This window comes from Castanea sativa, chromosome 12, assembly GCF_040712315.1.
Source record: "Castanea sativa cultivar Marrone di Chiusa Pesio chromosome 12, ASM4071231v1".
In the NCBI taxonomy this organism is placed as follows: Eukaryota; Viridiplantae; Streptophyta; class Magnoliopsida; order Fagales; family Fagaceae; genus Castanea; species Castanea sativa.
The window spans coordinates 38,236,105-38,373,473 of NC_134024.1; the positions used below are offsets into that span (position 1 = coordinate 38,236,105).

At 35.8% G+C, this 137,369-nt stretch overlaps 6 protein-coding genes, 2 long non-coding RNA genes and 4 pseudogenes across 9 annotated transcripts in view; 5 read left to right on the forward strand and 7 right to left on the reverse strand.

Moving 5' to 3' along the window:
- The window catches only part of LOC142620632 (F-box/LRR-repeat protein At3g48880-like), an 18,193-nt gene extending 15,215 nt beyond the window's left edge, over nt 1-2,978 (reverse strand). The window contains exon 1 of the mRNA XM_075793972.1: nt 2,788-2,978. Within this exon, the coding sequence (XP_075650087.1) occupies nt 2,788-2,978 (191 nt within the window). The remainder of the gene's footprint in view (nt 1-2,787) is intronic.
- A 1,705-nt stretch (nt 2,979-4,683) lies between these two features.
- On the reverse strand, nt 4,684-5,705 carry LOC142619236 (uncharacterized; annotated as a pseudogene).
- A 25,780-nt stretch (nt 5,706-31,485) lies between these two features.
- On the reverse strand, nt 31,486-35,374 carry LOC142620633 (uncharacterized). The gene is made up of 4 exons (XM_075793973.1): nt 35,137-35,374; nt 33,000-33,589; nt 32,296-32,811; nt 31,486-31,608 (listed from the first exon to the last, which is right to left on the reverse strand). The coding sequence occupies exons 1-4, from the start codon at nt 35,372-35,374 to the stop codon at nt 31,486-31,488; spliced, it is 1,467 nt and encodes a 488-aa protein (XP_075650088.1).
- Nucleotides 35,375-48,502: 13,128 nt separating this feature from the next.
- LOC142620634 (secreted RxLR effector protein 161-like) lies at nt 48,503-49,282 on the forward strand. Its single transcript, XM_075793974.1, has one exon. The coding sequence runs from the start codon at nt 48,503-48,505 to the stop codon at nt 49,280-49,282; it is 780 nt and encodes a 259-aa protein (XP_075650089.1).
- Nucleotides 49,283-60,318: 11,036 nt separating this feature from the next.
- On the forward strand, nt 60,319-62,053 carry LOC142618572 (L10-interacting MYB domain-containing protein-like; annotated as a pseudogene).
- Nucleotides 62,054-64,216: 2,163 nt separating this feature from the next.
- Nucleotides 64,217-64,974, reverse strand: LOC142618565 (uncharacterized). Its single transcript, XR_012841319.1, has 3 exons — nt 64,882-64,974; nt 64,573-64,779; nt 64,217-64,348 (listed from the first exon to the last, which is right to left on the reverse strand). It is a non-coding gene; the product is annotated as an uncharacterized LOC142618565 (long non-coding RNA).
- Nucleotides 64,975-68,508: 3,534 nt separating this feature from the next.
- On the forward strand, nt 68,509-69,200 carry LOC142618968 (uncharacterized). Its single transcript, XR_012841405.1, has 3 exons — nt 68,509-68,547; nt 68,650-68,856; nt 69,081-69,200. It is a non-coding gene; the product is annotated as an uncharacterized LOC142618968 (long non-coding RNA).
- A 3,864-nt stretch (nt 69,201-73,064) lies between these two features.
- LOC142620635 (L10-interacting MYB domain-containing protein-like) lies at nt 73,065-74,850 on the reverse strand (annotated as a pseudogene).
- A 2,447-nt stretch (nt 74,851-77,297) lies between these two features.
- On the forward strand, nt 77,298-87,825 carry LOC142618881 (uncharacterized). Its single transcript, XM_075791921.1, has 4 exons — nt 77,298-77,510; nt 78,050-78,184; nt 86,864-87,051; nt 87,401-87,825. Exons 1-4 carry the CDS (start codon nt 77,446-77,448, stop codon nt 87,598-87,600), a joined length of 588 nt encoding a protein of 195 aa, XP_075648036.1. The 5' UTR covers nt 77,298-77,445; the 3' UTR covers nt 87,601-87,825.
- A 5,766-nt stretch (nt 87,826-93,591) lies between these two features.
- On the reverse strand, nt 93,592-96,100 carry LOC142619023 (uncharacterized; annotated as a pseudogene).
- A 13,473-nt stretch (nt 96,101-109,573) lies between these two features.
- LOC142619746 (auxin-responsive protein IAA11) lies at nt 109,574-114,710 on the forward strand. 2 transcript variants are annotated; one of them, XM_075793002.1, is made up of 5 exons: nt 109,574-110,178; nt 112,296-112,630; nt 113,234-113,360; nt 114,198-114,259; nt 114,350-114,710. In XM_075793002.1, exons 1-5 carry the CDS (start codon nt 109,826-109,828, stop codon nt 114,397-114,399), a joined length of 927 nt encoding a protein of 308 aa, XP_075649117.1. In that variant the 5' UTR covers nt 109,574-109,825; the 3' UTR covers nt 114,400-114,710. The 2 variants fall into 2 exon arrangements, with proteins under 2 accessions (XP_075649117.1, XP_075649116.1); XM_075793001.1 differs by having other exon boundaries at nt 109,580-110,178; nt 112,293-112,630.
- Nucleotides 114,711-117,902: 3,192 nt separating this feature from the next.
- On the reverse strand, nt 117,903-121,550 carry LOC142619121 (uncharacterized). Its single transcript, XM_075792189.1, has 2 exons — nt 118,766-121,550; nt 117,903-118,509 (listed from the first exon to the last, which is right to left on the reverse strand). The coding sequence occupies exons 1-2, from the start codon at nt 121,416-121,418 to the stop codon at nt 118,103-118,105; spliced, it is 3,060 nt and encodes a 1,019-aa protein (XP_075648304.1). The 5' UTR covers nt 121,419-121,550; the 3' UTR covers nt 117,903-118,102.
- Nucleotides 121,551-137,369: the final 15,819 nt, after the last annotated feature.

Below are 137,369 nucleotides of genomic sequence, written 5' to 3' on the forward strand. Positions count from 1 at the left end.
TACTATATTATATCATTTCTACTCATTTATATTTTCTATAATTTTAATGACATTTGATATAACTAATTCTCAAATTTAATATTCTACCTGATAAGAGCACTAGTATTGGTGTAGGTATTTTGCTAAAATGCTAAATTTACCATCAAAATATAACAAAAGTGGGCTGCACCAGTGGAGCAAAAATCTTATCTTTTCTTTTTTTGGAGCTACAATGCACAACCAAAGATGGCTGTGCACTATAGCTAAGATGGTAAAAAAATATATTATTTTATTGTGATAGAGGTGGTGATTGTTGTTTATTGTAGTAAATATATTATTTTATTGTGTTATTTATATTATTTTATTATTTTGAATGCTAAAATAAAACTATTGATGTTGGGTGTTTTGTAGAGTGGAGTGGTAAAATAAATAAAATAGTTTTTTGTAGTGCCAAATTGCTAAAGTTTTGGCCCATACCCTTCATGGCATTGTTTTCCCAAGCGCGAAGAAGAGGAAAACGTGTTGTTAATATTTTGGGTATTCAACCCACATAAAAGGTCTTCTCTATCACCACGCCCAGATGATTTGGGATTACAAGGATTACAAGCCCTTACTTTATCACACCCATGTCCATCCACATGGCTTCCACCTCTTGGTCTTTTGGGTCACTACAATCCACCCTCTTCAAGCACACATGTCATCTGTGGGGGTACGCCATTGTTTCGACTGGATTTTTAGGCTCTGATACTATAAATGTAACTTCTCAATCCTTATATCAACACTATTGACTACTTGAGGGCCCATATCCATCACAACTTTGTTTTTCCCAAGTATAAAGCAAGGAAAAACACATTGTTAACATTTTGGATATTCAACCAACATATAAAGTCCTCCTCTTTACCACGCGCAGGCAATATAGGATTCCATGCATTGCATATTGTGCTAATAAATTAGCAATCGTGAGTGTAGTTGCAAATCTCTCATTCCTTCTTCGCTGGAAATTAAAAGCTCACTTATATATATAAAGAGAGGAGTATCTTAAAACAACAAGTGCTTTAAAGATGAAGAACTCTCCATTAGTTTTGTTTAGCATGAAGAGATCAATGCATGTGTCTACCGTGATCGTAAGCAACAACACGTTTTTGTAACAATCACCATATCTTGATTCTCTACTTAATTTACAAGTGAAATTAATTTTATATTAACTCTTCATAGCAATAAGAAAACCTTTATAGAAGACGAATATGTCTTTATTAGCTTTGGCATATCCTCAACAAGGGCTATTGCAAAACTCTACATCAAAAGAGCACATAATTTTAAGTTCAAAGAAGTTCTTGCAATATATATGTACCGATAACCTGCATCATTTCAGTAGGATGAAAAAGGTAAGGAATAGTCAACGACTCAAGCCCTTCCCACATCTTGAGAGCCTGTTAAATTCCACTTGCTGTTACTTGATATCAAAGTTGCTGGCAGAACAAGTCTTTTTAGATTAGGACTCCTAGCCAATTAGGAAGAATCGTATCTCAATCTATGTGCCCAATTTACGCATCACATGGTTTCTTTATGATTTAACTATACTCGTAAATTAGGGACCGAAACATTATACCTCAGCTCCACATACTAAGTACACATTATTTATTAATACATAGAAATGAAAAAACAAGCAAGTCACCTTTTGGTGACTAAGATTTAAAGAAGCCTTACGGATTTTCATTAGCTTCTTACTTGATTGGACATTAGACATAGCATATGGTTCAAAGGGACTATCAAATGAGTTAGACTTCATACTTAAGTCAAGCTTCTTCCATAGTACAAGGTCACACCAAGCTAAGCGTCATGAGTTGCACACTCGAGAAACACTAGAAATCAAATCCATAACATTGAGAGTCATGAATATCTTAAAAAGGATATCGTAGTCTATATTGTTCCATCTACAAGCACTTAATCATTTGTTTCTCATTTGTTCAAAACAAATATTTTCTTTCAACAAAATGAAATAAAAACATAATAAGTAGCAATTCATATTGTGGCTAGACGCCTTTTACATTCATTTTCACCAACTTGGGGAAACCAATAAATTAGCATGTTATTCCAAAAAAAAATGGAAAACCAAGCAAGTGGAAACATGTAAAAGGCGTCTATTCATAATTATATGAATTGCTACTTAGGGTGAGTTTGGTTGGACTTTTTGAAAAAGTGCATAATGAAAAAGTTGAGTTTTCAAAAAGTGCATAATGAAAAAGTGTTTTTTCAAAAAGCTGAGTGTTTGGTAAAAGCTGTTAAAAAATACTTTTTGAAAAAGCTGAGTATTTGGCTAAAACTATAAAAGTTGCAGTTTGAGGAATAAATTACCAAAAAGGACAATGTATATATAAGGGAGTTTATTTCATACTTAAATCAACTACTTCATATACTTACTAAATAATAATAATAATAATAATAATAATAAATATATATTATTGGTATTATTTTAATAATGTTTGGGCAATTATTCTTTTTTAGTGTCATAATTATTTTTTATTGCCATTAATGACTTCTTATTAATATTAATTAAATCTAAATAATTTTCATCATCATGAAGCACAAAATGAAAATGTAAAAAGATGATAAAATATACACCAATAATCCAAGTTTAAATTGTGCTATATAAAAATGTAAAAAGATATAAAATACATATCAATAACCCAAGTTTAAATTGTACAACACAAAAATGTAAAAAAGATGATAAAATACATACCAATAACCCAAATATAAATTGTACTACATGATATTATAAATAAAAAAAATACAACTACTAATTATTACCCCCCCCAAATGGAATTTGCAATGAAATCACGAAGAACCACCATCGCAGGGTCTGTTAAAGATCCTGAGTTCTGCTCATAACTGCTACCTGCTTCACTATTACGTTCTCTTCTAGAAATTGAATCTTGATTGGCGTTTATGAACTCCCTATCATCCCTATCATTTAGTCTAACAAAATTATGAAGAGCCATAGTAGCAGATACAATAAGTATTTGGATATGGAATGGAAAAGATAGCATGTTTCTGATAATTCTCCATTTATTCTTCCACACACCAAAAGTGCGCTCAATCACACATCGAAGAGATGAGTGAGCATGATTAAATTTTTCATGTCTAGTTCTAGGGCTTCCACCTCTCCTTCGAAAGAAGATGGTATGATATCCCTTTGTAAGGTGCCAAATAGCCTTTCATCATTGGGTATCCAGAATCAACTACATAAAATTTCCCTAGACAAAAAAATTCAATTGTATTAACACACACACAATATGTCATTATAATGAACAATTGATTAACCAATTACAAACCTGGTGGTGGGTGCGGAAAGTTGTTACTTTGTTTACGAATAGTATCAAGAAAAATGTGAGTGTCGTGTGCTGCACCTTCCCATCCAGGCAAAACAAATGTGAATAACATATCAAAGTCACATGCAGCCATCACATTTTGGGTTGGATATCCCTTTTTTCCAAAGTATGGAATGGACTTCTCAGTAGGTACAATCGCTATCACATGTGTGCCATCAATCGCACCGATGCAATCCTAATAAAAACATTAATAGTTTTCAGTTCCACATGCATTGTATTATCATATAGACAATAACACTTATTCAAATATACAATAGTACACATACTTTGAAATGTGGCCAATAAATTGGATGGTCTTGTATTTTGGTTGGAACTTCACTAAAAGTTGGATCCGAAGGCTTTACATATGCAGCTGCAAAGCGAGCACTCAACAGAGTGATCATCTTCTCAAAATGTCTACTTATGGTTTCACCCGAATGCTGAAATAATTCTTGAACCATTCAGTTACATATTCCATGACCAAGTATCACTAAACAGATTGCCACTAATTCTTCTAACGTTATATTCCTTGAATGTTGAAGTCCAAAGTCATGTTGTAAAACTTGACACAAATTATGAAACACCTCCTTTTTCATTCTCAACATATTGTAACACAAATTTTCATTACCTTCCATACAGCATCTCAGCCAATCCCACCCTGTTTGTTCAGAATCATAATAAGGAGTCTTATTAATGTACTTATTGAAATACATCACAACTGCTTCACAGGTAACTGTCACAAGCTGGTAAAACTCCTCGTCAGAATCGTCATTACTATCATCATCATCAGAATCACCATCACTGTCATCATCATTGTCACTACTCTCACCATCATCATCAGAATCACCATCACTGTCATCATCATTGTCACTACTCTCACCATCATCATCATCATCATCATCATCATCATCATTGTTATCACCATCATTATTATTGTCCGCACCATCATTATTATTGTCAGCATTGTTATAATCACCACCATCATGATCATCACAATAATTTCTGTAATCCCCATCCATTAATAGTTCCATAAAATGGCCACTCTCATGAGTACCATTATAATCATCCATATTGGTTTAAGCTACACAACAAATTAACAAATACTCAATCAAGACAATTCACAACATACCAAGACAATTGAGAACATCAAGTACATAACACTGTAATGAAAATTTCAAATGTGTTTACATTGCACATATATTAGTCCAAAGCTAATACTAAATATCACATAACTTAGTTTAAAGTTAATACAACATAGCTAATACAACATAGTTAATACAACATAGCTAACTTAGTTTAAAGTTAATACAACATAGTTAATACCACATAAGGTTAGTCACTTCTTTTGGTTATAAATCATTGCTTGTAGCCACTCCAGCTGTGACTCTAGGTCCTTGAAAGTTAGGAACATCTCCCTACGTGACTTTTTTAGTAAGATAATGGAAGCTTGAACCACAAACGTACTTTCCACTCCAGGAAGTGCTCTCACAATCGCCATTACATTATCAATTGAACTTGGTGACTCTTGAGAAGTACCTTCAGACCTATTCTGACATACAGTTATTAATTGACTAATACAATTGTCCAACATTGCAGCTCCTCCTATCTTCTTCTTTTTCTTCTGTGAGGGTATTGATTTACTAGTTCGCTTTTGTCCTGAACTACGTGATTGACTAGTATGTCCTTGCTGCAAACTACCAATGTTTAAACTCATGTCACATTGGTTATCCTTAAATTTGGAGCTACCATCTGAATCACCAGCACCCTCTTTTGGCATTGTTGGAGGTAATGTATCTGAAGAAGGGGTCCATGCAGCTACCCTAGTTGCTGCAACATCCCTAAACATTATCTCAAGTTGTTCTAGATTCTGTGGACCTTTCTCTCGAAATTTTTTAGCTTTGGGTAATTCCTACAAAATGTAATTGTAATTTCACTCATATAACAATAATATAAAAAAAAAAAAAACTATCTCCAACTAACTACATATTAATAAAATACTCAACTTACCTTCAACTTCAGGTCCCACCAATAATCAGGAGCAGCAATCGTTCCCTTCACTGCATCCCAACCTAAACCTGTGTCAAGATTCCTCAATTGTTCCCACAATCTCCAATCACCTTTTAATACATCCCACCTACTTTTTAATTAGTCCTTATCATAGTTTTGACCGGTCTTATCACAAAATTTGGTCACCAAATTGAACCAACTTTTGGTACTAAAGCCAGCACCTTTTGTTCTATTCCCGGCTTGAATTTGTTCCACACAAAGGTTACAAAAAGTAGTTGTCCACGTTGGATTAATATCCCAATCTGCTCTCGCCTTTTTTACCTCGGGGTTGGAAGTGGTCTTTTTACCCATCTATAAAGTTAACCAACCATAAGAAATGCAAAAAATAGAATACACAATATTCCAATTTAGTGAACTAGTTACAAACATGATCTAATAATTCTAGGCTAACAAACAAATTAAGATGGAGGTAGTCGTAGCACAAGAAAATAAAAAGTGAATTTGGAAGGGAAAATAAGTATATATACACTCGGCATTTGGCAAGGCCTTGATCCTAACTACCTACAGGCAAATACACACATTCTATTTCGTCATTCAGCTCTATATAAGGTCAATTCTAAAATGAAAGAAACCCTCAAATCAAATTAATGTATCATTAGAAGGGTGGTGTGAAAACTAAACTGAAGGGAGTGGGGTGCGGCAGTGGCTGATGCTGCTGGGGCATGCGTGTGCAGCTGCACATGCATACCCCATCAGCAGCAGCCACTGTCGCACCCCACTGCATCAGCAGCAGCATCAGCAGCCGCACCCCACTGCATCAGCATACTGGCTCTCCTATGGGAGTGAGCTTCACTTCCCCTAGCCCTAAAAAGACACCACACATGTACTCATCATGAGAACCATATTTTTAACAAAAAATAAATACCAGCCAAGACCTTTAATGACAGTCCAAATTAGAGCAGCGGAAGAAAAACTAAAAGACAAAAGCAGATGACTAAAATAATGAGTCATTTAATTTGTAAAACCTTAGAACAAGAATGTAAAAACCCATAAAAAATTTATAAAAAAAATTACTATAAGAGTTAAATTGAACTTAACCAAAATGTGATGCAACAGCAAACCATGATTTAGTGCAGAGTTTCTGCATCTTAACAATGTCCTTTAGCAGAAAATTTGAATATATCAAGTACTCTATACTACATCCCCTCAACCCCCAAATCACACTCTTTTTCAACCCTGCCTTGTATATATTGCCTGAAGACTTAAATTCACAATTATATCTTAAAGGAAACCTGGTTAATAGTTCCACAAACAAGCACATCTGCAATAAAGCTAGGTGTTTACTCTTTGCTCAAAATAAACAATGTTGCAATTGACCAACTCAACTGAGCTTTTATAATTACCCCGTTATAAAATCAAAGACTAAGAGGAATAAGTACCAATAAAAGAAACATTTTTAGCCAGAAAATGGACTCTATTGCAAATGAATAAAGTCTAACGGAAATAACAACTATAAGGCAAGAAACTTTTAGACAACAAATAGACTATAAACGTGAAAGAACTGAGTATTGATTAGATGGCAAACAGAGCATCCACAAAGCATCCTTAGTCAAACGGAGCATCCACAAAAGAAATAAAAATTACAAAGCATGTAGCTAAAAAAATTTCAGTACCCGGCAAGAGAACAAATAGATCATTAGCAACAACAAAGCATGCAAGATTTGGAATTTTTTTTCCCACACTCGGTATAAAAAAATAAAAAATAAAATAAAAAATAAAAAATTCAGATCAGTGTTGGTACTTGGTGGTTGTTGGTAGCAGATCAGTGTTGCTTGGTGTTTTGTTGATCAAATCTCTACCTTCAAAATGTATTTCTCAGATCAGAAAGTCTCATAAATAAATTTTAAAAAAAAAAACAGATCAAAGAAGACGAAGAAAGCAGAAGAAGAGGAAGAAGATTGGCAGAGCAGAGAAGAGATTAAGCATGGAGAGGGCAGAGCAAGAGAACAAATAGATCATTAGCAACAACAAAGCATGCAAGATCTGAAATTTTTTTTCCCACACTCGGTAAAAAAAAAAAAAAAAAATTTCAGATCAGTGTTGGTACCTGGTAGTTTTTGGTAGCAGATCAGTCTTGCTTGGTGTTTTTTTGATCAAATCTCTACCTTCAAAATTTATTTCTCAGATCAGAAAGTCTCATAAATAAAATTTAAAAAAAAATTACAGATCAGAGAAGATGAAGAAGAAGACGAAGAAAGCAGAAAAAGAGGAAGAAGAAGAAGAAGAAGTCACAGATGACTTACCACGGAGAGACCGGTAGCAGCACGGAGAGGGCAGAGCAGAGAAGAGCTGAGAAGCTTCAGGGATTTCAGCGGAGCAGAGAGATGAGATGAGAGGAATGAGGGTCAGGATAGCTGAAAACGCTGCTGGACTTTTTGTTTATGGACCTCCAGACCTCCATAAACGGATTGGGCGTTTTTGCCTTGGCCCAAAATGCAACTTTTACCCAAAAGTTTCGTTTTTGCTTCACCAAACGCTCAAAGAAATCCAACTTTTACATAAAGCTGCGTTTCAGCCCCTAAAAGCCCAACCAAACGGGCACTTAGTATGTTTTTATTTCTTTTTATTGAAGGGAAATATCTGTTTTAAAAAATTGAAAAACAAATGCTCAAGTGCTTGTAGCTAGAACAACATGGACTATAATATCCTTGATAAAATATTCATGACTCTAAATGTTATGGATTTGATTTCGTGTTTCTTGAGTGCAGTGACAACTAAATATTTCTTCAGTGGTGCCGAACTCTAAATATATAAAGAATAACCTACACACATGCATAAAATATGTTTGTAAAATAATTTAATAAGTGTTATTTTCTTACATATAACAAAGAGTGTGTCCCTTCTTTTTGAAAGGGTTACTCTGTCGCTAAGAAAGAAGGGTTTTCTCCTCTCCATCTTCTCTTAGGCTGTAGAATTGTTTGTCCCTTTGTTCTGAAGGTGCTGTGTTCCCTAGAGGTAATAAATTTACCTCAGAGCTAGTGGTTTGTTTTTTTCTTGGGGGTTTTTGGGATACAGTTTTCTTTGTTTTTCCTTGTACCTTCCCCTTTCTCTTTCTCTCTTTCGTCTAATGGAAGAGTTAACCAACACTTGGAAAAATCTTTCTCTTAATGAGAGAGAGGGCTCCAAGTTTGCTCTACAAAACCAACATAGATCTTCGGAGTTTATTATTGCAGCAAAGTTCCTAAAGAAACATGTGATGAACATGGAAGCCATAGCCAAAACGTTCAGACAACTCTGGAGATCTACTGACGGTTTTAAGATTAGGAAACTTGATGATCACCTGGTCTTATTTGTGTTCAAGAAGAAAGGAGATCTGGAACAGGTTTTGAACCTTGGTGTTTCAATAAACATCTAGTGATCTTACAAAGATACGATCAAGAGGTATCAATGAATGATCTTAAGTTTGATCGAGCTACTTTTTTGGTCCAAGTCCGCGACATCCCGATCAAGTACATGTCGAGAGTAGTGGCTGAATCCATCTGTGATACTGTTGGAGTGGTGTGTCATTCTATCAGAGGTATGGAGGAGGATGGTGGCAGGTATATGCACGTCAAAGTGAATTTGGATATTTCCCTCCCATTATGTCATGGACGTTTGATCGCTTTGGAAAGTGGAAATATGCATTGGGTAAGTTTCAAGTACGAACATCTCCCTAATATATGCTATTGGTGTGGTTGTCTGGATTATGACGACAAGGACTGTGCCCTATGGATTTGAACTAAAGGCTCACTAACTAAGGAGGATAAGCAATACAACCACATCTTGAGAGCATCACCAAATAGGTCCTATAATAAGCATGTTGTCTTCATTCCTGGATTCTACAAGAGTGTTGATAAACCTAGTAAGATGTCTGGTGGAAGTGATAACGTTCAAGGGATAGCGCAGGCTCTTGCTACTTCATCTCCAACGACAATGAGTCCAGTTATGGAAATGGATACACATGAGGAAATTATTAATGCTAACGTGATCCCGAATGATTCAGTTACGCAGATTGAAGGGGCGTTGACGAATGATAAACCAGTTCAAGCTGATGATTCCTTTCCATCAGCTTTCACTTGCCAGCCTAATTTAATTCACAAAAACATTAATGGAGGCGGAGTTATGATGGGAGATGCGGATGTTTTTCCAAAGATTTCAATCTCGGTGATGTCTCCACAAACTATGGCTCCTTTCACAGTCGGTGATCCTTTCCTTGCAAAACTTCAGGAAATTAATCATGAGATTATTAGGTTTGATCACATACCATTTGAGAATCTTGGAGATACAATAACGAATGTTTCTTTCTTAGATGGGTTTGCGGATGGAAGGGGTAAGAGCTCAAAGGAAGTGGGTATCACATTGCCAGATGGGCCACAGTCAAATAAGCCTATCATCCCCAGTCCTGATGATGACCAACCCAACTTTAGGCCTCCGCTCCAGGATTTATCAAACAAAATCAAATGGGCTATTGAGTAAACTTAAGCCCAAACGAAGTACTAAACAACTTAAGCCCATATCATTTCCATATCTGGTACCTTTCGAAAAGTGCTAAGAAGAGAAAGCACTTTCCTGTAGACATTTCAGATGTTCTAGTGTAGAAAAAAGAGACATGCATTTTGATGTATACCTTCTCTCTAATGTTTCATCAGCGATGGCTGCCCTTCAGCCCCGTTGCTCGCCATGAATTGCTTGAGCTAGAACTGCCATGGGCTTAGAAACCACCGGCGAGTTCGTGAGCTTTCAAGATTGGTGAAAGCAAAAGGTCCCAGACTACTATTCTTGATGGAAACGAAGAAGAAGAAGAAGAAGAGTTATTTGGAGTGCCTGCAATGCCGATTGGGATATGACAATCTGCTTATAGTTCCTCGAAGAAATTTAAGTGGGGGTCTAGCACTTCTCTAGTCGAATGATCTTGATCTCCACATTAGAACTTTCTCTCCTCATCACATCGATGTGGTGGTGAATCCAAGAATTGATGACGCCTGGCATTTCACGGGGTTTTACGAAGCTCTTGAAGTTGCTAACCGGGAAGATTCTTGGTCACTACTAGGTCACTTGAGCACTTAACCCGACTTGCCGTGGGTGTGTATCGGAGATTTCAACGAGATTACACGTTTGGATAAAAAATCGGGTGGCTCGGTTAGGCTGGAGAGTCAAATGAGAAGTTTCAGAGAATGCTTAGATTTTTGTGCTTTAAAAGATTTGGGTTTTTCGGGGCTGCCTTATACATGGAGTAATCAACGCTTTGATGGTCCGATTGTGTGGGTGAGGCTGGACCAAGCCTTGGCTTATTCAGAGTGGATGCTGAAATTCCCAACGGCTTGATTGCATCACCTGTCAGATTTTTCCTCTAATCACAAACCCATTGGGTTATGTTCTGATGATGTGAATAGTCATTTCTATAGAAATCAGAGACCATTCAGGTTTGAGGCAATGTGGGTAAAGGATGAATATGTGAAGAAGTGGTTCATTTTGCATGGGATATGGGCTCTGATAGGGACCCAATGATTAGTGTTTCGTTGAAGGTTGGTCATTGTCAAGATCAGTTGGCTACATGGAATAAAAAAGTCTTAGGGAATGTCCATAGGAAATTAGCCAAAAAAAGGAAGCAATTGGTTTTGGAATGCAGGGGGTGGGAACGCTAGGCTTGCGGTTTTGAATGAGGAGATTCAGAAGCTCATGGACTTGGAAGAATGTATGTGGAATCAACGTTCCAAAATAGATTGGTTGCGCTATGGGGACCAAAATACTAAGTATTTTCATTGTCAAGCTTCAGAGAGGAACAAACGAAATTTTATCTCTGGCATAGAGAATGGTGTTGTGACTGGATTGAGGAAGAGTCTCAAGTTGGGGACAATTTGCTTAGCTTCTACCCAAATCTTTTCTTATCAGCTAACCCCACTCAGTTTGAACTAGTTCTATTAGGTGTGGATTCTAAGGTGATCGAAGCCATGAACAATGATTTGATGAGACCCTTTGAAGTCAGTGAAATATATGCAGCTCTCCAACAGGTGGATCCGAATACATCCCTGGACATGATGGTCTTCCCCCTCTATTTTACAAACAATATTGGAATAAAGTGGGTAGTGAGGTCTTTGAAGCTGTTTTAGTAGTTTTAAATTCAGGTAACATCCCTGATAAGCTTAACCATACTTTCTTAACTTTAATTCCAAGAACTCTTTGCTTCCCCGTCTGATTTTTGAGACTCAAGGTGCTTTTTTGTCTGAAATGATTATTATTGATAATATTTTGATTGCTCATGAGACCTTGCATTATTTAAAAGCAAAAAGAACAGGCAAATTAGGATACATGGCTTTGAAGCTTGACATGAGCAAGGCATATAACCGTATGGAGTGGGTGTTCCTGGAGAAAATCATGCTAAAAATGGGGTTCTGTCCAAAATGGGTGGCTCTTGTTTGGCTTGTATTAGCTCGGTCACACACTCAATCTTGCTAAATGGGCAGCCCCTCGGTTTCATCACCCCTTCTAGGGGGCTTCGCCTAGGTGATCCCCTCTCGCCATATCTGTTATTATTGGTCACCGAAGGATTACATGCTTTATTCAAAAAGGCTGAAGAGAATGGAAATTTTAAGGGTGTCTCGTTATGTGCTGCTGGCTCTCGTGTATTTCACCTTCTATTTGCGGACGATAGTTTGGTGTGTTGTAGAGCAACTATAGATGAGTGTGTCCAAATCCAGTCCTTGCTTTTCATGTATGAACAAGCCTCTGGCCAGAGTATAAATAGAGGTAAAACCAGTATTTTCTTTAGTTCAAATATTTCTCACAATCTTCGAAATGCCATTTTTGTCTTCTTAAGCTTTTCGGTTAAACATCGATATGAGCATAAGCTGGGCCGCCCATCTCTGGTTGGCAAGGAGAAGAAAAAATCTTTTAGTCTCATAAAAGAGAGAATTTGGAAGAAACTAAAAGGATGGAAGGAAAAGCTACTCTCCCAAGTCGGGTGTGAGATCCTTATCAAGGCGGTGATTCAAGCAATTCACACCTATGCCATGTCTTGCTTCAAGCTTTCAAAAGGATTGATCAAATATATTGAGTCTCTAGTTAGAAAATTTTAGTGGGGGTAAAGAGGGCAGCAGCAGAAAATTATTAGGTGAGTTGGGAGAAAATGTGCCGCCCCAAGAATGAAGGAGGTTTGGGATTTCGTGACTTGAGCATTTTCAATGATTCTCTCTTAGCGAAGCAGGTCTGGTTGCTTCACACTTGTGAGAAATCTCTCTTTTATAAAGTGTTCAAAGGAAAGTTCTTCCTGAATTGTTCTATCATGGAGTGTGTCAGCTCAATAAAGGTTCATATGCTTGGAAAAGCATTCTTCAAGCTCGCCATGTTATTGATGTGGGAGCATTTTGGAGGATAGGTTATGGTCAATCAATCTAGATAAGAGAAGATAAATGGATTCCTACTCTACCTGCTGCCAAAACTATCTCCCCACCTGTTGTGCTTCCTCCTGCAACTAGTGTGAGTGCCCTCCTTGATGTAGGCTCCCATTCATGGAATGTAGACTTAATAAGGCATGAATTTCAATCTCATGAACCTAACCTGATTTTGGGAATACCTCTAAGTGATTGGGTTATCCCAGACAAGTTGCGTGGCTCCCATCCCCGAATGGCAACTATAAGACTCGTAGTGCTTACAGACTAATATCAAGGGTGACTAGGAATTTGCAACCTAGCTGTTCATCTCAAGAAAAGAACCATTTCTTGTGGACTGGTATTTGGAAGCTACAAGTGCCCCATCGAGTTAAACATTTTCCTTGGCGAGCATGTCATAATGCATTACCTACTTTGTGTAATCTATGGAGGCGTAATGTTATCTCTTTTTCTACCTGCCCTAGCTGCAATTTTGGACAAGAGGACACAATACAGGCTCTATGGTATTGTTGCTCTCTTTTGGTTGTATGGAAGGATGATGCCATATTGATGAAGGTGCTACGGTATGAATTCCTTTGCTTTAATGATTTGTTAGGAATGATGTTCACCATGAGGGATCGGATTAATACAGATTTGCTAGCCTTGATTTTCTGGCTAGTTTGGAGAAATAGGAACTCTATCAGACACAATAGTTAGTGGGTAGACTTGCATCGGATCAGAGTAAAAGCAAAGGATTTGCACTTAGATTTCCTAGCTGCCCAACTTCCTAACATTCGAGCTGCTCTGCCTAGTCCCAGATTAGTACGATGGATCCCTCCTATTCTGCCTCATGCCAAAATAAACTTTGATGTAGCATTTTTTAAGGATTTGGGTTCTGCAGGCATTGGTGTTATGGTCTGTAACAATTCAGGTCCTGTCAGAGCTGCCTTATCCCAACGAGTCCCTATTCCTTTTTCTGCAGCTACGGTTGAAGTTTTGGCTTGTCAAAGGGCTATGGAGTTTGCAAAAGAGATTGCTGCACTAGATTGCATCTTTGAAGGCGATGCAGAGGTACTTATAACAGCTATTTGTAAGAAAGATGTTAGTCTTTGAAGATTTTATGATCTTAGCTAGGGATTTTCATTTCAATTCGTTCTGTCATGTAAAAAGATCAGGCAATCTGGTTGCCCACCACTTAGCTAGACGCTCTAAGTCCGGTTGTGAGCTACATGTCTGGTTTGATGCCACACTTGAAGATATAGCTTCTTTAGTCTCTCATGATGTCTTGTAATTTCTTTAGCCCCTTCTAATAAAGTTCTTTTTGCCTTCAGGGCAGTTATCTCAAAAAAAAAAAAAAAAAAAAAAAAAAAAAAAAAAAAGAAAAAGAAGAAGAAGAGAGTGTGTGCATATATATATATAGCATTGATAAAATTAAAAGATTTAAACTCCTAACCATGAAATCAGCATTTATTGTTTTTTCTAAAAGGAAAAAACATAATATCCGCATCTCTATTTTTCTAAATGGATTTTTTTTAAAGAAGAATATTTTTTTTTTAAATTTTACTTAAGAATTTCTATGATATGCTGTTATGGTATAATAGTAATTAGCGGAAAGAAACAATGTATTAATAATATATAAATGTTTCTACTTAGAATGAATGAGTTATTTATGGTATAAAAGTTATTAGAGGAAACAAAAAGATGCATTAATCATCTAAAATAAATGTATCACATGCTTTTAGTAAAAATTTAGGGGGCCATTATTTAAATTTATTTCTAAAGTTAAATTTTGTTACCAAAAATATAAGAGGGGAGGAGGAATTTTTGAAATGTCATGGGCCATTCCTACATGCTTTTAGTAAAAATTTAGGGGGCCATTATTTAAATTTATGTCTAAAGTTACATTTTGTTACCAAAAATATAAGAGGGGAGGAGGAATTTTTGAAATTTCAAGGGCCCCTCCCCTCCCTTTGCCCTTGTTTGAGTGTGCAACACCTCAACTCATGATACTTAACTTGTTGTGACCCTAGTGTCTGTTTGGCTAACTTATATTTTGCCAACTTATTTTACTATTCATCTTATTTTTGCTACTATTCATAGGTTTCACTGCACTTTTAGTACTATTCATTGGTCCCACTTTACTATTTCAACTAATATTTACTTTTATCTACAGTACTTTCAGCAAAGGATTTTCAGTTTCAGCAAAATAAGCGAATCTCAAACAGGCCCCTAGTCTATGGAAGAAACATGATTCAAGTAAACTGAAGTCTTAACTCTTTTGATGTTCCCTTTGAACCATATGCTCAATTTGATTTCCAATCAAGTAAGAAGCTAATAAAAATTCTTAAGACTTCTTTAAATCTTTTCATTACTGATATATAGGTTGCAATCGGAAGATTGTATTAATTGAAAAATTAGCGAAATACCTAAAGAATTGTAGACAATTCATATAAGCTACACCTTATTGTACAAATGTTACGTCAAAAATACAGTACATATAAAAAATTAGTCAAGTATTGAAAAAATTCTAGAGGCGTCATTAGCAAAAAACTAACTAAATTTATACCTTGTTAGAATTATAAAATTAAATAATTAAACTTAAAGTCCGACTTTGGTAAGGATGGAGTGTAAAACTCATGTTTTACACTATCTAATAAGAGATTGTAACATCAGCATTTTCCTTAAAATTCAATAAATACATCTTACCACACCTAATAACATCTCAATAAACTCCTACTTTGGTTGGATTTATATATGGGTATTAAAATTGATTGGATGTGGTTGTGCTTATTTTTAAATATATAATAAGATAATATGGCATGTTGGAATTGGAAGGATAAAACATGAGTATTACACCATATCCTTGTATAATTTAATCTCTTAAATTTATCATTTCTTAGTAAATTTTTTTTTTCCTGATATAGTTTAAGTTTTTTAGAGGATCGATAATTTAACATGGTATTATTATAGGCAGTCCTAAGTTCATTCCATATCTCCTTAACTCTACCTCCTATTACAAATCCCATGTGTATGTCCTCACTTAATAAAAGGTAATTTGAGCTCACGTGTGAGGGAAATTGTGGGAGTATTAAAATTACGTGGTTAAATGATTAAATTTATCACAATAACACCTAGATGAATTACACCTAGAAAATTATTTATAGAATCTTAGAAAGTCTGTATCAAACAGTATAAAATTACTCACATTTCCCTTAAGTTATTAAAACAACTTGCCTATAATTAGTCACATTGATCCTCATGAATATGAGTTTCTTGACATTTTTTTCTTTGTTTTTTCTTAATTTTTTAATTTTTATTATAACATATCATGATTAATTTAGCTGAACAGACTTATTATATAATTATAATTACCACTCGTTTTTATTACTAGTGAAAAAATTCATCCAAAAATAATTAAAAATACATGAGGGAATTTTTCAAAAAAACAATTAAGAACTTTATATTATAATCATTTGCCAGAAGAAATATTTTGATAATTGAAAACTTCTTTTGCTTTCTAGTCACAGTAAATTTACAACTTCTCAAACTTAAACATTGCAAGTCATATAAACAAAACCATCCAAAGTGCATTCAAATTAAGATAGCAAATCACATATCAAATTAAGCTATTTCCTTTTGCATGTCATTAAACTCTAAGCTATTTGACAGTAACACTAGCCTCTTGCTTTCCACAACATAAAAGATGAGAAACTTTTTCTCCCACATAGGATAATGAAGTAATCAAAAATAAGGGGAGAGAGGAAAGAAGAAAAAGAAGAAGATAGGTATATTTGCAGAGAAATAGGCTTACCTTAAGAGATGGTTTGGATCTCATTTCGCTATCTTAGATTTTGATATGAGAGAGTGACAAGACATTTGATTACTATTGATGCATGTTTGAAATTACCAAATTGTCATTTTCATTTGTAGCAAAAGGAAACAAACTTGGAATATTCTTCAAGGTCAAATCGGTCATCATTCAATGAGGTGAGACCAGTATAATCACGTGAAGTAAGACAAATGAAAATGAGACACATACGTTTAGTAATTGTGGATGTATCAATTATCAACCTGTTAAATTTTCCCTAAAAAAAAAAAAAAACACTAGTTAAATTTTGATTTTTAATTTTATACCATAATCAAAAGAACAACCACAAAATTTAAATTTTCCTCACCTTCCAAAATAACAAGTTCAATTTTTTTTTTTTCTTTCATTTTCAGTTTTTTACTTAGAATAAATCATTTTTAAAATTTCTGTAGCTAGTCCTAGTAGCTACAAAATGTGTATGATAGGACTAGGTAATTTCGAATATTGACTTAAGTAGGTGCCAGTTTATTTAGTTTGAGGTGCAAGGATTTTTTTTTTTCGGAAAAAGGGAATCGGGAAAAATTATAATATTCACTAATTTTAGGATTTATTGTGGATTTGCACGAATGTAGTCTTCAAAGTGCAATAAATTTACAAAATTTACCATGTTTTTCTTTTTCTTTTATTTTATTTATTATTATTATTATTATTATTATTATTATTATTATTATTTTCATTCCATTTATGGACAATATCATTACCTTTCAACAACATTCGATACCACCGTGTACCCTTAGTGTGGTGGTCACTCTATAAGTATAAGTGTTTGTGGGATGTGGGGAGTAAAGGCCAAGGTTCAAATCTTTAGGAGAGAACTTCACACACATATACGCTTAGATTAGGCTAGAGTAGAAATTCTATCTTGTAAAAAAATAATAATAAAAAAAAAAATAAAATAAAAAATAAAAAAAACAACAACAACAACAACAACATTCAGTTACTTTTTGTCATGGTGTACAAATGTTCAACATGCACTTAGCTTAATTTCACTCTTAATTCATCTTTACCCCATATTTGAAAATGATCCTTATCCTTTTAAATGTTTTATTTTAGTCCTTATTTTTTTAAGTTGTGTCAAAAAGGTCCCTACCATTAATTTTTCTTTTGATTTTGAGTTGAGATTATTTAGTGAAATTTCATGGATAATTGATACCAACAAAAAAAGGAAAGAAATTGGTTATTCAAATACTTTGATTGTTTTTTTATGCCTGGTGGAGATATAGAAAATCAAAGTAAGAGCTAGAGACAACTTTTTGACACAAACATAAAAATGTAAGGGATACAACAAAACATTGCAAAACCTCTCTGGTTTTAAACCCTTGACACTAGACACTACACAGTAGTTAACTTACTAACGTGACCCCATACCAATTCCAAACCTCTAGACTCTTCATTCATGAACTCATCCCACAAATCATGTGTGTGATAATGATCAGAACCTCTCTAACCAAATCTAAAGACTAACTTGTAGATTTTTTTTCTACAATAACTCAATTTGATTTTGCAAGGCATCTCACTTGAAACACTAAGACTTCACATGGCTGAGATCTTCTCAATAACAACTTCAAATTTTAGCTTTTTATTTCTTGAAGACTCTAATCAAAATAACAAGACACGTGGAAATTGATATGATTACAATTGAAACTTTTGACACAGGAATTTTGCCAACACTAATTAAATCCTAACAAAAAATTGTCGTCTAGGGAGGATCCATTTTTTTCTTCATTGTCCTCTTATAGAGAGAAAATCCCCTCATTTAAATCCTTTAATTCTCACCATTTATTTTATAAAGAAAAATTCTCTTTAATTTTTAATTGGGTGTGAGACACAAATCATTTATTTGATTTTAAATGGCTTATATGTTTTATATTTAAAACCATTGGAATATGTTTTAAATGCCTCACGTCTCACATGTGTCTAAATATTATATAGAATTATAAGGATTTAAAAGAAAAAGGAGCCTGACAACCCTTATCTGAGACGTTAATCATCTAAACTTTTAACTTGGTCTTAAGTATGATTTCTAACTATTAAGGCGTTTTACAATATTTATTCTATCTTATAAGTTGAAATTTTATTATATCTCTTACAAAAATATTTTAAAAACCAACAAAGCTTTTTGTTTATTTTGGGTGTCAATAACAATATCCTACGCTAACCAAAAATCAGCCCATTGCAATTTGCAACATGCTAATACTGAATTGTGGCCTGGATTTGATTGCATTTTAAGCGTGCAGTTGGATCCAAAGAACATAATGTTATGAAAGAATGACTAGGGACATCATTGATCTCCCTAGTTGAGCAGAATGGATGGAAACTGCAAGCAATATCTATACACATTTTTTTAACAGTTACTGTATTTCCATTCACTGCTTTGCGATTCAAATTAATTATATATTAAATTACCATAGCAATAGGATTATAGGAAAACCTTAATAGAAAAAAATTATGACTTTACTAAAAAGCAACATCCAAGGAATTTGTCTAATTAATAAGAGGTCCATTATTCAAAACATGTCCTCATGAGAAACTCACAAAACATTCATACCAGTTGGCTAGCTTGCTACCTGAAGTCACCAATTTTCGGGTCAATGTGCAAGAGAACTTACCTCATGCTTTCTTCAACATCTCTGTTCAAATTCAGTCTAATCCAAGACCGTTTCATTGTAAGGCCTCCACTTACACATATTGCAGGTATCTCTTTGACAAGTGAGAAACTTCTTAAGCCGCGAGCTCTTTTCAATAATCGGAGGGTCAATTTCCCGGTACAATGTAAAGCGACTTATTGCATCTCTTTACTGCAGTGGTATAGGCCAGTTCAGAAAGCAGTTTGCATATCTCGAGGAAAATGGTGGTAAAAGTTCCCCGGTTATTCCTTTAGAGAGGAAGCATGTGTCTCTCCCGCGGTAAGAATATCTGATAGTTTAAATTACATCTAATTTCAGTATATGCATGTTTATTTTTAGGCTCCACACTTCATGGGGATTTATGTATGTGGAACTCTTAAACATGTCTAATTATCTATTTCCTTGTGTGTGTTGTGCCGCCACAATTGTTACAGTATACTGTGGAAAGCGTAAATGCGAACAAGTGTATTTATTAAGTTAATAATGAAAGGGTATAAATGTTAAATTATTTTACATTTTTACTGCTGGAGAGCATAATGTTATTCCAAAAGCTTCTCTTTTTCTATAGTGTGTGCTGATAAGTGCGGTTTCCCCTTTTGTTTGCAGGTCCACTGTTCACTCAATGTAATTCCTCCTAACACACAGCAAAACTTGACCTCGTATGAGCATCGGAAAATTATGGAGCAGGCTTCAACAAATTTTAGGGCAATGGATTCGTGTTCTGGAAATCCATCTAAGGCTTTCCGGCCTCCGCCTAGGGTTCCAACATGTATGTCATTCTCTATTTTTGTTCATCACTGCCTCCTTTCTTTGTCAAGCAGCAGATTTCCTGTGGGAAAATTTTAATTGGAGATGGCGTCTCGTGTGCATATCATCATATGTCAGTTTGCTAGCTCAAAGCCTTGAGAGTTCATTAGTTTCTCATTATTAAATATAGGGATTGTCAGATGAATCTGGAATTACACCTATTATGTCATGAACATGTGAATTTCGTGCTAATAATTATTCAGGGAATTTTCAAATTGTTATTAGATTCTCAGATTCTTATGTTATTGTGCGTTTTTTATTTTTGGGTTTTGGCTTTGCTCTGCACAGCGAAACCAGGGAGAGTTGTGGGACCAATTCTACCTTTTGAGGATTTCAGAAACATTAAAGATGACAATGGTTCAAGGTTTATTTGATGGAAGTGCAGTTAGCACTCCTCAGGCAGTCACTCCACAATGGTTCTTCAAGACTCGTACCATGAATCAAGAGAAATCTGGGTTGGAGACACACAGGGATTAATTGTCACAAGCCAAACCTCAAATAATCTGGGTTGGAGGTTTTCTAGGTTTTATTAACTCCTTTTCTTTTCTCTTTTCCGATTATGTACATGTTCTAATAATTTAACTATTGAAACTAGTAAAAAAAGCAATTTGTTTCGTAACACTTGATACAAGCTGATCTTGGTGCGCAGTTTATGCATTGTCTGTGTTCTGGCTGTCATTTATTCAATGGAATCGGTCACAACAACAGTAAGTCTACAGACACAGCAGTTAAAAGATGCCAAGCTGTCAAAGGTGTTGTTAAAATTAATAACTTTTACTGTGAAAGTGGATTTCTCATATTTTACCCGTCGCAAACTCTCTCTCTCTCCATATTTGTCAACCGGGCCACAAATTTGGGTCTGGTTTCAGTAATCTGTTAATTGTAATAAGCCAAAAATGTATTGACCCCTTTGTGATGAATTAATTGATTAATAACCAAGTTTATTAATTAATCAAATTAGCATGCAATGTACATGGTAGCATAAACAAATCACCAACTAAAATAAAATACATCAGAAAATAAATTTGACAATGTGATTTGTTTTCGAATGAGGAAAACTTCCAAGAAAAAAATCTCACCGGGTGATTTTAAGGTCACCACTCTCAAGAATTCACTATTATCATAACAAGCGATTACAAGTAAAGGAATCTCAGTACCTTATACCAACTTACAGTTGAACCCTTACCCCAATACCCAATTGGACTTATTCTGTAGTGACAATCTCTCCTTTTAATGCTTGACTCCCAATACGTGACTAACCATTAGATGCGCAGATCCCAGTACACAACTTGATCACCAACTTGAGAAGGATATTGGTTGCAAAGTTCTTCAGTTCATCACATGATAAAGATCACGAAATTGCTTGGTCACAAAACCCTACGGTGTACAAACACAACAGCTTCTTCAAGATAAACTAGGGTAAACTAGGTTTCCAGTCACAATTTGCATGAAAAACTTTGAGATTAATGTGCATCATCTGTGACAGCCCTTAAAACAATCCTTATATATGTTTAGGATTATGAGAAAAGAAAACTCAAACACATACTCACGAATTGGCATGAAATCAGAACTGAAAATCTAATTTTCATAATTCTCGATAGATACCCTATCTATCAAGCAGCTGTCGAGTTTCGGGTTTCAGCAGCTTTTTAAACCTCGATAGATACTAGCTGTCGAGTTAGCTGTCGAGTTTTAAAATCTAGCACTTCATCACTTGATTATTGGATAGAATTACATGGTTTTAATACTTGAACTTGAAACATTATTCCTGGAAGTATTAAACACATCCTAGATCTACCCAAAAACAAGTAAAGTGTGTTTTGTCAAAGGATTAGCCAATACATGATGACATATGTTCCTAACATAAAACACACATGTCCTAACAATCTCCCCATTTGGTAATCCGTGACAAAACCACAACAAACAAATGAAAATATGAGAGAAGTCATAAATCACTTAACTCATACTTGTCGAATATAATAAAATCTATCCTAACACAAACTCTTGAAAAACTTTGCAAGAAAAGAATTCATGGCAAAGAAAAATTTGACAACCTATATTTCTGAAACACTTTAAACAAAACTCATCAAGGCATCTTAGTGTGAAACAGAATTAAAAGATTGCATACAATATATAAAAAGCATGTGCATAAAGAGAGAAAAAAAAACAACACATGAAAAATAGGTGAAAGAACTGTAATAACAACCTCATCATATATATATATATATATATATATATATATATATATATCAATGAAGAATACAAAGTTTGCTATCACAAAGTGGTCACAAGACCAAAGGTACATGAACAATGTATCTAAAATAGAAAGAAAAGAAAAAGATATATAAGTCCTTACTACATCCCTAAAAAAAATAGACACTCTCCCTAAAAAAAATCACCTATACTAACTCTCTCCCTATGTATATAACTATTCTCATATCCAAAACTACTTCCCCATTTTGTCACAAATGACAAAAGGTAAGCAACTTAAGCAACCATCTCAGTATCACTAGAAGAGCTAGAACCATCTTCCTCATCAACATCATCACTACCGGAACCATCATCCCTCTCATCCTCTGAAACTAATGGAGATGGAGAAGAGTAAGCAGCAAACCACCCATGGCAGCCTATTGTCTTGCAATACAACCAACATGGGTGTTCACCTAACATAACTTATTACTGAGAGTGTCAAGGCGAGCATTCATGCACACAAGTTGTGCCATGATGTCCTCAAGAGTCACCCTACCCGCAGAAGAAGAAGAAGCAAAAGTGGATGAAGCTGAAGAAGCTGGAGGAATTGCCGTCTGGGTCCGCTTCGATCAAAGTTACACCTCGCTCCGTTTAACGGTCACAGTGTCTATGGCATACACAACAGAGAAGTGGCCAGACTCAGGATAAGAGATAGAAAAATGGCGAATGATCCACATGATAGCCGAAGGAAAATGAGCTTATCACAGGTCGTCGTATCCCTATAGACATATATGAGGGATAGAATAAAGTAAGAGGGGAAGTCAATAGAAATGTGCTCCAATAGGGATAGCAAAAATCAAGCACGGGGCTCTATGATAGAGTTATAGTGAGATAGAGGATGTAGAACAAAATTCATCACCATATTAAGAAACCTCAGACTTTTAGATAGAGCAACGGGTGTTCTAACTATCAACCCAAGAAGAAGGTCACCCTCAGGGCATGGAGCACCTCAGATACAATATTTGGAGTGACCACAATGCACGTACCTCTAACGCGAGTGAAGAAATGAGATACTGAATAATTGAATACGTGCATGTTTGAGTAGAACTCCTATATGATCACGGAAGGACAAGTGACCGAGACGCCACACAGTGACTCACAACCCCTACTATAAATGATAGTGAGTAGGTTAGTATCAGAGAAGTCCGATAAAATGACTTGGCATTCCGAATGAATGCCTCGTCTAAAAAAGTTCTCTGAAAAGTCCTTACAGGATTTATCATCACGGAACCTGATAGGGGAAAGGGTGGAATCAAAAAAAGATGCCTCAGAACGAAGAGGGTTCCAGGACGGAGTAGATTTCCATTTAGGTGCCATAAAGCAACTAACTGAAAGAAGAAGAGAGAGAGAGACACACACACATAGAAAAGCACCAACACATATCAATATAAGAATATAAAGAAATGAAGGTACGTATGAATGAAAAATGCATGAACATGTGACATGCAAACTTAAAAGCATCATAGGCTCAGCCAAATCGAAACCTACTAGCACACAAGTTTGCAAAAAAGTAAACACACATCTAAAATGCATGAAACATTGGTATAATGCAAATGTGATGCAATGCATGAATAAATAGGACCACTTAAACAAAACCCATCCCAAAACTTTAGCAAAAACCTCAATAATTTTGAAAAATCTCCAAAAATTTTCAAAAACCCCAAAAGTTAGGTCAAAAGATATGAAATGCATGATTAATGAGTGAGAAAGCATCATACCAAATGAAGAAAAGGATCTTAAAACCGAAGATTGAGTGGGGAAGAGGTTAGGAGTGATTAAGATGAGTTTGGGAATGTGAGAAGACAACAGGAGCTTGGATCCTATATATAGAAGCTCACAATTCTCGACAGATCGAGAGGTGTCAAGAGGTGTCGAGGTTTAAACTTCGACAGATACAGCTATCAAGGAGCTATCCAAAGGTGTCCACAGTAAAAGGGACTCGATAGATCGAGAAGCTATTGAGTATCTATCGAGGAGACAGAAACTTTCTCAATAGATGGAAGAGCTATTAAGAAGCAATCAAGATTACGATAAAAGGAAGCTGAAGAGCTCGATAGATAGCCTAGCTATCAAAGGGTGTCCAGCAACTGTCAAGATTGCTTAAAAAACGGTTTTTCAAGAAGAGAAAAATACAGACATGAATGCAATCAAGCAAGCTACATAACCAAGAATCCAAACAACATTTTTAGCTCTCAAAAACATCTCTTAACCAAGAAAAATATCATGCATTTAAATCCAAAACATAGACACACACACACACTAAACAAGTGTAACCAATTTTATATTTAAAAAAAAAGTCAAGACAATTTAGTGGGTATACATTAACACATGTAAACCTTGTGATGGCTAAATCACATTATACCTCCATATGTATCAAAAGTAGCAAAGAATATTGCGTGTTGTATATGAAAAATATCGCAAGATTGCATAAGTGTTTACATGTTATAATGATTTGAGATATGAGTAAATCAATTTAACTCACACACGATCATAACTACTTGATAGAGATTATCATATTCGAGGTACATCCTATAACTCCCACATCTACTAGAATACACGCTTGCAATCATATTTTAAAGCGTTTTGATTCTTTTTGCTTTAATTTTTTTTTGCATATTTTCTTTTAAGTATATCATGTATAGGCATGTAAAAGAGAGAAAAGAAATACACAATTATGTTAAATTTTTGACATTGCACTTTTGCTATGCCGAAGCATATCGATATCATTCCATGATTGGTGGGTAACAGTGGTTTGATGGTTATTTATATCTTTCTCTTAAGATTTTTTAGTCCTTCTCATCAAAAAGAATGATACGAGTGTTAAGTACAAAAGATAACTTAATCTTACTTATCACAAACAAGAGCCACAAAACTCACTTGCTTAGTTGTATAGAAATGCTCATCTAAGCTACAAGGGATACAAAATTTAACAAAATTTGTTTCATTGGCCATTCAAGGTACACAAGTACCAATATACACAAACACACGCTGTTTTTGTATTTTTCTGATTTTTCAATTTTTTTTAAGGAGAAAAAAATAAAACAAAACTGAAAACAAACAAACAAACAAACAAAAACATGTTAAGCAAAGTAATGCATAAAAACTAGACTGACTCAAAATAATAAAGCAAGAACACTCAAGTAATGCAAACACCCAAAGAGAGAGAGAGAGAGGGAGAAAAGTGACTAAATCACTTGGATCATTTTTCCTTCCACACCTTAGAGGAACCTTTCCTTTTAGCAAATCCTTGAGCCGACGGAGAGGGGGAAGCATTGCAACCGTTCAAGTATGAAAGGAACATGAGGGCTTTGAGGAGATTTCCAAGAGGAACAAGAGAGGATAGAAACTGACTTAGGTTTCCTAGTGAGACCATACTATTACTCTGTTGAGTGGCTTGCCACTTGTAGTAATTAGGTCGAGTATGTCTAACTGTTCTACAATGATGACAGAGATGTCGCTTCTTCTGTTTAGGCTTTTAAGCATTACTCTTCTTAGCCCTAGAGCTTTTGTTCTCTTTCTTAGTAAGCTTAAGAGGTGTACCTAAGATAGATTTACCCTTGTCTACATTCTCACTAGCTAGAAATCATTATTCTCAGATTCAATATTATTAGCAAGAGAAACAAAAATAATAGTACTGGAAGAACCAATATTAGGATAAGAGAAATCGTATCCTAAACCAGTTCAATCAAAAGCAAATTTCTGAAGGCTGAGCATCTCATCAAGCTTTGCACTTGAAGTCCTCTCCAACTGAGCTCTGAATTAAAACAGCTCCACTTCAAGCTTTTTGGTCTTCTCAGCCAAGAAATTATTTTCAAACCTCATTGCTCCTATAGTCTGATTGGCTTCATCAAACTTTGTGGAGAGTTCTTTTCGTTCAAGCTCCACATCACTAAGCTTCTTGGTGGCCAACCTATACAACTTCTCATACTTTTTGGAGACCTTATATAATTTTGCATAGGCTGTCTGGATGTTATCTTGTTCATCCATCTTCTCAAACTTTGACTCCACCAAGTCATCTTCTTCATCCACTCCCTCTACAATCCCCTCAGTAAGATTGGCAATGGCGGTGAAGGCATTTAGGATTCCGTCATCTTCATTTTTGGAATCATCCTTAGGTTTGGTGTTGCTCAAAGTTGCAACAAGTGCCTTACTTTTCCCAATGGACTTGAGATAAGCAAGACACTCTTGTTTCATGTAACTGAAGCCTTAACACCCAAAACACTTAGGTCCTAAGGGAACAGTGTACTGACCGCCATTTCTAGCATCCTTCTTCCCTTTGTCTTAGCTTTTAGAGTGAAAAGAACTCGACTACCTATGGTCCTTGTCGAAGCCCTTTGCATTTGCATTCTTCATAAACTTCTTGAATTGCTTGGTGATGTACGCCTTCATTTTATAATCTTCATCATCAGAAGAATCATTCGTGACACTGCTCATGGCCTTCAATGCCATGCTCTTTCCCTTACTAGATATCCCTATCCTTATCAAACCCAACTCATAGGTCTGCAGATTGTCAACCACTCTGTCAAAGGAATTTTTTCAATGTCCTTTGATTCCTCAATAGCGGTGATCTTAGCATGAACTCTCTCATGTAGAGATTTGAGCACCTTTCTCACAATCTTGGGTTCGAGAATAGTTTCCCTAAGATTAAAGGCTGAGTTTACTATGTCTTTAAACTTGGCATAGAACTCATCAAAGGACTCATCCTCCTCCATCTTAATCTCTTCGAAGCTTGTAGTGAGCCTCTGAAGCTTCGAGTCCTTAACAGCCTTGGTTCCTTCATAGGTTTTCTGAAAAATGGTCCAAGCTTCCTTTGCAATTTCAGTGGAGGATATATTCTTGAACTTCTCATTCGTGACAACAATAAATAAAGTATTCAATGCTCTGCTTTTGAAGTTTGCCGCCTTGATCTTAGCATCATCCCAATCAATCAGCACTTCCTTCGGCTTGGTCCAGCCTATCTCCACAGCTTGCCACACTTTCTCATCTAATGACTGCAAGAAAGCTCTCATGCGTACTTTCCAATATGCATAGTTAGTACCATCAAATAGAAGAGGTATAATAAGAGACTGTCTTCTATCCATGACAATAGGGGTCAAAAGATTACATAGCAAAATTAAAACTTAATTAGAGTGTATCTACTCTGATACCACTTGATAGGCCAAAAATGTATTGACCCCTTGTGATGAATTAATTAATTAATTAACCAAGTTTATTAATTAATCAAATTAACATGCAATGTACGTGGTAGTACAAACAAATCACCAACTAAAATAAAATGCAACGGAAAATAAATTTGACATTGTGATTTATTTTTGAATAGGGAAAACCTCGAGAATTCACTATTATCACAACAAGCGGTTACAAGTAAAGGAATCTCAATATCTTAGACCAACCTACAGTTGAACCCTAACCCCAATACCCAATTGGACTTGTTCTGTAATGACAATCTCTCCTTTTAATGCACGGCTCCCAGTACGTGACTAACCATAAGATGCACAGATCCTAGTACACGACTTGATCACCAACTTGAGAAAAATGTTGGCTGCAAAGTTTTTCAGTTCATCACACTATGAAGATCACGATGTTGATTGGTCACAAAACCCTACGTTGTACAAACACAGCAGCTTCTTCAAGATGAACTAGGGCAAACTAGGTTTCCGGTCATAATTTGCTTGAAGAACTTTTGCATTGATGTGCATCATTTGTGACGGCCCTTAAAACAATCCTTATATATGTTTAGGGTTGTAAGAAAAGAAGGTCCAAACACATACTCACAGATTTGCGTGAAATCAATACTGAAAATCTGATTTTCATAATTCTTGATAGATACCCTATCTATCGAGCAACTGTCAAGCTTCGAGCTTCAACAGTTTTTTAAACCTCGATAGATACTAACTGTCAATCTTTAAAATCCAGCACTTCATCACTTGATTCTTGGACAGACTTGTATAACTTTAACACTTGAACTTGAAACCTTGTTCCTTGAACTATTAAACACATCCTAGATTTACCCAAAAACAAGTAACGTGCGTTTTGTCAAAGAATTAGCCAATACATGATGACATATGTTCCTAACATGAAACACATATGTCCTAACAAATTGTTGTCTAAGGGGGGGGGGAAAGAAAAAAGAATCGATCCATTATTGAAAGAACAAAAAGACAACGTATTTGCAAATGGATATGCAAGTGGATATGCAAGTGGATAGACTTGATGTTTCTGCTCATATATAAATACATTCCCCCTTTCTACCAAAGAAAAAAAAAAAAAAAAAAAAAAAAGACGACGTACGCATTTACCTTCTTCTTTCTTTCTTTCTTTTTTCTTTTTTTTTTTTGCGGGAAGTCTGTAATTATAAAATGGTTTACTATGGCTTTCTCTTTTTCCCTATATTTCACTATTATTAATCATCAACAGGTCATCTTCTGGTCTAGGACTCAACTTGGGGATGTAAAGCCAAGTCAAATTTTGCATGTGGAGAATGTGCTTAGAAAATTGGTTTTTGGTTGCAAATTTTATTCGAAATTATTAATTAATTACAACCATAGTTTTAAAATCTGGACCATTCAAAGAATTGGAAAAGAGAGATTAAAGAGTTTTAAGGTTTGACTGAAATCAAACCAAAGTCAAACTGTAATGATGTCATAATTAAATTATAATTATTTAAAACAAAATAATTAAAATAAATGCAGTAAAATTATGTAATATTGACTAAATTAGTATTCAAAGATATTCAAATATATCTTAATTTAAGATGAATATGATATTTGTTAGATTTTATCCAGTTGTTTAAAAGATTTAAAACATTATATCTAAAAAATAATAAATAAATATAACTAAAAAAGCTTTAAAAAATATAACTAAAATAATAATAAAATTAAACTTTAATAGGTTGGCTATGCTGGATAAAAAGAGAAGAAAAAAACTTATGACTCATGAGATCTCATGAGAAACCCAACCCCACTCACACATTTCCCCACCTCAAGGCATCATGATCAAAGTTCACACGTTTCTTTTAGACTCATGACATCTCATAATAAGTCTTCTATTCTTTTAGCTTTCCTCTACAGCTTCTGCCTCTCTCTCCCTTTGTTATTCTTCCACAGTTTTCAAACAAACAACTATCTCCTTCCACTATTTTTCAACAAACAAAGAAGAAGCAGATGCATATGCAGAAGCCAGAAGCAGATTTGTCATCTTTCTTCCATAGTCTTCTATTCTTTCTTCTTCTTCTTTTTTCCTTTTTTTACTTGTTTCCTTTTTTTTTTCTGGGAAGATCTGATTTGGAGATTAATTTGGGCAATGTTATGTGATTGTTTAGGATTGGTCAAACTCGTGTCCGGTTTTGAAAGCCGACCTTTTTGACTACGGTTCTAAAGGTTTACTGAAAAATAAAAAAATTTGTTTTGATAATTTAAAAAGGAAAATTTTAGGACTACATAATTTTTCATAATTTCTTGCTATTGTGACGCGGCAGAGTGTAATTGGTAAAGAAAAAATAGTGGGTCTATGTATAAGTGATAGTTAACCATTCAAAATCTGTCATGTTAAAGTTGTAGTAAAAAAATTGTGGAGTACTTTGTAGTATAAGAACTACTCGTTTAAAAAACTAGAATGAGAGGTGGTTTCCAATTACCACGGTTTGACCGGTGTCCGGGTTTTCAAAACCATGATTACAACTTTTAAAAATTTTTGGTTGGAGATTACTTGGTGAAAGTTCCTGGAAAGATCAAAACTTCACTCCAGGTATCATTTCTACAGTGTTCAATTTCATTTTGCAAATCTATTGAATTATTCAATTTTCTCTAATTATATTTCAAAAATAATTGTGCCAACCAAACAATTGAGATCTAAATCAATTCAGAAAAATTCTTCGAAGAAGTCGTAAAACCTTCAAATTTAGTTTGTTTTGCTAGAAAACTTTTTATAAAAATAGTTTTCCATATTTTCTAGTGTTTGGTAATATTAAAAAAAAATCGATCAATAAAAAATTAACTTTAGTCAATGGAACACCCTAACAAAAATAAGGCTTATTTTCTATAGATTTTTTTCGAAAAAAATATTATCTTCTTCTAGTCTAGGAAACAATATTTTATTTTGCTCCTTTAGCCTGTCTATAGTAAGCTCTCTCACTTTTTCTCTTTCCTTTGTTTTTTCTCTCTTCTCACACCCTCATTGTCACCCCTCTAGTTTCTTCCCTTTGTAACACCATTCTTTGATAAGATATTTATTTTCACCCCTCACAAATTGGTTAACAATTCTATAAAAATTTGGCATTTTGGTATTTATCAAACTATTTGTACTACATTATTTTGCAGGTTAAACTATTTGGCCTATGTGGCATTTTGAACTATTTAAAATGGAGTTCATGGTTATTTTGAACAATGAGAAGTATGGTTGATATATATATACTACTATTAAAGGGCTTCCTCCGTTTGGACCGGATTTGTTTTTTGTTCCAAAATACCCCTACACCCCTAGGTTTAAGTAGAGACAAAATTAAAGGATAGTTTGGTAAAAATACATATCTAACTTGCACTAAAATATTGTCTAAAAATATGAACACCATTCCACTAGCCCACTTCTTCAAAATAACTATATATTTATTGTTTTTTTTTTTAAATAGAAAAATAAATTAAACAACCCACGCTATTTTTTTCCTTTAAAAATACACCCCATGTTTATCCAAAAACAAAACTAAATATAAAAAATATATATATATATATATATATTAACTTTTACAAAAAAAAAAAAAAAAAGAGCCACTGAGTGCATGCTTAGAGGCTAATATATATAAGCAAGATGAGCGTTTAAGATCTTAAAAGTTGGACAACTAATTTTGATTATATCTGTTGTCAAAAATTTAATTCGAAGCCAAATTCATTCTTGGCTTTTTATGTATTTATATTAATTACATTATGTGGGTTTATACAATACACATGTTATATATATATATATGTGTGTGTGTGTGTGTGTGTGTGTGTTATAAATTAAACAAGTAATGTTATAAAAATTTGTACATACCAAACATCAAAAAATGTTCTCAAGCTCATTTTCAAAGTTGTTACCAAACACCGGAAAATAAGTTAGTCTTCCAAAAAATGCTTTCTAGAAAATAAACCATTTTCCAAAAAACAATAATGTTGAAACAAGCCGAGCAAAGCTTAGTGTTGTCAAGGTAAGATGATGTCGAAGTCGCTAACTGTCCATTCGGCAACTTCATTGCCGCTAATGTATATTTCTGTCCCTAAGTCAATCGATGGCCAATACCTTGCCACAGGCCCAGTACCTGGATCCTGGATTTCAGCAAAAATACCATGCTTCTTATGTTTTAGCTTGTAATGTAATAACAATAATAACAATTAACTAGTGCAAGCAAAGCAACTAAGAAATAACTAAATAACCATTTTGTTTAGAACAATTACTAAATAACTATTTTGCTTAGAACAATGTGATTTTGATAAGCGATATTTTATTAATACGCCTAAAGTTCTAGACGCCTAGTGGTAGCTACTAGCTAGTGCTATTCTTGACTTTTGATTGACATTAAATGTGCAGAGAAATTTTTTCACATTGCTTACATGGTTTGTTATAATGGTTGTATAATAAAAGTAGTATTAAATTATTTTTTTTAAATAAAAGTAATATTGATGGTAGATGGTCACATGGTAGAGCGATAAGAAACTTATATTATTCCAATCATAATTATCATTTTTTTTTTGGTTGAGAATTCCATAGTTACAATGGGGGGAGGGAGGGAGAGGGGTTTGAACCGTAGACATCTGTGTTGAAAATATAACAAAATACTAATTGAGCTATAACACTCTTGACATACTCCAATTTTAACTTACGAATTTCAAAAGTTCTAAAAAAGAGGTTATGAAAAAAGTTATGTCCATAGTATTGCTCCTCACTTAATTAACACAACTTGGAGATTGTGCCCGACTAAAACATCATGAATGCGTAGAAACTACTTAACGTACCTGATAGAAATAAAGATCTTGAGACAACCTTCCAACATCAAGCTCCCAAGTCCTCGAATCCCCAATCCAACCCTCACCCTTCTTTGTTGGATATCCATAGTCCCCCCAAACCGGGTGAGGTAAAATTTGCAAAATCTCTTGAGGTTGAGGATTGCTATATGCATCACATAAGTCGTAGGGTTCCTCGAGATGTTGAGCATTCCCTGGAGAGCAGTGTAGGTGATATGCATTATAAGGGAAGTTAGCATTGTCTGTTCGATGGATGCGAGTCCCATTTGGAAGAGTGTGGTATGGAGGGCAAAGTTGTAGATTATTTGGCTTGCACCATGGTTGGGTACTAGGGTTTATGATCATCTCACTGTATCGAGTCACGTCTGTGGTCACATCCCCATTGCAGGGTTTTCCATTGTTCTTCCAACAGCTCCCAATGTCCATGAGGTAAAATTGGCTATTTTCACCCCCTCCTTGCTTTATGTCAAGTGTGAATCTAACTTTGAAATTGGGAGATTTTGGTATCTGAAAGAAACAATGTAAGAAATTTATCCATAAACATAATGATTATGATTAGGTTTTTTTTTTTAAGAATTTTTTTTCTTCTATTATTTAGTGATTGATAATTGGCCTTTTGTACTCTAACAATGTAAGGTGTGTTTTTTTTTTTTTTTTTTTTGTACTCTTAACAATTTAGTGATTGATTAACTTACTATTTTTGACATTCCCCTTGTCTGATAATGATATCCTCCGGAGAATCCCGTTGTGGCATCCGACCTTAAGTATATCATTAACCATGGATACTTTGACGATGTCTTCAACAAATGATGAAAAACCCAGCTTCCTTTTCTAAGTTCCTTCTCCCAAGTCACAGAATAGTATGAAGTGTCATTTTTAGTAACAGCCTCTGTAACATTTGCATCCAAGTCCCACGACCCATAAAAACTGCCCCTTAGTCGTGTATTGCCATTTTCCCCTTTAACGCTTTTTGTATAGTTATGGTCCATCAATGGCATGTTCATGCACCCTTTACCGAAGCATGGAAACCGAGGCTCTGGTGGGAATGGCTTTGCTTTCATACCATTCATCGGGCATATAGCGGCTGTTGTGTCGGTGTTGCCACTCTTTAGCATTATCATCCAGAACTGCCATGGTCTTGGCTTGTCTTGGACTTGGCATTTTTTCCCCAAGTAGATCTCTTTCTGCGCCGCATAAAGGTCTGCATTGCTGGCGTTTATTTCTCCAGAAGTGTCCTTTATCCCAAGCCTGTTGTCTCTTTCATACACCTTGTGATCTAGCATCACTACCTCCCAAGATCACAAAACATCAAATTTCAGTGCTAATTGGCGGCCAGTTTGGGTCCCAATAATTAATTAGATCTACCATGACTTAATTTGGAAATGCTTCCTGAATTAAGTATTACTTTTTCGCTATATATATAAATAAATTCTCAAATCATTTAGCTGTATTACTTACTCTTACTCCCCAAAAAACCAAATGAATACCAGTATAGGGTAATCTTAGTATTTTACCGTTCGCTGGATGAGCCTGCCATTAAAAACTTCAGTGTTTCTACCAATAATAGGAATTTGTATATTGGTGACCGCTAATTGGAGTAGAGGGACATGACCAAGGTATTATAATAATAATTAGTAATATTTTTAATGTAATAGTTTCTTGCAGCTTTTACATTTTGTATTCATCAAGATCTTGATAAATTTTAAAATATGGGAGAGTGAAGTTTACTTTTATGTTTAAGAAGTTATGATGGGACTGAAAAATGTTTTTTTTTAAAATAAAAAAAAAAAGATATGAATTTGAAAAATAGAATTTTAAAAAACAAATTTAAAAAAAAAAAAAAAAAACCCTTTACCTTATATTATGTTATTGCTGAAAAGGAATAGGTATGAAAACTTTTTTCTCTTTTTTTCTTTTTCTTTTTCTTTTTTTGCTGAGAAAACTTTTATCAGCTATGGTTTGATGGAACGTTCAAAGTGAAATACAATAGATGTACTGTAAGTATGTGACCCCTTAGAAGCCTCCGTTTAAACTTCAAAACAATCTTTACTTTGGAATAGAGGGATATAATGATTTTAATGAGTTTCTCTATGACTTTGTTATAAAAAATCATAATTTTCTAATAATACAAATATTTTTCAAAATAATGTAGAGAGAAAGGGGCTGTACTTTTCTTTTTCTATTTTTTATCCCTATTTCCTTGGCTCTTGTTTCTCCAATATGATGAATATATATATATATATATATATATATATATATATATATATATATATATATATATATATATATATATATATATATATGACAATTCTTAGACCTGTTTATCATGCACCCACTAGAAATCATGCAACAAAATGATAATAAATTACACAAATTTTTAAAAGACCAGGGAAACTTACTGCATGCATAGCAAATACAAAAAGTACAAATAAAACATATATATGACTTGTACAGTGCATCCAAAAACATTATTATTGCTGTATGTTATACATATGATCATGACTTGTAGGATTGGATGTATCAATCCTCATCCGAAGAAAAGATTAGTAGATTCAACTAGTTATCACCGAATTATAATTAAGTGAATGCCCGTTAATTTGGTAATGCGATTTCAAATTACATTTAAAAAAAAGAAAGAAAAAGAAGCTGTACCAAACTATCCCAGATCCAAGCTTGTATTATACGGATAGTAATACGTCAACTATTTTATGAGATATCTGTTCGGTGACAACAACATTTATTTATTTATTTATTTTTATCAAACACTTCCATCTTGGCAAAGATGTAAACAACACAATTTTACATGAGAGAAAAAGTATATACTACACTTACGGAGTGATTCAGAACCATGGACGTCAAAGCAATCAGCCATCCTTGGGCTTCCCATGTTTGGGGCTTCCTCGCCAACCTCGTTGCATTGATTCCAAGATTCAATTGCTACCCTAAGATTATCTCTTCTCATCCCAGGGTCGCCAATGGCTGATTTATACTTTTCTTCAGCCGAAACACATAATAGCTCCAAAATAGAAATGGCAAGCACGAAAGTGTTGCGAAACCTCCATAAATCCATTTATAAATTGCTGCTGCTGAATGCTGATATACAACTTTCTTATTATTGAATGGAATGGATATTAGATCCTACTTCTAATAATTAATATTCCACCATTTTGCAGTAATACAAACTGCACAAATTTAACAAGTTACTTCAGTTGTAGCCAGTTGTTTTGATGGTGATAATAATGTCCTTGGACACTAAATTTGGGTTTTTTAAAAAGAAAAATTTTATTATCCACTAGTGTTGTTGTTAGTACCCGGTTAAGTCGGGTTTCCCACACGTTGAAATTTTTTGCGAAAAGTACACTTTATCACCTTAAATTATTTTTCAAATTACATTTTGCACCCTAAATTTTTCAAATACACGTTTTGCATCTTGAACTTTTACCATTGTTACACTTTGCACCCTAACATTAAGTTTGTTATTAACTTGAATAGAAAAATATGACATCATCTAAAAAAACTTAATTGGCCTTCTTCTTAATTTCTTAAAATAAAAGGAGAAATTACACTTTATCACACTAAATTATACTCTTAATTACACTTTGCACCCTAAACTTTGGATTTTCATCAAACTTAACAGAAAAGTTAATGTCGGAGTGCAAAATGTAACAATGCTTATAGTTTAAGGTCAAAATGTGCATTCAAAAAATTTAAGGTGCAAAGATAATATGAGGTATAGTTTGAGGTAGTAAATTGTAATTTTTCCAAAATTTTTTGATTATTTTAGGATGGTTGAGATTGGTGAGGCATGAACTTGTGGTGGCAGTTGAAATCACCAACAATGGCATTCTTGAGGTCAAGAACAACAACAAACAACAATTTCTCTCTTCCCTTTCTTCTTCTTTTTTTTTTTTTAATTTTCTTTTGCTATGGACAAACTCTCTCTCTCTCTCTCTCTCTCTCTCTCTCTCTCTCTCTCTCTTATTGTGTGTTTGGTTATTGGTTGATTTTGGTTGAGTTTGAAAGGTGGGATTTTGTGTTGGTGATCGGTTTGATTTTGGACTGAGGTTTGCAATGGCGGCAAGTGGGTGAGTTTTAATTTGTGTGGTGGCTGGTGGGTGGGTGGGTTTCAATTTATGGTGGTGGATGGTGGGTAGTGGCTTGGGTTTCAATTTTGCAATGGGTGGTGGCTTGGGTGGTGGATTGAGTTTTTTGATGATGGTGGTGGTGGCTTGGGTTTTCTGATGATGGTGGTGGTTGGCAGTGGTTGTGTGTGGTGGGTTGGTTGTTTTTGCTTTGGAGAAAAGAAAGACACAGAAAGATATGCAGGACAGTAAAAGTGAAATAAAAAATAATAAAGAAAGAATATTTTAATGAAGTGGTGTCGGGGGTCGTTTTTGCACGCAACCATGTGTCTTCTATTGGAGTGGTGACTTTGCTAGACCTGGATTTGTTTTAGGGAGTTCAATCCAGAACTCGACATTGGGCCACATAGACCAATGGCTTTTGGTACATTTTTAAGCTTACAAAATAGATAAAGCCCAAAGTCTAAGAATCGTGATAATAGTTGAGATAAATAAATAATATGTTTAGTTGAATAGCTTTGAATAAATGATGAGTTGAACATCATTATTATATGTATTAAGTGATGTCCAATATTAGAGAATAATTAATTAAATGTCATATGTCCAACAATGAGATGAGTCCGAAATAGTCTATATCCAGCTGAGGTTCATGTTTCATGTTCAACATAATAAGATATGTCTAGCAATGGTCTATGTCCAAATAATGTATATCAAATAGTTTATGTCCAGCCATAGTTCATGTCCAAATAATATATGTCTAGCGAGCAATGGTTTATGTCCGAATAATATATATCTAGTGGTGGTTCATGTCCAAATAATGTATGTCCAGCAGTGGGATGGGTTCAATTTGTCAATATTTTTATATTGATTAGTGAAATATTAGTAAATCCATGATTGTTAAATAGTAAGATATTATTAGAGTAACTTTCATTTAGCGGTATATTGATAATGAGTTAACATATACTTAATAATGTGATTTCAAAGATAGAGAAATGTTGACTTATCTTAATATGGTTTGTGGTTCCAACTATAGCATCACTTTATATGATTTGTGGCTCCAGCCCTATAGCATCAATGAGCTGATAACATTCCAGTGATATAATAACATAAGTACATCCGTACAATGATAATGAATTAAAATATAATCAATATTATAAATTTGGTGATAAAAATATAATGATTTATCTTCATAGTTTGTGGCTCCAGCCGTATAACATCAATGGACATAACATTTCGGTAGCATAATAAAATTAGTCCAGCAGTACAGTATGATATTATGAGTCATTTCATAATGACTTCATGATTGAAAGGGAAAAATGAGTGCAACTAGAGAGAGAGAGAGAGAGAATATGTTCAGCCGTGTGCATAGGTTGGTTAAGTTTTTCCCTTTTATCATGCACTTAAATGATTTTCCCCATTTAATGCTCTTTTAGTTTTTAGTCAAATATAAATGATATTGTCTTCCATAAGAAGGGCTTTTAGTATTATAAGTTTGTGCCTTTCATAAGATGGACTTTTTAGCATTATAATTATATGCCTTCCATGAGAAGGGCTTTTGTAACATTTTCTTGGAAGAGTGTTTGATATCTTTTAAGGTGTATAAAGATGGTAAAAAATATATATGTTTTGTGAGATATGGTGTTTGTAATATGTATGGGAGGTATATGTAGACACTTTGTTGAATATGGATCTTCTATATGTATATATACTTTGTTTGACATGGAGTTTAAGATATATGAGAAGTATGGATATTTTGTGGCAAATGTGTTTGTAAAATATAAGGAAGTATGAAAGATATTGAGGTTAAATATAGTAAATACATGATATTACAGCTGCTGCTGGAGTGGTTTTTTGTGTTATGTCATGGATTATATTGCTTTCAAAGAAGAGAGATGGAGAAGGAGATGGAGATGTGTTTATGGGCAGCAAAATGATGAAATTTTAGGAAAAAATAAAGTGTCAAAGAGATGGGTAATGGTGTGTTGTGTAATAGGTGTTATCTAAGAGAGATGGAGAAGTATGGAAATGTTTAAAGATATGGGCAGCAACATGATGATATTTCAAAATAATAGAGTATGGGAGAGATGGGTAGTAGTGTGGTAATAGGTGTCATTATCTAAGAGGAGAGATTTTGCAAGAGAAATGGAGAAAGAGATGGAGATGTGTTTATGGGCAGCAAAGTGAATGAAGTTTCAAAATAAGAGGGTGAGAGGGGGATGAATAATGGTGTGTTGTGTTGTGTTGCTTGGTCATCTTTATATAGAGCCAAGTATGTAACTAAGTTTGAATTAGTTGAAGGGAAATCAGCAAATAAAGAAAGATTTTTTAGCAAAATGAGTAATTTTTTTAGTTTGTTTTTGGTTTTTAGCCAAAAGAAGAAAGTCTGAAGCTTTAAGGTTGCTACTGTAGCTGTACAGCAGTTGACACATCAATACAGCAGTTGACACATCAATACAGCAGTAGCTGCTATAGCTGACAACTGCACAACAATAGCTACTACACAGCAGTAGTTGCAACACAACAGTAGCTGTCCTAACATTGCTGGATGATGTCAGCTATATGATGTCATATACTGGAGGAAGTATTCAGCATTAAATTCATGGTTTGGTTGAAAATGGTATGATACATCTTATGTGATCTTTCTAATTCTGGTGCTGTAGTTGGAGGCTAAGGATCTTAGCTTAAAATTGTAAGATTTCTTTTATAGGATATTTGCTTCTCTTGGTATAGCAGGTAGGTGCTGGGATTGACCATTAATGGGCTAGTAATGTCATTTTGGGACATATGTCAACTGCTTAAGCTACTACTGGAGCTATTTCAGTTGCTACTGGAGTTGTTGCAGCTTTTGCTGGAGTTGTTGCAGCTTCTGCTAGAGTTGAGGCAACTTCTGCCGGAGCTGCTGCTGGTACTTTTTGGCTAATTTTTCTCTTTTGGAAAATTATACCTTTAGTTCATGGTTTTATTAAAATATAATCTTGGTTAGTAATAAACTCATTGGTTGATATTTGATGAAGTTTTAGAGATGTAATTATGGTCTCTTTGTGTTGTGACCAAATCTTGGAGAGCAAGGAGGGCATTTAATGCTAGATGAGATTTTAAATAGATTTATTATATTTACAGATAGCCAATTAGATTTAGGCATGTGCTTGGGATGGACGAAAATAAAAATATATTTTATATGAAATAATATAATTAGATTATATGATGAATATTAAGTTTTAGGTAAAGAGTAATGGGGAGTTTTATCATTTTAAGTGTTATGTGATATAAGAGGCTTACCAGATGTTACCTATTGCACACTGACTTTTCAGAGTTCAACAAATTGGAGAAGATATGCCAAACAACATGTTTCTTTCATCAACTTTGAACCATTGGAATTTTACTACACATACTGCTAGGCCCGTCAAGCCATGATTCCCAAAATTCCCCCAATGTGACTCATGAGCTTGGATCATGAACGGAAAATAAGATGTTGTGCCCTAAGCTTGAACCATGGGCTTTGATGAGATAATATCGCCATGGGTTTTGGATCATGGGTTTTGGCATTGTTTTGTGTAAATATGGGATCTTTTGGGACTTGAAAAAGATTTGCCCAAAATCCATGATAATATTGATGTGGTGCAAGTTGCCATTGAAATAAAGCCATGTGGTGTGAAAATTTTGTTCTCAACAATTGATAAACAAATAAAATAAAATAAGAACAAAGTTTAGCTACGTTAAAGATCAATAGCTATGTTATTAAAAAGTTGTTTAAGTTGCATGTTTTTATAGTTTAAAATTATGCATAAAATATAAGCTTATAGATTATAAAGTAAATAATATCCAATTGACACAAAATTTGACATGTGTGTTAAAAGCGTAAAGTACATATAATTTAACGGTAGATTTTCAAAATATGTAGTAAGTGTTTTGTGTGTGGTTTTTTTCTCAATAATATCTCAATTTAAGAATAAAAAAAATTAATTTTTGCCTCTCGAGTGTTAATACTAGGTTAGGTACAATATATATAGATTTTTCTTTTTCGGATAATATATTGAGAATTGTAGAATATTTCCCATTAAATGTTATTGGCATAAATGCACTTTCAGTTCCTACATTTTGGGCCGATTTTCTTTTTGATCTCTACTTTTTAGTTGCACCTACCTAAGTCCCTGAAAAACGAAAAATCATATCCATTTTGGTCCTTGCCTTCAATCTAGTAACAAAAAATTTATACGAGTCAGATGGAGTGTACTGTTTGCACAGTAAATGTTGACGTGGCTAATAAAATAATAAAAAAAAATTATTTGGGATTTAAATATTTCTTCTACATTCAATGTTGCTGACTTATATGATTACCATCCTCCTGATGAGCTAGATAGTGGGAACTTGAGGTCGAGTTCTTTCCAAGTGGGGGAGATGAATGTAGAGTAGACTAAACATGCCTTCCTGGAGCAGCAAGGGCACTGGAAGTCACAGCGCAAGGACAGGTGTCAAAATTGCATGAAATTTGGCAGGTCGAAGAGATTTGTTAATATTTGTTTGCTATTTATAGTGTTTTTGCATGAAATAATGTTTTCGCTATTTATAGTAATATTTTTTCCTTAATAACCTTTAGTTTAAAAGTCAGGATAAGGTCTCATTTGTTTTGGGACATCTCTTAGAGACAATATTTTCAATTTTCACAATTATTTCAATTTTGCTATTTTTGGCAAAAATTACTATTTTGCTACCTAATTACATGATTAGTGCGAATTAGGGTTTCTTGGAATTTTTCTAGCCAATCTAGGTTTTCTTTTGCTATTTAAACATATTGTAGCCTCCAAGTCAATGCAGTTTTCAGATTTATGAAAAATATAGACTTTGTCTATTTCTCTCTTTGGTGGATTCCTGAATCCTATCAACTTGTGGATTCAAGGGACCCCTTATGGATTCAAGGTTTTCATTCAGAAACTAACGTGTTTAGTTTCTCTTTCCATTTAGAAAGCAACAGGTTTGTTTTCTTGTAACTTCCACGACATCAACTGCCACACAGGAAAAAAAACTATCTAAATTTCAACCACGTATATGGTCTTAAGGTACAGAAAAACTTGCATGGTGCCCTGTTTTAGGAGTCTTAAAAATTTTCGACTTCTTCAACCCAATTCTAAGCCGAATTTTTTATCCCCTGTATGTGATTTCACTACCTTTGTTGTGATGCTTTGGAATGAAAGAATTTTGTGTTTTTGTTCCCATGTTTAAGTCAAGAAATTCTGGATCTCTATGCCTAGAATATCTCCTGCATCAACAGTAAGTCATCCAAGATTTTTCTCACCCCTAAATATCCTACTCAAGATTCCTCAGTGACCTCTGCAACATCTAACTTCTCAATCTAGTGTTGAAGTTGCTTAATCTCTTTAGTATTTGGGTTGGTTTTTGAGGCCCATTCCCTTAACTCCGCACCACAAGCATCAATCTTCTGTTTAATTAGAGTCAACCCATGCATGCCACTTACATCTGTATTCCAAGCATCTTTGACTACATTTTCACAATCCTCCCATAGCAATCAAGCGTCTTCAAATTTAAAACCTCTTCTTCCATTTAATCTATTCTTCCAATAACTCTGAGTTTGAAGAGCTATAGGGACATGATTCGATGCCTCAGAAGAGAGGTGGGTCATGCAAATACTGCATTTTATACCCCTTAAGACTCGGGCCCCCATCCCCAATGATGTTAGAATTCTAAAGCCCAAGGTTAGTTTAGGGCTCAATCATATTGAAATTAACTTAAGCAAAGTGTTTTTGGAAAAATATAACTTTTTTATGAACTAAATAAATGTATTTTTGGAAAATTAAGGCCAAGAAACCCTAAGGCATGCGTACGCATATGCACGTATCCGCACGCATGTCCAAAGCTGTATGCGCATGTCCTATACATGCGTGCGAATACACGAGCCTGCATACACATGTTAAGGTTCCAAAAACTATAAAAGAAAAATTTTTCAGCACTAAGTGTGAGGTTTTGAATGAAACCCACAACGTTTGGGACCCATTCCAAATTCCCATTTTTCAACAATATAAAGTTGTAGATACCATATTTTATCTGCCCTTGATTTGCATGCTAGACTCCAAAAATTCCAAAAATATTATCTTTTCTATATGGGGCCGTGGAAAAAGTTAGATTGATGTGGCACAACCCGTTCGGTCCTCGAAGCCCTCGAAGTGCATTTTCCGATTAAATTGACCAAAATGCCTCTAATCAACCCTGTATTAACCAAAAGTCAAACAAGGTCTAAGTCCACTTGAAACGTCATTTTTCATGCTTTGACCATGTTTGACCCGACACTAGCTCCTAGGAGCACCAGAAACCCAAATTTTGATCCAACCTTTAGAACATTGGTTAATGGAAAAATAAGTTTCGTGAGTAACTCCAACTTTGATGGGCAAGTGAAGTTTATAGATACGAGGAATTTGGTCCTCTCTCTACCTATAAAATAGACATTTAGCTACCCCATCAAAAATATACTGAGAGTCTATTTGAGATCCGCTTATTTTGCTAAAAACTGAAAACAATAAAAAATTATTTTTCGGTTACTGTTCATAAATGAAATTACTGTTCATTTGCCTATTTGCATTGTTCATGTCCCATGAACAGTGCAAGAGGTGCTGGTCCAGGGAAAAAAAAAACGCAGGGCAGAAAACGATTGCCAAACGAATGCTGAATAGTGAAAGAGAAAAGAGGGTCAAGCGAGAGAAACAAATCCTATAAGAATTAAGTGCCTTTTTTACTAAGACTTGATCTTAAGAAAAGTTCAACATTGGATCAAGGTAAGCTTTATAATTAATTTGTGTAGTTGTGAATCATGATAATTTAAGATCCTAGAATTTATATTATGACTTTTTACAATCTAAAAAACATTAAGAAAACATTTACATATGGTATCAGAGCTTGTGTTTTAGAATTATCATGTTTTTCCATTAAAATATTTATAAACAATTATAGTTTCCATTATCATGATTGTGAGTTTTGATTTGTGAAATCAATTAACGTCTTCTATATGATCACGGTTCAAGTTTGGGTAATATGAAATTTGTTTTTCCATTAGTTAATAAATTTGGGGCATTACAAATTTCTTCAATATTCGGTTCTAGTCTTTTTAATTGTTTATTTAAAGATTGACAACTTTAATGTTTAATGTTAAAAACTCAAATCTTAAATTGAAAATGTAATGTCATCTGACATTCATGAATAGATATGGTATAAACTCTTTTATACTTTGAGATTGTCAATTATTGTTCTTTATTAATTTTTCCGCCTTATATTTACTCTTTTAAATGCAATGACTGTCAAATTGCTGAATTTAGTTTATTTAATGTTGTAATAAACTACTAATACTATCAAGACAATAACTTAATGTTCTATCAAGTATTTCATTGACGTCTTTTATGAAAGAGGGGATTTATTTGTTTCAATGTAAACATGTACAACACAAACTTTTATATCTGTATTACGGTAATGTATTCCATTAATTTATTGTTTATGCAAGGTCATTAATTTTGATTTGGAGTCTATATTATGATACATATTGGTAGCCACCAAAGTGGCCAATCAGAAAGATGCATAAATAACAAGTCAAATTAACTAAAATTTAACACATATTCCCTAGTGTTAAAAAATAGTTTCTTTGCAAATCACAATGTTTTAATCACAAGAATATTAGGTTGCACCAAACGTGCACCACTTTCAAGTGATTAATAAGTTGGAATAGGATAGTTGATGAATATTCTTGGTTGAGATTGGAACGGATACCCAAAGGTAATGGACCAACTTAATTATGAATATTTTATTAATTAGTCCTATTAGGTGAAAGGGAATCACCATAACTGTTTAATAGTTTACCATAAGAATAGCCCAAAGGTGATCACAGTAATATTATTTATCATTTTTTAAATATGTGTTTCATTTTGGTTTATTGTTCCTTAATCGATAACTCTTAGCACTAATGTAGTGAGCATATATTATTACTTCATTCACATGCTTCGTCTATTCCCAAGCTAAATGGAACAAGTTTAGTTTCACCTTGGTGTACTGGATTTTGATATAGCACTTGGATCTAAGAAACCGTTTGCTCCTACTGATACAAGCAGTGCGGAAGAAAAGGCTTTGTACAAAGCATGGGAAAAATCAAATAGACTAAGTATTATGTTCATGCGAATGACCATAGCAAATAATATCAAAACAATACTTCCTAAATAGACTAAGTATTATGTTCATGCGAATGACCATAGCAAATAATATCAAAACAATACTTCCTAAAACTGACAATGCAAAAGAATTCCTTTCAAATGTGGAAAACCGTTTCACAACAGTTGACAAGTCCCTCGTAGAGACATTAATGGCTAAACTTACCACCATGAAATTTGATGGTAAGCATGGGATACAGGAGCATGCCATTGAAATGACTAATATGTCTACTCAATTAAGGGACGAATGTGTATGAGTTTTTTCTCGTTCAATTTATATTGAATTCCTTGCCTCCTCAGTATGGGCCATTTTAAATTAATTACAACACTACGAAAGATACGTGGAATGTAAATCAATTGGCCATTATGCTTAATCAAGAAGAGGCAAGACTCAAGCAACTTGAGCAACATTCAATTAATCTCATAAATCAAGAAGCTAAAAGAAAATGGAGGAAGCCTAAAAAAGGCTTAAAGCATGGATTATGCAAAGCAAGTGATCCTAATCCAACCACTCAGCCTCAAAAGAAGGAAAATGACGATTATAAATGTGACTTCTATAAAAAGTCGGGACATTTTAAGAAAGATTTCCCACAACGTAGGCAATGGTTTGAAAGAAAAGGTAAATCTTTAATTAAAGGTTATATTTATGTATGTTTCGAATCAAACCTAACTAAAGTTCCTTCTAATACTTGGTGGCTTGATTCTGGGGCTACTACTCATATTTCAAATACGATGTAGGGATTTCTTTTAATCCAGACCATAAATCTAAATGAGAATTTTGTATTGATGGGAAATTAGGTCAAAGCACCAATTGAAGCAATTGATACTTATCGTTTATTCTTAACACATAGATTTGTTTTAAACATTTTATGTTCCTTCTCTTTATAGAAATTTAGTCTCTTTGCCTAAACTTGATCTTGATGGATTTTTCACAAAATTTGGGAATAAAAATTTTACTTTATTTAAGAATACTTTTTTGGTTAATTCTGGTATTCATTCAGATGGTTTGTACAAATTTAATCTTCATGATGAATTTGCTGAAACCCTTCTCACCTTACATCGTAGTATTGGTACTAAACGTAGCCTAATTAATGAAAATTCCTCAAATTTATGGCATAAAAGGCTGGGACACATTTCCAGAGAAAGGTTAGAGAGACTAGTAAAAGATGGCATTCTCCCAAACCTAGATTTTACTAATCTTGGTGTGTGTGTGTTAGGGGTGTAATCGGTTCAGTTCGGTCGGTTTGAAGTGCGATTTTTCCATTGAACCAAACTTTCGATTTTACCAAATTTGGTACTGACACTGAACCAAAAAGGAGGAACACCAACACCAAACTGACTGGATTTCAATCAGTTCGGTTCAGTCTATTTTCGGTTGCTTCCAATTTTTTAGAACCAAATAGATCAAAGATTTAAAAAAAAAAAAAAAATCTATTTCTCTTTACTTTCCCACATTTTCTCAGCACCCAAACACTAAGCAAACAAACAAAAAACTCAAAATCATATATATAATCAGAAAACATACCAAAATAACAAAAAATATATATATTTCTTTTGCTTTCCCACATTTTCTCACCACCCAACATCAAACAAGTAGCAAACACACACAAAAAAAAAAAAAAAAAAAAAAAAAAGAGGAGAAGCACTAAAGTAGTGTGCTAGTCCATATGTGTTTTGTTGGATAAATTTTCTAACCTTCCAAACAAGAGGGACTGTGGGGAGGCGGCAATAGAGGCAGAGATCGTGAGAGAGAGGGACCGGAGAGTGAAGTGTGCTGTCGTCAATGAGAGGGAGTACCGGTAGGCGCATTAGAGGGGGTTGGGGCGATCGGTGGGGGAGGAGCCAGAGGCAAGGTTGATGGAGCGGAGGAAGGCAACAAAGGAGTGGCGAATGGAGTTGGAGCCAAAGAGGGAGTTAATGGCTTTGAGGTGGGAGCGGGAGCATGAGATGGTGTAGAAAAAGTCGGAGAGCCTGTGCGAGAGCCGAGGTGGCTAGCAAGGTGAGAAGCATGAGAGTCACCAAAGTAGAGGAAGCCATTGTTGTGAGAAAACAGAGGAACCTCTACAAAGAACAGAGAGAGTGAGAGTGAGAATGAGAGTGAAAAGTGTGGCTGGGTAGGGTTTTCTAACTTTTATTTTTATAGTTTAATTAGGTTAATAGAAATTTACTTAGTTTAATCATAATTAGTTAATCCAATGGGTTTTAACTTTTAAATAACAATGTTTAAATAGAAAGATATTAAAGAATCATAGAATGAAGAGGCCGAATTTGATCTGATTTTATCACAATATATATATATATATATATATATATATATATATATATATATATATATATATATATATATAAAAATGCCCAAATGGGCCTAATGTTTTAAAATAAAATGAAAGGGCTAGAGCCCCAACTAATGTGCAAACTAGAGGCCCACTTTTTTTAAAAAAAAATTAATAATAACTAACAGAGGCCCAAATTGCAAATATATATAGACTTTATATTAAAAATTTTATGTAAAATATATTATAATATGTTCGGTTCGGTTTCGGTCAGTTTGGTGTATTCAAACCTAAAACTGAAATCGAAACCGAAACCGAACTGAAATTTTGGCAACAATTCAGTCGGTTTTGACCGGTTTGTTCGGTTCATCGTTTTATTGCACACCCCTAGTGTGTGTGGATTGTATTAAGGGCAAACAAACCAAACACACTAAGAAAAGTGCCACAAGAAGTATAGAGCTTCTTGAAATTATCCATACAGACATTTGTGGGCCTTTTGATGCTCCATCATAGTACGAGAATTATGGAAACCGGTAATGTCAGATTCATTGAAAATGGTGAAATTAGTGAGAGTGATTATCTACGAAATGTGGACATGCAAGAAGTTAGGGTACAAGTTCCACTACATAGCTTCAAATGAAATTGTTGTTCCAACAATTGTTGAACAGCCAAACAATGTTGAACAAGAAATTAATGAACCACTACTCTATAATGAGATGCTCACCAATGAACAGGTGGTAGAAGAATCACAAGAAATAGCATTAAGAAGATCTCAAAGAGAAAGAAAGTCTGCCATTTCTGATAATTATATGATTTATCTACATGAATCTGATTTTGATGTAGGAACAAGTAAGGATCCAGTTTCATTTTCACAAGCCATAAAAAGTGTTGATTCTATTAAATGGACAGATGCCATGAAAGATGAAATGAAATCAATGGACCAAAATAAAGTCTAGGATCTCATCGAATTTCCTAAAGGATACACGAAAGTTGGTAGTAAGTGGGTCTTTAAGACCAATCGTGGCTCTAAAGGCAATATCAAACGATTTAAAGCTAAACTAGTGGCCGAAGGTTTCACTCAGATGAAGACATTGATTACCAAGAGACCTTCTCCCCTGTCCAAGAATGACTCACTTAGAATCATTTTAGCATTGGTAGCTCATTATGATTTGGAGTTGCACCAAATGGATGTAAAAATTGCTTTCTTGAATGGGAGTTTAGAAGAGGATGTCTATATGGACCAACCTAAAGCTTTCTCCATTAGGAGTAAGGAACACTTAGCTTGCAAACTTAAGAAGTCAATATACGGACTTAAACAAGCTTCGCGAAATGGTATCTTTAGTTTAATGATACCATTACATCTTTTAGATTTAAGGAAAATATTGTTGATCGGTGTATTTATCTAAAGGTTCGTGGGAGTAAGTTTATATTTTTAATTTTGTATGTTAATGATATTTCGCTTGCTAGTAGTGATCTTGGCTTATTGCATGAAACCTAGAAGTTTCTCTTTAAGAACTTTGAAATGAAAGATATGGGTGAGGCAACTTATGTGATAGGAATAGAAATATTCTAAGATAGATCATGTGGACTGTTAGGGTTGTCTTAGAAAGCATATATTGAAAGAGTTCTAGAGATATTTAATATGGAGAAATGTTCTACTGGGGTTGCCCCAATTCAAAAAAAGGATAAATTCAGCCTTATGCAATGCCCACAAAATGAATGGGAGCGGAAACAATTGGGAGGAATTCCTTATGCTTCTACAATAGGAAGTTTAATGTATACCCAAACATGTACAAGGCCCAACATCAGCTTTGCAATTGGTATGCTAGGAAAATACCAAAGCAATCCAAGATTGGATCATTGGAAAGCTGCAAAGAAAGTGATGAGGTACTTACAAGGCACAAAGGATTACATGCTCACATTTAAAAGATCTGATAATCTTGAGGTGATTGGTTACTCAGATTCAAATTTTGGTGGATGTTTTGATAGTAGAAAGTCCACTTTTATTTATTTGTTCATATTAGGTGGAGGAGCAATATCATGGAAAAGTTCAAAGCAAACTATCACTGCTACATCCACTATAAAAGCTAAATTTGTGACATGCTTTGAGGCCACAGTTCATGGATTGTGGTTGCGTGATTTTATCTCAAGACTTGGAATTGTTAACTCTATTTCCGAGCCACTGAGAATTTATTGTGATAATTCTATAGCTGTGTTTTTCTCAAAAAACGATAAGTATTCTAATGTTGCGAAACACATGGAATTGAAATACCTTACTGTTAAAGAAGAAGTTCAAAAACAACGAGTGTCAATAGAACACATAAGCACACAACTTATGATTGTAGATCCATTGACAAAGGGGTTACCTCCTAAGACATTTAAGGAACATGTTGATCAAATGGGTCTTGAACGTAGAACATAATGGTTGCTATTTTAAATTACTTTATGCTTTTGACACTTGGAGATCTCATTAAATGTGTTTCGGATTATTCATGTTTTATTTTATGTACATACATATATGATAATGAATGAATAATAACAGGAATAATCTCTAACAAAAGAGACATTATTGTTGGACCTTTTAAGTCACTTCTTATTGATAGGCTATATTAAGCAGGTTGCTAGTGTTATAGTACATGGAAGGAACAATGTCCTATAATGATATGGAACCGCCATGACTTGCATTAGTGGGTTGTTCAATTATTATGATGACCAATTTAAAGTAAGAGGATACGTATCATTGTGCACCTAATAGTTAATCTTATTAAGCCTTAACATAAGTTATCATATGGGCCAAGTGGGAGAATGTAAGAATAAATTGTCCCATTTGATAACATATCCATTTGATAACTTCATATATGTTATGGTTTAATAAGAAGTTACATGTCCTTAAAACATTAGTTAATGGAGAAGTAAGTTTCCAAAGTAACTCCAACTTTGATGGGCAAGTGGAGGTTATAGATACAAGGAATTTGGTCATCTCTCTACCTATAAAAGAGACATTCAGCTACCCCAGCAAATACAATGAATAGTGAAAGAGAAAAGAGGGTCAAGAGAGAGAAACCGATCCTATGAGAATTACGTGTCTTTTATACTAAGACTTGATTTTAATAAAAGTTCAGCAATGGATCAAGGTAAGCTCTATAAGTGATTTGTGTAGTTGTATAATCATGATAGTTCAAGATCCTAGAATTTATATTATGGTTGTTTATAATCTAACAACATAAAGAAAACATTTACATGACATTCCTACTAAAGTTTGTTGTTGTAGCAATAACTGAAACAAAAGGCAACAGAAAGTGAAAGCAAATTTAATAGTAGACGTAATAAAAATATATAGCAAATAATTATGCGGTTATGTTAACAATATAATTAAATATTTGTGAGTCTATTTAAACAGTATATTAGTATGCTATATTATATCATTTCTACTAATTTAGATTTCCTATCCTCTTAATAGCATGTGATATAACTAATTCTCAAATTTAATATTCTACCTAATAAGTATTATACATTAACTATAAATACAAGAGATTAAATTCAGTAAAGATGTGGTATAAAACCCATGCTTTATTCCCTCCAATTCTAATACATCACATCATTTTATCACATATTTTAGAATAAGCACAACTACACCCAATCAATTCTAATACCCATATATAAATCCAATAAAATCGTGAGTTTATTGAAATGTTATTAAGTGTGGTAAGATGTATTGAATTTTAAGTAAAATGCTAATAAGATAATCTCTTATTAGATAGTATAAAATATGAGTTTTACACCTCATCCTTACTAAATTTGAACTCTAAAAACAAATTGTTACAAAATATTAATTTTCATATGAACTGATAATGTACTCAAACATCACACAGGACATCTACTAATATGGCGAAAATAGCCAAATAGCACATTTTTGTAAACTATGTTGCAATTTACCATTGTTTCACAAATATGAGGGATCTACCACTTTTTGGGTACTCAAGATTGGCAAAATCGAGTTTTTCATGGTACTCAAGTTCCATGAACTCGAGTACCATAAAAAATTTTGAAAATTTTTCAAAGTATATTTTTTCAAAGAACTCAAGTTCCAAAAACTCATGTTTCAAAAAAGTGGTAGATCCCTACATATTTCCAAAACAGTGGTAGATCACTAATTTTTTTTGCTAAATAGTGGTAGTGGGCCATTTTCGCGTTAAACCGATTTTGTGTGCATGTACTCTGTGGCTGCCAATGGTGAGTACAAATTACTATTCCTTACTTCGAGGAATAGAGTGGCAATCTTTTAGAATATATAGAGATCAATGGTCAATGTTGAAGGTATGATGATGTCTCTTGTAGATTGTAGAATCAATTGAAATTGCAAAAATTCACGTCACTTGGAGTATTCAAGTCTCTTGTAACCCTATTGTCCTTGTTCTTTCTCCTTTGCTTCCTCTCTCACTAAAGTATTTTTCAACTTCTTTAATTTTAAATATCCTAATCAAATTTAATTTATTAGTTTCATTATATCATGTTATTTTTCAAAATACTGAACTAATATCCTAAATCAAGATGCTGAAATGATCAGCAATTCCATTCCTTAATAAGTTAATATGATTTTTTTTTTTAAAATCAAAAAAAAAATATGATTTTAAAAATAGAGATGTTTGTGGCATGGTGACCACTAGTAATGTTAGGTTTTTTTTTTTTAAATGACTCCTTTATGTGTAGCTTTGGGCCTTATTTGTCCATTTGTGCAAAGCTCGTGAGTAGGTTTAGACTTTAGAACCAAATTCATACAAGGAATTAATATTTTTCCAGTTGTGCGTGTGTTAAAATTAATTATATTAATACTAGATTTATTCCGATAAAAATAATATATTGTTCGATGTTGATTTTACTAGGCTTGTGAAAGCCTTTTTACTCTCACTAGTGACTAGCTGCCTAGCGTTTCAATGAAGGAGTTAGCTAGAGTTACTGGTTTCTCAAAAAATGAATTGATTTTTGAAAATTTTCCAACTTTGGTAAATGTCTCGAAGTGAATTGTAAGGCCTTTTCATGTTAGTTTTCTAAATTTTTAGGAATAATTACACTTTATCCACCTGTGGTTTGCCTCTAATTTGATTTGTCTACCCGTGGTTTCAATTTTGACACTTTACCCACCTGTGATTCCCTCTATTACTAATCTGTAACCCACCTCTCCTTCAGTCGTTACTCTAACACATAATATGTAAAAAACAAAAGCCCAAACAGATCAAAACACTCCTCACTCCCATCCAACTTTCTCACCAAAACTCACTCCCAAAACACTTTTACAATGCAATGCGCTTGAGACTCTAAACCAAGAACCATTTGGGCTCGTGCAAGTAACCCAAGGAAGGAGGAGCTTTGATTCTGGGTTCATCTGTTACTTGGGTGAGTTCATTATGCAATAATTATATTTTTGATTTTTTGTATTTGATCTGTTTGTTTTCTCTTGATTATGGGTTCATTTGTTGCTTGGGTGAGCTTCAAGTTTTGGTTTTTTACTTTCATATGCTCTGTCCATATGCTCTGTTCATCTGATTTTTTGAAACCTAGGGTGTTAAATTCTTTCTTCGAAATTGGGTTTTTGCTTAACCATGGAACTGGTAGTGCTTATGATCTAGTTCTAGTGTAGAGAATGGTCATATCAATTTCATCAAATTGAGTTTTTGAATGCTATGTTTCAATGTAAGGAAGTACAACCTTTTCAAACCAAATGTGAAATCATGCCAACATATATACTCTAATTTTCAAACCAAATGTGATGGAAATTTTTGTTCCAATTACATCCATTTTGAGTCACCAGCGAAAGAATATGCTTGTCATAAAAAAAATGAAAAAAAAAGGGGGGGCAATGCAGACAGGTTCAATTCTAAACTATACTTTCTCATGAAATTGGGTTTTTGCTTATATTCTTTAATGTGGAGCTGCTAGACCATAAGATTAGGCTTCCTTCATCAATGTGGGGCTCCATTAATTATTGTTTCTCATGATTTTGCAATAGTATTGATTATTGCTTTTCTGCTTTCCCTTTCCATGGGTTTGTCTCCCAAAAACAAAACAAAAACTTTTAATAATATTTTATGTTTCTGTGATGTGCTTGTGTGGACCACAGGACCACATGATACTTTTCCACAAGCAAGCCCATCTCATACTTTATTCTATTGTATTTTATATGCAGATGGCTAACTTGACATTCAATTTTGAGATTCATCATGGTGGCCAGTTTATGTGGAACTTAGATTTGGTATATTTAAGAGGTAGTACTTCTTTTATTGATGAGGTTGACCAAGATAAACTTAGTTATTTTGAAATACAAGATATTTGTTCTGATTTAGGGGCATTTAGTACAAGTAGATTTCATTATCTTATTCCTGGAGGTAATTTGGCGCAAGGGTTAAGGCTTATAAATGGAGATGATGATGTGGTTTATATGTGTGAGATTCATACTGCATGGCCTACAGATAAGATAACACTATATGTTGAGGGTGGTGAGGAGCCACTTGCAGTTGAACAACCATTTGCTAATGAGGAAGTAGCAAATGATGATGCTATGCATGAGGCACCTCAGAATGGTGATGATATGCATGAGGTGGGTCAGAACGATGATGATGTGCATGATGTGCTTGAGATGCATGAAGGAGGTAATGTGGATGCTGAAGGAGGTGGTGGACAAGATTTTGATTGGTTGAAGGTAGGGTTTGAGGGGCCAGATTTTGATGATGATGTATTTGGAAATGTAGATGATGGACCATCTATACATGATGGAGTTAGTGTCATTGCAGGAGCCCCACATAGGCCCTTTAAGGATCTACCTGTGTATACAGCCCCACATAGAACTTGATTACTGGGGATGAACAGCTGCAATATGGGAAGCTTAGGGATTATGCAAAGATGATAAGATTGAATGATAAAGGAAGTAGGGTTATTTTGCCAACTGAAATGGAAGATAAAAATGCACAGCCCAAATTTAAGAGAATGTATATCAGGTATAATGCACAAAAAGTTGGTTTTTTGGGAGGTTGTAGACCAATCATTGGTTTAGATGGGTGCCACCTAAAAGGGAGATTTGGGGGGCAAATACTTTCTGCCACAACTAGAGATGCAAATGATAACATTTTCCCAATTGCATTTGTTGTTGTTGAGCAAGAGAACAAAGATTCATGGGTATGATTTTTGCAACAATTTTCAGATGACATTAGGAATCCAGAGCAACTTACTTTGGTCTTCATCACTAATAGACAAAAGGTATGACATACAATTGTACTAACATACTTAACCCACAAATTTAAAGTTCAATAACACATGCCTCAATTCATTTCAACATGTTTAACTAACATATTTACTTGATCTGTTTTGTATATTAATTAGGGCCTTATACCTGCAATTGAGATGTTGTTCCCAACTTGTGAGCATAGGTATTGTGTGAAGCATATCTATAATAATTTTAAAGTGGATCATAAGGGCTTGCAGTTGAAGTATGCACTGAGGAGATGTGTTGGAGCCACAACAATCAGGGAGTTTGAGAGAAGAATGCAGGAACTGAAGGATTTGGATGTTAAGGCATGGAAGTATCTTGCTGAAATCAACCCTACACAATGGTTTAAGTCTCACTTTAGTAGTAGAGCTTTGTGTGACTGTTTAGCTAATAACTTGTGTGAGTCTTTTAATGCCATGATCTTAGAAGCTAGGGACCAATTTTAGCAATGTTGGAGTGGATCAGAGTTAGGCTCATGACCAAACAATACAAAAAGATGAAAGGTATAGCAAAATTCACTGGAAAGGTGTGTCCTAATATTCAAGACAAATTAGAGAAGTTAAAACTTCAATCTATACCTTTCAGTGCTACTCCAACAAGCAGCTTCATGTATGAGGTTGATTATGGTCGTGAAAGACATGTGGTTGACTTGGTTAGGAAAGGATGCAACTGTAGGATTTGGGATTTGACAGGTTTTCATTGCAAACATGGGATCTCTGCTATTGTTAAGAACGTGGAGAAGGTGGAGGACTATGTGCCTCCTTGTTACTTGAAAGAGACATTTGTTGAAACTTACAAAGAGATAATACAGCCAATGCCTGGCCAGTCTGAGTGGGTTGAGTCATGTTACTCCTCATCTGTATAAACCACCCGACAGACCACCAAAGCAAAGAAAAAGAGATCCGGAAGAGCCAAGGAACCCTTATAGAGTTTCTAAGATGAACAAGACAATCAAGTGTGGGAAGTGCCAGAAAGAAGGACATAATGCAAGAGGATGCAAAGCAAGCATCACTGGTAAAACTCCATGGCAGAGAAGAGATAGACTTGCTAAATCAAAAGTTGTAAGTATTTCCATGCTTTGAACTATATTCATTTCCTCATATATTTCATGTGTATGTAACTTGTACAATCCTCTTTGCGGGCATAAGGCAATAAATCTACAAAAACAGAACAAACTGTAACACCTCAAACTGCATCTCAACCACCAAGTACTGCATCTCATCCTGCATACAGAGCTTTTGGTCAAACTGCATCTCATCCTGCACCAAACAATAGATCTGAGGTAGCAACTCAACCTCCAACTACATCTAGGGCCAACTGGTTCTCTTCATCCTCACAACCGAGCTTCCATGCCACTAAAGAGACATGGGATTCTTTACCATCTCAGGCACCTCTAATTCTTCTTCTTTTTTTTTTTTTCCTCTTACTTGCTATTGTTGGACCATCTTGCTAACTACTGGATTTTGGTTATGCAGCCAAGTGCATCTGTAAGCACTAGTGGTGTACTAAGTCAAGGAAGTGGTGGTGCTGCTGCTACTAGGGGGTTTAAAGGCAGAAAGTTTGGTGTATCAAGGCCAACAAAGTTTCAACCAGTTGATGGATAAGGCAAGAAGGCTGCTGGAAAGGGCACCAAAAGCAGTAAATGAAGATGGAAGATGTTAAAGTTTCAACCATTTTTTTTGTTATAGCTCCCACTTTTTTTGTTATAGTTCCCACGCTTAATGTAACTAGTATTTGCTTAACCATGGTCAAGCGTCAAAAATAATATTGGCAATTTTGGTTGGAAGATGTTTATGTCTGATGTGTGGTGGACTCTTAGTTGGGTTTTGGTTGTAAATCTGTCTACATGTGACGTAAAGTCACAATGACGGCCTTCACTTTTATTAATGTTAATGTGCATTGATACAAGATAAAGTATTTTTTTATGTTGTGCTTGTCTTTACTTTTGGTGGATTTACACAGGACTATGTGTTTTGCTTGTCTTGTGCTTTTGGTGGATTTACACAGGTGTATGTATTCACACAGCAAATCATGTGTATGTGTAAAACATGTTCCATTTATGGACAAGTGTAGCATAGAAACAAAATGAATATATATTAATCTACTTTGTGGCAATATATGGATCCATTTATGGGCAGGAAAACAACATGTTCCATTTATGGGCAAGTGCACATTGGCACAACAAATCTTGTTCCATGTTCCATATATATTCCATTTATGGGCAGGGTAAGTGTGCATTGACACAGCAAACAACATGTTCCATGTTTTATATATTAATCTTACATTGACACAGGTGTATGTATTGAACCAAAATGAATATATAATAACATGTTCCATTCATGTTATTAATATTTCCACATAACACTTTGTGCCAATATATATCAATCCCAGAATGAAGTAAAAAAAAAAATTATACTACAGAATATTTGCACAAAAACAACACTTTCCATTTCAGGAGATAGATACAATAATCAAGGACTTTGTATTTCAATTACCCAATCACATTTCAACATCACCCCCCCCCCCCCAAGCATCATGGCAGATTAAGGTTCCTCAAATTTACATTGTTGTTCACTGAGGCAAAACACAACAACATTACAAAAATTAAAAATAACCATGACAAAACTAGTGCCACCTTGTACAATCTCTCACTCTCTCTAACCCTCTTTTCTCCCTAGCTTCTACATAAAGCTCATGAACTTCTCTTTCCCTTCGGTTAGATCATTCTTCCATTTTTCTAGTTGTCATTTCTCTCTGATTTGCAAGCTACAGTTCATTCTCAAGCATACTTATCCTTTCACAGACAAGTGGGGCAATTTCACTCTTACAAGTTTCGTTATCCACCCACTAAAAGAAGCCACATTTGGGACCAACCTAATCATTACAATTACAACAATTAATTTCACAGTTCACAATTAATCACAACAAATAATTCAATTCAATTCAAATACAACAATGGAATTGTTTCTTACATTATATTGACTACAACCGAGGGATCTTCTTCCATAGTTACCAGCTTTTCGACTTGTTCTTAGGGCACAATTCTCATGGGTACATAAATGACCATCTCTGACACAATAGAAACCACTAGTTGTAGAGTCATTGCTAGTTGATGAAGACATAGCAAAAATTTGTTACAAGCTTATAGACCAACAAATCTGTTACAAGTAGCATAGTTCAAATTTTTAGCGTGTGTTTGAAGGAAGGATAATCCTATGAAGAAAAGTATAATCTAAAACAAGTTCCCTCACAATACAAGTACAAGATAAAGAGACCTAGGGTCATGTAGCCCAACATTGATGAAGGAAGGTCCAGCAACCCCACATTGATGAATACAAAAAAACAAAAAAACAAAACATAGATTTGCATTTAAATCATCCTTGCAACAACCCAATTTCCAAAAAATAGAAAATAAAACCCTAGGTTTCAAAAAATTAGATGAGCAAAGCATATGGACAAAGCATATGAAAGTAAAAAAAAAAAAATTTTAAAAAAAAAAGATCAAATACAAAAAAATAAAAAATATAATTATTGCACAATGAACTCACCCAAGCAACAGATGAACCCAAAATCAAAGCTCCTTCTTCCTTGGGTTACTTGCACGAGCCCAGATGGTTCTTGGTCTAGAGTCTCAAGCGCATTGAATTGTAGGAGTGTTTTGGGATGAGTTTTGGTGAGCAAGTTGGATGGGAGTGAGGAGTGTTTTGATCTATTTGGGATTTTGTTTTTGACATATTATGTGTTAGAGTAACGGCTGAAGGAGAGTTGGGTTACGGATTAGTAACAAAGGGAATCACAAGTGGGTAAAGTGTCAAAATTGAAACCACGGGTAGGCAAATCAAATTAGAGGCAAACCACAGGCGGGTAAAGTATAATTATCCCAAATTTTTATGAAAGGTTGTGGGAAGTGGATTTGTCAAACTACTAATGAGCTCAATGAAGTTATTAATGTGTAGCCAACTCATTGGTATGCTAAAATGAATCTGATACAATTCAACCCGTATTTGGGTTGGGTTAGTTTTTAGTACATTGCACATAATTCTTGGACACATCACTTCTCTTTGGGTGCCATTTTACCCTATTGCTGCATACAAGGTTGCAACAAATCCTCTCCTAACACATTTGATTTTTATTGTTTACCATCAATAATTTATTGACGAAAATATCTCATATTAGAATATTATAATTTATTATATATTACAATGTGAGTAATTTACAAGTCATTATTATTGTAGTTGACATAGTGTATTATGTTATTAGTAAATCTTAGCCTAACATTTTTAGAATATCTAATATTACACTTTGGTTGATGTGCAAATATTAAATGTGAAAGTTATGTGATGTTGGAATGATGAGCGAAATAGTGAAAAAGAGAGCACACGTGGTTCAACCTTGCGGCCTATGTCCACAATGACAAAACTTAACTGCTAGATATTATATTAAGCACTTCTATTACAAATAAATCTAATGTAGGATTTATATACCGGAGAATTTATAACTAATCATAAACTAACATAAGGTTAGTATGCTTGTTTTACAATTATATGGGCCTACAATTGATATGGGCCATAATATGTCTAACATAAAAAATATAGCATGTAATGTCAGTGTTTCTCTTGAAATTAGTACCCAAAAAAAAAAAAACAAATTCTGAAGAATATTCTTACTATTTAACTAAGTACTTAATGATTAGTACGACAATAGCATTTGAACTCTCGCTATTTTATGGGTCAACAACATTTTCTCTTTTATCAAAAAAAAAAAAACATTTTCTCTCAAAAATAATGATACTCATGTGATAAGCTAACACTTTTGCATTTTAAATAATCTACAAAAGGTATTTCATTACTAAATATGCTCCTTCATGTAAATAGAACTACTGTGTTTTTTTTTTTTAACAGGGAAAATAATAATGAAGAAATATTGAAAGGCACGATGAACAATAAGTCTTAACTTTTTCTTTTTTTAGAGAGTTTCAACATATGGCGTCCACTCTTAATGAACGTTCTTTATTATCAGACCAAGACACCAATTGGTTTTTGGTATAGACAAAGATTGAACATCAAATGTCTTATTCAACCATCAAATATTTTACCAGCTAAGCTAACTAAAACCCATAATAAATCTTACTTAAGTTCTACAAGCTGCTCCATCATGCTAATCAACATCATATCAAGCTTAGAAAAAAAAATAAAAAATAAAAAATAAAACTTCATATCAAGCTTATCTCAAAATGTAATAAATAATAAGAAAATTATATATGCAGGAAACTAGTTTTGGGTAAAGGTGTTTCTTTTTATTAAGGATTTACAACAAAATTTTGGTATATGGCATGCAACAAAATGTTTTGGAATATGAATTAGCAATTCATAATCAAGATCTTCTTAAGCAAAGAATCTTTTCATGCTTATGGTTATAGTTAGATATTTCTTATTTCTTTATTTTCTTTATTTATTGTGTGTATCTCTCGTACAGAATTTATAATTATAATATTTGACATTAGTTAATTTAGAGAATTTTCACAATGTAGTTTCTAATTTAAATCAAATGTATTATACATATTTGAGATACACAATTTAGTGTATCAAGTAATTGAGGGGAGCTCCTAGTAAGGAATTTTTATTTTGGTAAATAAGAACTTTTAGCGGGGATTGAACTCAGGATGTCTGAGTCTGTAGCTCATCTCAAATTTCCAACCACTAGGTTGCACCCTTACAAGTTTAAATAAAATATGTTAGAGAATATCAAATCTAATTTATTCATAATCCACTTAGGGTCCGTTTGGATAGAACTTATTTTGCTGAAACTGAAAACTGAAAACTGAAAACACTGTAGCAAATAAGTGAAAAAACGTGGATTATAATTTATGAGGGCGTTTGGATCCAAATTAAATGTTGCGTCTGTGCGTTTTGCGTTTGTGAATTGCCAGGACCCGTGCTGTACAGTAGAAGAAAAACGCTGAGGCAAAACGCGGGATGAAAGGACCTTCAAAGCATGCGTTGCGCACCGTTTCAGCTGAACAAAAAACGCGTGTGCTCTACTGTTCATGGACACCTTCAAAGCCAGCAAAAATGAGACGCACCGTTTCATTAAAAATTCTTCAAAGCCAGCAAAAATGAGACGCATCGTTTCATTAAAAATTCTCCCAGGCGTGCGTGTTATGTTCACAAGCGAGACGGTGCGCTCCCCTGTTTTTTTTCCCTTGCACAAGCACAGCTCCTGATCAAAACGGTGTGCGTTTTCTGCTTCTCTTCAACGGTCATTTTTCTCTTCTTCAGTTTTCTTCTTTTCTCCCAACTACCGTGTCAGTAATGGCTTCAAAGCTCTTCAATGCTCCAGCCGAATCATCTTCAATGAATTGCACCTACCCACCATTTTACACAAAACAGAGCACACACGGTAGAAAACCCATTACAAGGAACACCTCAAAAAAACCCCCTCTGTTCTTCCTTCGTGCGAGTGAACCTTCTCTGCGCTTGGGACATTGTTGCCGCCACTGTGGGACTCTGCTGCCACGGGTAAGTTGTGTCTAACTCCTCATGCTCTCTCATGTGTTGGTGTGGTTATATTGTGATCCATGACTGAAACATCAATCTGTGGTTTTTTTTTTTTTTGGTGTTCAACGGTTGTGTGTGGTGTTTGTGTTGGGAGTCCCCGTGTGATTCTTTTGTGTGTGGTTATATTGTGGGTTTCTTGAAATTCATGTAATACCACATGTAAATTCTCTTCCTGCCTCTGTTGATTAGCATGTATGTATGTGATTTCACTTTGCATTTTTCACAACTGTCATGCGTAACTGATTATATCATATGCACACAAACTGTTTGTTCAAATGCCTCAATGAGTATAGAAGGAAGTTGTAGCAAAAATGGTTAAGGAGAAATTGAAGGATGGTGGTAGTAATGATCCAAGAGCTGACTAGAAAGACGTTAAGGAACTACAAGCCTTTTGTGAGTTCTGTGCTGCTCAAGTCCTACAAGGCCAGAGGAACGGAGGATTTTTTACCAAAATTGGGGTTGAGGCAGTGATATTTGAGTTGGGTAATATAGGAAAAGTGGTGACTTACCTTCAGGTTAAAAACAAATGGGATCATCTAAAAAAAGGGTGGAGGCAGTATAACGAGTGTTTTGACAATGAAAGTGGGTTGGGTTATGATGCTGGCACTGGGCTGCTTCAGGCCAGTGATGAGTGGTGGACCCAAAAGATTGAGGTTAGTTCACTTTAGTTGATTGTGAAAAACTTAACTGTTTAGAACTATATTATTGTGTTCTAACTACTGTTTCTGCACATGTAGAAATGTCCCTCTGCAAAAACCTTCAAAAATAAACGTTTGCCGAATCGTGAGTTGATGAACATCATGTATGGAGGCACGGTTGCAACGGGGAAAAATGCATTCTTCACAAGTGCTCAAATGCCAAAGGCAACCACCGAAGGGTCTGGGGACTCCGCTGATAGCACAAAATTTGTTGACCCCCAATGTGAACCCTTTGTGAATGTTGATGCAATGGAGGTTGAGGGTCCATCATTTTCGAGGGCAGAACCGACAATGACTAAGGGGAAAGGCTTGGCAACCAGTGTCCACCTTTTGAAGCCAATTTGCAAGAAATAAAAAAAAAAAAAAAAAAGCGTTCAGTTGCGCAAGAGATGTCCGATTCATTGAAGAGCATCTCAGAGGTTTTTCTTGAACGTAAAAGTGTAAGCACCCGTACACCACTTGCTTCCACAGCAACTACTCAAGTTAAAGAAATTTTGGATATGGTGTTAAGTCTTCCCGGGGTGCACTCGGGTCATTACCTTCATCTGTTCAGTACCGTCTACTTCATGGAAAAAGAGAAGGGTAGGCACATGTTTGCAGCACTTTGCGATGACAAGGACATCTAGCTGAAGTGGCTACAAAATGAGTACCAAAGGCACCCTTAATTTCATTTTTAGTGAAGGAAATGGGATTGTCTCGATAGGATTGGTGTAGTAATCGTTTTTTATGTGTTGTACTTGTTGCACTATGTTCTATTTCTTTTGTTTTTATTGGTAGAAACTACTGCTTACCATGGGTGTGTATGTAAGACAATAGTTACCAATTAATCGTCATGTGTAGTGTATGCTGACCTCTTCCCTTCTATTATGCTTACCTGTTCCTTTGCTTGTTGCATTTTATTTTTTACTGGTGAGTTTTGAAACTAGTCAAACTTTTTCTTTATTTTTTTAAGTTTTTTGTTTAAAGTATGGCAGGTCTTGACAATAGATATGTTGTGTTTTGTTCAATACTTCCTTGTAAAACACTTTAGTTTTTATTTTTTATTTTTTCATATGTTCTAATATTAATAACCTTTTAGACATTTTTTTTTAGCATAGTTAAGTCCTCAAAGCTTGATCCGTCCCACAACTATATAACTCTTCACCACATGGAAGGTATGTAGGTTTCTTTTACCTAACAGCTCTACTCATATTTTTCTTTTTTTAATTTTGTTTATGATATATCTTTAGGCATGATTTTGAGTGTGATAATAATGGAGCAAATGAACCCTTTTAGGCAAGATCTCTAGGTGTTTTTTAAATTGATGTCAAATGAGAAGAATTAATGCAGCAGCTATGTAAGTATTGACCTCCGGGTTGATTCTTAGAGCCACGTACACATTGTAAATTTTTCTACAATTTCTTTAGTAGACAGTGAGTGGAGCAAATGAACCCTTTAATGCGCATGTGACTTTGACATGAAGTTCACATTCGTATGTGTTGGATGGGAAGGGTCAGTGCATGACACGAGGATTTTTTTTAGCTGCCTCAACAATGAGAGTTACAACTTCCCAAAAGCTCCAGCTGGTTTGTAAATATGTAATTTAATTACAGTATTAAAGTATGTATTAATGTAGTGAAAATGCTTATGTATTAAACGTGTTCATTCACAGGAAAGTATTATCTAGTTGACTCAGGGTACCCTATGAAGAAAGGGTTCCTTGCACCATATAAGGGGGAGAGGTACCACATCCCCGAATTTCAGCCTCATGAAGTGCTGCATCGTCCAGAGGAGAGATTTAATTATCTCCATTCATCACTCCGTTCGGTCATAGAACGAACTTTTGGAGTTTGGAAGAATAAGTGGAAAATTTTGAGAAGTATGCCACAATTTCATATACGCACTCAATCGTACATCATTGTTGCTACAATGGTTCTTCACAATTTCATTAGAGCACATGAGATAAACAATGATGTCGAACGTTTCAGATCTACAGGGGGCACATCTAGACCTAGTGAGAGTGGTCATTACGATCCCGTGGCACATATGATCTCAAGCTTGGACGAACCTGAGATGAAAGAGGTTCGTGACAGTATCACAGCATCGATATGTGTAGACCATAACTAATTATGGTGACTATTATTTTTGTCACAATTAGTATTTTTGGTGTGGTTGAAAATACCATTAACATTATGGAAATTTTTTTGTGCGGACCATAAGTGAAGCCACCCGAACTTCTTTTATGTAATACCAGTTGTTTTTGTATTGTAGGTAGGTAGAACTGAGCTAATCACACATGACAAACAAAGATGAAATTCTAAAGTGTAAACCAACAAAATCTAAGGGTCTGTTTGGGTAAGCTGTTTGAAAATGTGAGTTTTTAAAAATAGCGTGTTTAAAATGTGCGTTTGAAAAACAAAATTTTGAAAATTACAATAAAACGTTTGGTAAATTAATAATAAAACGTTTGCGTTTTGGTGCAAATTACCAAAAAGGACTAAAAGACTTAATTTTGATGTTGATGTTATTCTATCATTTTTTAAGTAGCTCATGAAATTAGTGCTTACCTCAAAAGCCTTAACTGATTAATCAATACTTGAATTTTTTTAATGTCCTCAATTCTAATGAAATTGTTGCTTCCTTCAACTAGAGAACATAAAGCTAAAAATGCAAAAGAACTTAAATTTGATCCTTTTTGGTAAAACAAAATTCCAAGTCAGCAATCAGCAGTAGAGAGAGAGAGAGATAGAGAGAGAGACATTCCAAGTTTTCTGGTAAAACAAAATTCCAAGGTCCAAGGCTTTGTAGCCAAATCCACACAAAAAAAAAAAAAAAAAAGGCTTTGTAGCCAATCAGTCCTAAAAAATCTCCTCTCAAGCATAATCACAATTTCACAAGCTCAAGTCTTTAGCTTTTAAGAGTGAAACAATCTTCTCAACTTGTGAATAAGTCGTCGACATATTGGACACACCTTCTTCTCCCCCTCCATAATCCTGCAAAATGCATCCAATGATCCAATCAAACCTCCAAAAGATTTGAATACTAATTCGTGTGCATTTGCCAATAGCTTTTTCTTATAGCTTTTTAGTTTATTTGTTTATGTACCAATTTTGCAAAAATGTTTTTTAACCAACTTTCAGCAATAAGCAATTAAATTTTTAGTAAAAGACGGCATTCAAATGGACAATGAAGAGAATATGACTCTTTATATATGTACCTTTGTGCACAGTCATAGCAAGTGGCACAGTGGCCACAAGGAACAAAGAAGCAATTGCGCTGCTCGTCATAACAGTGGCCACAAGGAACAAAGAAGCAATTGCCGAAACATTAATAACCATGTTCATAATTATGCTCCTACTATTCGAGTTTATGACACCAATGTAATACTTGTCATCCTCCTCAATGGTGTATTCAACTTCTTTACCTAGCCAAATATGCAACGGAAATATTCATAAATTTGTCTCCTTTATAAATAAATAAAGCTAACTTTTTTTCTATGTAGTTTACTCCAATACAAATTGCTTACCTTGGAAGTTGGGTCAAACTGACCACGAACAAAGCAAAGAACAATACGACACTTCTACCAACACCAGAATCACCTAACAAGACCAGCTGCACATAGTGACAGATGCAAAGGTGAGTTGCATTTACTCATAACAGGATTAAAACAATAAAATCATTATCAATTTCACAAAGTCCAGTAGGTTTTATCTCAACCTCTTTCCCCTAAGCCTCAGCATGGAAAAAATTAAAATAAAAAAGCCTTTTCGTTGGCAAATTTATTTTGTCTACTACTATACTACATTATGAATCAACTACAAGCAATAAAGCTAAAATATGCTACCAATTGCAAATAGTCCAATCTTCACACTTTTTCTTTTTTGGTTAATAAATGCAAATAGTCCAATCTTTACACATTTTTCGCACAAGTACTTTTAAAGATCAATTTTGTTCTCAGTTCAACTAAATTAAGCTTTCATCCCAACTAACTAATTCAACAGCATATATCCTTTTCCAACAATATTGTGTCCAGCAACATATATATTTTTCCATATAATTAGGTCTTTGACCATGGAACCCAAGGGACATTGATAATAACCATCTTCTAGGGAAATTTAAAACTAGCCATTATCACTTAAGTAGCTAGTCAACTTAGCTTCCACAAATCACACATCAATTCTATTTCAATTGGACTTTATCAATACAAAAAATAACAAAAATGAATAAATTGTCCCACAATGTCTGTCTCATTTCATTTACTCAACCAATTGCAAAGTTTCTTGAAAAAAAAAAAAACATATAAAAGCCACAAGTAGATATCAATTGAACCTAAACAGTAGCCTTAAAAACACTTTGCCACTAAAAAAGTATCTTCACACGAGAATTTTGGCGTCAGACACTCCGCCATTCTCTGAATTCAGCCCGGCCAATTGCCCGGAAGACCTGTCTGCAAACATTAAACCCCCAAACTATCAGACTCACCAAAATCGCCATTAAAAGAGTCAGTAGCAACCAAATCCACAGAATGACAACCACCCTACTGAAAAACTCATTTCCCCAGCTTTTCACTAAATTAAAAACTAATAATTATTTAATTTCAAGAATTAAATTAACAAGGAAGGTGAGAAGTAAACCACTCCATAACATGAATTGGGGATTTGACCAACTCCAAAGCCATCTCCACTATCACAGTCAAGGCCGGTGTACTTGAGCTGGCAAGAGTCGAAACCGGGACGGCGGCGGAAGAGGTGGTGTATTTGGAGCATAAGTTCTTTTTAAAATTTAAGAGTGGAACAAAAATCCGGCCTAAGGAATAAAAATCCATTAGGCGTGACTGAAACCCTAGAAATGAAACAGAGAAATAGAAAGCTGAAAACAAATCAAAACAGCTTCGAAAGAAACAAACACAGAGATCTGAAGAAAAGGAAAGAGAAGACTGACCTCTGGAGCTGCGGCGACCCATGGATTACGATAAGACGGCGGAGTGATCGGAATAGATGAGAGCTTCTCACGAGCGCAGAGAGAGAGAGACAGATAGAGATGCTACGCTGTGGAGTTCTGAGAAGTGATAGAAGAAGGAAGGAAGAGGCTACGGAGTTCTGAGAAGTTTGCTCGGAGGATTTTTGAGCTTGTGGATTTCTGAGAACGAGAGGCTACGGTGTGTGCATTTCTGAGAAGTGAGAGAAGAAGGAAGGGGAAAAAAAATATGTTGTATTTATATGCTACAGTAATTTCAGCTGAGCTACAGTGTTTATATATCATAGGGTCCGTTTGGATAGAACTTATTTTGCTGAAACTGAAAACTGAAAACTGAAAACACTGTAGCAAATAAGTGAAAAAACGTGGATTATAATTTATGATATATAGGGTCCGTTTAGATAGAACTTATTTTGCTGAAACTGAAAACTGAAAACTGAAAACACTGTAGCAAATAAGTGAAAAAACGTGGATTATAATTTATGATATATAAACACTGTAGCTCAGCTGAAATTATTGTAGCATATAAATACAACATTTTTTTTCCCCTTCCTTCTTCTCTCACTTCTCAGAAATGCACACACCGTAGCCTCTCGTTCTCAGAAATCCACAAGCCCAGAAATCCTCCGAGCAAACTTCTCAGAACTCCGTAGCCTCTTCCTTCCTTCTTCTATCACTTCTCAGAACTCCACACCGTAGCATCTCTATCTGTCTCTCTCTCTCTGCGCTCGTGAGAAGCTCTCATCTATTCCGATCACTCCGCCGTCTTATCGTAATCCATGGGTCGCCGCAGCTCCAGAGGTCAGTCTTCTCTTTCCTTTTCTTCAGATCTCTGTGTTTGTTTCTTTCGAAGCTGTTTTGATTTGTTTTCAGCTTTCTATTTCTCTGTTTCATTTCTAGGGTTTCAGTCACGCCTAATGGATTTTTATTCCTTAGGCCGGATTTTTGTTCCACTCTTAAATTTTAAAAAGAACTTATGCTCCAAATACACCACCTCTTCCGCCGCCGTCCCGGTTTCGACTCTTGCCAGCTCAAGTACACCGGCCTTGACTGTGATAGTGGAGATGGCTTTGGAGTTGGTCAAATCCCCAATTCATGTTATGGAGTGGTTTACTTCTCAAATTCCTTGTTAATTTAATTCTTGAAATTAAATAATTATTAGTTTTTAATTTAGTGAAAAGCTGGGGAAATGGGTTTTTCAATAGGGTGGTTGTCATTCTGTGGATTTGGTTGCTACTGACTCTTAATGGCGATTTTGGTGAGTCTGATAGTTTGGGGGTTTAATGTTTGCAGACAGGTCTTCCGAGCAGTTGGTCGGGCTGAATTCAGAGAATGGCGGAGTGTCTGACGCCAAAATTCTCGTGTGAAGGTACTTTTTTAGTGGCAAAGTGTTTTTAAGGCTACTGTTTAGGTTCAATTGATATCTACTTGTGGCTTTTATATGTTTTTTTTTTTTTTCAAGAAGCTTTGCAATTGGTTGAGTAAATGAAATGAGACGGACATTGTGGGACAATTTATTCATTTTTGTTATTTTTTGTATTGATAAAGTCCAATTGAAATAGAATTGATGTGTGATTTGTGGAAGCTAAGTTGACTAGCTACTTAAGTGATAATGGCTAGTTTTAAATTTCCCTAGAAGATGGTTATTATCAATGTCCCTTGGGTTCCATGGTCAAAGACCTAATTATATGGAAAAATATATATGTTGCTGGACACAATATTGTTGGAAAAGGATATATGCTGTTGAATTAGTTAGTTGGGATGAAAGCTTAATTTAGTTGAACTGAGAACAAAATTGATCTTTAAAAGTACTTGTGCGAAAAATGTGTAAAGATTGGACTATTTGCATTTATTAACCAAAAAAGAAAAAGTGTGAAGATTGGACTATTTGCAATTGGTAGCATATTTTAGCTTTATTGCTTGCAGTTGATTCATAATGTAGTATAGTAGTAGACAAAATAAATTTGCCAACGAAAAGGCTTTTTTATTTTAATTTTTTCCATGCTGAGGCTTAGGGGAAAGAGGTTGAGATAAAACCTACTGGACTTTGTGAAATTGATAATGATTTTATTGTTTTAATCCTATTATGAGTAAATGCAACTCACCTTTGCATCTGTCACTGTGTGCAGCTGGTCTTGTTAGGTGATTCTGGTGTTGGTAGAAGTGTCGTATTTTTCTTTGCTTTGTTCGTGGTCAGTTTGACCCAACTTCCAAGGTAAGCAATTTGTATTGGAGTAAACTACATAGAAAAAAAGTTAGCTTTATTTATTTATAAAGGAGACAAATTTATGAATATTTCCGTTGCATATTTGGCTAGGTAAAGAAGTTGAATACACCATTGAGGAGGATGACAAGTATTACATTGGTGTCATAAACTCGAATAGTAGGAGCATAATTATGAACATGGTTATTAATGTTTCGGCAATTGCTTCTTTGTTCCTTGTGGCCACTGTTATGACGAGCAGCGCAATTGCTTCTTTGTTCCTTGTGGCCACTGTGCCACTTGCTATGACTGTGCACAAAGGTACACATATAAAGAGTCATATTCTCTTCATTGTCCATTTGAATGCCGTCTTTTACTAAAAATTTAATTGCTTATTGCTGAAAGTTGGTTAAAAAACATTTTTGCAAAATTGGTACATAAACAAATAAACTAAAAAGCTATAAGAAAAAGCTATTGGCAAATGCACACGAATTAGTATTCAAATCTTTTGGAGGTTTGATTGGATCATTGGATGCATTTTGCAGGATTATGGAGGGGGAGAAGAAGGTGTGTCCAATATGTCGACGACTTATTCACAAGTTGAGAAGATTGTTTCACTCTTAAAAGCTAAAGACTTGAGCTTGTGAAATTGTGATTATGCTTGAGAGGAGATTTTTTAGGACTGATTGGCTACAAAGCCTTTTTTTTTTTTTTTTTTGTGTGGATTTGGCTACAAAGCCTTGGACCTTGGAATTTTGTTTTACCAGAAAACTTGGAATGTCTCTCTCTCTATCTCTCTCTCTCTCTACTGCTGATTGCTGACTTGGAATTTTGTTTTACCAAAAAGGATCAAATTTAAGTTCTTTTGCATTTTTAGCTTTATGTTCTCTAGTTGAAGGAAGCAACAATTTCATTAGAATTGAGGACATTAAAAAAATTCAAGTATTGATTAATCAGTTAAGGCTTTTGAGGTAAGCACTAATTTCATGAGCTACTTAAAAAATGATAGAATAACATCAACATCAAAATTAAGTCTTTTAGTCCTTTTTGGTAATTTGCACCAAAACGCAAACGTTTTTACCAAACGTTTTATTATTAATTTACCAAACGTTTTATTGTAATTTTCAAAATTTTGTTTTTCAAACGCACATTTTAAACACGCTATTTTTAAAAACTCACATTTTCAAACAGCTTACCCAAACAGACCCTTAGATTTTGTTGGTTTACACTTTAGAATTTCATCTTTGTTTGTCATGTGTGATTAGCTCAGTTCTACCTACCTACAATACAAAAACAACTGGTATTACATAAAAGAAGTTTGGGCGGCTTCACTTATGGTCCGCACAAAAAAATTTCCATAATGTTAATGGTATTTTCAACCACACCAAAAATACTAATTGTGACAAAAATAATAGTCACCATAATCAGTTATGGTCCGCACATATCGATGCTGTGATACTGTCATGAACCTCTTTCATCTCAGGTTCGTCCAAGCTTGAGATCATATGTGCCACGGGATCGTAATGACCACTCTCACTAGGTCCAGATGTGCCCCCTGTAGATCTGAAACGTTCGACGTCATTGTTTATCTCATGTGCTCTAATGAAATTGTGAAGAACCATTGTAGCAACAATGATGTACGATTGAGTGCGTATATGAAATTGTGGCATACTTCTCAAAATTTTCCACTTATTCTTCCAAACTCCAAAAGTTCGTTCTATGACCGAACGGAGTGATGAATGGAGATAATTAAATCTCTCCTCTGGACGATGCAGCACTTCATGAGGCTGAAATTCGGGGATGTGGTACCTCTCCCCCTTATATGGTGCAAGGAACCCTTTCTTCATAGGGTACCCTGAGTCAACTAGATAATACTTTCCTGCGAATGAACACGTTTAATACATAAGCATTTTCACTACATTAATACATACTTTAATACTGTAATTAAATTACATATTTACAAACCAGCTAGAGCTTTAGGGTAGTTGTAACTCTCATTGTTGAGGCAGCTAAAAAAAATCCTCGTGTCATGCGCTGACCCTTCCCATCCAACACATACGAATGTGAACTTCATGTCAAAGTCACATGCGCACATGCAATTTGTTGTGGTGATCCCCTTCCTGCCATAGTACGGGTGTTGCTCATCAACTGGTACGACCACGGGGACGTGGACCCCATCAATCGCACCAATGCAACCCTAACCATTGCCACAAAAATTAATCCATGTGAAATGAAATACGTGGTATGAACATAAAGATAATTTTAGTAAAATAAAGTCAAGATACGAAATTCACAAGGTACCTTAAAATGTGGCCAATATCGACTTGAATGCTAAATATGCTCTGGCACGTCCCGAAATGTACGATCATCAGGCTTGATAATGTCCGCTGCCATAACGGTGGCTAACAATGTAACTACCTTAACCACGTGTCGATGCACTGTCTCACCTGAGTGCTGAAATCTATCCTGCACTAATCTGTTACCCTCAGCATGACCAAGTACCACCAATGTCATTGCTAGAGACTCTTCCAAGTAAACTCTTCTGGTACCGTTATATCCATACTGGCGCAATGTATTACACAATTGTCGAAACACATGGCTTGACATTCTAAAATGTCTTCGACATTTTTCAGGATTTCCAGTTAATGTATACAATACCCATTCATACCCTGTTTGTAAATTCATATGCAATGCTAATTTGGTCATATAGGTCTCCACGTAAACTGCACATGCGCACCCGGCTAGATATGCTACGAGTACAATGTCGTCGTTCATGTCGAAGTCATTGTCCTTGCATATTTTACTGACTTTAATTGCATATACAAATACTAAAAAAAAAATTGTTAAACGTTATTGAAACTTTATTACTACTAGGGTCAAACTATGGTGGTACCAATTAATTAACAATCCAAATCGTATCCAAGATTTATACAAATTGAATATTCACATCTACAGAGGAAACTACAAAAACTCACTGGTGATGGGTATCAGATGAGTCGTTTAGCAAATCCATCCTTTTGTATACCCTGAGACTGCTTTACAACTAGTGAACAATGGTCTAAAAGATATCGAGCTTAAAATTCAGAGCCTTGAAATACGGAAGAATTATCGGTGCAGATATCGAGCTTAAACTCCCTTTACATTTCCATAATCAACGTTGCTGCATAAATGAAGGTTCTTTATTGGTGTAGATAAAAGTTAGAAGAATTATTTAAATACTTTGACATATTACACATTTTCAAAATGACTCATACATGTAAGTGCAATTGTTAAAAGTTTAATTTCTCTTTTACTCAACAAACCCACAAATTCCACACCTTAACAAGTTCAACATAGAAATACCACCAAACATTTGCACATTTTTTTAATCGATTTTCAATTCACAGAATAGCTCCATTAGGACCACTTCCTCTAAACTCATATCCAAATTACACACACCTATGTATATATTAAAAAGATACAAAATTTAGGCAAATCTCATTTCCGAAATGGGCTATATGTATAAAAAAAATATATATCAAAATTTAAACAAATCCCACAAATCAACTAAAATTTAAAAAAATAAAGAAACTGTAGTAAATTTCTGACTTAATATATACAAGACAAGACAAGAATCACATAGAAAGGGGTGTTGCCTATATCAATTAGCGTTGCCTTATGCTCTTCGTTACCTTAAGCTCCATTTGGTGTGTTTATTACCTTACCAATTAAAAGAACTTTAAAAACGAACAGGACAACAAAACCCATCTCTTTTAATGCAAAATCAAACAAACAAAGACTTTGGCATCACGTTGCGCTTAAAAAAGAAGATATGGAAGCCAGAATCTTTTTTTTTTTTTTCCTTTACTTTACATTATTTAGTAGGCCTACAAGAAATAAGTACATATTGCAAGAATATGGTTAGGTTTTACTTGACTAACAAAAGCGAATATGCCCTTATCTTTAAAGGGTTCATTTGCTCCACTCACTGTCTACTAAAGAAACTATAGAAAAATTTACAATGTGTACGTGGCTCTAAGAATCAACCCGGAGGTCAATACTTACATAGCTGCTGCATTAATTCTTCTCATTTGACAGCAATTTAAAAAACACCTAGAGATCTTGCCTAAAAGGGTTCATTTGCTCCATTATTATCACACTCAAAATCATGCCTAAAGATATATCATAAACAAAATTAAAAAAAGAAAAATATGAGTAGAGCTGTTAGGTAAAAGAAACCTACATACCTTCCATGTGGTGAAGAGTTATATAGTTGTGGGACGGATCAAGCTTTGAGGACTTAACTATGCTAAAAAAAAATGTCTAAAAGGTTATTAACATTAGAACATATGAAAAAATAAAAAAATAAAAACTATAGTGTTTTACAAGGAAGTATTGAACAAAACACAACATATCTATTGTCAAGACTTGCCATACTTTAAACAAAAACCTTAAAAAAATAAAGAAAAAGTTTGACTAGTTTCAAAACTCACCAATAAAAAATAAAATGCAACAAGCAAAGGAACAAGTAAGCATAATAAAAGGGAAGAGGTCAGCATACACGACACATGACGATTAATTGGTAACCATTGTCTTACATACACACCCATGGTAAGCAGTAGTTTCTACCAATAAAAACAAAAGAAATAGAACATAGTGCAACAAGTACAACACATAAAAAACGATTACTACACCAATCCTATCGAGACAATCCCATTTCCTTCACTGAAAATGAAATTCAGGGTGCCTTTGGTACTCATTTTGTAGCCACTTCAGCTGGATGTCCTTGTCATCGCAAAGTGCTGCAAACATGTGCCTACCCTTCTCTTTTTCCATGAAGTAGACGGTGCTGAACAGATGAAGGTAATGACCCGAGTGCACCCCGAGAAGACTTAACACCATATCCAAAATTTCTTTAACTTGAGTAGTTGCTGTGGAAGCAAGTGGTGTACGGGTGCTTACACTTTTACGTTCAAGAAAAACCTCTGAGATGCTCTTCAATGAATCGGACATCTCTTGCGCAACTGAACGCTTTTTTTTTTATTTCTTGCAAATTGGCTTCAAAAGGTGGACACTGGTTGCCAAGCCTTTCCCCTTAGTCATTGTCGGTTCTGCCCTCGAAAATGATGGACCCTCAACCTCCATTGCATCAACATTCACAAAGGGTTCACATTGGGGGTCAACAAATTTTGTGCTATCGGCGGAGTCCCCAGACCCTTCGGTGGTTGCCTTTGGCATTTGAGCACTTGTGCAGAATGCATTTTTCCCCGTTGCAACCGTGCCTCCATACATGATGTTCATCAACTCACGATTCGGCAAACGTTTATTTTTGAAGGTTTTTGCAGAGGGACATGCCTACATGTGCAGAAACAGTAGTTAGAACACAATAATATAGTTCTAAACAGTTAAGTTTTTCACAATCAACTAAAGTGAACTAACCTCAATCTTTTGGGTCCACCACTCATCAGTAGCCTGAAGCAGCCCAGTGCCAGCATCATAACCCAACCCACTCTCATTGTCAAAACACTCGTTATACTGCCTCCACCCTTTTTTCAGATGATCCCATTTGTTTTTAATCTGAAGGTAAGTCACCACTTTTCCTATATTACCCAACTCAGATATCACTGCCTCAACCCCAATTTTGGTCAAAAATCCTCCGTTCCTCTGGCCTTGTAGGACTTGAGCAGCACAGAACTCACAAAAGGCTTGTAGTTCCTTAACGTCTTTCTAGTCAGCTCTTGGATCATTACTACCACCATCCTTCAATTTCTCCTTAACCATTTTTGCTACAACTTCCTTCTATACTCATTGAGGCATTTGAACAAACAGTTTGTGTGCATATGATATAATCAGTTACGCATGACAGTTGTGAAAAATGCAAAGTGAAATCACATACATACATGCTAATCAACAGAGGCAGGAAGAGAATTTACATGTGGTATTACATGAATTTCAAGAAACCCACAATATAACCACACACAAAAGAATCACACGGGGACTCCCAACACAAACACCACACACAACCGTTGAACACCAAAAAAAAAAAACCACAGATTGATGTTTCAGTCATGGATCACAATATAACCACACCAACACATGAGAGAGCATGAGGAGTTAGACACAACTTACCCGTGGCAGCAGAGTCCCACAGTGGCGGCAACAATGTCCCAAGCGCAGAGAAGGTTCACTCGTACAAAGGAAGAACAGAAGGGGTTTTTTTGAGGTGTTCCGTGTAATGGGTTTTCTATCGTGTGTGCTCTGTTTTGTGTAAAATGGTGGGTAGGTGCAATTCATTAAAGATGATTCGGCTGGAGCATTGAAGAGCTTTGAAGCCATTACTGACACGGTAGTTGGGAGAAAAGAAGAAAACTGAAGAAGAGAAAAATGACCGTTGAAGAGAAGCAAAAAACGCACACCGTTTTGATCAGGAGCTGTGCTTGTGCAAGGGAAAAAAAACAGGGGAGCGCACCGTCTCGCTTGTGAACATAACACGCACGCCTTGGAGAATTTTTAATGAAACGGTGCGTCTCATTTTTGCTGGCTTTGAAGACTTTTTAATGAAACGGTGCGTCTCATTTTTGCTGGCTTTGAAGGTGTCCATGAACAGTAGAGCACACGCGTTTTTTGTTCAGCTGAAACGGTGCGCAACGCATGCTTTGAAGGTCCTTTCATCCCGCGTTTTGCCTCAGCGTTTTTCTTCTACTGTACAGCACAGGTCCTGGCAATTCACAGACGCAAAATGCACAGACGCAGCATTTAATTTGGATCCAAACGCCCTCTTAATGTTAGGTTGCTTTGAAGAAAAAAAAACAATGAGTTTTAATTAATTTAAACTAATCTACTTTTTTTAAGAAGAAAAAGAAACCAAATTAATGACTCTAGAAACCAAATTAAGAATTTATATTATAATGTTAATATGAAACAACGTGAGCTTTTAAAAGCTTACGTGCCAATATAAAAAAAAAAAAAGTTAACAAAAAGTTAAAGACTTTTATTTTATATATTATAAATAGATGATATCTCTCATTGGCAAGAGGAGGCTTTATATATTATAAATAGATGATATCTCCCATTGAGAAGAGGAGGTATTAACTTTCATGGAATATAATATGCCTTGACATCTATATTATCAACAATGTAATACTTGAGAACCTGAATGCCCATAAATAAAACTCTCTACGCACATTTAGTTTAATTAGGAATTTGATAAGATTCCCGTAACCTTGAGATATCCATATTTGGTTTATTATTATCCTTCGGTTTATAACTACAATATAAAATGTATTACCTATATTTATATGTGGTTTCTTACCAATAAATAAGAAAAACAATATGAGATTTGAAATAAGTATAATCTTAAAATAATACTCTATCCTTTCTTTTTTCTTTTTTTTTTCTTTTTTTGAGTAGCAAATTCAAGGCTAAAATAATTATTCAATTCACTTGGGCTATTGGTAGGTTGTGGCTGCTAATCAAATAAGTTTTCAGCCATTTGGAAAGAAATAGATAAAAAAAAATGATGATAAATAGGACAGGAAGTCCGTTGTAAGTTGTAACACAATAGCAATGCTTGATGATTACAAGAGTCCAAATTCAAATCCCAGGAGCAGAATATATGTTGGTGGGCTCGTGTGATGCCTGTTGGGCTCCAATTTTTGGGCCTATTTTTCTCAGAAAACCCAAAATGGGTGCCCCACTTAAAAATATCAATGGCAAAAATAAGAATCTAAGCCCACTACCTAAAGCTCAAAAATAAAATAAATTTATATTTAATACCAGATGCTAAAAGCCACCTGATTATCAACCCAAAAAAAAAATGCTAAAAGCCACCTACTTGAAGTAAAAAAAAAAAAAAAAAAGTTTTCCCTATATTAGTGTTAAACCATGTTAGGGTAAACTGATTAAAAACTCACCATTTTTTTGGTAAAGTAAGTCAACATTAAAAAAGTTATGATTAACTTAGGTTTGATATTCTCTAAATATATTCTATATACATTGGGAGTTATTTTGTAAAAATTATTGCTAATTTTAATTTAAATTTATTATTACTTAATAGGTTTCAGTTATCTCAACTAGTTAATTCTTTGATAGTTGTATAAAAGATTTGGGGTTCAATCCCTGCTTACACCAAAAACTGATTGGTATCTTAATCTGATGATAAAAAACTATCATTAGGAGCGGAAGCCATACATTGAAACTCTCTCAAAAAAAAATTTATTACTACTTACATTTTTTATGTTTTACACAATTTAGCAGCTAGTTTTAGTAAGTCTCTAAATTTTTTTTTTATCAAATCTAAAGCTTTTAATTATAACAATGTAAGGAATGGAATATATAAAATATAAAATTCATATATATTTTCATTTGATTCGTGGGTTTTTGAAAAAATATGTTAGAATTCTGGTATTTAAAAAGAAAAGATAAATAAGATTGTGTTGGACCATATTATAGATTTCAACTGAAAACTTGTGACTAAAAACATGTGGACCATATATTGTTGAACTTATTATGCCCTTGTGTGTTCAAAACACAATTTTACTTACAAGACCATAATAAGTTCAACAAAATATGGTATTTTACTTCTTTCTCAATAATAAAAAATAAAAATAACACAATTTTACTTAAATTGTGAAATAAAAATATTAGCTAAAATTATATTTTCAAAATAAGATTTCCCTTGTTTGTACACTTCTGTGCTTGCAACAACAATTTTCAAATTCCAAAAAAAAAAAAAAAAAAAAAGTAAAAAGTAAAAAGTAAAAAAAACTGTTTGTGGTACCTTTGGAACTTTCAAGCAAAGCAACGCAGAAAAACATAACATACTAGAGAACAAGAGAAGTTGTAAAACCCCACAAAACCCATCTTGCTTAGAAGAAGGGTTTAAACTTAACACAAGGCATAGGCTCAGAGCGAGCTAAGCAAAGCAGAGAAATGTTGGGGAGAAGATTAATTTCCATGTTCAAGAACTCCCCAACCCCAGCGTCACAGCTTTCCAGGTATGCGATATTTCCCACCCACCTTTTTCTTTTTTATACTTTGTTAATTACTCCTATTTTGATTTCCAATCTTTATTACTATATCTTTGTCTGAGGGAAGGTTTTTTATTGAAGGTTTTTTATTGCCACTCTGTTTGTTTGTTATCCGAGAAAACGATATGTTTTTGTTTTGGTTGAGGAAATATGAAGACTGAGTTTCAGGGTCTGTGTTAGGATAGATTGGTTGGACTGTATTAAATTCATATGCTTTACAGCAGGAAAATTTGATGGAAAAGAAAAGGGCAATGGGTCTAATTTAAAATTTTGAGAAATGGGAAATGTGGAAGAAAATAATGCATGTAAATGACTTGAGAAGTTGGATTTTGTGATTTCAAATCAGACCCATTTGTGTTGTGTTTTTCTTTTTTGAGATAAAAAAAAAAAAAAAAAAGATGAATTGTTAAGATCAATGAATTCGAGCTTAAAGCTAAAAGCTTTCATACCCATATTTAATTGGGGAAGTTGAGCTTGATTTTGACTGATTAGATTGCTTCCTGCAGTTCTGCAAAGCCCGTGGATGAAGGGAAGAGCAAATCATTTAGTCGGAAAGCAGTGTCTTTTGTTTTGATTACCATAACCGGCGGGATTGCTTTGAGTGCTCTTGATGACCTTGTTATTTATAACAGCTGTAGCAGGTATGTTGCATTTTATATGGGATGGTTTTTAGTGTCTAAGAAGTTTTATAACTAGTATAAAAGGAACTTCTATAAGAAATGATGATGTTGATTGAACTTGTATATCGAAATTTTATATTACTGATTTAACTGAACCAATTAAGGTTTTGCAATGTGAGATCGAGATGTCTTTCAAAACTTAAAGCATCTGTATGATAGACTTCTGGCAAGTTGTTTTGGATATGGCATATTTATGCATTCGTGACCATATCTAGATGGTTATTGTTTCAAGGCGGAGCTGGTTGGAGGGGGTTAATGTTGTCTCATCTTCATGTCCAGCTTCTTACCGGAAATTACAAGTCTGAAAATCTGGTTATTTGCAGAGTGCCTTCTGCCAACGTCATGGTCCTTTTATAGGAAGCACATCGTGTAATGTCTATGTTTGTCATCATGTCATGGTAAATCTAGTGTGTGTGTGTGTGGAGAGAGAGATAGAGAGAGACAATGGACATACTCACCATTGTCAAGATTCCACAGGTCTGAATATCCCATGGCTTGTTATTTAAGCTTCATGTGCTTGCATATCTTTTACATTATACCAACATTGTCCTTCTAATTTGGTAGAGTGTTAAATCTATTGACTTTAAATATCAGGTATAGATCAAACAAGTGTGAAATGATAGAAAGAACAGAGATCATCCTTCTTAAATAGCTTAATAGTAAGAGAAACTTTGTGGAAAATGGAAATAGCATATGGTTGTCCATATCCCTAGCTGTTGCATCTCAGTTGCAATTACTTGATGTGCAAGCTTAAAGGGATGACCCACCCACATCCCGAATTTTCCCTGGCCACCACGAGTCCAAAGGGCACATGTTGGGAAGGTCTCTCGGGTATCAAAAAAGAGTCCCTATATTGAGACCCATGGAATCTTGACCATGGTGGATATGTCTGTTGTCTTTTATGAAGAGAAAGAGAGAGATCTAAGACTTAGATAAAGGGTAAAGAAGGACTCAGAAACTGAATAAAGTTATGAAGAATTACCAGTCATTGACTCATTTTCCAGTACATGGTGCACCCAAATATTTAACTTACTGTGGTGATAAAAACTTCTCTGTGATATTTAGAGAATATATCATACTATGATTTAGTTATCCTTATTATGAGAGGTTCAAAATGCTCAATCACTTTGGCAGATGTCAACATATTGTAAGACATCAAATCCATATTTAGATTACTTTACCTCTTATCAACTCCAACAACACCCCCCCACCCCCAAAAAAAAAATCCAGAGAAGAAGATTAAAGTATATTTACAAAGGAGTCTTTACAATCTATGGGAAGACCTTTTTTTTTTTTATAAGTAATAAAGATTCATTGATATTAAAAAGAGAGAGTCACCCAAGTACACAGGGAGTATACAAGGGGGAACAAATCAAAGATGAACATTACAAAAGTCAAGTAAATCCAAAATAGAAGAAAAATGATGGCTTCTCCACACTGAGAAACAGTCAAGTAAGTTTCAGAAAAAAAGAAGCTTGAGATCAGGCATGGAACTCTCGATGTCTTCAAAACACCTACTATTTCTCTCCTTCCAAATACACCACAACAAACAATGAGGAACGGCCTTCCATATATCTCCATTATGATGGCGACTAAAACGACCTTGCTAGCAAGCCAATAGCTCAACAACAGACCTTGGCATAACCCAACAAACTCCAAATAAACCGAAAACCATATCCCACAACTCCATGGCAACCGAGCAATGAAGGAAAAGATGGTCAACACTTTCACAATTGCACTTGCACATATAACACCAATCCAGAATGCAAACCTTTCTTTTCCTTAAATTGTCAATAGTCAAACATTTCCCCAAAACTGCAATCCAAACAAGGGAAGACCCTTAACTGGAGCTTGTTATGTAACATCCTGAAGGGTGGTGTCTCCTTATATAAGTTCCTATATATTACTTACTTTTTTTCCGAATGTTGGTCAAATGGCCATTTATCCATGGTGTCAAGGAAGTCCCACGTCAAAAGACTCAAAACTAGACCACAAATCTTGAATCTATATATAATTAATCTTGTTTTTCCTTGAACTCTTTCTTGTCCGCATCAAAAGATGTAGGTCAATAGCTTTAAAATGTGCTATAGGTAGTCTTGTTTGAGATACACAAACTGCTTTCATAGAAGGCTGGCAAATCCTTGATTCAGTTCTCATTGAGAATGAGTGCATTGATAGCTGAATATGAAGCAATAGTCCTAGGGCAATATGTAAGCTGGATAGTGAAAAACCATATGATCATGTTATTTGGGGCTATTTGATGTATCTATTAGGAAATTTTGATTTTGTAGAGAAGTGGAGGAAGTAGGTTTAGTTTTATGTTTGTGTTTCGACAATTTGATTTTAATTATGGTTAATGGAAGCCAAACTTTTTTTTTTTCAATAGTTCAAGAGGATTGAAGTAAGAAGACCCATTACCCTTTTTTTTCTTTTTTCATCTTGGTGATGGAAATACTCAGTGGGATGTTATACAAAGTTGTGGAGGGTGGGTAAGCTAGTTTTCAGCTTATGGGGGAAAGGGGTTATGAAAATCTCTCATCTATTTTTGTTGATGCTACAATATTATTATGTGAATCAAATTCTGGTCAGCTTTGTTATATTTGATATGTTTTTCTCTATTTTGAGTTACTGTCAAGGTTAAAGGTTAACCAAAGTGAGCTTGTATCAATAGATGAAGTGAAGGGCATAATAGAGCTAGCCTGAGTCTTAGATTGTAAGGTGGGTATTTGGCTGGAGAGGAATGCTTAACGATTTGAAGCTTTTATTATTCAATACTCTGCTTGAGTGGTTAAATGCTTCAGGTCTTTACATTTGCTACTTTATGTTTATCTGACTAACTTGATTGTTGTAATAAATAATAATGATAAATAAAATAAAGGTGGGTACCCAACCTATGGTATATTTGGGATTATCTCTGAGTTTGTCCTCTAAGGTACAAACAATTTGGAATTTCATCACTGAAAAGGTATGAGAAAGACAAAAACCCTAATATCATTGAAAAGGTGGAAAAGATATTAGTAGGTTAGAATAAGTTATATTTATTAAAAAGAAGGAAGGATCACCATTATCAAAAGTATACTATCTAGCCTACAAACATATTTTATTTTTATTTTCACTAAGCCTATTCATGTTTCTAATGGATGGGGAAAACTGCAAAACAATTCTTTTGTGGGTTGGGTGGCACCAACAAATTTTATTTAGTGGAGGAGGAGTGGGGTGCATAAATTAAGTACTTTTAATCAATTCCTCCTAGGACAATGATTGTGGAGGTCTCTCTCTCAACTTTGGAGGCGTGTCATTAGTGTAGAACATGGAGAGGCATTTCTTTAAAGGGTCTGGGGAAGAAGAGGGGGGGGGGGGGGCGACAAAGACAATTAAGGGGGATATCATGGGGTTGATATATGGAAGAGTGTTAGAGGAGTTTAGGATCTTTTTTCTAGCATATCAAGTTTCTAGTTAGAGATGGTAAAACAGTTCTTTTTGGAGTTATATATGGTGTAATAATTCTTTTATGAAAGACCTGTTTCTTGATTTATTTTTATTATTATTATTTTTTTGGTTTGTAAGTTACACAATCACCCAATGGGTCATAGACACATGACTTCACCCTCCAACCAATTATCATGGGCGAAGGAAGTGCTAGTTGAGCTATAACTGATCGGCCTGTTTCTTGATCTTTTTACTTGGCTGTAGGCAAGAATGCTTCAGCTATAGGCAACTCAATAGAAACAGGAGTGGCTTCTTGGAATTCTTGATTTAATTGTGCTTTTTAGGATTGAGAATTGGGTCAGTGGTTTAGCTTTTTGATTTGTTATATCTAGCCAACTTGCATCTTCCACCGAAATGCTAGAAAATTCCACATCATCTAAGACAGGTCTGTGAGCCACCTCCTCAAGGTAAAGCTGCCTATAAAATTGAGAAATACAGTTTGCTACAGCAGCAGGGTCCGAAGACAACACCCCATCCACCATAAGCCTATTTGAGGAAGGAGAAGTGTTTGAGGTGATCCATGATTTTAATGGTGATAAGGCACCTGGCCCGGATGGCTTTTCCATGGCCTTCTTCCAGTCTTGTTGGGGTGTTTTGAAACCTAAAATTATGGCTGTATTCCATAATTTCCATTCTCAGGTGGTGTTTGAGAAGAGTCTTAATGCTTCATTCCTAGCCCTTATTCCTAAGAAAGTGGATGCTGTGGAGGTTAAGGATTATCGGCCTATCAACTTAGTTGGTGGGATGTATAAGATTATTTCTAAGGTGTTGGCTAATCGGCTTCGTAGGGTGGCGCATGGTCTTATTTCGGATTCACAAAATGCTTTTGTGAAGGGCAGACAGATTTTGGATTCCGTCTTGATTGCTGCTGAATGTATTGATAGTAGATTGAAGTCAGGAGTTCCGGGTGTGCTTTGTAAGTTGGATGTGGAGAAGACGTATGATCATGTGAGTTGGGATTTTTTATTGTATATGCTGCAACGTTGTGGTTTCTCAGAAAAATGGAGAAACTGGATAAGGTATTGCATTTCAACTGTAAAGTTCTCCATTTTGATCAATGGCAGCCCATCTGATTTTTTTGGAAGTTCTAGGGGGCTTCGACAAGGGGATCCTTTATCTCCATTGTTGTTTGATATTGTGATGGAGGCATTAAGTCGATTGTTGGATGTGGCTGCCTCCTCTGGGCAATTTTCAGGTTTTTCTGTGGGCGGTGCGGTTGGTCCATCAGTGATGGTGTCTCACCTCCTATTTGCAGATGACACTTTGATTTTTTGTGATGCTGAACCGTCTCAAATTGCTAATTTGAGAGCGGTTCTTACTAGATTTGAGGAGGTGTCCGGGCTTCATATTAATTTAGGGAAATCTGAGTTGGTACCTGTTGGTGGCGTACCCAATTTGGAGGCTTTGGTGGGTCTGTTGGGGTGTGGGCAGTCTTCTCTGCCCTTGAAATATTTGGGCCTTCCTTTAGGTGCTAAATTTAAGGACTTATCTGTTTGGAACCCTATTCTTGAGAGAATGGAGAGGAGATTAGCAGGTTGGAAGAGAATGTATTTATCTAAAGGGGGTAAGGTGACACTCATTAAAAGCTCACTATCGTCCTTACCTACTTATTTTCTTTCCCTTCTTCCTTTACCAGGTAAGGTGGCTAAGCGTATGGAGAAATTACAGAGAAATTTTTTGTGGGATGGGATTGGTGGTGAACCTAAAATTCATTTAGTTAATTGGGCCAAGGTTTGTAGGCCACTGCAGGATGGGGGGTTGGGTATAAGACAGTTGGGTAATTTTAATTCTGCCTTACTGGGTAAATGGTTGTGGAGGTATGGCACCGAGATTGATGCTTTATGGAGGAGGGTTATAGAGGCAAAATATGGGAATATTTGGGGTGGTTGGTGTACGAAGAAGGTGACAAGTCCTTACAGGGTCAGCTTGTGGAGATATATTAGAAGTGGTTGGTTGAACTTCTCTAAACTACTTGTTTATGATGTGGGGGATGGTACTAGAGTGAAATTTTGGAAACATGTGTGGTGTGGGGATTGTACTCTCCAAGAGGTCTTTCCGGAGCTTTATTGTCTTAGTAGGTCCAAGGACTCCTCAGTGGCTGAAGTTATGGGTTGGTCTGCTGGAGGTATCACTGGAATGTGCAATTTCGTCGTTCTCCACAAGACTGGGAAGAAGAAGCCTTTGATCGATTTATGGGGCTAGTTTACTCCTCGTCAGCAAGAGGGTTTGGACCAAATAGGGTATGTTGGAAGCCCGCAAGGAATACAAGTTTTGAGGTTAGAGGTTATTACAGTTCTTTCTACCCTCATAATCCTGTTTCCTTTCCATGGAAAATGATATGGCAATCGAAGGCTCCTCCAAGGGTAGCCTTCTTTTCTTGGTCTGCTTCCTTAGGTAAGATCTTAACAACAGACAACCTTCGTAAAAGACGAGTGATTGTGCTTGACTGGTGCTTTATGTGTAAGAGGTGTGGGGAGTCGGTGGATCATCTTCTACTTCATTGTACCATAGCTTGGGAGTTGTGGTCTTTGGTTTTCTGTTTGTTTGGTATTCAGTGGGTTATGCCTCGTACTGTTCTTGAGGTGTTTGAGGCTTGGCAAGGAAAGTTTGCGCGACATCGTCACATTGATGTTTGGAAATTAGTTCCTCACTGCTTGATTTGGTGCATTTGGCGAGAAAGGAATGCTAGAAGTTTTGAGGGTTGCGAACGCTCTTTGCTGGAGATTAAGTCTTTTTTCTTACACACTCTCTTTGAATGGAGTGTGGTTTTTTCTCATTTTTCTTGTTTTTCCTTTTCTATTTTTCTTGACCGTTGTTCTTTTGTTTCTTGATTTTTGTACCCATAGTACATCCCAATGTACTCGGCTTGGCAACTTCTTTATTATTATTATTAATATTCTTACGTTATTTATCAAAAAGATTTGTTATATTTTCATTTTTCCTACTAATGGAGGTGTAGACCAAGTGTCCTGGAGGTTAGAAGTCCATGTTTGATCATTCTTTGATTTTTTTTTTTTTTATAAGTATTATTTGATCATTCTATGATGCTTTGAGAGTATCTTCAACAGTAATGTTCCCATGGAAGAGTATTTAGAATGCTAAGGTGCCTTGTAAGGTAAATTTTTTTTTTTTTTACATGGACATTGGAGAACAACTTTGGGAAAGTTTTTGAAAGTGGAATTTAGTCAATGTTGATTTTTTTTGTATGTGCAAATGCAGTGGGAAATCAATTGATCATCTTCTACTTCATAACTCAATTATAAGATATTTGGTCACTTGTGTTTTTCTTAGTTGATATATCATGGGTGATGCTGAAGAATGTGATTCAAATGTTTGTATGTTGGTAAGGAAGATTTAGTTGATACATGAGAATATATGTTGTTCTGATATTTGTTACCTGGACAACATGGAGAGAGGATTCATAGGACTTTTGAAGGTGTTAAACGTCTGACATGTCATAGAGAACTATTTTTGAGATCTTTATATGATTGGATGTCTATCTTAGATAGTGTCCTTCCGCATCTTCTTTAGAAATTTAAGACCTTTTCACTATTAGATATTTTTTTATGAGTAGCTCAATACACTTCCTGTGCATTTTACACTCTTGTTTATTTCAATAAAAAAAAAAAAAACATTTTTCTATCTAGAAAACAATTTTTGGAAAATGGCTTGTTATCTTGAATTTGATTATGGCTCTGAAAATAATTTGGAAAAAATTGAGTCATTTGGCTTACATGGAAAATCTTTAATATTTCATGTAAGCATGGTGATAGCAAAAGTCATGGTGATGGTGGTGGTGGTGGTGGTGGTAGCAAAGGTGATGTGGTGATGGTGGTGATAGTGATTGGGGAAACACTGGTGGTGATGATGGTGGTTGCAGTGGGGGAAATGATGGTGGTAGTGATGGCAGTAGCAATGATAGTGGTGTTGTATGATTGGATGATTGATTTAGGAAGTTTTCCCTCAAGCTCTTTGTTAGATTTTATAAAGAGCTTAAGATTGTAAATGTAAAATTTAGACTATTAGTTCTCATTTTCTTTGTTGAATAAATTTATTTTACTTCTATCCAAAAAAAATTATTTTACTTGTATGAAAATGTAAGAGATTGGACCTTTTGGTGTGATTGCAAGTGCCTTCCCCCAAAAGCGACAAGTTGTGGCTTGTAGTTCCAATCAGGAAATCAATGTCTCGAAAAAAAAAGGGGGTAAGGCTGCCTGCAACCTCTCCCAAATCCCACAAAAACTGTAAGTTTTGTGCACTAGGTATGACCTTTTATATGTATAAGCAATGGTAAAGGTGATGCTTTGGTACGATGGCTAGTGGTTTCCCCCATAAGTAAAATCTTAGGTTCAAGTCTAGGAATGAACCTCTACAAAATCAACAACAAAGCCTTGGTCCCGAAATTTTCTGATTAGTTATGGATCCTCAACAAATCAATTAGGGTCAGCCACATGTATTAGCCTCTCCCAAAAAAAAAAAAAAAACAAAAAAGAAAGAGAGTAAGGTTACCTACCAAATGTGGGAGTTTTGTGAACTAGATATAACCTTTTTATCAGCAATAGTGATGGTGTCGGAGATAGTGTTATAGTGTTGCCAATGGCAGGGAGTGTTAGCTGCCATGGTGGTGTGGCAGCAGTGGTAGTTTGGCGAGGGAGGCAGTGGCAGTAGTGTTGTTGCCTTGTTGGCAGCACAAGGCAATTGAGAGGGTGAGTGTAGGGAATGCCTCTTTTGGCTTGCTTCTGTTGACAACATAAAACATTTTTCCGTTGATTTTTTATTTTTGTTGTACTAAACACTAGAAAATATGGAAAACATTTTTCCATTTAAACAAAATAGAGCACTAATTCTTCTCCTCTACTCAATATATTCTTAGATGTTGGAATGTGGATGTTGTTTTTACAGATACAAGGTTATCTTATCGCCCTTGATTCTTTTTTAGTAGATAAAGGGGAAAGGCAGAGTGCAGGTTGGGGGAAAGAGTGAGGAAGAGAGAGAGAGAGAGAGAGAGAGAGAGAGAGAGAGGGTGGTTGTTAAGGAAAACCTCTTTTATCTGTCTTCATTGTTTGTAAGATTAAAGCAATGTATCATGTATCACATTTATGCTCACTTTTACTTACCTTGGAGTTAATAATTTCCCTACAAATTTTGCAGCAAAGCCTTGGAGAAAGCTAGTAAGAACAAGGCACTTTTAGATGCTATTGGGGAACCAATTGTGAAGGGTCCATGGTACAATGCATCCCTTGCAGTAGCTCATAAGAGAAAGTCTGTGTCTTGCACATTTCCTGTGTCTGGACCACAAGGCTCCGGAGTCTTCCAGCTGAAGGCAGTTCGCAATGGAGGTTTGTATTGTTCAATATTTACTGTTACAGTTACAATTTTGGTGCTTAATATTCTTCAGGCTCTCTCATGTGTGTCTGATGATTTTACAACCAATTTGTAACCTTCATAAGCAACTGTTGTCAATATGTTACTATTTCCCTTGTGACATTTTCTATTTTGGTTTGTACAAAAAATTGGTATCAGTAAAAGCTTTTTGGGGAATTCTTGTGATTGAACACCATCAATGTCTATGTTGGGGGGAAAAAAACATTTTATAGTTTGATCATTTTTGTTAGTTCAGCAACATATATCGCATGAATTTAAATCAAACTTTTCCTTTATTAACAAAGCCGGATTGTCCTTAAACAGATGACTCCTGGTTTTCATTTCTCCGTCCTCGTGATTGGGAGATTCTAATTATGGAAGCTCTCCTCCATGTTCCCGCAAATGATGAAAAACATCAAACATTGCGCATCAGTCTCTCCGACTTTCTTTCTTCTCCAGCTTGTGAGGCATGCACTACCACTGACTGCAAGCCTCAAGAACCAGAGAATCCAGAGAAGAAATGAAATTTATATGTACTAGTTTAGTTGGAAAGATGTTTCCTGATTTGAATTTTCTGCTTTTACAAGTTCTTGTCATCCCAGATTTGTAAATTAAACCAGAGTGGAGCTCCATCATATATGACACGCCCACAAAATAAGTTATGAAAATTTTGTATTCTTTTAAAACAAAACAAAAAAAAAAAAAAAAAAATGATTAGATTGATCATTGATCTGGTCCTTCTCTTTTCCTAAGTTTATTGAATTCTTGAATTTTATAAGTTCGCTTTATATTTTGTTTTTCACCCTTTTGTACCTTCTTTCTTGATTCTTGTTTTGTTTTTCTCTTATTGGGTGGATGCTCTTATACAATATAGCCTATAGTATGCACATATTTTGGCGTATTTCAATATGTGCTCCACTTAATAATAAAAAAACTCAATTGGCATTTTATGTAACCGAAGATATATGATACTTTTGGGTAAATTGCATTTTAATCTCTAAAATATAAGATTTGTTTGATTTTGGTCTCCTGAAGTTGAAATTTTGGATTTTAGTTTTTCAAAATATGGAAATGTAATAACGAAAGTTGAGACACCCTATATTTAAAGGGTCAAAATTGAACCGATGCCCTGAATAGGCAAAAAATAGATGGAAAGATAAGATTATTCTTTTTTAGAAATTCAAAAATATTATATTAGATCATTTTTAAAATTACATGTCCAAATTTAAATTAGCTATATATTTTAGAGAGAAAATATAAGGGAAATTTGCACTTTTCCTCATCAGTATTGGATAGTTGCAATGTCCCTTTTAGTATAAAACTCCCATATCTTTTCATAATGAGCATTTTACTCTATTTGTTTGTATTTCATCAAATTAGAAATTTAAATTTGTTAAAATGTGTTATTCTCTCCAATAACAAATCAATTACATACACAATGACAATGTTAACCTAAATATTACACACATATGAGTGACAGATTTGAACATATAACTCTTGTTTTATGATGGTTTTTTTTTTTTTTAAGCCAAAACACTAATTAGATTTTAGTGTAAGCGAAATTCGTACCCAAACCCCTTATTTGACAAGGAACTTTACCAATTAAACTAACTAAAACGCATCTAACCTTAATAGTTAGTAACCTCCAATAATAAACACATCACACGCACAATCCATTTAGATCACCCATGTAATGTGTTTGTGCATACAATGTGTTTATTATTCAAGACTATTAAGGTAATTAATGTGTGGGTTAGGACATGTTTTTTAGAATAAAATTTGATTTTTTTTATTGATTAATTTGAAGAAAAATACTAACATACAGGTAAAGTACTCATTAAAAAAAAAAATAAGGCATACATTGCTACATTTTAAATTAAAGGAATGACATTGCAATGGTCAAGCAATCTTCCTATAATGTAATTTACTTAGAAATTTTTTCATGTTATTTCCCTCCTGAATCAAGACCATGGATAGAGAGTAGAGGGAGGGAATGTTGAGAGTTTAATGAATCTTGTTTGGACATTTTTTTAAGCCTGAGGAAGAAGGATTGAGTGAATATGGAGGGGTATTTTTAATTCCCCAAATTTGTGAGGAGAGGAGTTCCACTTATATTATAAAAAATAAATTATCAAATTTCCCTTCAAATTGTCAATTTTTATATCTACATTTTTACAACTTGTAAGAGAAGGTCATAACTGTCAATTTGTATGACTAAATACCTCTTCCTCTCTACTTAATTTTTAGAACATCCAAATAAAAAGAAGTGATATTTAATTTATTTCCCCTCCTCCTATTTAATTTTTAAAACATCAAAATAAGATAAATTGGCAACCATACTACCCCTCCCCTCATCTTCCCTCTCTCCTCTCCTTCCCCTTTACTCTCATTCTTTCCAAACTTTCAAACACACTATTTAAGGGCTCAAAGCCTAAGTGTGTGTTTGTTTGAATGGATGTTTTATTGACGTTTATTTTTTTAATTAGTAAAATTTGATGAAAATATAATTCTATTAGTTTTTTTTTAAATAAAAAAAATATTTGAAAAGTTAGTGGCAAATACACAAAAAGGTTTTAGGATGACCAAGGCTTTTACGTGGTTGACACGAAATGATGGATGCACCAAAATGGTTTCACCTTTACACTTTTACTTCTCGGACCTCGGTCAGTGTGCTTCTTGACTAGCCTGTGCCAAGTTCTGGGATGGTCTACCGTTGAGTGATGTTTGCTTTTTTAAATGGTCTTTTGACTCTTTTCTAGTCTAGTCTCACCACCACAAGATATATAGGTTGTTTGGATTGGCCCGTTACACCTTTTCTTTTTGGTCTAAAATCAGGCAGAGTTGCAAAGTAAAGTTGGCCTTTGTTGGCAATCTTTTAGGGGAAATAACAATATAGAAGATATTGTGCTTCTATCCTTTGATCTCTCTCTCTCTATGGATGTTCTGCTTTCAGAAAGTATATGGAGATATACTTTACCACACTTTTTCTCCCAGCCTATGAATGTGCAATGGTGAGTTGTGGGGAAAAAAAAAACACAATGGTAGGTTCATGCTATATGTGATTACTGGTTCATCATTCACAATTGTACATGTCATCAAATTGTGAGGTCATAAAAAGAACTATTGTGCTTTTATTCTGCTACAGTTGCTTTCATACTTTGCAAGTCAAGTCAAGACTTAAGCCTTTTTCTTTTCTTTTTTTGAGAAACAAGACTTAAGACAATTAAGCCAGAATTTTTTTTTTTTTTTTGGTGGTTGTTAATAAAAGGACAAATAGAAACATGGTGTCATGGAAACTTTATAAAAAAAAACATGTCAAGCAACCTTCAACAATGAGCTTGATAGTATTAAGGAATTGATTTGGATAGAAAAATATTCCTGCTATTAAATAATATCTAATTTCCTCTCATTCTTAGTCAAATATAAGCATCTATTTAAAAAAAAATCGGTAATCTTTAAGAAAAAATTCATGTAACATGTATCTTATATCTAGATAAAGTTAGAAAGAATTTGAGAATTTAAAGCGGAAGTGTTCTTATCCGATTTGGCCCCCTTAAGAAAAGGCTTGTTTATGGACACGGTTTCATTCATTAGTTGTTTCATCTTAAGAAAAGGCTTTGTTTGGTCGAAACAATTCCATCAGAATGAAAGTCAGGCTAAAAAAATGGTTGTCAAACTTAATTGCTTATACACTGGATCTTAAATGTTGTGGATGCCCATCAAAGAGAAGCAAATTTCAATTAGAAGTCTTTTGCTGATGTGATTATCAGATTTGGTTTATTAAACATGATTCATTGAATGAGGGTCACAAATCTTTTCTTTTTCAAAAGACACGTCAACAACCTAGTAGTTCGTTATACATTTGACAGAATTTTATCATGTACTTTGAAAATAAGTTTTGATTGTTTTTCGATAAAAATTTAATTTAGTTCGTGACTCTTTTTTCAATTTACTTGGGGTTGTCTAAGCAACTTGTGGAACCAAACCACTTGCCCCAATTGACCGAATTTGAGCCAACCGCCGACTAATCCAACGCTTGTGGCCGTCGGCGACTAGTCTTTGCCATTGGAAACCGATTCATGTGGGTAAGTTGGCAGGTTGTTGCACGAAAACCTGATTCCAATTGACCCAACTAATCTCCAAGTTTCCATTTTCCACCAGTGTAAGCCTTTCTCCAGTCAAATTTGGTTCAGATTTGATGAAATCTTGTCAAGATCAAGCAAGATATTCTTGAGATCTCAACAAATCTGGCGAGATTTCAGTAGATTTGGCAGGATTTCGGCCAAATCCAATGAGATTTTTGCAAGATGCTACAAGATTGGCTACCCCCTCTAATAACCGACACCGATCAACATCTGACTGACACCCAGAGATACCTTACTTGCTTGAACTGATGCTTCTTTGAGATTTATAGTGGGGGTTGTTCTTGGGGACTCAAAGTGATCAAGTCGTGTCCAAGTTTGCACAAACCCAACCCGGATTAACCTGTGGATAGCCCTAGGTTTATTGCACATTAGGCCTTTAGGTCCAAGTTAGCATACAAGTACGATTACTGGATCAGGCCTTTTAACCCTTAATTTTCATCTTATCTTTACAAATAAAGGCACTTTTTGTAACTAAATACATGTCACATGTCAACCGGAAAACAAACACGGAATCGGTAAGGTAAAAACCAGTCAAACTGATAATTCAATCGTGAAAACCACTAATTTAACTAAGAAAAAACAAACAAACAAACCTTGGAATTAGACACCATTTTCGATTCTTTAACCATTCCAATTTTTAAAACCATGGTTTTAACATTTGAAAATGTTATGATATTTAAGATAATTTGATGAGGGAAACTAGAAAGCCAATCTTTTTAAAATGTTTTTGTCAAAAATTAAATGACTAGAATTTTAGCATATTTTGTCAAAATTTCTGCATTTGAAAATGTTTTTAAAATTTGATAAGATTTTTAAGTGGAAAATGAAAAAACAAGATTTTAGTAGAATTTTGACCCCAAAAAATTGCAATTACATAGGACCAAGCATCTATAACTTTCCTACCAAAATGTAATTTTACTTTCATTAATTAATTTTACTATCCCAGATGAGTAGTCCATAATGTAATTTTACATTCCTACCCAAGCTTTGTGAGAATTGTTTTTCAAAAAATATATTTTCATTAGTTAATTGCATACTTAACTGCAATTTTTTAACAGAAAAAAAAAATGGTCTGAAGAGAATAAATTTGAAACTTAGTGGTTTTAATTAAACAAAAGTAAAGTTAAAAGCTTAAAATGAATTTTAGCCAAACTTAACTAGTGCAATTTGCATTTTAGTCAAAAAATAATGCGAGTGTACTGAATCATCAAAAATTTTTTTTTTTGAGAAACACACACACAAACACACACACATATATATATATATATGACATTTTAATTTTTGTAAGTCTCCCATTGTCAACATTAATCATTCAATATCTCATATGATAACACACCAAACAATCTTTTGTTTCTCTCTCAACACTAAAATCAAATTTGAAAATTAGATTTCAAATTTCATTCACCATTTTTCACTTTACTCGAGGTAAATTAATACTCATTTAAAATAAAATAAAATTATCTTTTTGTAAAATTTTATATAATAACCATGGCATTGATTCTTGATAATAATAAAATATTAATCTTGAATTGGTTAGTATTAATTGATTAAGTGATGTATTCAATTTCTCTTTGTTTTGACTTCTGACAAGTTGAGCCTCTTAAATGATTACATAATTAAGTGAAGTTGTAACAATGTTTTTCAATTTTAAGATTGACCTTGGTCCTTGAATTAGAAGATAGGGAAATAATATACCGCAAAAATAACAATGACAAAAATCATAATGATGTTCAAACTTGTAATATAAAAATTCTTAACTGCATAAAAAAAGATTAAATTATATTTCTAAGAAAAATTAGTTATATCACAACGAGATTAAGTGGATTAATCATATTATAAAATGAAAAGTAGATGTTAGCAAAACCTAAATATAAAAACTTAATTATTAATTTTGTATTTCAAATAACAAGAATAAAAAATTTTAAATAAAAAATTATTATGTAAAAAATTAAATAAAGAATGTCCTACTTAAAATTGTTGCTTTAGGCCTCCTATTAATCGAGCTAGCCCTATGAACCGTAAAATTGACTTTTACATATGGCATTCAGGCCCTATATATGCTTCCCACCTTGCATCCAAAAAATTAGAGGAATTTTTTCTGCAAAAGGGGCTTCGTTGTCGCATGGATGTCAACATGAAAATCTAAAATGAATGTAGTTTATGAAATATATTTCAAACATTTTATTCTTTTTCCTGCCTCTTAAGGTGAACTAGGGTGGTGGACTAGAGAGAGAATGCAATCACCAAGATTGACGTCTACTTAAAGAAAATATTGTGGAACATTTAGCGATGGCCTTGCAATCTGATATAATAAAAAATAGATCAAGATTGGTGGTTTTGACACAGGTTAATTACTTGAAAGGAAAAAGATAAGAAGCCAGATAGTGTAAAATATCTCAAAGTACTCAAATATTAAAGAATAAATTGCCTCTTTGTTCTAATTCTATTTTATAGTCAAGGGGGAAAAAATTGTCTTCGGCTGACAAATCAAAATGCAAAAATCAAGCTTCAACTCATCAAAACTTTTCATGCCACTCTAATAGATCCAGATGTTTGAGTTGATACATTTATTCCTCGGGAGGTCTGAGGCTGTCGTATTGTAAGCTCTTCAACATCTCTAGCAATTGATGAAAGCCTATTGCCCAAATCAGATAGACTGCGACGGAAAGACGGTGGTGAAGGAATGTCGGATGGATCAATAACACCAGAAGCGAAAGTACAAAAAATCTGCTGGGTTCCAGGCAACCAGCACGAATAACTTTGGCTGACAAAATTCACCATTGGGTTTGGGATGAACAGTGCACTGCCAGGCATTCCCACCTGTTAAGACAAGCAAAATCATCATAAAAAGAAACTGGTTTGATGCTTTGGCTTGAAGAAAGATTCATATAAAAAGAGAATTTAAGATATCAAAGAAACAGAAGGAAATTGATACTATGTATATCCTAGGAGATGAAGTGTTTACATTTAGTGGTGAATGAAAATAAATAAATTAAAATTTCATGATTAAAGAAATCTATTTTGTAACAAGCAATATGTGGCAAGCTATTAAAAACATCTGAGGCTGCAATCTTGATTCAAATCAAGGATATTAAAAACATATAATTCAACATGCTATTTGTGGAACTTTATAGAATTTTAATCCAATTTTAATCAATTTCGCAGCGATTTATTAAAAACGCAGACACCACCAACCTATTGAGCTTAAAGTAAAGTTGCCAATTTACAATCATCTGACATTAGTCCTAATGAAGCACAGCATAGAAGATCCTACTATTACAGCACTGTTTTAAATCACTATGAAGTAAAAAGTTTCCCCCATAATCTTGCCAGCTACCACTCACTGCAATTTAAGCAAGCATATTTCCAGGAGAGCCATTTCTATTAATCCCTCACCAAAAATTGCATAAAGAATTTTTTTTTTAAGCATTGCAAGATATTAAATTTGTAAACAGTGTGCAAATGATGGTCTAATTCCTCACAAGGTTCATTGTATTGACAAATTGCTTTAAAGATAAACAATGGTTTTTAGTTTAATAGTTGATATAGTTCTTATCCAGTTATCTACTAGTAAAGATAAAATACACACTATGTTGTGACCTAAAATCAGTTTAAATAATTTTTATTTTACTACCATATGAAATACAATTCAACAATTAAAAAGAAGTGGCAAAAATCAAATTTTTAATTACCATGGAAGGAATTTGACAATAACTTGGAGCACCACATACAGAAGCTGGAATTTGAGCAAGTGGTGGAATATCCAACGCCAAAGATTCAGAGCTGCCAGCCTATAGGAGTGCAAGCCACAACAAGTTAACAACTATATTTAATGTACTATTTTTACACTGTATTTGGATAAACTAGAGCATGGATGGACTTACCTCTAATGACTTCTCAGCATCACTTTTGTTAGTTTGTGAAACTTGGCAATCCTTAGGAGCAGACGGAGAGATTTCTGCTTCATTCTGCAGAGTCAAATCAAACACACTCGGTCTCCGTTTCATCTTATTAGTTTCAACCTGTCTCAAGAAATATTTCTGTGCATGACTAGCAATCTGGGCTGGGGTTTTGGTGGTCACAAACTTCTGTGAAATTTCTTTCCAATCACGTCTCCCAATCTGGTTTTAGACCAGTTAGAAATAATTTGTGCTCTTCCTCAGTCCATCGCTTCCCTGAAACAAACAGAAAATTAACTACATTAAAAACCGCTAATCAATAATTCGTATGTCCAATGCTAACTTCTTAGTTATTTCCAGCAAACAACATATTGACACAATGTTTTTACTTCCATAAGAAAGAAAACACAAGATTTTTTTAGTTTCTATAAATTAAAATTACAAGCAGTTTTTTGACACAATATATACCTTTCGGTTTTTGATCAACAGCAATGCTTGGCTCTCTAACAACTTGACTCTTGTTGTTCTCAACGTTGCCATTAACATTATTCTGTAAATAAACACCAAAAATTTTGATGCACGCAGCTGCATTAGCATTATTATTGGCAGTATTGCTAATAACAGAGCTGGTGCAATTCCTAAAGTTGTGACCAGTGAGGCCACATTGGGAGCACTTTCTTTCCCTCACCATTGTTGTTAACCCAACCCCTTAATAACTACTGCAACCCTCTTTCAGACTCTTATTACAATGTGTATTACATAGTGAGAGGGTTATATATATAGTATATAGATAAGGATTTTAGATTCCTAGCAGCAGTCGGATAGATAGTAGAAGAATGTTAACCCATCACCGCCTATGTGAGTACTCACATAGTCGGTGATGGGTTTTTGGTTTTAATTAAAACCGGTTAGAATACATACAGCAAGGGTTTTGCAACATTATTACAATTCTAATCAAACAAAACATACACATTAAACATTTAAACATGCAGAAAGAGAGATATGGAAGAACAGTACCTGGTGTAATGAAAATGAAAGCGGTGAAGGGGAATTAGGATACAGGGAATTTCGAACAAGCAAGAACTAAGAGAAGTACTGATTGTATTTCTTCTTCTATTGAGTGTTATCGCCCTTTAGAAGTGATGAGTCTCCTCTCTTGTGGTTTGTGGGTTTGGGAATTTTTGGGGGAGGTGGAGTGGCCACCAAGTGGAGAGGGTCAAAATTTTCAGACTTGAGAGCTTGACTGCATCACCTTGTGATCTATGGGTTTGGGAATTTGTTATATTATTTGATTTTTTTTTTAATTTTAATATGCTTTGTTTTTTTTTTTTTTTTTTTTTTTAAAGAGTACTCACAATAAGGTTGCTGAGCAACCACATCAACTCTTGTACAGTCTTCTAAAATAGAAATATGTACCTATTTTACACATTTTGAGCAAAAAAAAAACACCAACATCAGTGAGTGTAAATATGTGTAAATATACACATTAGTTACAATAGCAACCACACCAACTCGTGTAGTCTTCTAAAATATAAAAAGTGCTCAATTTTACATATTTTAACCCAAAAACCCTCCACATCAGTCTTTGTAAAAATGTCTAAATATACATAATGGTCTTGTAAATGAACAGTAATCGTGCATATATACATAGTTACTGTTCATTGTGTAAATAATTTTTTTATTCTTTTTTCTCTCTCCTTGCTCTCTTTTTCTCATTTCCTTTCTCACCTCACTTTCACAATTACTGTTCACAGTGTTAAAGAAATGAATATTTTATTTGAATAGATGTGTATAATAGACAAACTAATGTGGGTGTTTTGTAAAATTAGGTATATAAAATAGAAAAAGTAGGTTTTAGATATGCAAAATGGAAAAAAATTTGCACATATTGACGTGGATGCTCTAAAACCGTGTATATTTACACAGTTACTGTAGCTCATGTATTTGATATTTTTTTTCTCTCTCTCTCCTGCCTCTGACTCTCATCTCAACTTTCTCTTTCTCATTTCATCACAACTGTCTCTTTCTCTCACCTCAACTCTACACTTCAAAGCCAATCAACCTCTCCAATCCAACAATTAGATCAGCCTCTTCGATCAAATACAGCAGTGATTTCGATGGACCACGATTCCGATCAGCCTCTCTCATCTCTAATCACATGAAAATAACCGGCTTACCCGGCGGACCATGATCCGGCAATCCAAGGCCTTGACTCAGTGAACACCAGTGATTCGGATGGGTTTGTTTTATTTGATCGTTGATGGTGGCTAGTGGCTAGTGGCTAGGTGTTGGTGATTTTGGGCTTGTGTTGGGTTTGTGAGAAGGTTCTAGAGAGGAAAGGGAAGGAAATAATAAGAAATGTAAAAAGAATGAATATTTTATTGAATAAATGTGTAGAATAGATAAACTAGTTTGAGTGTTTTGTAAAAATGGATATGTAAAATAGAAAAAGTAGGTTTTTTCTTCCAAAATAAACAGAATATTTGCACGAACTGATGTGGTTATGACCACTACAGCAAAGAAGCTAAAACTAAAAAAAATTGAGTGAGTGGGCTGCTATCTCTAGTAGCTCACTGTAGATGGTATAACAAAAACTAATTTTTTTATTCCCCTCACACTCACAAACTTCACACGCATAGATAAAGTTTACTCTCTTTTCTTTTTCTTTCTCCTCTTTCACTTCTCCTCTACTCTCTCCTTTCAGCTCCGACCCCGGCCAATGTGAAATCAGATTGTGGACATCGGCGTGGAGATCGGATTCGTGGGCATTGGCGTGGAGATCGAATTTGTGGGCATCGGCATGGAGATTGGATTCATGGGTTTGGGTTGCCGATTTTGTGATTTGTGAGGTGTCGCCATGCTCGAATTCATGGGTTTGGATTGGCCATGCTCTGAAGGCTTAATTGTGGCTCGATTGTGGGTCTAATTGTGGCTTGATTATAAGTCTAATTGTGGGTCTGATGGCTTGATTGTGGCTCTGTGCTAGTGGGTTTTGCTTGTGTTTGTTTTGGTGGTGTTGGTTTTAATGGTGGATTTTGTCTCAGTGGTGTTTTTCAACGGCAGTGGGTTGCTGGGTTTCTCGGCGGCAGTGGGTTGTTGGGTTTTGTCTCGGTGGGTCTTAGAGGTTTGGGTTTTTTTGTTGGGTTTTTTGTGGTGGGTTGTTGATAGCGTGGTTGTCATTGTGGTTGTAACGGTGGACTTGCTTTGGGCTTTTTCTATTTTGTTGTGGGTTGTGCTGCCACGGTGGTGGTGGTAGTGGTGGTGGTTGAAGGGCTGTGGTGGCTGGTTGCTATTAATTTTTGTGGAGAAAATTTTAATTTACTTTAATAAGTTGTTTGTATTATTTTAATGAGATGATTGTCAAAATAGAGTCTTTGTTGTGGGGTTTGTGTTGTTAAAATAGATAAAATTACTTTTTAAGTTGCTAAAAGCTATATTTTATAGCTTCTTTATTGTGAATGCTCTAAGGGAAATAGAATGGTAAACTTTAGTGATTAATATTGATAATGCAAAGAAAATCAGTAGACTGGATGCTCTAGGCTTCAAAAGGCTGGCAACTGTTTTGAAAGCCTAAAAAATAAAGAACAAATGATCAAAGGTGACTGGGGTGGACCGTCTAAGAACCCTCCAATGCCAAAGTTAGTTTCTCTCTTAAGTTCTGGAATTCCAACTTTTTCAAGAGTTGTAAAAAACATACATTTATCTGGTCTGAATGGGTGTTTATATAGTGCGCCCCAGAAACGGTTATTAGATTTGTAAATTCCTCTATATTTGAGGAGGTCGGAGAGTTCAAGGATAACTTCCATAACCGCTATAAAAGTGATACCTTTTTTTTATAACTGTCATTAGAAGTTAAATATTTAACAAGAAGTTGTAACAATGAGCCTGGATCCCACACATGCCTTGGAACAATAGCATGTGGTTGCATTGCCAACTCTTGTAGGCAAACCGACACTTGGGAATTTCCTAAGTGTTAGGGGGTTGTCCAGGAGCCTCCCTGATGGACGACCCTCAATCCTATGGACAGTCATCCTGCTATAGATTACCTTCTTATGTGGGATGTCTTTTCTGCTTTGGACGCCTCTTATGGATGAACTAGAGTTCAATTTTTTTGGTTCACCATCAGTTGCCCCCTTGTCCAAGAGTCGTCTAGAGCACTGGAGGATCTACTGTTGTTCTTTGGACGCGTGTCTTCATATTAGTAGTCAGATGTCGTTCTATGTGTCACAATCTCAATGGTTGAATTTTATTGTCTCGGATTGTGCCACATGTCATAATTTCATTGGCGACTTGTCACGTCGATTTAAGTTTTCAAGGAAAATGCCACATGGCGCTTCCTGGTTGGTCACGTTGTTTCAGATACCAATTTTCAACACCTATAAATAGTGGAATTCCTCTCGTACCCTTTACATTTCTCAAATTTTCTTCTTTGACAATCCTTATCCATTGCCTCGTCTAGAAGTATTCCAGCGTCCTTAGTATTCTTCATCTAGAGCCACGTAATCTCCTCATCCCCCTTCTTAGGCTTTCCTTCAAATTTTGGCACGTCTGAGGTTGTTGTTTCCTCGTCTAGAGATAGTGTAGAGAAAGCTATAGACGAGTATCGTGACTCCAGTTATAGTGGTCCTAGTAGCGATAGCAGTAGTAGCAGTAGTGGGGATACCGAGGAATACACGTCTGGGGTTCCTGGGATTCCTTTAGAGGTCTTTCAAGAGCACCTTAGGACGAGGGCAGCCTTAGGGTCTCTAGCTGGCACCTTAACAAGTGTTCCTCCGTCTACTCTTGTAGATGAGGTAGAAACTATATACAGTTACGCTGTAGGTATTCCTTCCAAGACAAATGAGAAAAGATTAGCTGCCCTTAGGAGTTGGTACCAAATCCCTGATAACCTTAACCCTAGGTTAGCCGTCCATGGGAAATAGTGCTGCCAATCTCATTTTGGGATAGGCATTTACGAGGCTTACCTTCTAGGGGGTCTTAGATTACCTTTAAATGCCTTTGCTAGAGAATTACTTACTAGATTAGGTTTAGGAGTTTGCCAGTTTAACCTTAATGCGTGGAGACTCGTCGTTTCTATGCAAATTTTGTGGAAGAAAGTGTTTGAAGGGAACCGTCCTCTTACTGTGGACGAGTTCCTTTATTGTTAAAAACCCTCAGAAATTAACCAATCCCTTGGTTTTTACCAATTTATATCCAGAGGGAGAAATTGTAGGCTAATAAAATCCTTGGTCACATCAGATAGGAACTAGAAGACGAAGTTTTTCTACGTCTTTGGTTTTTGGGCTAGACACCCTGTTGAGGTTGACAGGGATCCTTTTGCCCCCTATACTGGAGAGTTAGGAACCTTCGTCCTGGAAGGTATGCTTATTATAATTATTTTATCATTAATATTATCTCTTATTTTTTGCCTGCAGTAGTTTGACAATTTTTTATTCTTCTTTCTTTTTCTCTTTTTTTTTTTTTTATAAGTGTTAGACGACCAACCTTGAACAGGTTCTACCTTGACCACTTCAAGAAGGCTTGTCTATATACTAACAGGGCTTTTCACTCTTTAGTAAGCCTTCAACGTCTTGCCATTTGGGGATTTGCTTCCAAGCTGTCCAAAGAAAGGACTCACGAGCTCACTGTCCGCAAACGTAAGTTTTCTATCCTTTTTTTTTAAGAGTTTATACTTTTATTACCTCTTGGATGACTAAGTCTTTTCCTTCAGGGATGGCAACCATGAAAGAGAACAAAGGTAAAGAAATGGTGGACAAGGCAACCAAGCAGGAGGTTGAAAATCAGCATCGTCTAGCCGTTTGTGATAAAAGGAATTTATCAAAGGCTAAGGAGAAGAGAGCAAAACATAGGTCATCCAAGACCGAGTTGTCACACCTGGTCTCCCTATTCCCCTTCCCTCTCAGCAGCCGTCCATTCAGATTCAGGACGTAGACTCGTCCGAGCCTACTCGCGTCCCCTCGTCCAAGACTACCATGCCTACCTCATCTCAGCTCCTCAAATTGTCCCTACAAACATTGTTGAAAATAAGGATTTGGCTTGGGAGAGATTTGAGAATGTCGTGACCGGTGAGGACGTGGCCACGTGCTATGACATGTTCTTAAGGGAATTTGAGCACTTAGGTGTTCATGATCTTTTCAAGGTAAGTAAATTTTTTTTTAATCTCATCCTTGTTGTCACAGCATATACATACGTTTTTTTTTTTGACAAAAATTTCTGATCACTAGTGCAAGCTATGGCAAAGTTCATCACCTTGCCCAGGCAAGCCACAAAGCTAAAAAGGATGAGAATCTTGCTAGAAAAAAGGATCAAGGAAGTCAATGATGATTGCAAGGGCTGGGCTAAAGAAGCAGCGAAGGCTAGGGATGAAGTGAAGGAGTTGCGAAATCTCATTGAAGAGCTTAAAACTGATATTATCGAAAAGGACACTCGTCTTGATCACCTTCAGAAAAAGAATGATGAGCTGAGCAGTTCTCTTGAGAAAGCCAAAGAAGGTGCAGTGGAGGAGTTCAGAGCTTCCAAGCAATTGACTGATTTGCTAGACCCTAATTATGCAGTTGGGTTTGAAGACTTTTGTATGGATGCTAAGGAAAAGTTTCTTGAAGTCGACTTTAGCTCTATCAAACTTCAACTTGGTGGTGCTACTAGCTCTTTCCTCTAGACGAGTTCTGAAGACATCTATATCGCGGACTACGCTACTACCCACCCAGCCCAGGACGAGTCAAAGACCAGAGAGGATCCATTAGGAAAAGTATAAAAATTTGACCAGTTTACTTTTTCCTTTCTCTTCTTTTTTTATGAGGTCCATTGTTTAGGACCATTTAAAATTTATTTAAGTATATTTCACTCGTCCAGAATACTTTGGACAAGTTTCCAAACAATTGCCTTCTTAGGCTTTTACTTTATACTCACCACTGCCCTAAAGGTAGTCAACTTAAAGGGCACAACTCCTTGCTTGATTCGGAACCTTAATCCATCTTCAAACCTTTGAGCCTTAGTTTCTTCATCCACCACCATTGTTGGAGCAAATTTGGCTAACCTGAAAAATTCGGCTTCATACTGAGCAACTGTCATGTTACCTTATGTCAGCTTGATAAACTCTTTTTCCTTTCTAAAAAAGGATGCTCTTAGGAAAATATTTCTCATAGAATACAGACTCAAATAGCTCCCAAGTCCAAGGCTTAGTCTCTTGGCCACGTTTGTCTTCTTCCAACCGCCACCAGTCATAAGCATCTCCACGCAACATATAGGCTGCATAAGTGACTTTCTCACCCTTAGAGCATTCCGGAACTCTGAATACTTTCTTCATCTCAATGATCCATTTTTCTGCTTCCATAGGCTCAGTAGTCCCCTCAAAAGTTGGAGGAGACAACCTCTTGAATTCAATCATCCCACCATGATGACCTCGGCGTTGCTCCATCATCCTAGCCAAGTTATCTCCAGTAGTGACCTGTTGTTGGACTACTCCAACTAAGGTCTACATCATCTGGATCATCTCTGGTGGTTGGCCTTGGTCATGCCTAAACTCTTGCTTCTCATCTTGCTGATTCCTACCATTGCCAGAGTTGTTGGGAATGTTCCCAGTGTTTTTGCTATGAGGTGGCATCCTAACCTCTGTTCATTATGTACATGACAAATTAACATGTTATCAAATTTCTAATAAAAAAAAGAAAAAGAAAACAGATCTAAAACTCATTTAGTGTATATATCATACAACGTATCCCCAAATGCCTAATTTCTACCCCCTTTCACCATTTAGTTTCATAAATCAATGCCTAAGGATCCAACCTAGAGCTTTGATACCATTGATATTGTCACGCCCCAAACCCAAGTGAGAGCTAGACACGTGACAACGGCCACACACTTATAAAGTTTACACCTTACAAGTGTGTAAGGCCCTCATAACAATTAAAGAGTTATCCTCAAAGAAAATTTCATCGAGTCCATAAATTTGAAAATATCCTCAATAATGCAATTCTCAAAAGATCTTCAAATAATAATCTTCCAACATCAAAATAAAAATAACTAAACCCTTTAAATCTAAAGGTCCACACAAATGGTAATCTTAAGCATAAAAATTCAAATCTTATTTCATTGATTTCCTAAACTTCAATCATGCGCACATCCTAGTGGAAGCCCAAACATATGCTACTCTTCCTGATCAAAATCTGAAAGGAGAAAGAGGGGGTGAGTTGACAACTCAATAAGTAACCAAAATCCTAATAAGTTCCATAAAGTAATAGATCTGTAAAGTAAAAGATGTAATATGTGTTTTTAAAATTATAATATACTATGTGTTTTCAAATTAATTGAAGAAGTTTCATAGTTTTAAAATAATAGGTTGCACATAGATCACATACTTTACTCTTACAAATATATCATAGATGATTTATAAGATAGTCAGTTTCTCATATATCTAGAAGCCATAACTTACAATATGTTCCAAAACTTATAAGCAGTCTTTGTGTCTCAAAATAGGTTCAATACTCAAACATTTCCATAATCATATATGTAGTTTAGGACTCAAAGTAATTCAAATATTCAATATCCCCATGACTGGGCATCAGAGTACCAATGAATAATCTTCATTGGTTTGAGTATCAGAGTACTAATGAAAATAACTCTCATTGGCTGGGTATCAGAGTACCAATGAATAACCCTTATTAGTTTGGGTATCAGAATACCAATAAATAACCCCCATTGGTTTGGGTATTAGAATCAATTCATAGTCAGACTGTCCATAATCATATATATGAAATTATAATTTCTAACAAAAATATATCTTATTCAATTGCATATACATATAATCATATATTCAATATTTTCAATACATTTGTGATATTTCTATATTCCTTACTTTAAATCAATATAGCTAAAAAAACAATTAAATAAAATAAATCTTATATTCAATGCTCAAATATATTTGTGGAAAGTCTTTGTTCTTTACTTTGAATCAGTATAGCTAAAAACAATTAAACAAAACACATCATTTATTCAATAACCAGATATATTTGTGATAGTTCTTTACTTTGAAATTAGTGATACAATAGAAATAAAATTGTAACAATTATAAACAAATTTTTAGTAGTTAAAATACATTAATATAAGCAAAATAAAACCCAATTAGGATAAGGTTACTTACCTCAGCTAGCTCACCACAAAGAACTTCTCCTTAACACTTTCTCTAAAATCCTTAGATATCACCTAACAATTTTAAGCACTATTTACTTAATAATCAAATAATAAGAATAACTTGCAAGAGATTTGACCAAAGGAGAAACTTCTAAAATACCCAATAATTTCTCACTATTAACTCTCCTATATGGCTATATTCCACATTCTATCATTTGTATTGAAAATTTGTTTCATGTAAAAAAAATAATCCAAAGCACTGTGAAATATAACTCTCCTCACATGATCATTTGGGTTGAAAAGTCAAAGCATATATATAACTATATAAGTAATGAATGCTCTGTAAAACTGAGTTCAACTTCAACAAAAAATCTCTACATCTTATCTCCATAAACTCTAAAGTCTAAAAGGCTATTGGACTATTGGTGGTCTAACCTATAGTCCACTGGTTTCTTATAATAAATGTCTACAAAACATAGTATATACCCAGAGAAATTTCATGACCAACAAAGCACCCAAATAAAGCATATTACAGAGAAGACGTGTAGTGAAAAAAAAAAAAAAAGATTCATCGCCCAAATTCCAACCCTTCTCCGTTCACACTTACGCATAAATTTTTTTGATAATTTCACTAGTGTCCAAAATACCAACATAAAATATATTCTAATTTCAAGTAACACTTAGATTTGACTAGAGAGATTCTTAGGCTCTTACCTCAATTGTGAAGTTAAACATTCTCTACTTGAGTATTTTGGCAAGTCTCCTCCCTCAAAACATCTGTCAGTAAACGCTGACTTAAATTAGACTATATAAAGTAGGGTTTCAACCTTATATTCTAAAAACCCCTTAGTAATTTTAATTATAACAATTGACCCCATAAACAAATTTACTTAAATACCCCTCCTTTTAATTTAATTTTTTTTTTCTTTTCGGGTATTACAAAATAAATCCTTCAACCTAGCCTATGCCAATTGCATACTCCTAAATAATAATTAAAAAAAAGGAAAAAGTTAATGGATTTCCTAAGAGCACCAATTATAGGACCCAAATTTTAATACCATTTTCATAAAAAATTATAAAAATGTTAGGATAATTACAGTAAATCTACATGTGGTTTGACTCAAAATCACTTTATCTACCTGTTAGTCTCCTGTAACCCACCTCCATTAAAAACAGAAGTAAATAAGTATTTTTACTTTCCTTTTATGTCTTTCTCCTCCCAAAAAAAAAAAAATAAAAGACACAAAAATAAAAGAAAATAAGATGAAAAGATGCTATTTGTAAAAATTTAGAAACTTAGCTCAAGAACTCCAATAAATCACAAATATATTTTTGTAACACACTCAAAATAAAATAATACTAAAAGACAAAATTTACTTACAGCCTTAACTAAATGTATGAGAAAAAGAACACAGAAGGCAAAATTCTGTGTGTGTGTGTGTGTGTGTTTTTTTTTATAGCTTTGGGTCACAGTGGCTTTGGTGGTGACTGTGGAGGAGCACAAGGTGGTTGTGTTTGGTTGGGTGTGGGTTTTTAGGAGGAGCACGACGTTGGGTTGGGTCTAGTTTTTGAGGAGGAGCTTGTGTTGGGTTGGGTCTAGGTTTTAAGGAGGAGCACGACGTGACTGTGTTGGGTTGGGTCTAGGTTTTGAGTTTAAGGAGGAGCACACCATTTTGCGATTTGGGTCTTGGTTGTGGTTGACCTGATCTCTCTTTCCTCTTTAATTAATCTCTATGCTTCAACACTATTGTTTATGTTTTCTTCTTCTTTTTCACTTACATTTCTTTCTTTTGACTTTTCATTTTCTTTTCAACGTTAGTTTTTGATCTTGTTTTTCAAGTATTTTTATTTTAATTTTTTGAGGAGAGAGACCTAAAAAGGGAGAAAAATACACATTTGCCCTTATTTTTAATGGAGGTGGGTTACAGGAGACTAACGAAGCTTATTTCAAGTAGGTAAAATGACACTTTTCAAATCACGGATAAGCATAGTGATTTTGAGCCATATTATAGGTGAGTTTATTGTAATTACCCATAAAATGTTAGTTACTTTTCTCTTTTTTTCTTAAATTTTTTTTTAAAATATTTACTAAACCAATAGTACCCCTTAACTCTTCCCTTCAAACTTTATTGAAATGATGATTAATTAAAACAATAGTGTAAGTCACGGATAACAGGAACTATGTGATTATTGCTACGCAGGTTCACATCATCAAGTGTTTCTCATAAATAAAAAAATAAATAAAAAAAGGTTTCACATCCTCTTCAAGTGGGCCCACACGTGCACAAAAATGTGTGAGGGCAGTGGTGAACTCTGTCCCCTATGTTCATGACATTACTTACCGTATTGCCGTCGAGCTCGGGCAATCCACGTGGCACACACACGCCAAATTTGAAATTTCCCAAACTTTGAAGCGTTTTATTTACCTTTCTTTTATGTTCTAAAAAATCAATGAAAATGAAAAATGGAAATTGATAATTTTCACGGGACTTCTTGAAAACGTGTTTGTGATCTAAATCGTACGTTTGTTTGTTGGGTTCATATATGAATAGTTTGTTTGTTGAGCTGTCTACATTGATGAATCCGATGCTGTGTGGTCCCCCACGTGTCACATTTTTTCGTGATTACTATGTGGGGAACCCACTCTTCAATTTATACTATAATATAGTCCTATCTCCGACGTGTCGACGAGCCGTGTGATATACATATGTCCTATACTCTCTCACACTCTACTACGTGGGACCTTGCCTTGTCGGCTTGTCGTTGAAACTTAAGAGCACATCGTTTTGTGGGTCCTACTTCAGATAGACTCTTTTTGAATTTTCGAATTTATTACTGCTATTTTTGCTCTATTTAGTTTGATTTGATGTTTTCAGAGGCGAGGTCACATGTTACGACTTTCCATCCAAAAAAAGAAAAAAGTAAAAAAAAATTATAAGAAATTTTTTAATGAAATACTAATGATAAGACACAAACTATTTTACAATATATTTTATAAATTATTGGCATAGTTTTGGCATTTTTTTAAATGGTTATTGTAAGCAAAAATATGATGTTATTGATGGGCTCATATTAAAAGCAGTAAAAATTCGCCACATAACTTATAAAAATATTGTAAAATAATTTGTGTTTGTAGCATTACTATTCTTTGCTATATTTGTTTACTTTCTTTTGGGGAAAAAATAATGGTTATAATGTTACTTTCATATGTAGAATTTATATGAAACTAATTTGTTGATCAATTCAAGTTGTCAAAACTCACAATAACTGTTTATTATGATTGATGTAGTTGAAATGTGATGTGGCAGTTAGGCATGGTGATTAGATTTTTACAAAAAAAACTATGATTAGCCCACGGTCTTGGTTGAGTAAACTATGGACATAAGTTGTTTCCATGTCAAACTTTATGTTTTGCATAAAAGATTAGAATTGAAGACTGACTTTTGAGATTGTATTGTTATGTTGGGGCAATATTAGGCAGATTAGGCTCAAATATTTATTAACTCTGACCTAAGCTTAGTTAACTCAACTACCATAAGCAAAATTAGGCATAATTCTCCTGGTGTGGCGTGGTCCTACAAGGCACTAAGCTAGTGAACTTATATTTCGTTTTTGTGGTCCTCTTTTATTTTGGTTTTTAATTTAATTGAAATAATGGAGCAGCGGGTTTGATCATTTTTCCAACACATGAAGTAACTAAAAAGAAGATTTATAATTTATTTGTCAAGAGTCTTATAACATAACTAACGCTTCTTAATGTTTTTAATAGATCTAGTATTTTTTTTTGGTGATAATTTAATAGTTGGATTCAAACCATGTATATCTCCTTTGAAAATTTCAATAAATGCCAATTGAGTTATAAAATTTTGTAGTATTGATTAAGAATTTTTAACCAAAAACCTCAAAAATAAGTTATTTTATGAATTATTAGACACCTTGGATTATAACTTCTTCCCTACCTAAAAATTAAGAAATTGGAAAAAAGTATATAACTAGTTAGTTACATTACGAGCACTAACATCAGCTTCACCAAAATAACATTTCAGCAAGATTATAACTAAACTCACCTAGAATATTCCTGCATTAGCTTCAACAAACTGTAAGCCAAAATAATTTTTTGAATAGTGTATTAATACATGTATTGAGACACTATTTGTAGCTCAACAATCCAATTTATTTTACCATTTTATACTCTCTCCACAAAAAGGACTCGCAAAGCTTGAGCTCTCCCCGTTGGGTACTGGGTAGTAATCTGGTGGTGCGTTGTCGACAAGGATCTATTTGGTTTGCTGTGGTTGTGTTTGTGTTTGTCTGATCTACAAAGTTTGATAAAATGTTGAGTTGGGGAAAAAGATGGGGTGAAGAAAAATTGATATTTAAAGAAAAAAATCAATAATTAAATGAAATAGTAACATAATATTAAATACTATCTTTAAGCACGAACTCATGCGCACGCTCAAATACTCTTTTATTTTGTTGAGTAAAGTTTAATAATCTGTATTTATTACAATTAAAAAATATATTTTTTTAATAATTTTTCAAACAAATAAAAATGATAAAATGTAGAGATAAGCAATTTTTTTTTAACTTGAAGGGAAAAAATAATAAATTTTAGGAATTCTCTTTTTAAATTGAAAATGAGATTTGTTATTTGACATTTATAACCCTATTTTTAAATGAAATTACCCTTTATTTTCATTAATGAAGATATTTTTGAATCACATAAAAATTTAGTTAAAAGAGAGAAATCTTTTTATATATAGTATAGATGATGTACTGGTAAAATGAAATAGTAACATAATATTAAGAACCCATTTAAGAATAGACTATTTAGTTGAAGTTGAAATTTTTTCACAGAAAGTATTGTAAATAAAATTAAAAATTAGTTGAAATAATACCGTGCAACTCATAAATAATATCAAAAAATTTAATAAAACTCTTAAATAATAATAAAAATAAAATAAATAGTAACAGAAGCTGTCAAATATAAATTTATCCTGAACGCAATCTAAACATGATATTAATAGAAAATTAGGAAAAAGTAAAAAAAGTGAAGTTTTTAATGAAAATTTGACCAAAAGTGCATTGAGGTTAGCGTGAATACTCTAGATTTCATGAAAATTGAGAATATCTACAAGGAAGAAAGCATTCTAGAAGAAGAACAAAAAAGATGGTTGGAGGAAAGGAGAAAATATATTATAATAAGAAGTAAACAAGATAGATTGGTAATAGATTGGAGGCGCATAAACCCGACAGGTGGGGCCACGGTGCAATAAATTAGTCACAAAACAATCTTTTTCCACCATTCACCACTCACCACCACCATTCTCACACACCAACCCAGCCCTTTCCTTTTTCTTCTTTTTCTTCCTGAAACAAAACCAAACAAACCCCACACACGTTTCTCTTCTTTAGCAATTTGTCCCCTCCTCTCTTTTTCTATTAAGAACCCCCTCTTAAACCCACCGCCTCTTTCCTTTGTTCCCATCTTCTTCTTCTTCTTCAAAAACAACTTCTGGGTCTGAGAGATTTTTTTCACACAAAACCAAAAGAAAAAGAAACTTGAAAGATTTTTGATGCAGGGTGTTGGTGTTCTTGGAGGTGCTACAAGAAGTGGGTCGATATCCACTTTGTCAATGGAGGACAACAACCTAGTCTTGTCCTCTGAGGATTCTTCTAGCCCAGATGAGTCTGAGCTTGAGTTGGGTCTTGGCTTAAGCCTTGGTGGTACTGCTTGCAAGCCCCAACAACACTATGCTAGGATTTTGACTGCCAAGGATTTTCCTTCTGTGGGTTCTTCTGTTTCAGTTTCAGCTTCTTCTTCTTCGTCATCTTCATCTTCCTCTTGTTCCTCCTCATTGAGCAGAGCTAATGTTACAGCTGGGACCAAGAGAAGTGCTGATTCTGTTGCTGCTGCTAATGGTGCCAGGTAATAGGATTATAGGAATTAGGATTTTGCCTTTTAGTTTCTGCGTTACTTTGTAATTTCAAGCTATTTAATTTATGTGCCTTTAATCATAATAATATTTTTCCTCAGGTTGTCAGTTCATAACTTCGACCTCTCTCTACTGTGCTTTCTTGTTTTTGTTTTTTGTTTTTTTTTTTAATGCAATCCTCTTTTTTCTGTGGGTTTGTTCTGAAATTGTCACATGTTTATTTTGGGTTTTTTTTTTGGGAATATTTATTGTTGGGTTTTGATAGATCTGATAGTTATAAACGTATGGGCCTTTTGATTACCTTTATTTTGGGGTTTAATTCTCTATAAATAATCGTACGCGCTTACATGTGATAAATTGCAAATTTTAATGACCCCCAAACATTAATATTTGGGAATCAAGCCAAGATGAAGCTTAAAAAAATAATAATAAAATAATCTTGTTTTGTAATTATCTTCACATCTCCTTTGATTTGCATAACAAGTTTTGTTGGAACAACGAGTGTCTATTGACACATATTAGATTTGTGTTGTTTTGGCTACTTGAGGCAACAATTGGTTATAGGGCTTGTGCCCTGCTTTTCCTTTGTCTAATGGAAGACCCAAGCTTTCTTTTGTTTGGGCTCAAAAATTTGAGAAATCCAATAAATAGTTGTCTCCCAGTTGGCACCCAAAACAACAAGGAATAAGAATCAACAAAGCATATCCCTCGATCAATAGTTTTCAAGAAGATAAAGGTACTATGTTTTCCTCAAACATGACACCAGCTAACATGAATGATTTCAAGACAAGCTGACACTAAAGATTATAATATAATACAGTTGAAATTTTCGATTGCATTGATTTAATTCAATTGTTGAAATCACATAAGAGACTAATATTGGCACGATTTCATCCTAGATCCTGGTTGGTTGCAGGAGAGCCAATGATAAGTTATGTTCACACAACTCTTATGAAGTTCTGAGTAAATTCGATGATGGGTACAGATGGATCCACAATAGATGCATCTTAATACATTGCTGATGTGATGTAAATAAGAATAGCATGTGTGTTAGTGTGTATGTTATTGGATCTGACACTTCTAAATCAGCTGTACATCTTGACCTAAGATTTACTCATTTAAATTTGTGGATCGAAATCAATCCTTCAATTGATCCAATATTCTATTTCAGTAGATCCACCTAATGTAATACAACAATAAGCGTAACAGAGTATTTCAAAGGCATACAAATGTTTGAGAATGCTTTCATAGTCAAGTTGTGTTAAATCGTCACTTCTTTTCCAATATAATAAATTAAAAAAAAAAAAAAAACAGGCCCAACATTCTTTCACATTGGAATGGGAAGTTTTCATTATTGCATAGAAAGTTTTAATATTTCAAGGGGGAAGTTGCCCCCTCCCCCAACCAATAATGATTTGTAATTGGATCTTGCTTGGTCTTGCTTTCAAATGCAATTTTGCCTGTAGCTTTCGTAATTGGCAATTAGTTGTGAACTTTTGAGTATCATAGTATCACTGACTTTCCTCTTGTTGTTCTGTGGCTGAACTAAAACATTGCCCCTGTTTTTTTTTCTTCTCTCTGGCTGAACTAGCATGTATAACTACCCAGCAACATTGTCATGGCTGGAGTTGTTGCATTCATGTCTTTTGTTTTGAAACCATTATGGAGCAGAACAAATGGTTTTGCTTGTCTTGTCCAAAAGTGCCATCAAATTGGTGATTTTGACATCATAAGGAGTGGTTCACCAGCATGTGTTTGTTGGCTTCTGAACAGATTTAAGTGGATTTTTTCTGTTTGAAAGTTTCTTATGTAGAGTAGATTGTTGGCAGTATCATGCCTATTTTATAAGATAAAATTGCTTCTTGATGCCATGGCCCTTTCATTCTGTCATTACTGTTTGGGATCTAATTACTTGTCTTGAAGATGCAGAAAAATCTTGTAAAATGGGAAACAAATATAAAAAGTCTTAATTTTTCTGGTGTTGAGATTTTGTTGACGTTGGTTCTTTTTATTTGTGCTACATATTATTGAATTTGGTGGTTGCATTTCAGCAACCTGTTGTCTTAGTTTTGTTTTCTCTACTGATGTTCTTATTAAATTCTTGCAGCAGTCAAGTTGTGGGATGGCCTCCTATAAGATCATATAGAATGAATACTTTGGTAAACCAAGCAAAATTACCAGCCACTGAAGAATTCAACTCACTGATTGGGAACAGTAAAAACAGCAATACTGTGGCTGGGAAGGGAACTAACAATTGCAGTGACAAGAACAATGGTAGTGCCAAAGAAAATGGGCGCTTAAGGAGTTCTCTGTTTGTGAAGGTGAATATGGATGGAACTCCTATTGGAAGGAAGGTTGATCTGAGTGCACACAGATGTTATGAAACCTTGGCACAAACTCTGGAGGATATGTTTCACACATCAACTTCAACAATAAGCTCAATACGTGAGTGTTTCTTATACCATTTATTTTAAATTTTCTGAATGAAGAGTCAAGAACCCTTTCAAAGACTGATTTTATGGTTTAAAAAGCCAGGTCTCTTTGCACAATTGATTGTTGTTTACTTTTATGTTTTGTGCACAAGCTGACTTGGAATGTGACTCAAAAATGAAATATTGTGATGTTTTATCTTAGTAGCTTTTAATAAATCCAGATTGGGTAATTTGAGATCTATGTTCACTAGTTAATGTGAGATATCATGTGTTAGTTTACTTCTTATATAAGCGAAGCTTTCAAGTTACAATATGAAACTTTGGCGTTAGCCTTTGTACATTCAAAAGCTGATTCCTTAATATTGAGTCTTTTTCCATTGAGTATTCCAACAATTTTTTATTTCATATAGGCATGATAATATTTTCTCTAAATTTTGAAGCAGTAGAAGCGTTGGATAATTTAAGATTGAAGCAAAATGTCAAATCTAAGAATTGCTTTCTTCTTCATTAATTTTGTCTTGGATGATAGCGTGTGTTTATAGTTATTCATGATTTGGATTTTTTATTTTTATTTTTATGTCGTTTAAACTAAGTAGTGTTGGTGGTAATTGATTAGGATCAAGTGGGGAGGAACATGACAAAGCAACAAGATCATCAAAAATGCTGGAAGGATCATCTGATTTTGTGCTTACATATGAAGACAAAGATGGAGACTGGATGCTTGTTGGGGATGTTCCTTGGGGGTATGTATAATATGTTTATCATTGTCTGATCTGGTGATGAATGGCCTAGAAATTCATGAGGATAAGGTTCTCAGTACTGTGACACTGCCATGTCCACCTAGTACTTAATTTGTTACTTAGGTGTCGTGTTGGCATTGCCTGGTTACCACAGCCATAATGCAGGTAGTGGTTGTTTTGTTAGGCAATGTGTCAATAACTACCTGGATTTTTAATACATGAACTTGAGTTGTTTTATGGAAATATGCAAGATTGGTGCAAGACACTTGCAGCCATTATCTCATTGAATATATTTGGCCAAGGGCCATTGAATTTATCCTGAAATGATCAAAAACTCATGTTAATTATTTTTTATTCCAGTTTCTTTGTGTCATGATGTGTACTATGAATCAATTGTTAGCTTTGAATTTGAGTTATGTTTGTAGGAAATGCTAGGAAGAGCTCACTATAATGTTAAATGGGGTATAAACTTGGAACTATGAACCTTAATGCAGCTGAGGTTCAAAGTTTCAGGTCAATTAGGTGGGGGAGAACTTCAATGAAGTGCTCTCTTGATAATTGTCTTCCATGCTCCATGTGTGAACATTCTGGGTTTTATTCTAGGATTTATGTTCCATGACATATGTGAGAGTAAAGAATGTTGAGTCTTAGAATAGGTAAAAAAAAAAAACACAAATTAATAAATCAAGAGCATAGAAATGAACTTTGAGCTGAGTTTGTCTTTTTTAGTAAATTTTATGTACTCGGTGATTTTATCCTCTACCTTTTGATCTCTGTTTTGTCATATAATCTGGTCTGATTATCTAAATTCTTTTCTTTTATTCTTTAAATTGCATTCAGGATGTTCATTAACTCTGTAAGGAGGCTAAAAATTATGAGGACATCTGAAGCCAAGGGACTTGGTAAGTAGCTTTGCAATCAACTCTAGGTTTCAGCTCTAGAGAGCTGCATTTCTACTTGTATCATGTGGTAAAATGACTCTTAATCTGCAGCTCCAAGGTCAGAAGAAAGGAATGGGAGGCAAAGAACCAATCCCATCTAGACCTGGTTTTCAGAACTTTAGCAACTGACGATACATGGCTTGAAAGTGATATACAAAAGAGAGAAAAAGTTACAGCATAGTCAATGCATTTTGAAAAGTAATGATTGATCCCCGGCTCTTCTATTTGTTTTGGATTGTGTGCTTTTCTTGAATATATATGTATGTATATTTTTTTCTGTTCAGTTGTTTTTGTTACTATACTCCTGGGAGTTCTATCCCTGCCTTTTGGAAGCCACAGGCATCTTAGTTTTCAATGCCATACTGCTATACACATGCATAGTTCAGTACATATTATTTGTTTATGCTGTAAATGTGAGTGTTTCAATGTGTTTGTTTTAAGCTTTCTGCAGGCCACAGTGGGCGTTTTTTATATATATTATTATTGGTTAATGGAGAGATTTTGTATGTGTTGGGTAAAATCCTTAATGGGAAAACTTCACGACCTTCAAAATTACGATCTTTTACTGGGGGCCTGATTTAACAGATCTTACTTAATATGAAGCTCTAAAGCATCCCTATCCCAAAATCTTATCCTATTTTACTATCTCAAAAAGCTATTTTATCAATTATATCATACTATTTTACAACTCTCAACATCCTAATTTTTAATTCTATGATACTACACTCTAAAATAATTTAAATTATAAAAAAATAATGTAAAATTATCTACCACTAATTTCTAATATCTCTGTCACTTTGACAGTGACACCACACAACCACCCTCTCATCCACACCACCTCCACCCACCAATCATTGTGACCCCAAATCCACCACAATCCCAGCAATTACCAACCCGCAAACCAATCACAAACCTAGCCACAACCCATTAAAAAAATTATCTAAAAACCCAGCCACCACCACACAACAACCACCATGACACCAAACCCACACCACACAGCAGCCACCATGACCAAAAACCCACCAAATAGCCCAGCACAAACCAATCAAAAAACACCCACAAACCCAGCTACAAACCCGTTAAAAAATAATCAAACAAACCCACATCAGCCACCACTATGCCCACTGCCCACCACCACCATCAATCACCCATCCCACCACCGCGGAAACCCTCCACCACCACGAACAGCAAATATAGAGAAACCCACAACCAAATCCATCACCACCTGACCCACATAGCCACCACCTGACCCACGACATCCAAACCCACCATCTGACCCACACAGCCATAACAAACCCCAAAACCCTATTAAAAAATCCCATAGAACGAGAGAGAGAAGAAATAATTTCTGCCAAGCTCCCTTCCGGCCAGTGGCGGAGGTAGAATTTCAAGTTAGGGGAGGCAAGCTTAAAAGACAAGATTGAAGGTGGAATTAATCTAAGATAAATTAATCGATACTAAATACACACAATTTAAACATGTAATTTAGATCTTTAAAATAAGTTGGAAAAATAAAGTAATGTAAAAATATTAAGAATATAGCAATATGCTTATGAAGTTTTATTCGGTTATACGCAACTCAATGCCATGAATGCTTCTAAAATGTCATATAGATATTTTTATTTTTTTATGACGTTAAAATTCGAGTTTATAGCGAAAACTCAAGTTTGATATTGAAAAGGTTGATAACTAGAGAAAAAATTGTAAACTGGAAACTAACTAGTGAGGCACTAAAGTAGGCACATTACACATAAACATAGATTTTTTTTTTCAAAGTCCAATTCAGTATATATATATATATATATATATTTTTTTTTTTTTTCAGTCGTAGTTGGCAATGTAACGTGCAAAAAAAAGTACTATTAGACGGGACCCATTATGTAAGAAAAGTGTTGCCATGTGAATGTAAAATTGTCTGACAATTGTTGACAAGCTAATAAATATAAATAAAAAGAAAAAGTTGATTGTCTTTTGTGTCAACTATTAAGTGAGGACTTTTGCTGCATTTTATACCACTACTGATTGAGAAATTTTGAGAAGGCCTGCCCCCCCCCCCCCCTCCCTCCGCGCCTGCTAGTTCCAGCCACCTTGGCACCATCCTGATCTGCCACATTTGCCACCACATCAAACCCATGAGCTCCACCACATCAAACCCATTTGCCACCACATCAAACCCTTGATTCAAGGGAAAATAGAGAGAGAAAAAAAGGGGAAGAGACAGATGAGAGAGGGGGAGGGATTGAATGAGAGAATCAGAACTGAAAAAGAAGAAAAAAAAATAAGAAAAAAGAAAAAAGAAAAAAAAAGAGGAGATGAGAGTGACTGGTGAGATAGAGAGAGGAGTTGATAAAGTAAACAGTGAAAATGAAAATATTAGTATTTTGTTTTACCATTGAGCTACAGTGCGATTCTACATTGTAGCACGATTGCAAATTTTTTTGCAATACTTAGCATTTGCAAGGCCAGCTGTTGGTGATTTTTGGGCTTTAATGCTAAATCACCCCAACATTTCCCATTTGGCAGTCCCAATGGGAATGCTCTAATACAAATAAAATCAAAGGTGGAAAATTGATGGCAATATCGGATTGTCATAATCAAATCTCATGTTTGGAAATGATGATGATTGTGAAGAATTGAGTAACAGGATCGCTTGATATTGTGTCTTGTGTCTAATTACAATTTATTTTGTCATGTTCACCGACTTTAGTTATCTTGCTGGAATCCTTTATGCTTTGGGATTATTATGTGCCTATCATTCGCTAGTTTTGGCTTGGTGTGTATCTAGGACTTTTAATTTAGAGATATTGTGACTAAAAGACTGACATTGGCTGGATGGATCACATTAGGAGGCATGCATTTGTCACAAACTAATAATAGTAGCAGCATCATTCAGAAGTCTGCAACCAATTTCCAATAATTCCAACATAGATAAGATAACGACATGGTGACCAGTTCTGTTGCCTTGAAATGAGCATGAAGACAAAGAAAAGCCAAATGACTTCATGGTCATGAAAATCCACGGATTGGTTATTCTCTTTTTTACTCTCTACATAGAAAATTTGAGTTCCCCAAAAGTTTGGTCATGGACCTGGTGGTATAAATAATTGATATCACGGAACAGCTACCACGGTTTAGGTTAATATTGTCAAATGAGATTCTTAAGTGGTAAATAATTTTTCCAAGGCCTATAAAAGGTTAGCTAAGCAGCTTCTAAAAGATTATTAACAGTATATTTTCTGCAATAGGTTTGGGTCAAATGACAGCTCTTCCTATACGAATAGGGTGAAGGATGAAGATTCATTTGGATGTGTGTAATTTGTCAATTAAGAAATGTATCGGCTTCATGCTTGTTGAGTTAGGCTTCGTGTGTAACTTATCAATTAAGGGTGTACCCCAAATTGTTGAGTACTTCGAAGAAAACTAGGGAACATCTTGACAAATAAATGAAGGAAAGAATATATGTCTAATGAGTTGAAGTAAATTCTACGGCTCAATCTTGTACTTCATGGGTCAGTGAATGGCATGGTAGCCAAGTTTTTGAGCGTTCCATCTTCACATGACACAATTTATTTATGTTACTCTAAGAATGAGTACAAATAGGCCTTTCTATTCTTGAATACAATCTCTGCTATTACACAAAAAGGATGGCTTTATTTGCAAGAAAAAATCTAATTTCATGTATCCGTTAATAACCTATAGACACAAATATCAAACAGTGATTACAAACATCAAAGAAAGGCAATTCTAGGTACAAAAGAACAAATGTAACAATGACACGGCCAGATGGGGAACTCAATTTTGTTCCTACAGAAGGCCATTTACAGGTGATGTGGTAAAGACAGGCTTGTCTTTGTTAGTTGTACTTCCTTCATTGTTGCTACTGCTTTTTCTCCTAGGCTTTGCCTCTCCTAGCATTGTGATTACATCCCTCATGGAGGGTCTGTCCTTTGGGAACTTGGCAGTGCAAAGAAGTGCTAGTCTAAGGACTAATAGCATCTCTTCCTGAACAAACTTGCAATTTCCAACATTGGGGTCTAGTGCTTCTTCTAATGATTTATTGTCTCTAACTTTCCTTCGTATCCACTCAACAATGTCGACTGATTCTCCAAACTCGCGATCTAATGGCTGCCTTCCTGTGAGAAGCTCCAGAAGCACCACTCCATAGCTGTATATGTCAATCTTTTCGTCTACCTTCAAGGTGTATCCATATTCTGCAAAGGAATTGTAAAAATTACAAAATTGTCAGCACCGCATATACACAAGTTTCTTTGCAATCCACCCTAATCATTAATCCACTCCATCATCTTAAGTACAGACAAATTCACGGGTCAATAGAGTTCCTAAATTGAAAGCCCTGAACTATTTTTGAGTAGTATGTATTTATTCTAACCAGTTTTCAGTTCTCTAACAGCCAGACTAATTAATCATTTGCTAGCTATTGCAAATAAAATCAGAGTAGTAACTGACCTGGAGCTATGTATCCATAGGATCCAGCCACCATTGAAACCGTCTCATTCTTCCGGATCATCATCCTTGCCAACCCAAAATCAGCAATCCTTGCATCCAGATTTGCATCAAGCAGTATGTTATTCGATTTGATGTCTCGATGGATAACAGGTGGGTGACAATCATGGTGGAGATATGCAAGCCCTTGCGCGACTCCTAGTGCTATGTTATACCTTGAAACCCAGTCTACAAGCAATCTTCCTGCTAGCTTGCCATGCAAGGCTTCCCCAAGGTTGCCATTTTGCATAAACTCATAAATTATCATTACATTGGTGTCATTATGAAGACATCCTAATAACCGAACAATATTTCGATGCCTTAACCTTCCAAGGACATGCACCTCTCCAATAAGGTCATTGCTGCTTCCAGTTTCAATGTCGGCTGATGATCTCCATAGCTTTTTGACTGCTACAACTGCATTTAGTTGAGGCATCTCAGCCTTATACACAGTCCCAGTAGCCCCCATTCCAATTACATTTGATTCCTTAATGCAAGCCAAAATGTCAGCAGAGGTGAAACCAAGCCTCTGGAATGCCATCAATCGCCATGGCCACTCACCATTGCCTGTTTCAAATCTTTCTTCGAAGCAACTTCCATTCGAATACCACCTATTATATAGAGTCCGAGCACCAAAAAGAGAAATTAAAATTGCTAAAAAGGATGAAATTCCAATGATCCATCCAGCAATAACGTGCTTAGCATGCAATCTCCCCTGTCCTGATGTGAATGCCAAAATTCCACTGCAGGGAGGGAGAACACCACCACATAGACCAGGGTTTCCCACAAGATCATCCGGGTTAATAGTTCTAAGCACACCATTAGTTGGAACAGGTCCTTCTAATTTGTTGTATGAAACATTGAGCATTTCTAAGGCTGGAGAAATTCCAAAGTTGTCTGGTATTACACCGGTCAAAGAGTTGTTGGATAGATCAAGAGTGGCCAAAGTGGGCATCATTGCAACTTCTTTGGGGATTTCTCCGGTCAGTTGGTTGTTCCTGAGATTCAAAGATACCAATTTCTGACATGAAGCAATGCTTGCTGTTATGCTTCCATAGAAATGGTTTGATGAGAGATCAAGCACAGAAAGTGAAGGACAGTCTTGGAATTGGCCAGAGATTTCATCTTCTAAATTATTGTTTGAGGCCAGGAAGGTTTGCAGATTTGGAATGGAAAGAATGGTGGAAGGCAGAGAAGATTGGAGGTGGTTATGAGAGAAATCAATAAAAGAAAGCGATGTAGAAATAGAAATATCATCTGGGATCTGACCAGTAAGACTATTATTTGCCAATTCTAACCTGTCAAGCTTCCCAAGTTTGCCAAGCCCCACAGGAATTGTCCCAGAAATAAAATTATTCTGCATTCGAACACGGGCAAGTGAAAGACATGTTGATAAGCTACCTGGAATTGGCCCCGAAAAGGCATTGTTGAAAAGAATGAGCTTTGTGAGATTGCCCCCATTACACAAACTTGGTGGAATCTCACCAGAGAATGCATTGGATGACAAGTCCAACTGCCGCAATGGTGAATTCTTGCCAAGATCACTGGGCAATGAGCCTGATAAAGAATTGTTCCACAGCTCAAGAACATGTAACTGAGTCAACCCTCCTAGTCCAGTAGGAACTGAACCTGACAACTTGTTGCTCATGAGATTCAAGAGCTGCAAGTTCTTCAGCTCAGCTATCTCAGCTGGAATTTCTCCTGACAACATGTTAACAGAGAGATCCAGAAAAATTAATGCAGTGATGTTGCCAATGGAACTTGGAATTCTGCCTCGAAAATTGTTCTTGTACAAGAATACTGTCTCCAGTAGCTTTAGCCTCCCCAATTCAGCTGGAATCTCATCACCAAGATTGCCAATTGCTAAATCAAGATACTTGAGATTGCTGAGATTTCCAAACTCCGCTGGGATTCCACCTTCGAATTGATTATAACCAAGAATAATGCTTTCTAGTGATGCAAGCTGCCCGAGCTCCCCTGGTATTTTCCCTGTGAGATTATTACCAGAGAGGCCAAGAAACTTCAACTTGTCCATGTTCTTGTAGGACTTGGGAATGGAGCCTTGGAAGAAATTCCCTCTGAGATCCAGGATCTCCAAGGAAGTAGCATTTCCAAGATCCTCAGGAAGAAAACCCGAGAAATTGTTGCTCGAAGCATTTAAGGTTGTTAGTCCAGACAACCTTCCTAGGCCTCCTGGAAAGTTTCCTATAAAGGAATTCTGGCTGACATCAAGGCTCTTCAGTGCTGTGAGATTGGAAATTGAATTTGGAAATGACGAGAAGTCATTGTAGCTCAAGTTGAGAGAGGTGAGACTTTTTAGCCATTGCAAGTCATCTGATATACTGCCACTGAGATTCAAGTGAGAGAGATCAAGCTTTTCAACAGCTCCATTGGAGTTGCACCACACTCCAGTCCAGTTACAATGAGTTGCATTCCCTCCTGCTGCATTGTCAGGCAATTTCCAATTCTGGAGGCTATCTAATGGATCAACAAAACCCACTTTTATTGAAAGTAGAACATTTACTTCATCATCAACTGCAGCAGCAGGACCAATAACATAACAACCAATGTAACAGTACAAAAAGAACAATGAAAACAACTGGGTTTTCAGTTGCATCTTGTTATTCCTTATTTTTCTTTCTCAATGTCTCAGTTTACCACCATTTTCCACTAGCTGACTGAAACAGCTAGAATGAAAGATGGATGATTTGGGAAAAAAAAACTGAGTTAGAGAGTGGGTGTTAGTGTTTGTTTTATGAAGTAGTAGTGCAAAGAAGATTGACTAATATCATATTTGTTGGTATATAAATATTAATAAATTTGAATGATTAGTTTCCATTTTATTTTTTGGGTGACTCGTGAGGTCTTGGGTACTGCAACAGCTGTTAATCAGCAAGTAATGACGGGGAAGGTTTGGACTTATTGGAACCTTCTCCGACACTAAACATGGGGAAGGAATGTGTTCTTACAATTCATGCATTGTTTCTTCTTTAACTGTTTCTGCTATGATCGATAGTCAACTTGAGTGAATCATCATAATGTGCTTACTGGTTTATCTTATTATTTTCTTCCACTAATAATTTCAGTTTAACACTCTTATTAGTTTCAGAAAATTATTATCAATATAGATTGAACAATTATAGAGTATTAAGTATACCGTATATATGTGGTGTCCCATAGAGTAAGTTGAGTTTAATGTGCCATTCCACTCCACTTGCTGATCAAAAGAAAATAAAGTAATTTTTGGAAATGGATTAACTTATGACTAATGTTAGAGTCACAATATTTTTCAAAACTGCTAATATGGGCTATGATTGGAAGCATCACTTTTATCAGTCCTTACAGAAATCATTTTTATTATGCATCAATCACAATAAGTTACGTCAACAGTTATAAAAAATGTGGTGTTAATCATGTCCAGAATATACTTGATTATATCTAGCTTGAAGGTTGTTGGTTTTCACTTTTCAGCTCTTATTTGGTGGGAAGATATATTATATAATTTCTATGTAAAAAAAAAAAAAAAAAAAAAACTTATGGCATTTACCTAGTACATGGAATAGATTATAGATAAAAGCTTAGATTATTTTTACAATCTTTAGGGGCTTTACACGAATGTGCAAGTGGAACCCAAAGCCTGCAAGCTCAAATCATTTAGATTTCATCTTAAGACTTTTCCACAGGTATAGGGTAACTTCTAAGTATGACAAAGATTCAGAATGATGCATAACAGGGACCCATAAACATAGAGAATATAGATTAAAGGTGGGGAACCCCAACAGAGGACATTGATGTACATGTGATCCAACCTGGCATAAAAAACGAACCCATGTGATATTGGGGATTATTTTCCCTAAATTAGCCAAAAGAAACCATATAACTCAAATTTATATTACACAATTAAAGGGGGGAAAAGAAAAATATAATAAAATTTTGTAAACATGTTAGATGGAAAAGTGCACAAGGTTTTGGAAATATTTTAAGAGCACCACCAGATCTTACACATCATCCACTTAGCCTTTAATGTTTAATTAGCCTTGATAGTTCAATCAGCAGGTTAGCTATTCACAATGATTAAGTGTGAAGGAATCTTTCCATGTTATGGGATGAAGCAAACATAAAAACAAACCTCTCTTTTTTTAAATCCTATTTTGTCAAAAGAAAAAAGAAGAAGGAGAAGAAGAGGATAATTTGATATGGGCCACACACCAAATGTTGATTTGTGAGGTATCCTTAAAATTCTAATATTAGCCATGAAAGAAGTTCTTTATTACTTTTCCTTTTTTTTTTTTTTTTGGGTTTTGGTTTTAGTTTTCCAATTAAATGAAAGATTTCATTTACTTTATATCAATGCTCTTGCAAATTTTTCTTTTCCCTATTGAGAACCATTACAAGGATGGAGAAAAATAAAGTGACAAACTTTACCTTTTAATTGAGGGGCATGCGATTCTCAAAAAAAAAAAAAAAAAAAAAAAAGAGAGAAAAGAGGGGCAGACAAAAAGGGAGTGCACAAATCAAATGCAAAATAAAATAAAGAAAGGCCTGAGTGGCAGCAAACAGAAGGAAATGGTGAGAAAGTGATTCACATAATCAATCATGGTCTGAGCCCACCAACCGCCATTTCTCTCACTTATAATTCTACTTTTTCCCTCTCCTTTGTACTTTCACATGCACACATGTGGACCTGCTGGATTTAATGTTTTTTAAAAAAGAGAGTTAATTGATGCACTTTTAAATTAATATTAGAAACTAGAATAGTGCTAATGTGGAGTTATAAGAATGGGAAGCCATGTGAAACAGTAGCTTCCTTGGGAGTTACCTCCTTCCCTGCCCTATTATTTGAGAGAGAGAGAGAGAGAGAGAGAGAGAGAGAGAGAGATTTTTAATAAAATTTCTTTTTAAGTGGAAAAATGGACTTGAAATAGATGCTAAATTATTGTGCGAGTATAATAATAGTTTACATCATACTTTTTTTATATTATGGATTGCATTACTCTCATCAGCCAAATTCTTCAAATGAAAATAAGTCATTGTTTTTGTAAAGTGAACAAGTGTGCTCATATTTTGGTTAGGAGAAACTTAAATTTTGACCAAGACATTGTGTTTTTTTATAGTTTGCTTGTAGACTTATAAATGTTAATTTGTTTAATGATAATTTGGGTTTGTACCAAGAGAGGCTTTGTCCTTTGAATGTTGCTATAGTTAATTACGTTAGTTAATTCAATTCAATTTTACCCCCAAAAAAGAAGAAGATTTAAAATAATTTTAATTGAAAACACGAAGAAATGTTATTTGATTTAAAGATAATGGTTAGAGATCATCTATTTTAGTTTTTAATATGGGAATCCATTCATGCATTGAGAGGGGAAGAAATGTTATGTGTGTCCACATGGCTTTATGCCAACCCACACCCATAACCACCCTTTCAAAATTATAAGAAGATTGGGAGAGAGAAATAATGAAAATGGGATCATGGTGGAAGTGATGGCACATGTCCCACATGGATCAAGTTTGGGCCATCATAAGGCACTCCCATTATTGAGACAAATCTGATCTACAATACTTTTCTTTTCATTATTTTATTTTATTTGCTGGTCATTTGGTCGGGTTGATTCTTGGGCCATGGGCTTGGGCCCAATGGAGGATAATTTTCGGGGCTCTTTATCTCAAAATTATTGGGGCAGAGACACTAGACTTTAGAATCAATTAGTTAGTGTCAAAAGGGGATCTCGAGCCTGGAACCGTGGAATGTGATGCTAAGCAATTTCCTTAAAAAAAAAAAAAAAAAACTCTTCTTTTCCTGGTTAGTCCACACTTACTGTTACACTTTTTCCAATATTTCTCCTCCCTTTTTGTTTTTTTATTTCCCCACTACTCTTTACGTTTGTGTTACACTTCCTTCATCATTTTTTCTTTCTTATATTTTGGCTCTTTTTCTCCCAATTTTATTTTGTATAAATTTGATATCATTTTTCATACAATCCATATATATTTTTCTCATTCAATCCATATTCTTCTCACACAAAAACCGTAAGTACTCTCTCTCTCTCTCTCTCTCTCTCTCTCTCTCTCTTTTAGTATGAATTTTGGTATTGTGTTTTTTTAGTTTTCCCATCACAAAGTCTTTTCTTTCCTTTTTATATCTTTTCTTGGGTTAATACTAGGGCTGTCCATGGGTTGGTCTGGGTCGGGTTTGTGCCCAACCCGGAACCGACCCGATCACTTTGAGTTTCCTAAATCTGGACCCGCCACCGACCCGCTGGAGGTAGCGGTTTGGATGGTCGGAGGTCGTCGGGTATCAGTCGGGTATCGGGCAAGTTCGAATTGTGTGAATCTCGTCGGATTTTGCAGAAATCGTTGCCGAATTTTGCCAAAATCTATGGTTTTTGCAGGATTTGACTGGATCTCAACAAGATTTGGCTAGATCTTGAAGAGATCTCGGCAGATCTTAACGAGATTAGGTCGGATCTCGAAGAGTCCAGCGAGATCTCAGTGTAAGGTGAAGAGATCGCGAAGAGATAGGGCGAGATCGCGATGAGATCTCTGTGGATCTCGAAGAGATCAAGCCAGATGTCGATGAGATCTCGGCGGATCTCGACAGATCAGACAAAATGAGGCTGGCTAACCCCTCCAATTGGTGGAGAACTGGAATTCCAATGCGTTTTTCGGTCGGGTCGGTTGAACATCGGTTTTTCATGCTTAAACCCGTCAACTGACCCACTGGTATCGGGTTTTATGGGCGAAGACCCGCTGTTGACCGTCGCCGGCGTCGGTCAGCTGGTTTTCGGGTCAGGTTGGGCAGGTGGCGGGTCTTCTTGGACACCCCTAGTTAATACTTAGTTTATTTTTTTTTTTTTGGGAAATAAAAATTTGAGTTTATATCAAAACACAATCTAAATTTGAATATGCCAATTAATTGTTTGAGTAATAAATAACTATAAAGTATATCTTTTATTTATTTGGTTTCATTTTAATTTTAGTTAAGATAACATAGTAATTTTGTGATGAGTTTTGATTATTATGATAATCTCTGTATTTCTTAAGAGATGAAAAATTTGAATCATAAATTTGAAACTTATAAAGTTTAGTTATATATTAAGTAAACATAACACACTACAATAGAAGGGTTTTTTTTTTTTTTTTTTTTTTAAAGAGAGTTTTAACCTATAATGTTCGCTCCTGATGATAGTTTTTTATCATTAGACCAAGACACTAATCAGTTTTTAGTGTAGGCAGGGATTGAATCCTAGATCTCTTTTACAACCATCAGAGACTTTACTAGTTGAGCTAACTAGAACCCACCACTACAATAGAAGTTAGAAGAATATAATTCACCTTATAAAATATTAATCAAACACACAAAAAATAATGGAATGATATATTTGTAGAGATAAAAAAAATATTTGTAGAAATCATTTTTTTTAAATAGACAATACTTAAACTATTACTTTTTATATATTACATGTTCCATTATATAATATTTATCAATTCTCAAGAATCGCATGAGTCTGCGGCTAGTTATTATAATTTAGGTCACTATGAAATCAATTCCTCCACTTTCAAAATTTTCAATTTACACCCATAATTATTATAATAATGTCAATGTATTTATTCTTTTATGGTCTATTATATTATTTTCGTTAACCTACCTAGAAGCCGTGATTGTTTTTTATATATGTAGGATGATTTTTTTGGGTGGGCTCACAACAAGATTTTAACAGATGTTAACAGAAGAGGAACATTATAGTTAAGGGACAACCTCTAATACTTTTATTATTTCTACGTCACACTAGAAACTAAGAGTTTTGTAACTCAAAAAAAGAAGAAGAAGAAGAAGAAGACACTCTTTGCTATTTTCAAAATTCAAACCCTCTCTTTCTCTCAACTATTAAATTATTAAAAGAAGAAGAAGAAGAAGAAGAATAGTCACACTAGAAATTGGAGGTCGAAGAGAAGGAAATAGAAAGACAACGACAACTACACAATTTAAATAGTTTTTGAAGTATAATATATGTTCTAATTTCGTTCTTAAGTGTAGTATATATTCTATTTCCGGTCCAAAAATTTATTTATTTATTTTTGTTCTATTTATTTTCATTACTTTCTTGTCAGTGTTCTATTAGGATACATTTTTTAGGAACGAAAATAGAACCTAAATTATATGTTTTTGGACAAAAAGGATATAGTTTGGGTTCCATTTTTTTCCATGATATATTTATTTGGATATTTTTTTTAATGGGTTAGAAATATTATTACATACTAATACCGGATTTGTAAGGGGCAACCCAAACTTAGCCAATATGATAAATGAAAATAGGCTGGATGAATGTATTTTATATTTTCTAGTTTTTATGGAATAAGAAAACACTCAATAATTTAAGAATAGATAAGCTTGTTCCTCAAAAAAGAAAAGATAAGCTCATCACCAAAGTAAACCTAAAGGGATACAGATAACATCACCCAAAGGAACTTAACTGAGGATACGAAACTATTTTGGCTCACCATTCCATGGGATGTAGATTAGCACCACCTAAGAAATATAGAAACCGATACTCCCCACCCAAGGGATAAGAGATAATTTAGAAGAAATCCATTTTTTAAAAAACACAAGGTTTTTTAATTCTGAAAATACACTCTCTAATTTTTATTTGATTTTAGCCAAGGTTGTCAAAATTAGGATCCCACATACAATCGTTGAAGGTAAGTGAGATCGTAGATCATAGAATCGGATCGTGAATCGTAAGATCCTACATATTTTCAGATTTAAAGCAAAAAACACATTGATAATGGCTTTGTATGTTGAATAATCACGTAAATTATAAATTCATCCATAAAAAAACTTAGATTTGCATCATATGATATGATTTGTGTGGGGGGTAAAAGGACCCAAGTGGGCATATGGGCCTTTGGACTGTAGCATGGAGGGCCGACCTACTCCAGAATAAAACTCTACGAATTGGCCCATACGCCGAGGATCCAAGGGTACAGCCGAGAACGAGCTTCTCTGCGGACAAATCCAAGAGAACTCAAAACTTCATTATGAAGGTCAAGGTATAACTCTGGAAAGACTAATGGTTAAAAGGGGATACCCTGAACCTTCTAAATGCACTAGTGTTAAAGAAAATATCAAGGGCAAAGGCTGCCACCTCCGCATTAAAAGGCTCTGCACCTACCTCCCTAGCCGCATTAATGGGGAAGTGACCCCTGAACAGTAAGACTGAAACTTCTAGTCACTGTCCAAAAAGTATCAGGGAAGGAAGTATTTAAGGGGGGTGAAGGTCAGAGAAAAGGGGGGGATCAGCAACAAAGAAAGAAACTAAGAATTGTAACTTCTAAGGAAGAAATAGCAATAATACAGAAGTGGTCCTCGGCTTACGTCCGAGGAGGCCTATTTTCAGTTATCTTTTGTTATCTACATGTATTTGTAACTCTTAGCCCGTTATCAAGTCCTCAGCACTTCTAATCTAGGTTACAAGCCCACGCTCTACAAATTTTATTGTCTAAGGCTCATTGGGCCTGAGCCCGTAGTTGTCTTTGGGTCCAGGTGCAATTGTGCGCTTATAATTGGCGTCGTCTGTGGGAAATCTAGTCTGGAAGGAGTTGGGATACTATGGCAGGCTTAGGTTCTCACCATGCAGAGTCACAGGGATCACAACCGGAGGATCTTTTCGAGCGTCTTGAGCGTCGAAGGGATCGTGAGGGAAGTGTCCATATAGAATACCCTGGGGCTAGCCATACTCATGGTGGGGGTAGCAACACCCATGAGGATGGTGCTAAAGCTATGCAGAGGGAGATTAATCGTTTGAAGAGAAAGTTACGTCGCTCCAAGCGCAGGTCTTCACCATCCTCATCTGATCCTTCCTCAGAGGAGGTACGGGGAGGTAGCTACAGCTCAAGGTCATGCTCACCCCCCAGTGCAACATCCTTTAGTGAGGAGGACGACCAGCCAGCTCGTAGACGCAAGAAGCTTCCTTCTAGGGGCTTAGGGAACGATGCTATGAGTCGGGCATTGCACCAACTCTCCAAATCTCCGTTTTCACGGAGGATTGAGAAGGGGAGGCTTCCCAGGAGGTTTACTCAACCCACCTTTACCATCTACAATGGTCGGACTGATCCGGTGGAGCACGTGAATCACTTTAACCAGAGGATGGCGGTGCACTCTCACAACGAGACCCTGATGTGTAAAGTTTTCCCCTCTAGCTTGGGACCTGTTGCTATGAGGTGGTTCAACGGCCTTAAATCGGGGTCTATAGGTTCGTTTGGGGAGCTTACTAGAGCATTTGCTTCGCGGTTCATTACGTGTAGCAGAGTACCTCGGCCATTGGACTCGCTGTTATCCATGACCATGAGGGAAGGGGAGACGTTGAAAGCATACTCCGATCGTTACTGGGAGATGTTTAATGAAATAGATGGCGACTTTGATGAGGTGACTCTCAATACCTTTAAGGTAGGTCTTCCTACTGATCACGACCTAAGAAAGTCTTTGACTAAAAAGCCCGTCCGCAGCGTACGTCGCCTCATGGACCGTATTGACGAGTACAAGAGGGTGGAGGAAGACCAACAGCAAGGAAAGGGTAAGGAGAAGGTTATCCCGCAGGAGAGAAGGGATTTCAAGTCGGACAGGTACCACAATAACAAGCCGAGGAGAGATTACGTTGGGCAGCCCGGCTCGGCAGCACCTCAGGCCGTGAACACTGTGTTCCGAGAACCAGTACATCAGTTGCTGGAAAAAGTTCGTAAGGAGCCCTTCTTCAGGTGGCCTAGCAAGATGGTAGGAGATCCCACAAAGAGGAATCAGAACCTCTTCTGCCAATACCATCAGGATGTGGGCCACACTACCGAGAATTGTCGGACCTTTGGAACCACTTAGAGCAACTTGTCAGTGAAGGAAAACTGAAGCAGCACTTGTACCAACCTAGCGGGCAGGGCAGTCAGTCTGGCTCAAACAATCAGAGGAATAATTCATCTCGGCCGGCGTTAGGAACAATTAATGTTATTTTTGCTGCACCTGGCAGGATCGGCTCGGGTCCCACCAGGATGATGGCAGTTTCACATCCTCAGGCCGAGGAGTCGGGCTGCAGGCCGAAGAGGTTGAAGCTAAATCTGCCCGTCTTGGGATTTTTCGAGGAGGATAAGGTAGGGACTATCCAACCCCATGACGATGCTCTTGTAGTTACTCTTAGGATAGGGAACTATGATGTGAGGAGGGTGATGATAGATCAGGGCAGCGGTGCAGATATCATGTACCCTGATCTATTTAAGGGGTTAAGATTGAAGCTGGAAGATCTTACTCCTTATGACTCGCCACTTATAAGCTTCGAAGGGAGAGCCGTTGTGCCGAAGGGACAGATCCGTTTGCCCGTTCAATCCGGCTCAGAAACGGTTGAGGTGGATTTCATTGTGGTTGACGCGTACTCTCCATATACAGCCATCCTCGCCAGGCCATGGCTGCACGCTCTTGGAGCTGTCTCCTCTACCTTGCATGTTAAGGTTAAGTTCCCCTTGGGGGAATGTGTTGAAGAGGTCCTCGGCAGCCAATCGGTGGCCAGGCAATGCATATCGGCTGCAGTGCTGCACCAGACGGAAGCCGAGTCTTTGGCTCTGATCACCAAAGACTTATAGCAGTTAACAGCTCCTGATGCACCTGGAATGGTGACAGGAGAGGAGGCTCATTGTGAGGAGTTAGAGAAGTTTCTGATAGCCGATGATCCAAAGAGGTTCTTCCAAGTAGGCATATGTTTGCCACACCAGGAGAAGATGGAGTTGTTGGAATTTCTGAAGGACAATATTGATGTTTTTGCATGGGACCCTTATGAGGCTCCAGGCGTAGATCCGAACTTCATTTGTCATCGTTTGAATGTCAACCCTGCCATTGTGCTGAGAAGGCAGCCACCTTGACGTTCTTCCAAAGAGCATGTCGAGGCTGTAAAGGAAGAGGTGCTCAAACTCAAGAGGGCTGGGGCTATTAAAGAAATTTTCTACCCCGAATGGTTGGCGCATACGGTTGTGGTTAAAAAGAAGAATGGAACGTGGAGAGTATGTGTGGACTTCACAGATTTGAACAAGGCCTGCCCCAAGGATTCGTTCCCAATGCCGCGTATTGATCAACTGGTGGATGCCACTGTCGGACATCCTCGAATGAGTTTTTTGGATACCTTCCAGGGTTACCATCAGATTCCACTAGCATTGGAGGATCAGGAGAAAACTGCTTTCATTACTCCAACAGGGAACTACCACTATAAGGTCATGCCATTCGGGTTGAAGAATGCTGGGGCTACCTACCAGAGAATGATGACTAGAATGTTTGAACAGCAACTAGGGAAGACCATTGAGGTGTATGTAGATGATATGGTGGTGAAGAGTAAAACAATACCTTCACACGTCAAAGATCTAGCCGACACCTTCCAGGTGCTAAGAAAGTACAAGCTGCGCCTTAACGCCTCAAAGTGCTCTTTTGGCGTGGGGTCCGGAAAGTTTTTGGGATACATGATTACTCACAGAGGCATAGAGGTGAACCCAGCGCAGGTCAAGGCTATTCAGGATTTGCAGCCGCCTCGGAACCCAAAAGAGATCCAGAAATTGACCGGAATGATTGCTGCATTGAATAGGTTTATCTCTCAGTCAGCTGACCGATGCCGTCCTTTCTTCCAATTGTTGAATAAATGGAAAGGGTTTCAATGGACCGAGGATTGCGTGTTAGCTTTTCAGCAGCTTAAGCAATATGTTTCTCGGCCACCCATCTTGTCTCGCCCCGAGGCAGACGAGGTCTTGTTTGCTTATCTGGCAGTGGCCGTCCACGCGGTCAGCCTGGTCCTTATAAGGAATGAAAGCGGGGTGCAAAGACCGGTCTACTACGTTAGTAAGTCTTTAAATGAGGCCGAGGTGCGCTATCTTCTCTTGGAGAAAGCGCTTCTGGCCATAGTTCACGCCACGCGCAAGCTTCCTCATTATTTCTAGTCTCACACCGTTGTGGTTTTGACCTAATTGCCTCTCAAGGCGGTATTACGCAGCGCCGATTACTCTGGTAGGGTGGCAAAGTGGGGAACCATTTTAGGGGCTTTTGACGTTAAATACAAGCCTCGCACCTCGGTGAAGGGCCAGGTCCTCGCTGACTTGGTGGCAGAGTTTACTGAACCATTGCTAGAAGAAACTCTAAAAGAAGCACACATGGATGGAAAATCAGTTGGTGTGATCACGGCCGCAGTGCCTTCGACTTGGAAAGTGTATGTGGATGGGGCTGCTAATCAGAGAGGGTCTGGTGTTGGACTTGTTCTAATGTCCCCTGAGGGAATTGTCTTCAAAAAATCTTTGAGATTGGCATTCTCGGCTACTAACAATGAGGCCGAGTATGAAACAGTCTTGGTGGGCATGCAGATGGTACGTAGGATAGGTGGAAAGGAAATCCATGTGTTCTCGGACTCTCAGTTAGTGGTCAGCCAAGTCATGGGGACCATGGAGGCTAGAGACCCCAGAATGCAAGAATATTTGGCCCAGGTCAAGCGTCAGCAAACTGAATTTGACTCCTTCGTCTTAGCTCATATTTCTAGGAGTGGAAACACCCATGCAGATTCTTTGGCTACGTTGGTGACGTCCTCGGCTCAGGACTTGCCCAGGGTTATCCTCGTGGAGGATTTGTTGGAGCCAACTCTTACTGTTGTCAGCACAATTCACATTCATCTGATAAGGCCTGGACCTAGTTGGATCGACCCGGTTATATCTTTTCTTAAGAATGATACCCTTCCTGAGGACAAATCTGAAGCAGAAAAGATACGTCGAAAGGCGCCACGTTTCTGGTTGTCCGAGGACCAGAAGCTGTACAAACGATCCTTCTCAGGACCGTACTTGTTGTGTGTGCACCCTGAATCAACGGAAGCACTACTGGAGGAACTGCATGAGGGGATTTGTGGAAGCCACACTAGGGGAAGGTCCTTAGCCCATAGAGCTCTGACTCAGGGTTATTGGTGGCCCAATATGCAGAGAGAAGCTCAGGACTATGCTAGAAAATGTGATCAATGCCAGAGGTTCGCCCCTAATATTCATCAACCTGGAGGGGTTCTTAACCCTCTCTCTAGTCCTTGGCCTTTTGCGCAGTGGGGATTGGACATAGTGGGGCCATTTTCGAGAGCTGCAGGAAACAAAAGATGGCTTCTTGTGGGAACAGACTATTTCACTAAATGGGTTGAGGCCGAGCCCTTAGCAAATATCAGGGATGTTGATTCCAAGAAGTTTGTCTGGAAAAATATTGTCACTATATTCGGTATACCACACACACTTATCTCAGACAATGGCGTTCAATTTGACAGCAAGGCCTTTAGGCAATATTGTGGTGACATGGGTATCATAAATAGATACTCCACCCCAGCTTATCCTCAGGGAAATGGGCAAGCCGAGGCCGTTAACAAGGTCATAGTCAGTGGGCTCAAGAAAAGGTTGGACGATGCGAAAGGCAGATGGGTAGAAGAGCTCCCTCATGTTCTGTGGACGTATCGGACCACACCGCGCAGGTCCACGGGAGAAACGCCATTCTCTATGACTTATGGAGCCGAGGCGGTGATACCTCTGGAATCTGGTTTTCCCACCCTAAAGACGAGCTCTTTTAGCCCAGAGAATAACAATGGACTCTTGGAGAAAGGTCTTGATTTACTCAAGGAGCGACGCGAGGCAGCCATGATCCAAATGGCTTATTATCAACAGAAGCTAAAACGGGGATATGATGCCCACGTGAAGCTAAGGCCACTTGCACCTGGTGATCTTGTACTAAGAAAAGTTGTAGGCACTTCTAAGAACCCAGCTTGGGGTAAGTTAGGACCCAACTGGGAAGGCCCCTATCGCATTGTTTCAGTAGCAGGCATAGGGTCATATCGGCTAGCTGACCTAGATGAAAGAATTGTACCACGCCCATGGAATGTAAATAATCTTAGAATGTATTATTATTAATAAAATGTGCTTTTGTCAGTTAACATTTCAAAGTTATAAGTACCTCTGACGCTTGAAGTTACTATTCTTAAGAGTCAAACAGAAGCTTAGTTAAGTGTAGTCCTTGGACCACAAACCTTGTGGAAATTGATGTCCTGTCATTTGTTAAACAGAACCTTAGTTATGCCGGGTCCTCGGACCTCCTACTTTGGGAAAATTAACATTTGAAGTTACTATTCTTAAGAGTCAAACAGAAGCTTGGTTAAGTGTAGTCCTCGGACCACAAACCTTGTGGAAATTGATGTCTTGTCATTTGTTAAACAGAACCTTAGTCATGCCGGGTCCTCAGACCTCCCACTTTGGGGAAATTAACATTTGAAGTTATTATTCTTAAAAATCAAACAGAAACTTGGTTAAGTATAGTCCTCGGACCACAAACCTTGTCACTGTTCTTAATATCTTGTCACTGTTCTGATTCTTATCACCCGTTTTATGGAAATCATTATCTCACCATTCATTAATTTGGATCTCAAGTTCTTCATTTTTAAGTGTTAAACAAATTTTTGTAAGGAATGGTCTTCGGACCTTACATCCTACTGAAAGCAATATGTCAGATTACAAAGGTTTAACTGTCATGTGAGTTGTCTAACTGTGACATTATTTGATGTCTAAATTAAGTTATGTGGCTATTTTGAAGTCATAGTGGTTTGCATGGTGGAGTTATACTTATTTATTCTGTTTTCCCTTTAACTATTTGTTATTGAAAACTTTTATGGCAAGCACCAAAAGAATAAAGTAAAACAAAGACAACATGAACGAAAGTTGAATAAAAATTTTCTTCATTAATTATATACAAAGAAGGGGAGTACATAAAGTTCCTATACTAGGCCCTAAACTAGGGAAGGGGGGTCTTGAAGGGAGCTGCTGCCAGCCTCAGTACTCTTCAATTCCAGCTCAAAGGTGGACAAGGCTTGTTTCCCTTTGTCTGTTGAAGGAATGGGGGGCTCCACGCTTTGGATCTGCTCCTTCTCGGCACCACCACACTCGTCCTTCTCTTTATGGGAACCTTCAGGTTCTGTAGGAGCAGGAACGAGCTCTAGCACCACAGGAGGAAGGGCAGGAGAGGCAGCAACAGGAGGGTCTTCAATTTCCTGTATGTCTAGGGGAAGCCAGATGTTCTCGGGCTTCCTCAGCTCGGAAGCTTGAGGAACCCCTGCTGCATTCATGGCCTCTCCCCAGACCTGCTGACAGTACTCTCGGCACAAGGCCGCAAAAGCCTCTGTCAGCTCTTCTTGCGTTCTAGTCACCCCCTCCTGATAACTGGCCTTCTTCGCGGCCTCTAGGGTGTGCTTGTGGGCGCGAGCCTCCTCCTTTGCCCGCGTAAGCTCCTTTCCAAGTCAGAGCGTGCCTGGCGGACTTGGGCGAGCTCGTCATCCTTTTGACGGAGAAGATTACGCTGCCCCTCCACTTGGGTTTCCATCGTCTTCAAGCTGGCATTGTCACCATCTCTTTCTCTTTTCAAGTCGGCCAGCTGGGACGTGATTTTCCCATTCTCTGCTAGGGCCTGGCTTAAAGACCTTTCTGCCTCTTGCCTTAGCTCCTGCTTCATCCCAGCGCGCTTCCGAGAGTCATCCACGAACTTCTCGACCGCGAAAACCTCTTGGATGGACTGCAAAAATGTTAGGAGGTTAAATGCAGTGAAGTGTTTACAAATAAATATAGAATATAAGTGTAAGATGGAACTTACCAGAGCTAAACCCCTTTTTAACGAGAGGAACAGCTGTGGCTGGCCCATCTTCTCCAAGGACTCCATGTCCTTGGGTAGCAGAAGAGGACGCTCAAACACCTCGGCTAGGTGGTGGGCGTGGCCTTGTTGGACTGCCCTAATGCTGGAGTGGCAGGGAATAGGGGCGCCGTCCAGCCTCAAGTCAGGAGACCAGGTGGCTGGTGCTCGGCGCACCTCGGCCACGTCCCTGATCTCCCCACTTTCAACTGAGCGGGCGTGCCCTTTGCCCTTGTCCAGCTTCTGCTGCTGGGTCGGAAGTGGCTGTTGCTTCAGCTTCTTTGGCTTCTCGCCACCAGCCCCCTCGGCATCCACTTTTCTTTTCTTCTTAGAATCGTCAGTGGGAGGTTTTGGCTCGGCTGGAGGAAGGGGTGGTGGCAAGGCAGGGGGAGCTTGGGACCCTCTTGCTCCCTTCTTTGCCACTCGGGCGCCTCTATCAGTCATAAGGTCCTTTAGCTTGTCCATCTCTTCTTCAATGGAACTGTCGTCTGGACGCGCTATCACTAGACCCGCGATCCCAGAGGCCTCAGCTTCTTCTTCTTCCTCGTCGGAAAGGATGACAAACGGGTTTTCGCAAGGTCGTGGGGAGTCCTCGAGCTGAAACTGGTCTATCTCCTCGTCCAATGTGTTCGAGGAAGACACTCACTCCTCTGGGACAACAATTGCCTGAGAGTGCACGGCGAGTGGGATGGCCGCGATGGGCTGTGTGTACAATACGGTGTGAGGGGCGTCAGGGATGTCGTGATCTGCCAAAAAGTGAGGTCTGGCTACGTTGATTCTCCTACGCCTTTAGTCACCCGCGATTATTGCGTTCTCGATCTCCTGGAAGTCCGAGGAGACGGGATCGTACCCCAGAATCAAGTGGGCCGCCCTAAGTTGTAAGTCTCTGCTGACAAACACCTCGGAACGTAGCACTCTATTCAAATCTGCAACGTTGCAGTGGCTCAAGCGAGGGCGTACGTTTTGCTTATCTGCAAAGAAAAACATCCAAATAAACAAACATGGTTAGAGGCGCAGAACATATAATAAAGCTCAAGTAAATGCAAATGCACATTCCTAGATGATTTAGGGAGTTATGGGATGGGAAGTTAAATCCTAAGGTGTCGCACCTGGAACTCCCCACTCAACTGGGCAGTGGGGGCCGTCGTGCCAGTTGCTAGAGACGATGAGGTAGTCGTCCTTCATGCCTTTATTGGACTTGGGCAAACAGGAGATCAACCTTACTACGTTGGAGCGGGATTTGATGTAGTAACCTACTCCAGTGAGTTTGTGGCATTCGTACATAAAGACGACGTCATGCCATGTGAGGTTCAGACCCATTTGCTCGTTTAGAGCGTCGACGCTACCCAAAACTCTAAAAACGTTTGGGGCGCATTGATCGGGACACAACCGGTGGTTGCGGAGGTACTCCCTGGTTACAGGTTTCATTGGGAAGGTCATCCCACCTTCTACGAAGGCTAACATTGGGATGATAACCTCTCCAGCCTTCCTAGAACCAGCCACGGCTTCCGTCGGGCAGTATTCTAAACCTACGTCGCTGGGAATACGATACTTGGCTCTAAAGCCTTCCATCCCAGGGGCGGTATCAACTAGACATTTAAACTTTCCCATCAGAAAGGAACGAAAAACTAAGTTCTAAGAGGGAGAACTGTTATAAGGGGAGCCGAGGACAGGGTCCGAGGAGAAAGGGTTAAGAGAAAAGAAATGAGAACTTACAAATTTCAAGTTGTGCAAATTTCCACGGATTTCTGCAGACAAAAGGTGATTGCTGATGTTTTGATGGGATTAGCCTCTGGAGAAATAAATGAAGGCGCAGGTTCCCGAAGCGTCACGACGTGTGAGAAGTTGCCTCGAAATTGTATTTGTCCC

Bases quoted from the DNA above. Each gene is read 5' to 3' on its own strand.
- LOC142619121 (XM_075792189.1), bottom strand. From the start codon at position 121,418: ATGCAACTGAAAACCCAGTTGTTTTCATTGTTCTTTTTGTACTGTTAC. The intron at 118,510-118,765 runs GTCAGTTACTAC...ATTCCTTTGCAG, and splicing joins CTATGGATACATAGCTCCAG to AATATGGATACACCTTGAAG.
- LOC142620634 (XM_075793974.1), top strand. From the start codon at position 48,503: ATGGAGAAATGTTCTACTGGGGTTGCCCCAATTCAAAAAAAGGATAAA.
- LOC142619746 (XM_075793001.1), top strand. From the start codon at position 109,826: ATGCAGGGTGTTGGTGTTCTTGGAGGTGCTACAAGAAGTGGGTCGATA. The intron at 113,361-114,197 runs GTATGTATAATA...AATTGCATTCAG, and splicing joins GTTGGGGATGTTCCTTGGGG to GATGTTCATTAACTCTGTAA. The intron at 114,260-114,349 runs GTAAGTAGCTTT...CTTAATCTGCAG, and splicing joins ATCTGAAGCCAAGGGACTTG to CTCCAAGGTCAGAAGAAAGG.
- LOC142618881 (XM_075791921.1), top strand. From the start codon at position 77,446: ATGTTGGGGAGAAGATTAATTTCCATGTTCAAGAACTCCCCAACCCCA. The intron at 78,185-86,863 runs GTATGTTGCATT...CAAATTTTGCAG, and splicing joins ATTTATAACAGCTGTAGCAG to CAAAGCCTTGGAGAAAGCTA. The intron at 87,052-87,400 runs GTTTGTATTGTT...GTCCTTAAACAG, and splicing joins GAAGGCAGTTCGCAATGGAG to ATGACTCCTGGTTTTCATTT.
- LOC142620633 (XM_075793973.1), bottom strand. From the start codon at position 35,374: ATGGATTTATGGAGGTTTCGCAACACTTTCGTGCTTGCCATTTCTATT. The intron at 33,590-35,136 runs GTAAGTGTAGTA...CTTGGGAGGTAG, and splicing joins CCATGGTTCTGAATCACTCC to TGATGCTAGATCACAAGGTG. The intron at 32,812-32,999 runs GTAAGTTAATCA...TGTTTCTTTCAG, and splicing joins CAAGGGGAATGTCAAAAATA to ATACCAAAATCTCCCAATTT.